Consider the following 144,179-nt stretch of genomic DNA (forward strand, 5'->3'; position numbering starts at 1 on the left):
AACAATTGTATATTACTATCATTAATATATTTTTTTTAAGTATGTCAATGGCTACGATAAAAATCTTATTATTATTATTATGATGATGATGATGATGATGATGATGTCAGATTCATCCCCCCACCCCCGCACCCGACCCACCCCCCAACCAAGCCACCCCGATCGGCGACGACGACCACCACCACTGGTAGTACGTTTTTCCGGCCGGCCAGATCTCTCTCTCTGCTCTATTCTCTTTTCTTTCCTTCTTCCTTTTTTGATTTTTCTCTTTTCCTTCCTCTTCTACCCTGCGACCGGAAACCCTTCACCAGTAGGTTTCCGGTCAGTTTCTGCACAGGTACTCAAGTTTTTCGGCAGTTCCTGGCGATGAACAGTGATTCCGGCCAGGGAACAGTACTTTCCGGCAGAGAACAGTATTTCCGGTGGCAAACAGAGATTTTTCGGTGGTGAACATGTTTTATTTATTTGGAGTCAGTACCTCGAGTAGGCAATTCCCTATTTTTTAGCCTTATAAATTTTTCCTACTCCGCCTAATTGAATATCTATTTCACTGCTTATAGACTCTTGCTAACTTGTGCTTTAGTATTGATCATTTGTTTGTCTTAGATTAACCTTTCACTAGCGTATATTTGCTTCACTGGCTTTGGTGAGGGATGGTAGACTAGGGTCATGTTCTCTGTTGGGGACGGGGGCTAGGGTGGGGGGAGGGGGGGCTAAGGGGGTTGAGGGAGCTTCTAGGTTGAGAGTAGGTCTTGGAATATTGGGACTTTATCGGGAAAGTCCATAGAGTTAGTTAAGATTCTTAAGAAGAGGAGGATTAATATTGTTTGCATCCAAGAGACTAAACCGGTAGGACCTAAAGCTATGGATGTGGACGGGTACAAGCTTTGGTTCTCGGGTAAGTCGAGGTATATGAATGGGGTAGGGATCTTAGTAGATAGTGAGCTTAGAGATCAGGTGGTAGAGGTTAGGAGGATCAATGATAGGATGATGGCGATTAAGTTGGTCGTTGAAGGGTTCACCTTGAACATTATTAGTGCTTACTCGCCGCAAGCGGGTTTGAACGAGGAGGAAAAAAGGCTCTTTTGGGAGGACTTGGACGAAGTGGTAGTAAGTATACCGGCTACTGAAAAGTTATTCGTATGAGGACATTTCAATGGGCACATTCGGTCTGTTTCGAGGGGTTATGACGAGGTGCATGGAGGATTTGGCTTCGGGGACAGGAACGGTGGAGGAGTCTCACTCCTGGATTTCGCAAAGGCTTTTGGATTGGTGGTAGCCAACTCGAGTTTTTCGAAAAAGGAGGAGCACTTGGTAACCTTCCGTAGCTTGGTGGCTGCGACGCAAATAGACTCTTTGCTTCTTAGAAAAGATGATAAAGGCCTCTGTAAGGACTGCAAGGTCATTCCGAGTGAGAATCTTACGACCCAACATAAGCTATTGGTGATATATTTGGAGATAAGGAGGAAGAAGAAGAAGAGGATCGTGGATGACCGACCGAGGATTAGGTGGGGGAGTTTGACTTTATCTAATGTCCTAGAGATGGGGGAGAAGTTGATGGCTATGGGAGCGTGGGATAGTAGGGGGGATGCAAGCAATTTATGGGATAGGACGACCAGTTGCATTAGAGAAGCAGCTAGAGAAGTATTGGGGGTCTCAAGAGGCCGCCGTGGTGGGCACCGAGGGGATTGGTGGTGGAATGGAGAATTCCAAGGGAAGGTGGAAGCAAATAAACAGGCATATGTGAAGTTGGTAGATAGCACGGATGATGAAGAGAAGAGGACGAACAGGGAAAAGTATAAGATGGCCAGAAAGGAGGCGAAGTTGGCAGTTTCAGCGGCAAAAACGACAGCCTTTGAACGTCTTTATGCAGAACTAAAGGACAGATGTGGGGATAAGAAGTTGTTTAGGCTAGCCAAGGTGAGAGAAAGGAAGGAACGCGACTTAAATCAAGTGAAGTGCATCAAGGACGAGGATGGAAAAGTGTTGGTACAAGAAGCCCACATTAGACAGAGATGACAATCATACTTTCATAAACGCTTGAACGAAGAAGGGGACAGAGACATTGTGTTGGGAGATTTGGAGCACTCTGATAGGCGTCGCGACTTTGGATATTGTAGGAGTATAAAGGTTGAGGAGGTTAAGGAAGCTGTTCGTAGGATGCGCAGGGGAAGAGCGACCGGACCTGACGAGATTCCTGGAGAATTTTGGAAGAGTGCAGGCAGGGTAGGCTTGGAGTGGTTGATTGGGTTGTTTAATGTCATTTTCAAGACAGCGAAGATGCCCGAAGAATGGAGGTGGAGTACAATGATTCCCTTGTACAAGAACAAGGGCGACATTCAAAGCTGCAACAACTATAGAGATATCAAACTGCTAAGTCACACTATGAAAGTGTGGGAAAGGGTGGTGGAGATGAAGGTGAGGAGAGGTGTGTCTATTTAAGAGAATCAGTTTGGATTCATGCCGGGGCGCTCGACTACAGAAGCCATTCATATTGTAAGGAGATTGGTGGAGCAGTATAGAGAGCGGAAGAGGGACTTGCACATGGTATTCATTGACCTAGAAAAGACTTACGACAAAGTGCCAAGAGATGTCCTATAGAGATGCTTGGAGGCTAAAGGTGTACCTGTGGTGTACATTAGAGCGATAGAGGACATGTATGATGGAGCTAAGACCAGGGTAAGGACGGTAGGAGAAGACTCGGAGCACTTCTCTGTTCTGATGGGTTGCATCAGGGATCAGCTCTTATCCCGTTTCTATTCGCCTTGGTGATGGATGAATTGACGCAACAAATACAAGGTGAGGTGTCTTGGTGTATTTTGTTCGCGGATAACATGGTCCTGATTGATGAGACTTGCAGCGGAGTTAACGATAAGCTGGAGGGCTGGAGACAGACGTTGGAGTCTAAAGGATTTAAATTGAGTAGGACCAAGACAGAATACTTGGAGTGCAGGTTCAGTGGCGTACCGCATGAGGCTGACGAGGAAGTGAGGCTTGGTACCCAGGCCATTCAAAAGAAAGGAAGTTTCAAGTATCTTGGATCTATTATACAGGGAGATGGGGATATTGACGATGATGTTTCACATCGTATTGGTGCAAGGTGGTTGAAATGGAGGCCCGCCTCCGGAGTGCTGTGTGACAAGAAAGTGCCACCAAAACTTAAAGGCAAGTTCTACAAAGTGGTGGTTAGACCGTCTTTATTGTAGGGGCGGAGTGTTGGCCAGTCAAGAACTTTCACATTCAGAAGATGAAAGTCGCGGAAATGCGAATGCTGCGATGGATGTGTGGGCACACTAGGAGGGATAGAATTAGGAATGAAGCTATCCGGGTCAAGGTAGGAGTGGCATCGGTGGAGGACAAGATGCGAGAAGCGAGGCTGAGATGGTTTGGGCATGTGAAGAGGAGAGACACAGATGCTCCAGTGCGGAGGTGTGAGAGGTTGGCTATGGATGGTTTCATGAGAGGTAAAGGGAGGCCGAAGAAGTATTGGGGAGAGGTGATTAGACAAGACATGGAACAGTTTCAGCTTACCGAGGACATGACCTTAGATAGGAGGTTGTGGAGGACTTAGATTATGATAGAAGGCTAGGTTGTTTATCCTTTCACCCTAGTAGTTGTAGTTTTGCTCATTCGTTTATTGCCATTTGATTTCTACATTTGATATGCTTGTCCCTGTCTGACTTTTTTGTCTTCTTTTCCTCTCTTGAGCCGAGGGTCTTTCGGAAACAGCCGCCTTACCTTTCAAGATGGGGGTTAGGTCTGCGTACACTCTACCCTCCCCAGACCCCACATTGTGGGATTCTACTAGGATTCTTCTTCTTTTTCTTAGTATTATTATTTCGAAACTTCTAAGTAATTGAAATAGCAATAGAATATTAAGTATTAATTTAAAATTCTAGTGTAAAATTTCTACTTAAGGTTTACATCATTGAGGACGTTATAACTTTATTATATTTAGATATGCCATTGAGAGATGATAATGATATTATCTTATTATTTCAAACAAATAGGATAACAATTTTTTATGATTAATTATTGTTATTACTGCGCAGTTCTTAACACTAGCGCAAATAACTTTTTTAAAGGCACTTATTAAATTTAAGGATAGAGCATATATAGTGCTACTAAAATTCTCCACTTTGTTCCAAAACGTAGTTAAAGGACTAATTCCTAGTTTTACCGGTACTTAACTGAATTCCTAATATTAGTATGTTTCAAAAGTTCAAAATCATCTTTGGTCCTAAACGTAGTTAAATGGACTAATTCATGGTTATGCTGCTGAAAATTAATTAAGGGCTACTCCTGTACTTTGTCCTTTATATAATTTATTCTCAGGAAACCACCTCAGGAATGTCAAATTTTGTAGGTTGATCGATTCTCATTTCCTTAATTAATACTGAAAAATAAAATAAATAAAATTCTCGTTCTCAAACTCACTATGGCAGGAACAGAGCTACTGTCACAATGGGTTCATGCGAATTCTTATTAAAAAAATTATACTCTATATATAAGATTATAATTATTTGTTATATATATATATAGTAAATGTTGTTATTGTTGTTCTAGTAAATATTGTTGAATCCCTTAACTCTTGAGGTGTTTATTTCTTTAAATTTTAAATCATTTAAATGAAAACTCTAATTCTTACAAGGATATTATATTTAAGACATTATCAAACTACTACTATACAAATTCCCCATTATTTGTCAACGTGTCACGCACACAATCACCAATTTTATCCTCATTTCTCCTATAAAAACCCCACTCTGTGCTTCACATTTCATCACAACTACAACAAGAACTTGCATTACACTAAATTTCTTTTACAAAAAATCTCTCATCTCCAACAACAAACTAAGAAAACATGTCTTGCTGTGGAGGAAGCTGTGGATGTGGATCTGGCTGCAAGTGCGGCAGTGGCTGTGGAGGGTAAGTCTTGAGTAGAGATTCTCTTCTGTATTTACAAATGCTAACTTTAATACTGATTGTTATTTCACGAAATGCTCCTCAAATGAACTTTTGAACTTCAAATTAAAAAGCAAACACATGAATTTGCAATTAATCTTTGCAAATAATATATGTTCTATCCAAACTCGTTTTAAGAATGTTTTTAAAAAGTGAAATACTGATAGTAGTTTAATTCTTCTAGATCTACTTGCACCGTTCATTTTTTTAATTTTTGGCACGTACGATCATCAAAAAAAATGTGTCGATTTCTCAGATGATCACTCAACTAATAATTATTATCTCAAAAAGTCACTTTCTTTGTTAAAGAAAAATAGAATAAAAAAAAAGTAACTTTCAGAGATAATAACTATTAATTGAATGATCATATGGAAAAACAATCGGAAAAAAACTATTAAGGTATTTTGTTAATTGAGTTATTGGTGATATTGTAGATGTGGGATGTACCCCGACATGGAGAAGTCCACTACCTTTACCATCATTGAAGGTGTTGCACCCGTGACCAAGTACGTCTAGTTGCACCTTTAATATCTTTTCCCTATGCCTTCTGGTTTAATATATAAGTAGTTTGCAATGAAAATAATCTACCCAAAAAAAAAAATTATAAATTAGAATGCTAATTAGTTGAATTAATTGCAGCTACGGAAGGGTTGAGGAGAAAGCAGCAGGAGAAGGAGGAAATGGATGCAAGTGTGGATCAAGCTGCACCTGTGACCCTTGCAATTGCTAAGAATATTATTCTCTAAGTGTGTGTTGTTATAAAAGCTTTTTCTGTAATAATAATGGTGAGACTACAGCCATGGAACTGATTATCAGTTCTTAGGTTAGTGCCTTTCCTGTTTGTTTCTCTAACTGATATATTTCTGGAGTAGTGATTTGGGGCTGTAACAGAAACGTATCATATAGTATAAGTTTGTTTAAATTCTTGCGTTATTGCCGGTGAAGTCTCTCATATTTCTTTAGCACCATAGTCTTTCAACCGTAATCTTGATGAGTAGTGAGTTTGAGATATGGTGTAAAAATTTATGCGTACTAAGATGTTTACATCAAATTAATAAATTTATGATATACCTTGGCACATATATTCGGAAATAGCCATCCTACCTTGATAGGAGTAAGGTCTGCGTACACTCTACCCTCCCCAGACCCCACAATGTGGGATTTCACTGGGTTGTTGTTGTTGTTGTAGTCATATGGTTAGTTAATATATATTCTTATTTTATTAAATTACTTAATCATGATAAGTTAACACTGTTTGATATAAATACCTCGAGAAGGTAAATTTTAATGAGATATGGACAGAATAGTAGTTATATTGAGTATAGCCTGAATGCCTATTGCACGGATATTTACTCAGATACTATATGTTGAATTGTGTGACAATCTAGCTTAAAAGTTTGAGTTGATAAGAGAAAAGGGAAAATTTATTTGGATTTTGGGCTACTTTTTCCCTTTCTATGGATTTAGAAAGTACCCTTGGACCAACCCACTTTATAAGCCCACTATGTACCCTTGAGTTGGTCTTTATTTGTTTCCTTGTGCAGAATTATTTTTTTCTTTAAAAATGTTTACTTCCCGCAGAATTTTTTTCAGTCGTGCTTGCTTTTTTTCATGGCAATATTATTGTTTGTTAGTATGATAAGTGACATCCAAAACCAAGTTACTTTAATAGGCTTAAAAGCCAATGTTGGTGCCTGCTTTGGCTACGTGGTGAGTTTGGAGTTGTGACGATGCCACATGAGGTTTTGCGGGCTGCAATGGCTGCTCCTTAGGTTGCAGTTTCATTCAGGGGGCTTCATATTTGATAAAAATGACTGTCATTTAATATCCCGTCATAGCAGTTAAATTGATAATCGAATTGTTAACGACCAACCGACTAATCGATATTTTAATGGTTCTGTAGCGGTTCAGCATGTCTACAACCGATAACCAATCAGTCGAACCGATAACATTCAAAATCGAATCGAACCGATCGATAAACAACCTAATTTGTAGGTGGTTAATGATACGATCCGGGTGAAAGACAAGGATTCAAACAACAAAAACACGGAAATTGAAAATAAGAAGAAATTGAAGATGAGAAGTGAAGAAATTGAGATAAGAAGAGGGATAGAAGCAAGACCCAATTAGTAAAGGAATTATAGGCAAATTTGAATATATGAAATCCAAACCCTTCTAATCAATTCCTACTAATGAACCTATACTATTGAATTAATTAAGAGTTAATCATATGAATCCACAAATGAACAACTCTAATACGAAATTAATGGAAAAAGAGTTCCAATAGCCAACAATGGAATCCAGCATAATTAACTGTCACTAACACTAATCACTAGATTAGCACTACACTAAACTACCAAACAAACTATCACTCTTTAAAAGTATTCATCTCAACATCATTCAAAAAACTCATTAATGAAATAACTAAGTGTAATATTTATACTACTAGGCTAAAGAAGACTAGGCTTGCTATTACAAAAATATCCTTAATGGTAAGGGCCTTGTTTAGTAGTCTTATTTAGGGATGATGGCTTGATTTTAAAGAATAGCCTCTTTGCATGGCTAGTCACCATCGTTTCCCTCCATCTCATCTTCGCTCCATGCGATCAAGCAATCATCCACACGTCATATGCTCTCCCATGAAGCTCCTTAAAGGTCTCCAACGCCTCTCTTTGCATCATTATGGCTTGTAAAACTCGAAGTTCCTTGACTCGGCCTCGAATAAAGTATCTTGAATCATGTGTGCTCCTCGAAATCGTATCAGTTAACCAAGAATGTCCTTCTCGCTTACTCAAAGGGCCCTCAAAATTTAAGACGATAAGGAGGACAAAGAAGATAATCTTGCTTTTGATGGCTTTACTAGCTACTACTTTGTGAAGAAATGAACTCAAATGTTCTAAATCATGAAGCAGCACTTTCTATATATTTGGGATCTGACATCCATGTATGATTAATCTCTTCATCCCAAAATAAGTGTCACTTAACAAAAATCACGTTTATTAACAAATTAATAAATACAATATAGAGTTTATGAAACTATTGCTATTTGTTAGATGTTTTTTGAGAATTGAGCAATATAAAGAGGACTACTTCTTTAATGCTGAGGGTATAGTTGCGCCAATTTTTGTCTTGAATTCTTAAGATAACACTTATTTTGAGACAATTTTATTTTTTATTTTTTTATTAAGGCACATTTATTTTGGGACGGAGGGAGTAGTTTTGAGGACCGATTATAATAATAGCTATAGCTAGAGAGACCATTTCGTCATGTTCTAGGTAGTAATTATCTATATATTTCTTGTATAGAGTGAATAAAATTATGAATATATATAACTAATGTGTAATTATTTTCTTTTTTTTCTTTTCTCTTTTTCTTACCATTGTCCCCCTATGTTTTGTTTGGTTTATAGATGATTAATTAGTGGGATTCATGATCAGGTATTGCTATGATGAAATTGCACGAATTGCCATTCAAATGGGCTGGTTTTTAATTTTTGTCCTTCAAATGAGCTGATCTTTAATTTGTACCCATAAGCAATCGAACTTATGCCTAGTGGGGCACAAGTTCTTGAAGGAAAAAAAGTATGCAAGACATAACTTGTGAATGTTATGATGCAGAAATATAGACTTATGAATCGTGAAAAAATTATTTGTTATGACAGGAGCAAAAGTTGAAAGACCAGCACAAAATAGTGGCAAAAGTGCCAATAATCCTATTGCTATCTGTACTGGTCTATAATCCCCAAATCTCGACTTCCAGGAAATTAGTTAATTGATCAGATAACTTTGTGTTCTATTTAAATAGTGAAGGCTGCTCTAGCAAAGAACCCCTGCTTAATACATATAAAGCCATTGCCTACGTCTGGCATGCTCGAACAACAACCAAAAGGCAGAATAGGTGTCCTCCTAGGCTCCTACAATAACGAACAATAGTAATGAAAGAAAAATTACTCGGTGTAACTTCTTCTAAGAGGTGATTATTCATAAAAATTACCTTTTGTTATACTTGTAAAATCTAATAATCATGAAAGTTCAAATCTATAAACTGTCAAAGGTAAAGGAGCTAGGAACCCGAAGAAGATGACAACTAATTCTTCTTCGTCTTCCTCCTCTTCTTGTCATCCTTCTTATTCTTCTTTTCTGCAAGTGGTTCTACCTTTCCCCTCATGATGCGAAACAACATATTGAGGGATTTATCAGTCACTTTCAGTTGCTCTAAAACAAATTAATAACTTCTTTACTAACACTATCTTCATCAACCATCGTTTACAACTGCAATCACAAGTGAAATGACAACAACAATCAGGTCTTAAATTAATCAAACGTCCACAAAAATAGCAAAAACTAACATACTACAATTGGCTGTAAAGAGTGTAAAGAAATGATCTGAATCACGGCTGCTTAATGTCATAAACAATGAAAACATGACTCTAGTCAACAACCCTGCATACGAATCAATTATGCTAGTAAGCTGAATACAAGAACAAAAGGGCTTACAGATTCCCATTCAACAGCAGGTAATCTGTCTACCTAGTCAAGTGATCGTATCACCTTTTACATCACTCAATTGATTGACACCACCGGAAACAAAGATTTTTCCCATCGCGAATCAGAAACATGATTTTCCCCACGTCATTCCACTGAACTAGGTCACTGGGAAAACGCATGTCGGAAAATAAATTCTCATTGAGACGCTGGAAAACTTCCTAATTTTTTTAATGTGAAAACACTACTAATTTTTTTTTTCCACTGAATAGCCAATGAACATTGAAAATTACTGTTTTCTAGTAGTGTGAAGACCAAATTAGGTTTGATTAATCAAATCACGGACCGTTACAACTGAAGAAAACAATTTATATTGATGATACCAATTAATTGAGAATATTTTTTAGGCAAGTTACAACTATTATGCTAGGTTCTTTGTTTCTAGGAGCGGTTAGCAAGATTTCTACATTTATAAACTAATATAGGATTTCTAGTACTTTTAATTTGTATTTGCACAACAATGGCATATGTTAAGTTTAAATGTAGTAACATGATTAATAAGGATTTATACGGCTGATCGCAACTTGATGTGACTGAGCTGTGGTTGTTATTATTACTTATCAAACGATAATATACCATCAATGGTATTGTACAACTTTAAACACCATTACTAACTTCCCCAAGCCATGTTGCTGTTATGGGTTACAGAAATAAACAAAATGCGGATGTACCAGTAAGAAAATCTCAAGATTTCAAAATAACATAGCTTTGAACATAGACTAGTATCCTTTTTTTTTCTTCTTTTTTTTTCCCCAATTTGGAACATAGACCATTTTAATGGAGGCAAAAAACATCAGGTGATTTCTTTCCACTTGTCCAAATCTTGTTGAATAAAGTTACTCATATCTGTGCTGGTGGGAGATAACAGGTAATCATGGAATTAGTTGAGGTGTGTGGAAGTTGAACCGGACACCATAGTTATCAACCCAAATAAAAAGTAGGTGATAAGTAGGAATCCGCGACTTTTGTAGGACAAAAAAAAAACAAGTTGAACCAAACTAACACAAAAAAAAAAAAAAAAAAAAAACATAACTAGGTTTCACGCACTAATTTAGTGCGTGAAAGGACCAAACTGTAAAAAATAAAGTTTGGCCTTTCACGCACTAAATTCGTGCGTGAATGAGCCCAACAGTTTTTTTTTAACCTATCAAAATCACGTTTTTTTCCATACTTTGGGCAAAGATTAGTCATGTTTCAAAACCCCGAAATATCAATATTTTATATAGAACTTAATATCTTTTTTTGCGTACAATAATGTCGGCTCATTACTTGAAGTCCACCTAAACGTTTGGATCATCGTTTTAGGGGTTCTAAAGTGCCCCGAAGTAAGTTTTGTTAGTTTTGAAATTTGTCATATTTATAAAGTTTTGATTTAAGTGTTTTATTATATTTGAATGTACAAATATAAATATTTTATTTAATAATAATTCATCAAATACGAGAGGTTTATACTAATTCAAAAATAATTCATTCCATTAAATTACAATACTAATTCAAAGCAATACAATAGTAAATTACAATAACAATACAATCTTCAAGTTCTAGAGGTTCTATTACTTCGAGACGTGCTTGTACCACTACGGCCTTGTTGCCCACACTAACGCTTGTCATGGCCATATTGCTTACATGTAGAGCACTTGCGAGAGTAAGTTCTTTCACTAACATCCATTTGATTGGGTCTACGACTCCGTGAGTTAATGCCCAATTTCCTGATGTAATCCTTGTTAGCAACCATCGAAAACGGATCGTTTGGCTAATAAGTTTCATTACCAAGTGGGTGGAATTGGCCGGAATATGCTCTAAGGTAACTGTGGACCTTGTATTCCCCCGCCACATAACTTACTACCATTTTTCTCATTCTCTCGGAGCACTTGACAACATAAGAACACGGAATGTGGTACGTTTGCCACTTACCATAAGTGCATGTTCTTATTGCCTCATAAACAGTATGTAGGTTTCCACTCTTACCGTTGTAATAACCCGTCCTAACTTTATACACATGTTGAATTAGGTCATACTCGGTCATTTGGTGATGCTCGCATTTTTTTTTCTATAATGCTCCATATTTTTTATGGGCTTTGGCATCCATGTCCCGCCTTCGGCTAATATCTGCTCTGGCCTGCCTTGTCCTAACCACAAATCGCTCCACAACCTGCTTGAAAGTCATTCTCACCATTGCGGTGACAGGTAGTCCCCGAGCAGATTTCAGCAAGCCATTGAAAGACTCTGAGCTGTTTGTTGTGAGCATGCCCCATCTTTTTCCTCCATCAGCATGAAACGTCCATTTTTCAATTTCGAGCTTCATCAACCAAACGTATACGGGTTCACTTACTGCCCTGATCAGATCCATTTTTGCACCCCATTTTCGTTGTTGATGCTCCATCGCAGCCCTCCACATCAATTTGTTTAGAGTGTCATTCTGAAACTTTGATTGCAAATTTGTCTTCAAGTTCCTTAAGCAATAGCGATGGTAAACAAAGGGAGGTTGCCACCCCGGTAAATTATCCATTTTGTGCAATATGCCTTTATAACGATCAGACAACACGTATATGCCGGTACGATCCTTAATAACATGAGTTTTCAAATGGGTCAAAAAGATCCCTCATGTGTCGTTGCTCTCGTTAGCGGCAATTGCGAAAGCAAGAGGGAATATTGACCCATTGGCATCCATTCCTATTGCAATTAGGAGCTTGATGTCGTAGGCACCATATACATGCGTACCATCTATGGATATCACTGGTCGGCAGTGAGCAAAACCATCAATGCATGGTTTGAATGCCCAAAATACGAAGTTGAAGATTTTACCCTCTATAAGCCACCACTCTATAACAATACCATCATTAAAATGTTGTAGAGCCGCCATATACCTTGGCAGCGATTGAAAAGAGGTATGCTAATTTTCAAAGATCATCTCAAAAGTGTGTCTACGCCCGAGAAATCCCTTTCCGTTGCTTATAGTTTTACCATATACTGTTTGAATGTTTCGAATACAATCTTTGATGGGGAACCTGCACAAGTTTAAACAAACAACATTTAGTAATGATCTTTCAATTGATATAAGACATATAATGTACTAGGTAGGATAAGTTACCTTGGCGTTTCGGTAACGTCTTTAAGTAACACTTGAGCAATCATGTTTGTATCTAAATTATAATGATCTGCTCGATTTTCTTCCATATCGCAAGTATGTCTTTCGCGAAATTTTGTGATAGCCCACATACCATTAGGCTTAACAATTCTCCGCATGTCGGCGTACGCCTCGCGACCATCTCCGCGCGTATGGCATCGGCACAGTAAGATAGTCAGCGGGAGGGTGAGCTGGTATGGGCTGAAAAGGTCTCAACCTAGTCCACACCCATATCTGATATAGTCATTTGAAAAATAGTTTGTCAGTCGTCATTTTAAAAAAAATATATATATTTTGTGTTTAATTACACACACTTAAATATATTACCTGAAGGAGCGAGCAAAATGTAGGGACCTCTACCCTCGTGCCCATAGAACATTGGCAGAATCCTCGATACATGTAGCCCAGCATAGCAGCGCCCCAACTATAACATCCTATCTCGGCGAGATCGTCGATATACCGAAGATACCTTAAGGGTTTTCAATCCTAAAATATAAAGATTAATAATTAATAAGTCAAATAATTAAAAATTGGTTAGCAAACAATTAGTATAAATAATTAATATATAAACAATTAACTAACTAATCAAATAATTAACAAGTTATTATCATATATTTAATAAATAAACAATTAACTAACTAATCAAAAAATTAATAAATTATTATCGTATATTTAACAAATAAACAATTAATTAACAAATGAAACTATTAACAAATAAACAATTGGCTTAACAAAAACTAAATAAATAATTAGCTAGTCTAACAATTAATAAATACTTAAGTCGCTAATCGAACAATTAACAAATACTAAATAAACAATTAATAAATAATTAACTAATTAACAATAAATAAACAAATTAAAAAAAAAAAAAAAAAAAAAAAGGGCAGACCCAACAGTTGGTACGGACTGCCCAAAAACGCACAAAAAAAAATGCGCAAAAATCCAAATCCACCACAGTTACACAATGATCATGCTTACGGTAATAATATATTTAGCAATGTAATAAAAAATTCGTAGTGAAATACCTAGATTGAAGATTTTTTTTTTAAAGTTTTCAAAATGAGCTCTGCGCCGCTCTATTCCAAAATCTAACCTTAGAAACTTGTTCGTACACTTCAATATACCAAGAATATTGACTTTCGGGTTGAAAAACAATACGAAAAAGACGTTTTGGGGGGTTGAGGACTACTGAAATGGAGCTTCAATGGCGGGTTGGAAAGGTGCGGGTCGTGGTGGGGAAGGAGGGGGCCGAGTTTTGTTGGCCTCCTTCACGCACGAATTTCGTGCGTGAAAGGCCAAACATTATTTTTTACAGTTTGGTCCTTTCACGCACTAAATTAGTGCGTGAAACCTAGTTATGTTTTTTTTTGTGTGTGTTAGTGTGGTTCAACTTGTTTTTGTTTTTTGTCCTACAAAAGTCGCGGATTCGATAAGTAGTAATCACACGAGTTGTATAGGCTATAACTCATATACGGAGGATGTACTATGATACTTTTGAGTAGGGGTGTACAAAGTAAACCGACAAACCGCACCAAACCGATAAACCGAGTCAAACCGAGAAAAAAACCCGATTAGTGGCTTGGTTTGATTTGGTTTGGTGTTGAAAAAAAAAACCCGATCATAATTGGTTGGTTTGGTTTTAGCTAAAAAAAAGTCAAACCGAACCAAACCAACCCGTCATTACATGTATTCAATTTTTAAAATATTTTATACATAAAAATATTTATTTGTAATGTAATTTATAAATATTTCTTAATTTTTTCGTAGTTTTTTATCTATTATCATATTATTCAAGCTTGAACTTAGAATTTTGAATGTCAATAAGTTTTATATCTTATGGATGTTAGTAACTCATATAAAGTCCACCAAAACCAACTCAACACTAATACTAACAAAAGAAATTCAATTTACCACTAGAAATGAAAATAATGTTGGATATCTATTCTTTAGTTTTGTATAATTGGTTTAGAGAGTGAAAATACATAACTTAAGTTTTTTTTCTTGTCATGTAATTAATACTTATTAGCTGTACTTATTTTAGCATGACTTAGTACTTTTAGATTATGGTCCTTTTCTTTATGGCTTATTAATTAGCAATATTTATTTTAACCGATTTTATTATCTTTTGTTGAATATTTTATTACAATGTCATCACTCTTCTCGCATTTTGTGTTATTTTCTTATGAAACACCTTAATTATATAGTTGTATCTTACTAGGACTAAAGAAATATTTGGAGTAAAATTTATATATTTTGTATCAAGACTATTCCAAAAAAAAACCCGAAAAACCCGAGAAAACCGAATAACCCGAGAAAATCCGAGGTTGAAAAACCCGAATTTTATTGGTTTGGTTTGGTGTATAAATTAAAAAAAAAAAACCCGATGCAATTGGTTTGGTTTGATGTTTAAAAAAACCGAACCAACCCGGTCCATGTACACCCCTACTTTTGAGTATTTAAGGTTGTCAATAGTGTAAGTGTTGATTTAAACTAATAGAAGTAAGGTTCTGACATTAACAAAATGAAACAGTTTCCAAACAATGGAAAATGAGTTTGCCATGGAACTTTTTTTTTTTTTGCCATACCAAACACTCTCAGTGCCAGGGAAAAAACAAATCCAGATTCTACATTTTTTTTATCAAGCCTTCAATTTATAATGAACTAACGAGCATTAATCCTGTACCCTTTTCTAAACTAAAGACCAAGGAGAAAAGAAAGTTAATAGTAGAAACTAGGGCAAGGGGGCAAATATACCCCTCAACTATAGGATATGGAGCAAATATACCCTCCGTTAAAAAAAAAGGAGGATTTATGCCCTCGCCGTTAATGAAAAGGGGCATATATACCCCTCAACTATAGGATATGGAGCAAATATACCCCTCGTTACAAAATTGGTGTATGTATACCCCTGCCATTATAAAATGGTGCAAATATACCCCTGTCGTTTTAAAATGGTGCAAATATACCCTTTTCACTGACGAATTTTTTTAAAAAAAATATTTAGGTTATTTTTTAATTAAAAAATATCATGTGACTTTAAAAAAAAAGTCTACCCATTTTTTCGTGTAGACATACTTTCTAAGGCCACATAGTAATTTATTTTTGATAGGTGGGGTCTGTTCGTTTAAAAAAAATATCTCCGTGACTTTAAAAAAAATAAGTCTACCCATTTTTTTAAAAAAATAAGTCTACCCTTTTCACTGACGGATTTTTAAAAAAAAAATATTTAGGTTATTTTTTAATTAAAAAATATCACGTGACTTTAAAAAAAAGTCTACCCGTTTTTTTGCGTAGACATACTTTTCTAAAGCCACATAGTAATTTTTTTTTATAGGTGGGGTCTGTTCATTTAAAAAAAATATCTCCATGACTTTTAAAAAAATAAATCTACCCTTTTCACTGACGGATTTAAAAAAAAAATATTTAGGTTATTTTTTAATTAAAAAATATCACGTGACTTTAAAAAAAAGTCTACCCATTTTTTTGCGTAGACATACTTTTCTAAGGCCATATAGTAATTTTTTTTTTATGGGTAAGGTCTGGTTCTTTTAAAAAAATGAGTAGACTTATTTTTTTTAAAGTTACGGAGATATTTTTTTTAAACGAACAGACCCCACCTATCAAAAGAAAAAATTACTATGTGGCCTTAGAAAAGTATGTCTACACAAAAAAATGGGTAGACTTTTTTTTAAAGTCACATGATATTTTTTAATTAAAAAATAACCTAAATATTTTTTTTTTAAAATTCGTCAGTGAAAAGGGTATATTTGCACCATTTTAAAACGACAGGGGTATATTTGCACCATTTTATAATGGCAGGGGTATACATACACCAATTTTGTAACGAGGGGTATATTTGCTCCATATCCTATAGTTGAGGAGTATATATGCCCCTTTTCATCAACAGCGAGGGCATAAATCCTCCTTTTTTTGAACGGAGGGTATATTTGCTCCATATCCTATAGTTGAGGGGTATATTTGCCCCTTTGCCCTAGAAACTATAATCCGCGGGTTTGACAACTCCTTCCCCACGGTCAGAGACTTCGACTTTTATGCATTAATTACATGTAACAGGAGTATTATTTACAGGTAATGCAACCAGTGATGGATCCAGGATGTTCATTCAGGGTGTTCAAAAAAAAAAAAAAAGGCTAAATATACACTGTAATTTTTTGCCGAGGGTGTTCGGGTGAACACCCTGGCCCCGAAGTAGATCCTCCCCTGAATGCAATTATATAAAAGCAATTTTCTATAGTAAGCATGGGTTCACAGACCTCGCGACCCTCTTGTTTTATATTGTACAGTTTTGTGTCACTACAACACAACACATATATAGCTACGAAATCTCAGCTATAAACTAAGAAATCGTGGCTAATATCTATCAATAGCGATTTACAAATTTTTTAAAATTTTTTAGCCACGAAAATTAAATGGCAAAGCTAATTCTATATTTTTGCTATAGTTATTAATTATCGTAGCAATATGTACTTAAATAGCTACAAAGTTATTGCTACAATTAAATTTTGTAGCTAATTATAATTTTTTGCCACGCTTTTAAAGTTACTGTATCAATAGTAACCTTTTAGTCACAATAAACAAATGATATAGCTAAAAAATTATTGCTACAATTAAATTTGTAGCTAATCATAATTTTTTGCCATGCTTTTAAAGTTACTGTAGCAATAGGAATCTTTTAGCCACAATATACAAATGATATAGCTAAATAAATATTTTTCCTATCGTGGCAATATTTGATTTAATAGCTACAATTATTTGTCATGAGAAAATTATATAGCCACGAAATTTACTGTTATGCTAAAACTTCGTTGCTAATTATTAGTTTTCGCCACATGTTTGAACTTTTGTAGCAATTGTAACATTCCGGCCACCTTAAATTAATCTCGTAGCTAAATGAGAATATTCTTGAACCAAGTTATAAAAGACCGTGAAAATGATTTTCCTTATAGTTACAGTTATCTGTCAAGACAAAATTGCCATGAATTCAAAGCGACAATAAATTTCCGAAGCTAATTACTTATCATTACAATATTACTATTTTAACCACAATAAATAAGTTGTTCATAATAAAATTTCATAGTTAGACGAATTGTTTTGGCTTTTGCTTTCATTATAAAAATCATGATAATATTTGGTCTAAAGGAATTAAAGAATTTTTTATGAAAAAAATCATTTTAAATATAAAAGTTAGTTTTTTTTCTAAAAATAGAAAAAATTAATAGTAATTGCATAAAAATTAAGAATTAAGTAACTTTGAAATAACAAAGATTAAAATGCAAAAAATAATCTTTAATAATAGTCATTTACTTGTAGCCTCAAACCTTCTATCAACTGATTTCTTAGATTTATCAATTTTTGCATACTCAATTTTTATTTTATTGCAACAATTTATTTTTTGATGTTAATTATATGATCATGTATGTAAAATTCAATTTTTTCTTAATGGTATTAGATACATTTATTTATGTCTCTATTCCTTTATAACTCTTAAATAGGTATTTAGAGTAACTTCATAGTAGATATTAAGTGCTTATTTAGACAAGTATTTACATATTGAAGAATTTAGTAGTTCTTGCAGATATTTATGTATAGCTCGGCCTTAATTATCTTAAAGAAGGGCTTAAAGTAATTTCACTTATTTAAGAACAAATATTTAATAATTATTTTATGCTTGTAGAGAGATAATTAAAAGTTTTTTTTTAGCGTGACACTGTTTTTTTTTTTTTTTGGGAGATTTAAGGTGTTTAGTAAAAATAAAAAGGTAATTTTAACTAGCAGTAAGAGTAATTTTTCTGTTGTTATAAAGAAACTACAAACTTTCGCTTCTACCATAGGCAGAAGCATAAAATTACTATTTTCGATACTCTTCATATATTTAAATGCTTATTTTGGCAAGTGTTTATATATTGAAGAATTTAGTATTTCTCAGAGATATTTGTGTATAGCTTGACCTTAATTATCTCAAATAAGTACTTAAAGTAATTTCACTTATTTAAGAACTAATATTTAATAATTATTTCAAGCTATGAGATAAAAAATTATTTGAGCTGACCATTTTTTTTTTTTTTTGTTTGGAGATTTAAGGAGTTTGGTAAAAATAAAAAATTAATTTTGAGTAGCAGTGGAGTAATTTTTCTATTGTTGGAAAGAAACTATCATTTTCTGCTTCTTTCAAAAAGCAGAAGCAAAAAATTACTTTTTCAAGACGAAATTTTCCTTACAAAAAAATTATATTAATAAAACTACCTCTCATTAATTTAGCCAATGTATCTTAAATAAATTTGAATAACGACAATATCAAAGTGTTCATTTGAAATAAAGATGCCACAATATGAGTGATGAAATTGGACCATGAAAACATAATTCGTCCAATCTATCCAAGTTTGGATGGATTAATGATCCGTCCATTTATTAGCATAGTTTATTTTGACCCCTCTAATTCAACTCGTCTAAATTTAGGTTGATATGTGTCCCAAATTGACTCATGGAAAATCTTATAAAAATATTTATTAGTCAAAAGATATCTTCTTCATTTGATATGTTATATATAGTTACAATAAAGAAAACAATTTATTAGGTGCTTAAAAAATATAGTATTAAAACAGAAAATTAAAAGGAAAAAAGATATGATGTGACCGCCAACAAAAAAAATAAAAAGGACTCAACTTTAAGGAGTCCGGAACTTTTTTAACCCAAAAAAAAAATTTGGAACCAAACTAACCCATTAAAAAAAATCAAAGTAGGCTTCACGCACAGAATTTGTAGGTGAAAGGACCAAACTGTAACTTTTTGAATTTAGTCCTTTCACGCACAGATTCTGTGTGTGAAACAGGGTGCCTTTTTTTTCTTTTCTTTTTTTAAGCTATCAAAATCACGTTTTTTTCATACTTTGGGCAAAGATTAGTCATGTTTCAAAACTCCGAAATATCAATATGTTATATAGAACTTAATATATTTTTTTGCATACAATAATGTCGGCTCATTACATCAAGTATACCTAAACGTTTAGATCGTCATTTTAGGGGTTGTAAAGTGCCCCGAAGTAAATTTTGTTTTCTTGGAAACTTGTCATCTTTAGATCTAAGTGTCATATTTTATAAGGTTTTGATTAAGTGTTCTGAAATAAATAAAAATATTATATTGAAAAATAATTCATCTAATACGAGAGGTTCAACTAAGGTATAATATATCTCATTCACTGCTCCCACCAAGGTTTGATCCCATGTTGTTGGCATAAGAAAAGAAGTGAGTAAAAAAGAGAGGCTAAACTACCAAGCCAAATTGGTGAATATTACAAAGTAGACACTTTTTATTTTTTATATTGTTCACTAATGCTATCTAACTCGTTTTCATAAATTAAATTTCGAACCTCGAAATTGACGTTCAAAACATCATTACCACGGGATTAGCATCTCGAAATAGACTTTTTATCATTAGATTTTTACTAGAGAAGAATGAAATTTTTGCACAAATTTGGGGCAAAATTCAAATTGAATGGGATAACGGGTGTTTTTTGGAAAATCGGCTCGGCCAAACCGCCTTGCGGCATCTTATCTGCGTAGATCTCGAAAAAATACCCTGGGTAAAAAAAAATCGCGTAAATCGAACATTTGAGCGCAAAGTTATGACCATTTAAAGTTTCAACAATTTACAACTAGTTTTCTACCTATACTCATGTCCTTATTTTTTATTTACGTGAGTGAAGAGGCATATGTGGTGTAATGAGCCGATACCTGGTGTAATGAGCCGATATTATTGTACGCTAAAAAAAATATTAAGTTCTATATAAAATATTTATATTCTGACATTTTAAAACGTGAATTTTCGGTCAAAGTACGAAAAAAAACTTAATGATAACAAGTTTCCAAACTTACTTCGAGGTACTTTACAACCCCTAAAACGACGATCCAAACATATATGTATACTTGATGTAATGAGCCGACATTATTTTACGCTAAAAAAAATATGAAGTTCTATATAAAATATTTATATTCTGATGTTTTGAAACGTGACTAATCTTCGGTTAAAGTACGGAAAAAACCTTAATTTTAAGTTTGATTTTCAAAGAACAAAGATGACAAGTTTCCAAGCAAACAAAACTTACTTTGGAACACTTTACAATCCCTAAAACGACAATCCAAACGTTTAGGTATACTTGATGTAATGAGCCGATGTTATTGTAAGCAAAAAAATATATTAAGTTCTATATAACATATTGATATTTCGAGATTTTGAAACATGATTAATCTTTGCCCAAAGTATGGAAAAAACGTGATTTCGATAGCTTAAAAAAAAAAGAAAAAAAAAAGGTTATTCTGTGCGTGAAGCCTACATTGTTTTTTTTTTTTTTTTTAATGGGTTAGTTTGGTAAAAAAGTTCGGACCCAACTTTAAGCGATTCACCCGAAATGTACTTTCAGCCCAAAATGAGGACAAGCTTTAGCCAACCAACAGAAAAGTCCACATAAAAGAGAATTTAAAAAAAAAAAAAACGATGGACCTTCTTCCCCAGAGACCTTCAAACACCCTTGTAGGTATTCTTATTGGTTCCACATTTTTCATACTTGTGACTGGTGCGGCCGGATTTATTGGGAGTCATTTGGTTGATTAAGAGAGGTGATGATGTTATTGTGATTGATTATTTTTTTATTGGATATGATCGTATCTGCCTTTTCCGGCAAACATCCATTTTTTCAGCAAGCAAGCTGTGCTCCTTAGAAAATATTTCCAAAATATGTATAATATGTGCATAATTAGTGAGTATACGTTTATTGTACATTTATTATACACAAATAATACAACAATGACATATTTTCAATACACATGCTGTAGGGAAACATATTCGATACAACAACGATACACTTTCTATATATGATATATTTTTTGTACACATACTGTAGGGATACATATTTTATACAACAATGATATACAGTTTTTACACGAATGATAAATATATATATGCTGGAATTACTGTTAAAGACAACGAAATGAAATTATTTCAAAAAAGTTAAAAAAAAAATGTCTATTGAGCTTCTTAGTCCATTCAGTTGTCAATAGTTTGAGCCAAATGGCTACTTGTGTCTTTATATTTAGTAAGAGTTTGGCGTGTTGAGCGATAACTCATTGTTTAACCCATGCTGACCCAGCTCATTTCAACCTAAATAACCTTCAGACGAATTAATGATTGATTCATTTATTAACTTAATATATTTTAACCGGCCCAAACTTAACTCAAGTACTCAACCCGCCCATAACACCCCTACTACACCATGTATATGTGGATTCAAAAAATACTCATCATCTTTAATTTCCATTTTATGAATTGGTTTCACTTCGAATTAAGTCAACCCTATTGTAGAATCGTTCCATTCCCTCTGATAGCCGCAAACTAATCTCCTGGAGTTGATCAACGTTGACTTACTTATTCACGCTTAGCACGTCTTTTCCCTCTACTAATATTCTTTTACTTTTCTATGGCCTAAATTGACAAAGTAATGTTTTTCATGAGTAATCCACAGATTAAAATAAAAACAGTTCTAGTTAGTGTGTACCCAATACACTACAAGACGAAGATTTGGTCCATGGCTTATAGGATTAGGTTCCATTTTATATAAAGACATAACGAAATTCTTGGTTACATAGTAGAATCTAAGCAAAAGAGGAGAAAGGAGAATTCCACTTAGGGAATAAATTCTCCTTTCCCCATGTGTATGGATAAAAAGAACAAACCATAGAATTTCTTCAACCTGGTCTTCTCATCATTCTTTCAACCTAGAAGCTTCAAATTTTAATTTCCAAGGAAAGGACAATGTAAGTTTCCTACTATTTTAATTTGTTCTTCATAAACACTTGACTTAAGCACATCTATATATGTAATTTATGCAATAGAGTGCTCATTCAGACATTATTGTTAATTAGTTATGTCTTAAAATATTCCCTTGTATATTTAGGAAACTCATAATCCCTTTTAAGTTTAGGAAACCCATTGTTCTTATAGATTTGGGAAAGGAAACATATTGTCCTTGTAGGATTGGGAAAATCTTTTTTCTTATAGGTTTGGGACTACTTGGGATCTATATATCGAGGTTGTAGCTGGCGATTCATCATATTTGTACACTTCTTTGCCCGAGGATTAGATTTAGTCGAACCTCGTTAAATCCTTGTGTTATTTTTCTTCTCTATTTGCTTTGTGTATGGTTTTGTGCTAGTTAAGCTACAATCTTCCACAATAGATATTGTTGTTGTTATTCACGTTTTTCATTTGATAAACGTTTATTTTTTCTAGTTGCAATGTCTACTTTAAACGAAAGCCACGTCCAACGGATGTTCGACAAACTTGATGAAGATGGTGATGGACTAGTGAGCTTAGATGAGCTCAAAGGCCTTCTTGACAAGATTGGAGCTTGCACGGGCCTTGACGAGCTCCAATCTTTGGTAGGTAAAACGAGCTTTAACTTCATGGACTTCTTATTCTTTTACGAGGCCATGGTGAAGAAAAATAATGAGGAAAAGAGATCAAAAGAGGGCAATATTGATGATAATTTTGAAGATGATCTTGTTGAAGCATTCAAGGTGTTTGATTTGAATGGAGATGGCTTTATTTCTTGTGAGGAGCTTCAAAAGGTGTTGTCAAGATTAGGGTTGTGGGATGAGAAGGAAGGAAGTGATTGTAAGAACATGATTCACATGTATGATACTAACCTTGACGGAGTTCTTGATTTTGAGGAGTTCAAGAATATGATGCTGGTTTCCAATTCTGAGGGTATTTCATTGTAAATTATTGACTTTTTCATCTTTTTGAAACTTTCTTGTGAACATTGTTATGATGACATTTATGGATCATTAACTTCCTTCTTGTGTTAGGCTTCACATGCTTCATGGTAGGCAAGACTTGTATATTTGTTGGACAATTACAAAATCTCTTCAAATAAGTAGAATATTAAATACTTCCAATAAATTAGATATATATCCAACTTAACTACATTTCAGCAAAATAGCAGGTGCTTACGCACCCATTCTCGATCTTTGACACAAATAATTTATACGGAAAACTAGTGAACCATATTGAATTTGGGGTCACCCATTTGGATCACTCGGGTTCATGAATAAATAAGGACTATAACTAAAAGTCTCTGAACAAATGTAACTTATACCTATTCAGAAGAAGTTCCGAGCGATAGAACTTTATCTCAGTTTTCCTCCTGAACATTTCCTTCCTTTTTAAAAAAATAGAAAAACTCTCTTCCTCTAGTGAAGAATTTGCGTGGGAGATTCCTGAGAAGAACAAATTATTGAAATATTTTTCTGTAACTCAGGTGCATTTTAGATTGTGAATTTTTATAGTGTAATTCCTATTTACAATATGTGATTACGTTATCGACCATTGAAACTAATAGGAAGACTTCGATTCGAAAGAACTGTGTGTTGTCAATTTATTGTTTTCCTGCAAATAGAGATAAGTGTTGGGAATAAAATAGACCCGCAAAAATAATATTCACGGTATTAGTGATAAACGCGGAACACTGAGTTATGGTTAAATCAGCAAGAATAAAATGCAGCAATAATGACACCAAGATTTTACGTGGAAACCCTTCTGAATAAGGGAAAAACCACGGCCAAGAGGAGCAGCTGATATCACTATAGCGAGGAATTTTACACTGTGTAGTAACGAGTACAAATACTCCTAAGACTACTACACCCTCAAAAGAAATAACACTCTTTTGATTTTCCCACCTCACTACAATATCACTCACACTCTATTTTTCTTCATAGACTATTTTCTTACATAGTCTATGGTATACCTCACTTTGCTCTCACTCAGATGTATTGTCCGAGATTTTGGTGTATAGCAAATGATTTTGGTATGTTACAAATGAACCATAAGCTGCCTATTTATAGGAATGAATTTCCTATGATGAGGTAAGCGCTTACGTCACGAGTATGATGAGGTAAGCGCTTACGTCACGACTATGATGAGGTAAGCGCTTACGTCACGACTATGATGAGGTAAGCGCTTACATCACGAAAATGTGAACAAAAGAATTGGCTTGTTGGCCAATTCCACAATTGCTACAAATGTGATTTTGTCAAAGGAAGAAAAATCTTCCTTCCTTAAAATATGGGATAGGGGACTGGACCCCACAAATCTCCCCCTCCAGTCCTATTCACCTGAAGGAGGGTACACTGGCTTCTAATTTGAGTGCATGCCGATAAGTTCTTTGCACAATTCGAACTTGTCTCTCGGTACCGCCTTGGTCAGCATATCTGCAGGATTTTCATTCGTGTGAATCTTCTTGACTTGGAACAATTCGTTTTCCAATTGCTCACGAATCCAATGATATCTGACATCGATGTGTTTTGTTTTTCCCTGGATTTTCGAGAAATTTGCTAACAACACCGACTGTATGAGCAATATCTGGTCGAGTGCATACCATTGCATACATTAAACTTCCGACGGCAGAGGAATAAGGAATCTTGGCCATTCTCTCTTTTTCCTCTGTTGTTGTAGGACACATCTTTTTGCTCAATTTCAGATGACCAGGAAGAGGTGTGCTAACCCACTTAGCACTCTTCATATTGAAGCGCTCTAGTACACGTTCTATGTACTTTTTCTACGACAAATAAAGCTTTTTTTCATCTCTCGAACGAGTAATTCTCATGCCCAAAATCTGCTTAGCATGACCCAAGTCTTTCATTGCAAAAGACTTACTCAACTGTTTCTTCAACTCGTCAATCCTGGAAGCATTTTTGCCTACAATCAACATATCATCCACATATAGCAGAAGGATGATAAAGTCATCATCAGAAAATCTTTGTACAAACACACAGTGATCTGAAGAAGTCTTCTTGTAGCCTTGCTCCCCCATAACAGACTCAAACTTCTTGTATCACTGTCTGGGAGCTTGCTTCAATCCATATAGACTCTTCTTAAGTTTGCATACAAGATTTTCTTTACCTTTTGCCTTGAAGCCTTCGGGTTGTTCCATATAAATCTCCTCTTCTAAGTCACCGTGAAGAAAAGCAGTCTTCACATCCATCTGCTCAATCTCCAAATCAAGACTAGCAGTCAAACCAAGAACTGTCCGAATGGAGGACATTTTCACGACAGGAGAAAATATTTCGTCAAAGTCAATACCTTTCCTTTGACCAAATCCCTTAACAACCAATCTAGCTTTGTATCTGGGCTTCAAGTTGTGTTCTTTGGCTTTAACTTTGAACACCCACTTGTTCTTCAAAGCTCTCGTGCCCTTAGGCAAGTTCACCAACTCATAAGTATGGTTCTCACGCAGAGATTTCATCTCATCTTGCATGGCTTCAATCCATTGATCCTTGTGCTCATCTTCCATGGCCTCCTCATAACATTCAGGTTCTCCCCCATCAGTGAGTAATGCATAATCATTAGGTGAATAACGGGAAGAAGGAACATGCTGTCCAGTAGACCTTCTAAGTGGAATATCTGACTCATCCACAACTTCATGAGTAGGAGCATCTACCTCATCAATATCAGCATCATTATCATCATCAACATGCTGATCTGAAACATGATTCTGGGCATCACTATCGTCATCGAGCCCACCAACGTCATCAACATTTGTATGAGGGACTTGATCAAGATTAACTAAACCTTCAGAACTTGAAGATTTTATCTTCTCTGCTTTGTTAATATCTTCAATGGTTTGATCCTCCACAAAGATAACATCACGGCTTCTCACGACCTTCTTCTCAATTGGATCATATAGCCTGTAACCAAACTCATCAAGGCCATAACCAATGAAGATGCACTGCCTTGTCTTGGTAGCTAATTTTGACCTCTCATCTTTAGGCACATGTACAAAAGCTTTGCAACCAAACACTTTCAAGTGGTCATAGGAAACATCCTTGCCATACCAAACTCTGTGTGGAACATCACTTTGCAAAGCAACCGCAGGGGATAGATTAATAACATGTGCGGCGGTCAATAAAGCCTCACCCCAAAAGGAATTCGGCAACTTTGCTTCAGAAAGCAAACATCTGACTCTTTCCATCAAGGTCCTGTTCATCCTCTCTGCTAAACCATTAAGCTGAGGAGTCTTATGGTGTCTGATACCCTGTTGCTTGCAGTATTCGTCAAACGATCCACAATATTCACCACCGTTATCAGTACGAATACACTTCAGCTTCTTTCCAGTTTCTCTTTCAACTGAGGCCTGAAACTGCTTAAAGACACCCAACACTTGGTCTTTAGTCTTTAAGACGTAGACCCAAAGTTTCCTTGAGCAATCATCAATAAAGGTAGTAAAATAAAGTGCATCACCCAAAGTCCTTGTCTTCATTGGACCACATAAATCTGAATGCACCAACTCAAGCAACTCTGTCTTTCTTGAAGGAAGATAAGACTTGAAAGAAACTCTATTTTTTTTCCAGCCAAGCAGTGCTCACACTTTTCTAATTTAGCACTTTCGAAATTTGACAATAATTTATTTTTGGCCAGAACATTTAGTCCTTTCTCGCTAATGTGGCTAAGCCTCTTATGCCATAACGTTGAAGAGCTATTGCTCTCAACTGCATTCACCATATCAACACAGGTAGAGGCCGTAGTCCAGTATAGACCACGACGCTTTTCGCCACGAGCCACAATCATGGAACCTTTAGTAAGCTTCCACTTTCCAGCACCATTGGTACTGACATATCCCTCATCATCCAAAACACCAACAGAGATCAAGTGCAAACGAACATCAGGTGCATGCTTTACATTGTTTAAAACTAGTTTAGTTCCAGTACTAGTTTTCAAACAAATCGTTCCAACACCAGCCACCCTAGATATAGTCTCATTACCCATACTCAAAGTTCCAAAGTCACCCGGAGTATAGGATGAGAAAAATTCCTTCCTTAATGTCACATGAGATGCGGCACCACTGTCCACAACCCAGCTTGACTCATCACAAGCAATGTTTATCAGATCCGCATCAAGGACAGTAACAAGATCTTCTGTAGTGACAGCGGCAACACGATTGCCATCTTCTTTCTTTTCCTCCTTATCTCTATTTTCCTTTTTCAAAATCCAGCAGAACTTCTTTGTGTGCCCTTTTTTCCCGCAATGATAGCAATCCATATCTTTAAGTCTGCTTCTGGATTTGCTTCTATGATGTTCTCTATTTTGAGAACCACGATTCTTGCCTCTCCCCCTAGTGTCAGTCACCAAGACATCTGATGAGGAGGAACCTTGAGATTTTCTTATCATCTCTTCATTTAAAAGACTGCTCTTGGCAAGATCCATAGAGATCACACCATCCGGAGCAGAATTTGATAATGAAGTTCTAATAATTTCCCAAGAATCTGGTAGGGAACCAAGTAGAAACAAGCCTTGAATTTCTTCATCAAAATTAATGCCCATAGCAGATAACTGGTTCATGATCCCCTGAAAAATATTCAGATGATCTGTCATTGCGGAACCATCGTGGTATTTTAAACTCAGCATTTGCTTTATCAGAAACATCTTGTTGTTACCAGTTTTTCGAGCATACAAACTTTCAAGATGCTCCCATAGGGTCCGAGCATGTGTCTCTCCAGAAATATGGTTCAACACATTATCGTCAACCCACTGTCTAATAAAGCCGCAAACCTGCCGATGCAACAAATTCCACTCTTCATCTGATTTATTATCAGGCTTTTTATTTCCAAAGACGGGTTGATGAAAATTCTTGACATAGAGCAAATCTTCCATTTTGCCCTTCCAAATGGCATAATTTACGCCACTCAAAGTAACCATTCTACTAGTGTTGGCTTCCATTGTTTATCACAAATACAAATACTCATACAGAACCTTGGCTCTGATACCACTTGTTGGGAATAAAATAGACCCGCAAAAATAATATTCACGGTATTAGTGATAAACGCGGAACACTGAGTTATGGTTAAATCAGCAAGAATAAAATGCAGCAATAATGACACCAAGATTTTACGTGGAAACCCTTCTGAATAAGGGAAAAACCACGGCCAAGAGGAGCAGCTGATATCACTATAGCGAGGAATTTTACACTGTGTAGTAACGAGTACAAATACTCCTAAGACTACTACACCCTCAAAAGAAATAACACTCTTTTGATTTTCCCACCTCACTACAATAGCCTCGATTCGAAAGAACCGTGTGTTGTCAATTTATTGTTTTCCTGCAAATAGAGATAAGCACCTAATCTGTGGAAATGGCAGTGGGTGCGCTGTTTAAAGAAATGAAGAAAAAATTAGTACTCCTTTTCTTGTTGTAAATATTAGAAATTCCTTCGTTTAGGCATTTAGGAATTAGGATCTTCTTAATTTATGTGTGTGAGAGCTCCTCAGGTGTTCCTTATATATACTTGTATCGAAATTGCATCAAGTAGCCAAATGTAATTCAGGACACTATTTAAAACATATTTAGTTTGTAAAACTTAGTATTTAATTTTTAATTAGATTTGACAAACGTCATATTGCTCTCATCCTCCTCTCCTTTCTTTAGATCGTCGAACTGAAGTTTTAAACTTTTATAGCCCAACTTCAGACTTGCTTAACTTCCAAAATCAAACTTTAGGCTTTAATTTCAGGTCTGAACTAATTTGACTTTGGTAGTTCAAACTTCAATTTTTGGATCCAAAGTTTGGAACTTCAACCATACGGGTTTGAAGTTTGAAATTTCAGATTTGATGTTTGAAACTTCAAACCCAAGATCCGAAAGTTTGGTTATGAGGTGCCTAGATTTTAAATATTTTGTAAATTTCGATTATGTTTTAAATAGTAGTCCAAAAAGCGACTATTTGTGTGATTCGCCTGGTTATGGATGTAGACCACATGTTTAAAATAATACGACTTGGATCTTATGTTAAACATCAAATAATAAAATTCAAAGTAACATTGCATTTATTAAATGAGAAATAGTAAAATACAAATTCCCAAAAAAAATAGTAAAATACATGTTAATAGACTACACTAATAAAAATGATAAATATTGAGCAAATATAAAAATACATATGTGTTGGTAAAAGAAGGAAAACTAAAGAACCATTTTGCATCCTATAGATATCACAACAGGATAAGGAGCAAAGCGCTAAACATACAAATGGAGGAAAAAGGTTAAGAATATAATGTAATTGCAAGGTCCACGCTTTTAAAAGTTATGGACACAAATGGTATACGTCTATACAGTATTTTGTATATAATATGCCTGTTAGATAATATTTTGTCAAGATTAATCTTCACCTCAACCTTCAGGTAATAAAGTGTCACATATTTATCATGATATGTATTAAGTATTCACTGCTATAATTAAATCATTTAATTTGGTATAAATATCAAACAAATATAATTTTTTTACTATTTGTGATATAGTGATTAATTGGATACCCAAGACACCTATTCTTTCCTGAGAATAGCTTCTACGATGAAAGGCATAAAAATATGTTTGGTTTCACAAATCTCACTCCACTGACCATATTAAACTCATTTTTGTTGAACGAGCAGCTACAACATCACATTTAACACCTCAACCTGTCATGACTCACCTTTAAGGAGAAAATAGTTACTCAGACAATCAGACGAAGTATTTACACCAAACTACATTAATTTATCAATATGATTAGTGGTGAAAGAAATTTATCATCTTGGTGTAATCAAGCTCTTAACAATCAAAATGCTTTAAAAAGTCATAGCTAGAAATTCCACTTTCCTTGTATTTTAATTGTACCATTCTATATGAATTTATTAATTATATAAAGTCAAACAGCATTTTAAATATGATATTTTTCAAATATTCTCTAAAATAACTTTAAGAAATCTGATCTTTAGCTAGACCTGAGGAGCACTCTATCTAGAAAGGATATTCCATAAAAAAAAAAAAAAAAAAAAAGGACTTGTATTACATGTGCCAGCCAGTCTAAAATATTATTCTATGGGCACACGTAATGCACGCGAAACTGTAATGTCATACTCAATTACCAAAGAATTGAAAAATATAAAAAGTAAGAAGTGTTATGAAATATAGAATAGATGTCCACTACACAAATATAATGTCTCTTCCATTATCTTCCACCATATTAATGGTTCTTCCATTATCTTCCACCATATTAATGGTTCTTCCATTATCTCATATATTGAATGCATATGTAGCACTATAAATAGAGGCATAAGTTTTCATATGTAATGTACTTGAAACACATTTTGGAAGAATAATAAAATCTCTCCTCTTTATCACTCTATGTTTATAGTTTTCATCCTTTAATATTATTACTCTTTTAGCTTCATTTTATAACACGTTATCAGCACGAGACTCTGCCGTTCCGAGCAAATACTTTAAAAGCCTCGAAGGTATTGACTTTCTATTTCCCTTTACTAATGGCAAATCTTACTAAACGTGAATTTGTAGTCTTAGATATATCCGGCAATAGCTATATGTTTTGGATTCTTGATGCCGAAATTCACCTTAATGCGATGGGTCTGGCAGACACCATCAAAGATAAAAATGAGGCATCAAACCAAGACCGTGCCAAGGCAATGATATTCCTTCGCCATCACCTTGATGAGGACTTGAAAATGGAATATCTCATTGTTAAAGATCCTCTTACTCTGTGGAATAATTTAAAAGATAGATATGACCACCTGAAGATGGTCATACTTCCACAAGCACGTTTTGATTGGCTCCATTTAAGGCTACAAGATTTTAAATCTATTAAAGCATATAATTCTGTCATGTTTAAAATTATTTCTCAGTTGAAATTATGTGGTGAAAATATCACTGATCATGATATGCTGGAGAAAACATTCTCCACTTTTCCTGCCTCGAGTATGCTCCTGCAGCAGCAATACCGAGAAATGAAGTTCAAGAAATATTCTGATCTAATCGCACATCTTCTAGTGGCTGAACAACATAATGAATTATTAATGAAAAATCATGAAAGCCGACCCACTGGTACTGCCCCATTCCCTGAAGTGAATGAGGCAAATTTTCGCCATTCTAGGCGTGGAAGAGGTCGTGGCCCCAGTCGTGGTCATGGCCGTGGTCAAGGAAGAAATTTTAATCATGATTCTCGTCTTGCACCAAATAATACCCTTCACCACCAGCAGTGTAAAAGGAAGGATGAAAAGTATGAAACTGGGCAAAAGAAAAATTCAGAAAATAAATGCTTCCGATGTGGAGGAAAGGGGCACTGGTCACGTACCTGTCGTACGCCAAAGCACCTAATTATGCTGTATCAAGCCTCTCTCAAAAGGGCAAAAAAGGATGCCGAAGAAAATTTTATTTCTGAAGATAATGTTGAGGCCATGCATCTAGATGTGGCAGATTTCTTTGAACTCCCTGAAGGAACAATAGATCATTTGATCGGTGATGGATCTGTAAAAACTTAGATATTTCATACATGTCGTTTGTATGTAGTTATGTTTCCATGTTTATGTAAATGAAGTGTGTGCAATGTTTTGTTTAAATAGTAATATATGTAATAAAATGTGTGTAATGCTTTGCCTAATCATAATATCTACTTCGATATTCACTTTATCTATTATTTCATTTTGAAGAATCTATGGAAATTCCTCAAATTTTATTTGGATCAATGACCAATCATGAAGATATTTGTGTGATTGATAGTGGAACAACACATGCCATATTCAAAGATGAGAAATACTTTTCTCACTTGCGTAGAAAAAGGGGAAATATTAATACAATTTCTGGCAATTCGAAATTGATTGAAAGCTCCGGAAGAGCTACTATATTTCTGACTAAGGGGACGAAACTTGTTATAGAAGATGCATTATTCTCTTCTAAATCCCCAAGAAACTTGTTAAGTTTCAAAGATATCTGCCGTAATAGATATCACGCTGAGACATTAAACGAAATAAATGATGAATATCTTGCCATTACAAAGAATGTCTCCGGCCAGAAATATGTTTTGGAGAAATTTCCAACTTTGTCTTCTGGTCTGTATTATGCAAAAATTAGTACAATTGAAGCACACTCGATCGTAAACCAGAAGTTTAATGATTCAAGTACTTTTGTGCTTTGGCATGACCGAATAGGTCACCCTGGATCAATAATGATGAGACGAATTATTGAAAATTCAAATGGGCATTCACTTAAGAACCTGAAGATTCTTGAAAGTGGTGAATTTTCATGTGCTGCTTGTTATCAGGGTAAGTTGATAGCTAAGTCATCACCAATGAAAGTTGACATTGAATCCCCTGCTTTTCTAGAACGTATACATGGGGATATATGTGGACCTATTCATCCACCTTGTGGGTCATTCAGATATTTTATGGTCCTAATAGACGCATCTTCAAGATGGTCTCATGTGTGCCTCCTATCGTCTCGAAACCTGGCGTTTGCGAAATTATTGGCACAAATAATACGCTTAAGGGCACAGTGTCCAGATTATCCCATTAAGGCTATACGCCTCGATAATGCCGGAGAATTTACGTCTCAATCTTTTGATGATTATTGTTTATCAGTTGGGATAAAAGTTGAACATCCTGTAGCACATGTTCATACCCAAAATGGTCTTGCTGAGTCATTTATTAAACGACTACAATTGATAGCAAGACCACTACTTATGAAAACACGGTTGCCCACTACCGTCTGGGGACATGCTATCTTACATGCAGCATCTTTTATTCGTCTCAGACCGACTCATTATAATAAATACTCCCCGTCACAATTAGTATTTGGTCATGAACCAAATATTGCTCATCTCCGAATCTTTGGTTGTGCTGTATATGTGCCTGTAGCACCACCACAGCGTACTAAGATGGGCCCCCAAAGAAGGTTAGGTATATATGTTGGGTTTGAATCACCCTCTATTATTCGCTATCTTGAGCCATTGACGGGAGATTTATTCACTGCCCGATTTGCAGATTGTCGATTTGATGAAATAAATTTTCCACAATTAGGGGGAGAGAGAAAAGAAATCAAAAGAGAAATTGTGTGGAAAGTTCCATCACTATCTCATTTTGATCCACGTGCCCCCATATGTGAACAGGAGATCCAGAAGATCATTCACTTGCAAAAAATAGCAAATCAAATGCCAGACACCTTTACTGATTTGAAAAGGATAACTAAGTCACATATCCCTGCAGAGAATGTGCCTATCCGAATTGATGTCCCAAAGGGAAAATCTACTAGTGTCATAGCCTCTGAATCTCATGCACGCCTGAAGCGTGGTAGGCAATTGGGTTCTAAGGATAAAAATCCTAGAAAAAGAAACACGAAAAATGATCAAAATGACACTATGAAAGAATATCATGAAGATATTCAAGATCTGACTAATCCTGATACTCCTGAAGATATTAGGGAACCCGAGACTCAAGTAAATAAAGAACTATCATTGAGTTCTTCTGGTGATGGGATAAATTTGAATCGATCGAAGATTATGGTGGATAATGTTTTGCATATAATGTTTCACTAAATATTATGAAAGACATTGACGATCAGGAACCCCAATCTGTCGAAGAATGTCGACGGAGATATGATTGGCCAAAATGGCAAGAGGCAGTTCAATCAGAATTGAATTCACTTGCCAAATGTGAGGTTTTTAGACCTGTAGTCCAAATGCCTACTGGTGTAAAACCAATTGGCCATAAATGGGTTTTTGTGCGAAAAAGGAATGAGAGAAATGAAATTGTGAGATACAAGGCACGCCTTGTTGCACAAGGATTCTCTCAACGAGCCGGTATCGACTATGAAGAAACATATTCACCCGTTATGGATGGCATAACATTTCGATATCTCATCAGTTTAGCTGTACATGAAAACCTTGAAATACATCTGATGGATGTGGTTACAGCTTACCTTTATGGCTCACTTGATAATGAAGTCTATATGAAAATTCCTGAACGATTTAAAATGCCTGAAGCAATTAACGCAAAGTCTCGGGAGATGTATTCAATCATATTATAAAGATCGTTGTATGGTCTAAAACAATCAGGGCGCATGTGGTACAATGTCCTCAGTGAATACTTGGTAAAAGAAGGTTATATAAATGATGCCATTTGTCCATGTGTTTTTATTAAGAAAACAAAATCAGAGTTCATTATAATCGCTGTTTATGTTGATGACATAAACCTAATTGGAACTCCAGAAGAGCTCCAAAAGGTGATTGAATATTTAAAGAAAGAATTTGAGATGAAAGATCTGGGAAAAGCAAAACTTTGTCTTGATTTGCAGATTGAACATTTGACAGATGGGATCTTTATCCATCAATCTGCTTATACCGAAAAGGTTTTAAAACGATTTTACATGGACAATACGCATCCTTTAAGTACTCCAATGATTGTTCGCTCACTTGAAGTGAGTAAAGATCCGTTCCGACCTCAAGAAGAAAATGAAGAGCTTCTTGGTCCTAAAGTACCATATCTTATTGCAATTGGTGCACTTATGTATCTTGCTAACGCTACAAGACCTGACATAGCGTTCTCTGTTAATTTGCTAGCAAGATATAGCTCTTCTCCTACACGAAGACATTGGAACGGAGTTAAGCATATATTGCGATATCTGAAGGGAACTAGCGATATGGGTCTGTTTTATACTAACAAAGGTAGTACAGATCTTGTTGGTTATGCAGATGCAGGTTATTTATCTGATCCACATAAAGCTCGATCTCAAACAGGCTATCTGTTTACATGCGGAGGTACTTCTATATCATGGCGATCCACAAAGCAGTCCATTGTTGCTACTTCTTCGAATCATGCTGAGATAATAGCTATTCATGAAGCAAGTAGAGAATGTGTGTGGTTGAGATCAGTGATACATTTCATCAGAGAAAGATGTGGCTTGAAGTGTGATACAAAATTACCCACAGTATTATATGAAGATAATGCTGCATGCATAGCTCAATTAAAAGGAGGATTTAAAAAAGGAGATAGAACGAAGCACATTTCACCAAAGTTATTTTTCACACATGATCTCCAGAAGAAAGGTGATATTGATGTGCAACAAATTAGTTCAAGTGACAATCCTGCAGATTTGTTCACCAAATCTTTGCCAACTTCACTCTTGAGAAGATGATATTCAAGATTGGAATGCGAAGACTCCGACATCTGAATATTGGTCTTCGTCAGGGGGAGTGAAATACGCGTTGTACTCTTTTTTCCTTAACCAAGTTTTGTCCCATTGGGTTTGTCATACCCCATTTTAACCGGGGTTAAATTAGAAGTACGACATATTGGAGATTCCTATTGGTTTTATTTCAAGGAGTCGCCACCTAATTATTTATGGTGAATTAGGACACCTAAATTTATTAAAGTTATTTTAAAGTTAACTCTGTTTAAGGTCTGCGAAACTTAAGATTCTAGGTAAGGGTTCAATTAGTCTAAAGGGAAGGTATTAGACACCCTTTAAGACCCATTAACAATGGTTAACCGACCGGACTTATAATTAATTAGGCTAAGTGTAAATATAGTATTATAGAAAAAGAAAGTAGCTTTGGAAGTATGGCTAAAGTAATAGATAGACATATAAGAATGCTATTAAAAATAGAACTTGTAGAAAATATTAATTTGTATAAAAGAGTACTTTTAATGTTATTTTGAAATACGACTTATAAATGTTGTTAAGGTTTTAAACGAAAGTATAATAATGTTGTTTAAAATAATACTTGTAGAAAACATAACAATTTGCGTAAAAGAAGATTCTAAATGTTAAATGAGTCTTAAAGATATTGCTAAGGCTTTAAATGAAAACATAGTAATGTTATTCAAAAATAAGATTTGTAAAAAAATGGGATGATTTACCTATGAATAATAGCCTTTTAAAAGATAATTTTGACAAATGTGATCTTTAGATAAAAATGATGTTATATGAATATGGTGGTGTACAAATGTCCAGACTTATATTCTTAAATATGATGAAAAGGCCATGAATTTCTTTCTATTTTTTTTTTCACTCTTATTTAGCATTATTTGGGCTAAAATATGCATGATTGGAAAATGTATTCATAAAATGTACTTGAATTTATATTTGCGTATTAGTGACGTTTTGAAATTTCTAATACAGTAAGAATGAAAACATGATCTTAATTCAAAATATGTGCTTATGGCTTCGTCCTTGAAAATCAATGGCTTTAATATAGATAAATATTATAGACACTATAAATAAATTAATATGGAAGAAGAAAACGAAACTAAGGAATTAATTATTGTTTCTTCCTACCCATTTTTGCTAAAACCCGCTAATTCCGCTAAGGCTCACCTAATCTAAACAGATAAAACAAATAAAGTGTTAGTCGTGTAATTACAAATTAAATGCACAAATAAAAAAAATAGGAGAATAAAATGTTTGAAATGGGCTCAACCCGTTGAGGACTGTTGCTGTTCACGTTTATTGGGCTTAGGCCCAGATTTTTATTTCCTTGTTTGGCTGCGGATTGGCCGCCACTATATGAGGGCTGACTTGAGAGGAGTTGTGTTGGGCTTTTGGCCCAACGCCAAAATGCGGGAGAAGATGACTCGTATGCGAGATGTCATGCAAAAAAATGAAAATAAAAGGATTAGTACGCAATCAATAAATAAGGCTAAACAATGTATAATGTAAATTTGAAACAACCAATGGATTATGTATACATTGTGTATATTTAAGTATGTCTCATGTGTTGAAAAAAAAAGAAAGAAAGAAACTAGAATATCAGTGGGTTCCAACAGAAATTCGACTATGCCAAAAAAGGAATATCAGTGGAACACGAGAGGTTCCAACCAACCAACTATGCCACTCGTCAACACTTCAATAGATTTTCCAACTTTGAGCTAGACAATGCTGACCCAAATAACTTATACGATAACTGCAAGTTCAAATTTAATGAGAACACAGTGACCTATGCTTTGAACACACACACAAGCTAAATCTACAAACCAATAGCCATACATTGTTAGCTTAAAGGAAATCTAGGCAAAGCAGCAGCCTCTTGAAACAGATTTTAACGTTTAGAAACATATCAAATCAAGCTCTTCAAACACCAACCAAGATTAAATGAAAACAATTGCAGCCCGTGACTAAAAAAGAATATGTTTACTGAAAATATAGAAGTTGACCAGAGGGAAAGGATATACCATTAACGTATCCACTAGACTAAATAGGAAATTAACATTGCACTTAAAACAAGATAAACAAACTGGATCTTAACTGAACATGATCAGTGTGCTAGTCAGGGCATAAATGCTATGCCAAACAAGTAATGAGATTAACTATACTAAGCACAATCACTAAATTAAACAAACAAAAAAAAACCTGAATACTGCGCACATAACTGAACTATCTAAAAAATGGACATGATAAACAGAATTAAACAAACACAGCCCCACAGCACACAGAGGAAAGTAAAAAAAGAATGCAGAAGATATAGAAGGGAATAGAGTATTAGACAACACAAAGCCTATATAGCTTCCTATAAAACTGCCCCAAACACGCATTAACCCACACTAGAAACATGTACTTTTGCAAGATTCATAAAAATTCTTATTGTGACAAAGCAAAGAAGACTCAAACCATAAACTCATAAGACTTTTTACTGCAATAACGAAACGAAGAATAACTACCTAAACACTCATTTTATTTTACGGATAAAGGAGTTGAAGGTTGCAGATGAACAGGCAGAAGCTAAACTGGACTCGAAATGCCTTTCCACACTTTGCCATTCTACAGATCCTTAAAGGCCTCCACAAATTAAGAATTAAGGTCTAAAACCACAGCTACAGTAGGGGATTAACAAACTGGAAACTACCCTTTTTCTTTTAAAGAAAACATGCTATTGACACGAGGTGCAGATTCAACTTGTTTTGAAGGAAAGGAAAAAGAAACACAGAATCTGTCCTTAATTCAAAAGATTTAAAATCAATTCTATACTCAAAGAGAATAAACCAAATAAGTAGTTGTTGCACTCATAAAGCAGTTTTAGAAGGCGAAAGTCCTGTTTTCATCACCTTTTCACTCTAATGTACAAATTCAGGCAGCGTACTTCGAATGCACTGAGCTATCTTAGGATCTTCCAAATAAATTTTCAACCTCACAGCCACATTTCTTATCAGCTATCTTAGGCAAACACACACATGGACAACTTCCTTTTTTTTAAATCAGCAGTCAAATACAAGACAAGGAAACATACTTCGTCTAATCCCCATATTAGATGTTCAATCAAAATGCACATTAACATCTGCCTTTATCCAACTTAAAACGGATATTTGATCTTGCTAAACATGCTTTCAACAATTAATAAAGTACATTGCACACATGTGAATAAACTACAAACACATTAAGAATATAAACCAGCTTGAAACATAGAAAATAATGGCCACACACAGCCTTAAGACTGCTAGTAATGTGCTAGTATTTACCCAAACGACACAGTGGGGATCAAATTATCCACTCGAGTAAAACATTACATTTTTTGATATGCTTAAGCTAATGAATAGCACTCGGGCATTTAAGCACAAACAGACAGAAGTTGAACTATCATACACTTAAAATAAAACTCAGAACCAATCATGTACTGCACCTAGCCATTTATACTACCTGAATCCATATGAACAAACCAGATCATAAACAGAGCACGCTCTGAACCAACCGACCCAGTTTAACCCACGCAAAATAGTTGTCATTAGTCTAAATCTGATTTTTCCAACTTAAACCCAACTATTGCATGCTAACATAGGTGGATGAACTGAAACAGAACTAACTTGTATGCTAGTCCACATCAAGGCCAAATTAACCAACTAATTTATACCCTGGACATATATGAAACTTCACAGGCCTAATCCAAACAGAAACCAACACAACATCTATTACCACTAACAACTATTAAACTAATCCATCAGCTAACTAATAAGTATATAAACATATAAAACACATAAGATAACAGGAAACATTTAATTCACCGATAGATACATAAAGCAGAGATGTTTACTGACCTTTTGTTGGTGCAGTGAATCGGGGGCGTTGAGGCCTCAAATCTAATCTCGTTGGGAACAGATTAGGAATCGATACAAATGAGTCCAAAATCTCTGTCTTGGTCAAAGTCCACCAAGACAGAGCGAATGTTTAACGGTCTTAAAGTTAGAACGATAATCGAACGAATGAAAGTTGTAAAATCTAAGGATTTCTGGAAAATTTGAGGCGATTAGAACTTGTGTTTTGTAGGGGAATTTTGGGGTTCCAGATCTTGTGATTATCCAGTCTGTTCTTCCCTTTTTAGTTGATTTCGGGTTCCATGTCCCTCAAAACCATTGACAAATCCCCCCCCCCCCCCCCCAAAGATACTGAATGAATCCCCCCCAAAATCTGAAAATCGATCCCCTTTTTATGGGAAAAATGGAGGAGCGGAGGAAGAGGAGCGTAGGTGAGTGGAGAGAGGGGTCGTCGGTGTTGAGTGGGGTAATGGTGTGTGGAGTGTGGGAGCGGGGTGCGTAGTGGTAGGGTAGAGAGAGGAGTGAGGTGGGGTAGGGGAGCGTGGTGTGGGGTGCGGCGGCGTTGAGTGGGGAAGGGAGCGGGAGAGAGGGAGATGAGGCGGAGAAAAAAAGAGAGAGAGAGAGATGAGGCGGAGGAAAAAAAAAGAGACAGAGATTTAGGGTAAAAAAAAATAAGTGGGCTGGACCGGGTCGGGTAAAATATGTGGGCTGGTCCGAAAATAATCAAATATGGACTGGTGGGCTGATTTATTTCAATGGGTAATGGGCTGGGTATTTAAAATGTGGGTTGATTATTTGGGTAGGGGAATAACATTGTATTTTAAGTCATTAATTTGGCTGAAAATTGTTGATCCTTCTTCCTCTATTTAATTATTTTTGGGCTTCTAATTTAATAACTAGTACAACATATACTATGTAAAGACAATTAATAATTAATATGTAGAAAAATAAAGATTTTATTAAGTATTGTCTTGTAATTAATTTAACAATTCCAAACCCGAAAATGACACGACGACGGACATTTAAAATCTGCGATAAAGTAATGCTCGTGATGTTGAAAAATAAACGTAGCGAAAAATAATAGTAGTGACATAACCATAAAGTATTTAGCTTGTCAATAAATTTAGAAGCCCCGAGTAAATAAATTGAAATAGAGGAGGGACAAAATTGGGTGTCAACAGGGTTTTCTTGGTAAGGTTTTTAATGAGGCAGCTCTCAAAGCGTATTACTAGATATGTGTACTCTTTTTCCTTCATTGAGGCTTTTTCCTAATAAGGTTTTTAACGATACACATCATCTATGGACATCCAAGGGGGAGTGTTATGAAATATAGAATGGATGTCCACTACACAAATATAATGCCTCTTCCATTATCTTCCACCATATTAATGGTTCTTCCATTATCTTCCACCATATTAATGGTTCGTCCATTATCTCATATATTGAATGCATATGTAGCACTATAAATAGAGGCATAAGTTTTCATATGTAATGTACTTGAAACACATTTTGAAAGAATAATAAAATCTCTCCTCTTTGTCACTCTATGTTTATAGTTTTCATCCTTTAATATTATTACTCTTTTAGCTTCATTTTATAACAAGAAGTTGATTGTTTTGAAATTTAGAGGATTGGAATTTAGTTAGAAAATAAAAAGGATTCCCAATTGGATCCATAGATAAATATTCTAAGTCCTTGGTCTGGCGGCCCCTAATAGCTCAGAGATCCACTCTTTCGATAAACAACGAATATTAGTTTGTTAATCCACAAACTTGTTATGTTGATTATTAGTCTTTGGTAAGTTAAACATGTATAATTAACGAATTTTCTAGGGAAAATTCATGTTCAGGGAATAGTTTATCTAGGCATGGTTACTATTATATCCTGACAATTTTTGTAATAAAGATATAATGGTGACTGTTAAGAATCAACTTCGGACCTATATTATTGATGTCTGTAATGCTGATGAAAAGCTCTCCAATTTGAAAGGACTTGGTGATCTTTGTGAAGAACTAGTTAAGACAAAAGAAGCATTTGAATTATTCATTTGCTTTTCGTCTTATGAAATTTGTTTTGCTTCTATTAGTTATTACTGCTACAGTTGAAAAGAGCGGCGAAGAAATACATCAAATAGTGAATTACAAAACTAAATGAATGAAGAATTCATGAGCGGTCGTTTGGTGCCTTGTGTAGAAAGAAAAATATTTAACACCATTTCTTATTAGACTTAATAAATACACTTCAGGAAATGAAAACTCATAAAGTACAATTATAGTACTGTGTTTAATTATTTTTTATTAACAAAACTGATCAGTTTACTTTTTGTTCTATATTTTGGGTTATATCCCATAATTATACTCAGATACTTCAAGATGACGCTCCTTATAATAGAAATGAAGAAGACAAACATTGTACAGAAATTTATGTGTATATTCATCTGTGAAAATACCCCTATTTATACAACTCTATATATACAAAGAATAATTGGAAAAGAAAAATAGTATTTACACTTGTCTATTTTCTATTCATCTACAACTAACAAGAAGTAACTAATTTATTCTTCTATGTGTGTCATTCACGTCCTCATACAACTGCAGTCAACTATAGTAGTGTGCATCTGTATGTTGTAGATTATATCCAGCAAAGATCTCAATCAATGGCTCTTATTTTGACATGTTGTTTTCTACTTTTTGCATTTTGACTGAGGTTAAAATTCCTAATCTTCAGACAAATTCGTTGACTCCGAAAACTCATTTGCTTCGTTTTTCTTCTTCGTTTCATTTTCTTCTCTTTCATTCTTTCGATCTTCTCCATTTCGTTTTTTAAGTGTTTGTTTCTCCAATATCCCCCCCTAAAGTTGGAGGGGAGAGAAATGACGCCCAACTTCCCTAAAGCAGATCTGTGCGACACTCCTGGGAGTGGTTTGGTAAAGAAATCAGCAAGTTGAGCAGCCAAAGGGACAAAAGTATGTGAGATGAGGCTAGAGAGGAATTGTTGCTTTACAAAATGGCAATCCAATTCCACATGCTTAGTACGTTCGTGGAAGATAGGATTCTCAGTGATATGAATTGCTTCCTGAGTATCGAAGTGAACAGGGATAGGTAGTGGCGATAGGATAGAGAGATCAATGAGAAAGCGAGTCAAGCAAGTAATTTCGGCTGTAACTCGACACATAGATCAATATTCTTCTTCGGCAGAAGCAAGTGAAATTGATATTTGTTTCTTTGATTTCCAGGAAACCAATGAACCTCCTCAACTGGGTGAGGGCTAGGGGTGGGCATGGTATAGTATATACCGATTACCATACCAAAACCACGGTCGGTATTTGGTATGCATTTTTTAAAAAATATTGGTTACATATACCAAATACCATACCGAAGTATATAGTTACATATACAATTCATATATATTAGTATTAAAATACTAACTATATAATCTAGTATTAGTACAAAATTAAACTGTTTAGATGTTGAAATTTTGACTAATTAAACTTGATTGAAATTCTCTTTTTGTCTAATTGATTTACGAAGGGGATTGCTTGTGCTTTCTTTTGAATATTTTTACATTTGTCCTTATATGAGTATAAATTAGTCAAAATTGGACAAACTATGGTTATCGATTTATCGTACCATAAAATATCAAAGCAGAACTTCAAAATACTGAATCATACCGAATTAATTTGATATGGTAATGGTATAGTATTCTTAAAAATCGAAATTACCATATCGAAGTTTCTAATACCGTATCATGCCCACCCCTAGTGAGGGCAAACCTGTGGGAAATTTCATATAAACTTCTTCTTGTGAATCCCTATGTAGGTATGCATTATCCACATTTAGTTGAAAAATAGGTCATTGCTTCTTTACTGCCACTGCAAGAAGATACCTGATGGTAGTCATCTTAACAATAGGGGAGTATGTCTCATTATAATCAATCCTTCCCCTTTGAACATCTCCCCTAATAACAAGTCTAGCCTTTAATCTTTTCACAATTCCATCTGATAAATGTTTCACCTTGTAAACCCACTTGCCAGGAAACGCCTTTTTACCAAGTGGTAAGAGAACAACTTTCCATATTTTATTCCTTTCCAGTGCATCTATCTCCTTAAGCATAGCTTCCCTCCGACCAGAGAGATTGACAGCCTGAGTATAACTTGTAGCTTCTGAAATCTGAGAGATAGAATTAAGAATGTGTTGGTTTTGAGAGGATAAGTCTGAAAAAGAAAATGTAGAGGGATGAACATGTTTGGTAAAACACGCCCTAGTGACATTGGTAAGAATGAGATTGGCACAAATGTGTCATCTAGGTAACCAGGTCTCTTAGAAACTCTTCAGTTCTTCTAGGAGGGGGAGTAGGTGAAGAAGAAGCAGGAATTTGAAAAGGTATAGGAAAGTAAGAAATAAAGGAAGGTTAGTGAGGAGAATGTGAAACCATGGGAGAAACAGGAAAGGAAAGAGGTGAATGAGATGGTGGATGAGAAATAGTTGAAGAATGAGTACAGTAGGATGGGGTGGAAGCACTAGTGGTTCTTAATGTGAGGGAGAAGAAGCAGGACTGAACCTAGAATCAGTGATGGAGCTGATAGGCAAAAAATCAGTGTCATCATTAACAATCTCGAAAGAAGCGGGAAAAATAGATGCCTGATGTTCGAAAAGATAAGCAAATAGAAATATATCCTCATGAAAGTGAACATCCCTTGAGACAAATATCTTCTTAGTATCCAAATCCAAACACTTAAAACCTTTTTGAGTGTCAGGATATCCCAAAAAAAACATAAGGTTTGGTCCTAGGTTCAAATTTTCCTCTATGTGATGCCATAGTGGTAACGACCTGTTTGGCCATTACCGTAATTTCCTCGAGGTTTGCGTCCCAGGACGTCTTTTGATCAGTGTTGCGTAATCATGCATAGAAATTATCCTATTAAATTAATCTGCAACTACGTTAGAAATGTATAAAAATCGTAAAGGACCACTGGGCCCAGTTAAGCGCTATAGCGGCTAGGAGACCGCCAAAGCGCTACCGCCACAGCTGCCTTTCAAACCGCCATATCGGTATGTCGATTTATGTTAGCTACCGCCACAGCGGCCCCTTAATCCGCCATGGCGTGACCGCTGCGGCGGTCATGCATCCCGCCATGGTGGATATCGCAGATTCCTCCTAGTATTTAAATTCCATTTCGGGATTTGATCCCATTTTTCTAAAACCCTAAATCTCAGCCGCCACCTAGGGAAATTGGAAGGCAAATCTCATCGCTTCATGGAATAGGTAACCTCTCTATCTCATTTGGTTCATCTCCCTTCCACTCTAATGTTCCATTTCACTAAGAATTCATCTTCCAAGCCAATAAAAATGGAGGTTCTCTACTTTTCAAGTCTAAGATGACCAAAACAGAATCTCTAAGCTTAAAATCTAACATTCTTAGAAGAATTCTTCAATTCCTTAAAAATAGAAGGATTAACACACCTCTAATTTCTGAGTATTTCCTCTTTCTTTGTAAATGGGTTTTGACTATATTCTCTAGATTGGAGTTTTATGAAGGAAAGAATATGTTTTATGACTTAGGTAACATATGTAGCAATAAAACCGGTTTATTAACTCTTGGAAACCTAGAAAATCTTGTTGAGAATAAATTTCAATCTTTCCTTTACAAACCCGAAATTTGAACACAAGTCCTAGATTATTGACTCTTGTTCTCTCGGGTCTCCTTGCCAATTCTAAGGGCCCTCCGTCGCGGGTCACAGATCGAAAGTGCGAGATTGAAGATCAATGGAATGTTCGCGGCACCTGTTCGACCTCGAGATAGGTTACGACTTTCTTTTTTTTTGTACACTTCGGTTAGAGTTCCATAGATGTACGATAAATGAAACGAAGAATGCATGCCTAGGTCTTTGGACATGGATGTCGGGATGGTTATTTTAGGTTGGTATTGTGTATCAAATTGTCTCTCACAATACTTGTTGGTACGGTAGAAATGATGCGTTATCTTTCGGATAGACCTCAGGTAGCGGATTATATGTATAGTTAGTGATTAATAGAGAAAGCATGTAAACTATTGGGTATAATGGAAAACTTAGGTTGGCATTGTTGAGATTTATGGCTTGTTGCCTTATTGTGTTCCATTGTGTTGTTATTTATTGTGAGTTGTTGGCTCGCCGCAACGTGATTTATTCTAGAGAATTGATGCTTGGTGATTACTTGTGTGTTGGGAAGCATATTTATTATGAATGAGGTTGAGAGAAAGGAAGCAAGGATTATGACTTGTTATTGCAAGTGAGACATGTGTCCTTGTGTGGCACCATTGATTATATATTCTTGTTGGCATTGTTATCATGCATTCACTCACTCATATATAAACTCCGCCTGTGTGAGCTCGCTCACATTGCCGGTCCCAAGCCCGGATAAAGGAGGAGGGTTGCCGAGGGTCAATCGGAAACAGCCTCCCTACCCAGGTAGGGGTAAGGCTGCGTACATCTTACCCTCCCCAGACCCCACTATTGTGGGACTACACTGGGTAGTGACCATATATATATATATATATATATATATATTGATTGAGATCGGGTTCCGGGCCGCAACACTAACTGGGATCCAGTCGCACGTACCTCAACTCTGACTGGGATAGGATTGTACATACCGCAACACTGATTGGGATCAGTTTGCACGTTCCGTAACACTGACTGGGATCGGGCTGTGCGTTCCGCAGCAGGTACATGGACTTAGCGGTCCCTCATGGTTCATGACTATCAAGGCGATGAGATATTCTGCCGAACCGTGTGTGTATCATTGCATATGCATAGCATTCATATCATATACACATTGCATTGTATCTTAACATCTATCGTGCCTGATTATGAAATGGATTTGTGATTGTACTCCTCAGAGACTTGTAGCGATTGGGTTTAGTTGCTATAACCATAGGCTGTGATTTGTGATTTAATAAGTGTTTACTAAATTGTCCATGATATGCGGAAATAACCTATTAGGCATGATTTTGTTCGAGTTATGAAATAGTGAGGAGGTCTATTGTTCCTTGTTAGTCAAACCTATCGAACTGTCGACTTGTGAGTGGTTAGTATATGAGCGTCCTTGAAAGCTTTGGTGAATGATGTGGGGATTGGGAAAGGTCGTCCTTATGGCGTACTTGTTAAATGTGAGGAAATCTCATAAATGGTTGGTGTTAGGGAAACTAAATACCTCGACTACTTGTTAAATTGTGGATCTATTTTAGTTAGGGTGAGTATTGTTTTTGTTATACATAGAGTTGATCTAGAACCTGCCTACCATGTTTATTTGTGATGTCTAATTGTTGTTATGCTATTCTAATCATTGTTAGCCTATGATGCTTACCAGTACTAGTGTTTTACTGATACTACTCTTGCTACATCCCATTCGGGGTGTAGAGTCTTACAGGTTGATAGCTTGATTCGAGGGTTTCCGGAAGATGCGCGGTACCTATCTTGAAGACCTCCATCATCTTCATTCCTGGATGAAAGTTGAGTTCTATTTATTTATACTGAGTATTGTACCTTCAAAATCTTAGTCGCTCTTATAATAGTCTAGACCAGGTTTTGGGAAGGTTGTTATGTTTAAGCCATTTTTGTAATCAAAATTTCGTTTATCTATAAAAAGAGATATTTCCGCTGGTTATGTTTACTATTTATTATTGAATGGATCCTGTTTTAAGATTGGAATGAGCCACGATTGTGTTTAAGGGTTTGCCTATCGAGATGGAATTGGTAGGTGCCCGTGTGATCCTAAAATGGGTCGTGACAATCACTCTACTGTAGGTTTAGATGATAAATATTAGAACTTTAATCAATTCTAGGGATTTCTACCCTTATTCAAAAAAAAAACTAGGGCTTTTCTAGCCTTAAAACTTGTTCTTGAATCCTCATGTGAATCATTAGTGAATTCTAATCTTGTAGTATGCTCTACACTAGTCCCAGCCTCATTAATAATCCCAGAAAAATAAAAAATCTTACCTTTTAGACAAAATTCCACACACCCTCTTCTTCCCCTTTTTTAAGTTTTCAAGAATCTAGGATTTGGGAAAATTAACTAGTGTCAATTTAGTGTTAGAATGATGAAGTAATGATGAGAATTGATCAAGAACTTACCTTAGATGTTTTGGGGAAGTCTTAAGGTTGTTTCCTCTCAAAAAGTCGGCCAAAAAGAAGTGCGGAAAAGTTTTACGGAGTTAGGGTTTTATAAAATTCAGGAAAAATCGCTTCAGGCATAAAATGGTCTGGCGCGTCGAGTGGGACGCTGCACACGGTATATTTTTGACAGTGTCAAAATTTTGAGTTTTCTGAAAACTTGGCCTGGGGCGTCGCGCCCGGAGACGCGCAGGGTGACGGGCACGCTTAATTTTTCCACTGCACTGACGATGTTTAGTAAAATGGGCATAACTTCTAGCATAGAGCTCTGTTTAGCTCCATCATATACAGTTGGAAAGGCATTTCAAAGATCTACAACTTTTGTTAAGGAAGATTTCCCAAATTCTCAATGCATTTTCATGAAACTGGCTTAGAAGTCAAACCTACCAAAATTTAGATGAGTTTGAGACTCTTACGAACTTTACTATTTGGTTTGACTTCAAAACGACTGTTTATCACCTAAATTCATCCCGAATGGATTCATATAGCTAAAATATCATCTTAATGCTAGTTTTACACATTCACACCTGACCCAGATTTACAGAGTGCTCAGTCCCCAAGTATCAATATGTATAAGTTCAAAAATATTTTTAGATTTGATATGACTTATAGAAAAGGATGTCCTAGTTTGCCTTACCATGGGACAACATCACAAGTGCATTCCGAAACAGAATGAATTTTAATAAAACTGATATTCTTCATTGCATTAAAAGACAAATTCCCTAATCTCTTATGCCAGAGAATTACATCAGATTTTGATTTGATAGAAATTGAAACAGAAAATGAAACTGAAATAGATTGTGGACAGTCCTCTAAAACTACTACATTTTGTGTTTTCGAAAGTAACCCCTACTGGTAGTACTATCAGGCTGAAGTAAGTAAAGCTCATCCTTAGGTTCACCAAAAGATTGAGCACTCTTCATAAAAGGGGCCTGCAAAAGACATCCAATAGGAGCGAATAAGAGAATAGACTGAAATTTCCTAATAAACTTGTGTACTGACATTAAGTTGAAAGATGGCACATATAAAATATTTTCTAGTATCATATCAGAAAAAATAATAGGCACACTGCCCTTTTGAGTAATGTTAACTTGAGACAAATTTGGAAGAATAATGAACATGGGAGTAGGTAAAGGAGTCAAGAATTTGAAAACTTTGGAGTTGAAGCACATATGCTCAGATATCCCTGAATCCATAATCCAGGAACTAGAATTCATAGTAGCAAGACAAATCAAAGATTGTGTGTAAGCTATACCAGAAGCTACATTTACATTTCCACTGCTATTTGCATCAGTAGGACCACTAAAGATGATGCTTCTGCTAGTTCCTTTCCTTTGTAATATTGAAGTGAATGAGAGTATTGATCTTTGGTCAGAAACTGATTCATGTTTGCTGTTATGTTTGGGCTGTGGTTCACTATTTCTCTTTCCTCAGTTGAAACTGCACTACTCCTGATTGTAAGTTGAAATTTTCTTGGTTTGGTATTTACTAATAAATCAAGTGGGAACCCAATCAACCTATCGCAACCTTCCCTAATGTGATTGGTTTTTTTTTTTGTGTGTGTGTTTTACAGTAAGTGCAAAAGAAGTTAGACTGCTTTGCTAGAAATTTTGTTGAGATCTAATTTCTCAACCTCCTTGACTAGATGATTTGATTTTCTGATTTTCATAAGCTTGATTAACAACTGCATAACCCGGATTTTCTACATAAGATTGAGACAAAACTTGCCCTTGTTTTCCATCTACAAAAGAAGAAGAACCAGTGAAAACATGGGCATTAACATAAGACTCGCTTTGATTTTCATCCTGCCAGAGCAAGGCATAGGCATGATAATGTTTAGGCAAGGGTTTAATCATCAGGACACTACTCCTGGCTGGATCATAGATAACATTGAGCCCCATAAGAAATTTGATAAGCATCTCATCCTCTAGAGACTTAGTCAACTTAGCTTTTCCCCAACAAACACAATTGCAGTTACACTTATTATCTGTGTTTAACGAGTCTAAGTCATCCCAGAGTCTTTTCATTTTCGTGAAATAACTTGCCACATCATTGTTTCCTTAAATAATATCACTGAGTTCCTTCTGTAAATAAAAGAGTTTAGCTCCATTTGACTGTCTAAACCTCTGTTCCAGATTTGTGTATAAATCCTTTGCAGTTTTTGAATAAATGACGCTGTCAGATATATCTATTGATAGGTAGTTGAGTAACCATGTCATTACATCTATTCTATGCCTGAAAATCTGATGCATCTGATTTGGAACTTTGCCGGAACCATCAATGAAACCAATTTTATTTTTAGCCGAAAGAACTATAAAGATGGTTCTTCTCTATCCTTGAAAGCCTCTTCCATCGAAAATGAAATTCGTCAAGCTCATGCCAGGTGAATCTGCAGAGTGAAGGTAAAAAGAGTGACTGGAGTCAATTTGAGTTATGGTTCCAGCTTGAGTTACTGCAACATAAGTGTTGTCTCCCATTTTACAGTGAAAGGAAGATGAAAGCTACAACGGGAAAAGTAGAAAATTGGATCGAGGAGCCTTTAGTGGTCTGATACCATAATATAAATGAAGAAGACAAGGAATAAGAGGAAAAGAAAAATAGTATTTACACTTGTCTATTTTCTATTAATCTACAGCTAACAAGAAGTAACTAATTTATTCTTCTATGTGTGCCACTCACGTGCTCATACAACGACAATCAACTGTAGTAGTATGCATCAGGAAATGAAAACTCGTAAAGTACAATTATAGTACTGTGTTTAATTATTTTTTATTAACAAAACTGATCAGTTTACTTTTTGTTCTATATTTTAGGTTATATCCCATAATTATACTCAGATACTTCTAGATGATTCTCCCTATAACAGAAATGAAGAAGACAAACATTGTAGAGAAATTTATATGTATATTCATCTGCACAAATACCCCTATTTATACAACTCTATGTATACAAAGAATAATTGAAAAAGAAAAATAGTATTTACACTTGCCTATATTCTATTCATCTACAGCTAACAAGAAGTAACTAATTTATTCTTCTATGTGTGTCATTCACGCCCTCATACAATTGCAATCAGTTGTAGCAGTATGCATATGTATGGTGTAGATTATATCCAGCAAAGATCTCAATCAATGGCTCTTATTTTGACACGTTGTTTTTTACTTTGGTTGTTTTTTACTTTGGGCATTTTGACTGAGATTTAAATTCCTAATCTTCAGACAACTTTGTAGACTCCGAAAACTCATTTGCTTCAATCTTCTTCTTCGTTTCATTTTCTTCTCTTTCATTCACTCTATCTTCTCTATTTCTTTGTTGAAGTGTTTGTTCTCCAATAATATTGCTATTGGATTTGGGTGTATTCAGATTTATATATCATTTTCTAGTTCTCTGTTGTATTGAGATATTCTTATCTATGCTATAATTTATTTGAATTTTCACTATTGAGTTATAATTGCTCCCTATGAGCTTGCATGGCTCTTAAATTTAGCTCGTGACAAGAATAAAGAGAGAATCTTTGGGGGCCAAGGTCCCTCAATTCGCCCAAAGAACAAGAACGAAAAGATAACAAAACAAAATAATAAACGCAAGGTTAAGATTGAAAGGCACAAAGAAAGATTTCTTCTTTGTTCTATTCTCTATGGAAGTGCCACATCCAAGGTTACCTTCTTGAATGATGTTGATAGGTCTATGCTGATATCATATCTTTTATTAATTGAATTATGTAATGCGTACTAGCAAGATGTTTTCTATTAGGAGTATAAATTTCTTAAATTCTATTACATCAAAGGTTTAAATTTGTTCCTGGTAGGGATCTAGTAGCTCAGTTGGTTGGCTACCTCAACTTTCACCTTGTTGGTGAAAGTTCGAATCCCCACATTATAATCCTCTCTCTCATTTCTCCTTCCCCAACCCCCTATGTAATTAAAAAATAAATAAATTTATTCCTGAATTTAGCGAAATTTTCTCTTTTGTCCTTCAATAATAGTTCCGGTCAAAATCACCCTCATCAATATTACCAAATTGAATTATATTTGTTCTTTTTACATAACGAAAATTGATTAGCACCACGATTCGCCTGATTTTAATACATAACAAAATGACATAAGTAACCGCTTCGCATAATTCAAGGTTTATTTAAGACTTATCTGTCTCCTCGTCAATAATTCTGTCTGACTAAGAAATCATCATTTCTTTACATTAACATTTTTTTCGTTTAAAAAAAAAAAAATATATATATATATATATAAGTAATTTTATTATAAAAATTTTGAAATAAATTATGTTTAAGTAATTATTTCTAGCAGTTAAAGTATTCTCATTTAAAAAAAATCTTACAAAATAAAAGCACACTTACATATTTGCAAAAATTATAAAATTTTCCGGCAAAGTTAAATTTTATTTTGGTTATTTACAAGAGCTACAAGGAGAATATCCATTAAAAAAATAGTAAAACAAACTAATCACTCTTACAAAGAATTTATTGCTGGTACTAGCTAGTATGATGTTCCAAAAGTGTCATAGAAGCTTATAGTCTTGAAGTATTGTTCATGTCAAAAGCCCTATTTTCAGGTCTATTATTTAACGCTCTTTGTAATAGCTTTCGACTCTGTCTCCGATGATTTCTTTACCTCTTGTCTGTGCTCGAAAAAGTGACTGCGGTAAGATATGTAATAGAGTCGTGATTTAAGTTGTTTAGGGCAATTTTGAATTTGTGTTACAGTACTATCTTTTCTTCATTTAGTTATACAGAATGGCGGTATAAATCAAAATTCTCTTTTTAGGTCACCAATTAGTCATACTTATCACATAATTTTTTTTAAAAGAAATAACTTGTCTTTCTAAATACGTTTTACACCATTAATGTATAGATTTTTTCTTTTTTTCTCTTTTATTACGAAGAAATGATGATCTTGTAGTTAGGTATAATTATTGATGAAGGAAAAAGATAAGTTTTAAGTTAATGTGTTTCTATTTATTTTTGTCACTTGGGAAGAAAGTCTAAATATACTATTGAACTACGAAAAATGATTATTTATGTCATTGATCGTTTAAAATCAGGCAATTTGTGATGCTATTCACTTTTCAAAAGGACAAGTAATAGCCGATTTGATAATAGGCACGAGAAATTTTAACCTCAACTATTAACGAATAGGAAACATAGACAATTTTGAATGACCTTTTCTCATTCTAATACTACCTGCTAAGACATCGTATCTCAATCTCTTGAAATTTGTGTGCCGTACTTCTGTTATTCTTCTTTTGGAAGTTGATAAAGACAAAGGAAACTTCGAAAAAGTTTATTTTTATATATGAAGTCCAGGATGGATGGATCTCTTCTAACTAGAAAAAACACAGAAATTACTATTTTGTTTTGGATGGACTCTAAGAGGTCTGCTTATTGACTTACAAAAAAACCCTTCTTCCAAGAAACTTCCTATGTTATATTCCTCTGATTTCAACCACAAGTAGTGTCTTGTGATTGTTATTTTTTAGGTATGTATTCCGTACAAGGAAAGGACAGCGGGTATTTCTTATCAATTCTGTCCTAGTTCCATCTTTTTTGTTATATATAGGACTGTTCGCCATATACATGTACTTCAAGAAGACTTGATATATTATGCTCCACTATAACACATCTTGAAGTCTTTCTCCAAGCATAATTTGACTTCAGAAATTCATTGATCCAACTAATTTTGATCCGCCTTGCTAAAAGCCTGAACAACTCTATTGTTCTTTTCTTTTCACGAATTTAGCGTTAGAAATTCACTAGCTCAATTAATTCAAATCCGCGTTGTTGAAAGTCCTGATAGATTTATTGTTCAATTGCAGCATTCAAGATGTCCCCAATCAACTCCATTAATGTGTCAAGAATCTTCTCAAAGCTTGACAAGAATGGTGATGGCCTTGTGAGCCTTGATGAGCTAAAGGGATTTCTTGAAACCATAGGCATTAATTCAAGCCAAGAAGAGCTTGAGTTGCTAGTTGGAAAAACAAGCCTAGACTCCATTGATTTTTTCTTCTTCTATGATGCTATCACGAAAGCAAATATTAAAGAAAGCAATAAGCATGATCATCGCGAAAATATTTTCCTAGAACATGACCTTCTGAAAGTCTTCAGAGTTTTCGATACGAATGGAGATGGATTTATATGTTGCGAGGAACTGCAGAGAACATTGTCAAGATTGGGATTGTGGGATGAGAAATGTGGGAAAGATTGCAAGAGCATGATCAATGTTTATGACAAAAATTCAGATGGGAAGCTTGATTTCGAGGAGTTTAAGGATATGATGTTTGCTAATTAAGGAACTGTAACTAGAATGAGCGAGTAATCCCGCTTCCAATCTACCAAAAAAATGTGTTAGTGCTATGCATTTGAAATGGTGTGTTGATGGTTTGCTGGGGATTTGTAGTATTGTAAAACTTTATTAGTAATATACTTTAGCTTAATACTTAGTTTGCCTCCCGAGTTTGTACTCAAATTCCTTTTATACACCCTTTTAGCATGAGAATAGTTTTACACACCAAACATTTTTCCGAATGTATCTAAGATACACTATTTTTGTGCTTAACCAATCTCTCAATACATGTGTATATAACGAACCAATAGGGAAATAAGTGTTATTAACTTTAAAAAGAATACTTAAAAATTATAAATACAACCCCATCTTCTTCACCCATCTTCATCTTCCCAAAATATCCATCATATCTGCAACCTTCCTCCACCCAGGGGCGGAGCCAGTAAGGGGCTAGGGGTTCCAAATCTCCTTCGGCGAAAAATTACACCATATATACAAGGTTAAAATAAGTTTTTACGTATATATAGTAGATGATGATCCCTTTTGGCTTCTTCGTATGTTTACTTCTTTATATTATTTAACCCCCTAAATAAAAATTATGACTCTGCCACTGCCTTCACCTGCGGAAATATATTCACAAATCACAATTTTTACTTAGCTTTATTGACAATCTCAAGTTATGGATGGAGGGAATGACCAATTAAGCTCCCCAATGAAGAATTTCTCCAAAAGTGCAACCTTCCTCGCACTTTTGCTATGCCTATTGCCTAGCATTCTTTGAATTCATCGAATCATCGATGGCATTTTATCCTTGCCATCAACACTACAAGAAAATACAAAATTGTGACGGACAAGTTCATCATAATTTCATGACAAATTTGAGAAGATATTATGACAAAATCAATCAATATGAGCGAAATTGGGACGGACATGATGATTCGTAACAATTCACTTATAAATTTATGACGGAAATGATGGTTTGCCCCAATTGTATCACAAATTTAAGATGAAAATAAGGATTCTGTTACAACCATCGCAAATTTATGACAGAAAGAATAATGATCCTTTACAAAATTGCTACAGGCTTGTGATTCTGTCACAATATTTTTAACAACGCAAATTTTAATTAAATAGTTTGATTTTGTGACGGAATATTCCGCACACCAATTAGTGACTAATTCTGACGGATCTTTCCATCATAAAATTTGGCAAAACAAATGTCTCACATTGGAAAACAATGAAACGTATAGTGTAATTGTTTAGTATAAAAGAGTGAGTAGGCAACCTTTCGGAGATATGTTTTTTTAATTCAATTATTAGGTAATAAGTATTACTTAATAAATTATTAAATATTCTAGAAATTATTATAAAATATTACTCCCTCCGTCCTAATTTTAGTGTCTTAGTTTGATTGAGGCACAGAGTTTAAGAAATAAATAAAGACTTTTGAATCTTGTGGTCTTAAATTAAAGATGTATATAGTTCTTATCTTGTGATATTAAACTTGTCATGTAGAATATTGGAATTGAAAAACTTATTAAATATAGAACGAGACACTTTTTTGAAACAAATCAACAAGGAAAGTAAGACACTTAAATTGAGATGGCAGAAAGACACTTAAATTGAGATGGCAGAAGTATTTAATAATTATTTATTTTTAAAATAAAATTTTATTTTGTGGCAGACTAATTTCTTTTTAGTCCACCACTATTTGTTACAGATCTAATCTTTATCATGCCAAATATTTTGTGAAGGATTAGCAAAATTCATCTCTAATAAAGACGGATATTCCGTCACAACTCACAAATCTATCACAAGCATTTGAGACAGACTAGTCACAAATTTTTTAAAACGATTGAATATGTGACGGTCAAGAATTTGTCACAAATCCATCACAAAGTCCAATAATGACGGAATGGTGATGAATTCTGTCATCAGAATTCCTTTTTTTTCTTGTACTGATATATGATAACCCAACAATCACCAGAGTTGTTTGGTTCAAAGACAAGTTATACATGGATTAATAATACAAGGGATTAATAATACATGGATTAGCAATATAGGTATTTTTTGTACTAATCCATGGATTAGTAATAGTATTTTTTAGTAATATAGGTTTTTTTTTGTTGTTGGTTGTTTGGTTCATTCACTCATTGCACTCAAATTGGACACAAAGATGTCATTTGAGTATTTATTTATTTTTAAAACTAAAAAAAAAATTGTTACAATTATATCTTGGATGTTTGGCTTTTATAGGTTTTTTGGAACAGAACAAGGATAGCTTTGTCATTTTAATTTTTTCATGTATAAGCTATCGATGGATAAATTATCTCATGGTGGTGGTGGGCTACCGGTGGCCATATAAGATAATACATCCTTTGGTGTATTAAATAATCCTGATATTAATTATACATGCCTCAAAATATCAACCAAACATGATACAAAATAATATCACATATAATACCATGAAACTATTTATCTAAGACCTCTTACCAAACAAGCTCTATTGTTTTGCTGACAGACTTCTTCATTCCATTGTGAATAGATTCGTTAAGAGTTGGCATTTCTTTAACACCCAATCAATATTGGCAGTTAAAAGACAAAGGAAACTTCTACAAAGTTTATTTATATGTATGTATGGATTATATAAAGTCAAGGATGAACGGATCTCTTCTAGCTAACGGCAAAACACAGAAAATAAACTACTACAATACTCCCTCCGGATTAAAAAAAAGAGTCTATTTAGATATTTGCACATCTCTTAAGAAAACACTAACTCCTAAACAAAAATAACTAATTTGACAAAACTATCCCTAATTAAATAGGCATTGAGATTTGATAATATAACACTTAATAGGGGCAAATCTGAAAAAAAAACATTAATTATTTCTTGATTTGATAAGTGAATATTTTTTTTTTACTCAAGAACAAAAAGCTAAGTGGACATTTTTTTTAATCGGGTGGGAGTACTATTTTGTTTTGGATTGAATCTAAAAGGTCTGCTTATTATCTTACAAAAAACCCATCTTCCAAGAACTTCCTATATTGTATTCCTCCAATTTCAACCAAAAGTAGTATCTTGCCATTGTTCTTTCTTAGGATTTCTTCTCAACTCTCTATTATTCTTTCCTAGTTCCATCATTATATATAGGACACTCCGCATATCCATGTACTTCAACAAGACTTGATTTATATACTATAGCACATCTTCTTGAAGTCTTTCTCCAAGCATAATTTGGCGTCAGAAATTCAAAAGCCCGATTAATTCAGATTCACGTCATTGAAAGTCCTAATAGCTTTATTATTCTTTTCTTTTCAAGCATTTGGCATCAGAAATTCACTGGCTCGATTAATCCATATTGGCGTTATTGAAAGCCCTGATAGCTTTATTGTTCAATTGCACCAATTGAGATCATGTCTCCAATCAACTCAACTAATGTGTCAAGAATCTTCTCAAAACTTGACAAAAATGGCGATGGCCTTGTGAGCCTTGATGAGCTGAAGGGATTTCTTGGTACCATAGGCATTAATTCAAGCCAAGAAGAGCTTGAGTTGCTAGTTGGAAAAACAAGCCTGGACTCCATTGATTTTTTCTTCTTCTATGATGCCATCACAAAAGCAAATATTAAAGAAAGCAATAAGTACGATGATCATTGCGAAAATATTTTAGTAGAAAATGACCTTACGAAAGTCTTCAGAGTTTTCGATACAAATGGAGATGGATTTATATGTTGCGAGGAGCTGCAGAGAGCATTGTCAAGATTAGGATTGTGGGATGAGCAATGTGGGAAAGATTGCAAGAGCATGATTAATGTTTATGACAAAAATTCAGATGGGAAGCTTGATTTTGAGGAGTTTAATGATATGATGTTTGCTCATTAAGGAGCTATAATTAGAATTAGAGAGAAATCCCGCTTCCAATCTACCAAAAAAAAAAAGTTTTTAGTTCTATGTATTTGGGTTGTTGTTGATGGTTTGCTTGGGATTTTTAGTCTCGTTGAAATTGGTCAATAAACTATTAATACTGTAGATATATTTGGCTGACGATACATGTGGATATCTATGACTTTTTTTTTTCATAATTTCGTTCAACTTTCATAGTAGAAAAGTTTAACATATTTGCAGGCGGAATAATTGGAATTCCAAAAACACGGAATCAAATTTAAGGACTTCGGTTTTTCAACCGTATTGTGTTTTCCGAGAAATTAACATGCACTCCCTCCGTCCCATATTAGTTAGTCAGATTACTAAATATATCCGTCCCAAAAATACTTATCCATTATAATATCAAGATAGAATTAATTAAAGTTTTCTTATTTTGACATCAGCATTAATTGCTTTTGAAAGTAGCCAATATTGATTAGAGTACATTTTATTGGAGAGAGATAAGGATAATATTGTAAAAGTACACTTTTATTTATGATTTCTTAAAGAGCGTGCAAAGGGAAAAGTGGACAAGTAATATAGGACGGAGAGAGTAGTATAAAACGTAATTTTACGACTTAATATAGCGAATAAAGTTCAATAGCCATGTGTAAAACAATATCCTGCGATTTTATCCCAACTAAACGTGAGATAAAACGGTACTAAATTTTTATCCCATGACTATTTTTGCCTATCCATCGTACCAAACGACCCCTAATGTCAAATAGGTATTAGGAAAAACTTACCTGCAGGCTGCAACAGATAGTTTACACTAAATTTTACTAATTTACTATGGTTAAAGTATAAAATAAGGTGAAGATATATACATTATTTAATACACACGTCTGCACAAACACCCTTATCACTAAATCGTAGTCAATTAGTATATATTCTCACCTTATTTTATAGGGAAAAGGACATTATGTGTCCGCTCAGCCAAACTAATCCTACATTTAACTACTGTTTGGGCTTAATCCCATTAGGTGTCCGGTCGGTCCAAAAAATGGCCGGTCGGCCCAAAATAATACCAAGGCTGGCCGGCCCAATAGCCCAGGCGCTTAAAAAAAAAAGACTTTTTGTGGCGACTAAGTCGCCACTAAAGGACTGCTACAGCATATATGCATATGTTGGAATTATATATACACTTCATATACAAGAATTATACAGTTTATATACATATGCTTAATTAATCACACATTTATTATGCATAAATTATACGTTAATTATACATGTATTATAAACATATTATGCAATAATGATATGATATTTTTTTTTACATATACAATAGTGATACATATTATATACCACAATGATACGGTTTCTATAATACATTTTTTGTACGAATGGTACACTTTCTATACAAGACTGATACAGTCTATATACACATGCTGGAATTATATATACACTTTCTATACAAAAATGATACATATTATATACAAAAATGATACAATTTTCTATTCTATACAGGGCATTTGCACTGTGCTGATACACATTATATACACAAATGATACATATTATATACAAAAATGATACATACCTTAGTGATTCATATTTTATACAGTTTCTATACATTACATATAGATACTGATACATATTTTATACACAAATGACACATATTATATATAAAAATCGCCTCAAACATTTTTGTATTTGGGTTTTTCTCTGAAAATTGTCTTATTTAAATTTTGGCTAATGGATGAGATTAGTTTAGTAGATATAATTTGGGTTTAGAAGAATTGTGGCCACCGGGTGAAATTAGTTTCACCCGACCGGCCATATATGTCCTTTTCCCTATTTTATAACTTAACTATGATAAATTAATATTGTTTGAAGTAGTATCAGCCTATCAGGTGCGTGTTTCTTTTTGCATGGAATCCCAATTCCCACCCATTTGTTTTCCAGTTTCGGTCACTTTTACAGTAGTTATTGCCAAAAAATACAATATCGTCATTTCGAGAGTACTCCTTGTCCTTTTTCTATTACTCTTTTTTTCTTTTTAACCTTTCCTCCTTTCATGAAAATCTGAAAGCTTTAACGAGCTGGAGGAACAATTTAACCAACAATGAAAATAAATACTGTATAAATACTATGTAATCGGATGTTTCTTTTTTCTCTGAAGTTTTCTTGAACTGAGTAACAAAAGATAACTTATAAAGTTAAATCAATACAAATTAAACTCAAAGTAATCAAATTGCTAAAGTAATTACAATAAAGAAGAAAAAAGAAAAATATTTCTATCTAGTGAGTGGTACAAATAAAATAGGGATGTCAATAATATGGTCAGTCCATTCCCTTGAAAATATCATAGCGTACATATTTTGAATTAGTTTATAGAGTATAATCAATATGAGGCTTTTTCAATTTTCTATTACACCATCTTTTGCCCTTCTTTAAAAATAAAAACAAGGCGTCGTATCAAAATATGTAAAATATATATATATATATATATATATATATATATTTGTTCCCCGTAGCCCCAAAACTTTGGGGGGTGACAGGGGAAGGAAATGCAACCATATCATAGACGCTTTTCGCCAATCAAAAGCTTCCAATTTGAATGAGGTCCCTCACTGCTATCATACTTAAATGGCACCCATCCTAAGGCATGTGCAATTTCTTGGAGCTCTTCGATAACAGGTGTAGTGTCACGAATATAAACCCGTCCCCCAGGTCGAAGAATTCTATCCATTTCTAGCATGATAGTTGTCACATTGCATCTGCATGAATGTGGGAATAAGAATTGAGAATATATAATCACCTTCACATAAAATGAACCACTTAGATGAATCACATTGATCGGTAAGTTAAGGCTAGGTCAAGAAGTACTATACCTGTTTCTTTCTACTGAGAAAAGAGCAGCTGCATGGATTAAATCGTATGTTCTTGGATAAGTATCAAATGGCTCGCACCTGGATTCCAAAACAATAGGATTCAAGCTGGTCAAGCTTTTCGTTTCCACATTCTAATTTTTTGGTAAGAGTTTTTTTTTTTTTTTTTTTGCCAAACCATTGAAATTGATTTTGGTGTAAGCCAACCCTATTATTCGTTTGATACATGATCAACTAGAGTGCAAACTGAGATGTTCTGTGGTCATACATGTAAATTATGTACTTGTTTGGTTTAGTATATGATCTATCACCAACTCAGATTATTTGACTTTAAAAAAAGCTAATAATCATTTGATGGCAAAACCGTCGACAGAAAGAGGAGTGTCTTTTACCAGTCATGCATGACTCCAATGAGACCCCGGTCATACAGAACAGGCAATGTATTAGAACCACTAACGGGGACAACATTCATAACCCAGCAGTTGAGGTCGAAATCATGCAAAGCAGCTGCAAATCTACCAAAACATATCAACAGTTAAAAACCTTCTTTTACGAACAGCAAAAGCTTTAGATGTCAGCAGAGCATATAAAATGGAATGAATACATCCGATTCTTTTAAATGAAATATACCCGCCATATACAGCTCTCATGTCCATCACGTTTCGTAGGTTTAATTCTTTCCAACGGAAAACACCAATATATCCCCTTATTATGTCGTTCCAAAATTTTGACTCTGCTTTAAAAATTTCCCTCCTAGATAATTCAGCATCCATTTTTATACTAAACAGCCTGTCCGGTGCAGAGTGAAGGCGTGCAGGCCAAGCAGTCACATTAGCTCCATATCCCTTCTCAGGCATTTGTGTAATACATTTCTTTAGGTTTATGTTCCTGGCACAAAGAATAAGTAAAATGACCATCAGCCGTACATAATTAGGAATTCAATATATACACACACACGATGGTTAGACTCAAAGAAGTATCAACAGTCTGCTTTCTCTGCTTCTGCTGGGGAATCATTCGGCGGGTTATATCAACAGAAGAAAAGAAGAGATTTCTAGGACATACTCTCTTAAGATAAATCATGCAGAAAACAAACAGCAAATAGGACTAGTTAGATATGAGTAAATGACTCAACAGGAGGCCAAGGAAAATGTTAGACAAGCATCAATATTGGTGAAATTACAGCATGCTACATTATGAAGTTGGCAAATAGAGTAGGAAATACCAGACATTATCTGGATCATCACCGGCATCACATAGAGAAGGTTGAACTGCTGGAGCGCGACTGAGATAGCAGATGTTATTCAATGGCTTCCTCCAAATAGAAATGTCACCCTCCTTCTTTAGTAATTCCCAACATAGGCGTCGAGTAAGATCCTCCATTTCTGTATAACAGTAAGAACATAAAGCATAAGCAACATTTCATCTTACCGAAGAGCTCCCAGTAATTTACAAGAAGATTCATAGCTCATTAACATCTCTGACACTCCTTGTCCTACATAAAGACAAAGCTAAAGATGGATGCTTTGTGCAATTTGCTAACAGAAACAAGTCCTGAAGAAGATTCATGTCTACATTTTTAACTCAAATCAGCCTCTATTTGATGGTGCCCTATTGCTAGATAATGATAAAGCTGTTACCTTTAAACGGTGCAAACAAGTTTTCTTCATGTCTGTAAACAGGTTCTGCTGCCCAGATAAAATATCCTCCTGCCCTAAGCATCCTGTTTACCTCTAGAAGCAAAATGCCATCTTCACCGGAAATCAAAGACCCAATATATGAGAAGCGAGATAATTTGTACCATAACAAAGCACTTCAGCTTTGTCTTGAAAGTAACAGAATTTTGAACAATTTCTTGGACAAAAACTTGAGGATGAATAGCAATTTATAGTTAAACAAACAAGATATACCATCACGGGTCCAATATATGCTACATCTGGAACAATGTATCAAGTCAAATGCCTGGCTAGGGTACAATAGACGATGTGTAGTAAATGCTACTAACATAGCAGGCACACCACGTTCCAATGCAAATTGAATCTGATTGTTATGCACATCTTTTGTTGCAATGGACAATGTGCTGACATTGTGGTCCATCAGATATGCACCAAAACTCGCTATTCCACAACTAATATCCATGGCAACTCTTGTTTGTTGGCCAAAAGCAATTTCTGGAACCATCTATGGGTGCATGAGAATAGTAAGCATAATTAAGTAATATTAATGAAATATAAATGAAGTAGGAAGTGGAGAAATCAGAGTACCTTAGAAATCTGATCTAAATATTTATTTGCACCCTGGGAAAATTGTGTCTCATCTCCTGGAAATATGTACTTGTCTCCCTTCTTTTTTACCCACTTATTGCCTGATTTGTCTTTGGCAAAGGAAGTACGAGGCACATTGGATAACCAGATCTGTATAAAGTTACAGTTTTAAAATAATGCCTTGAATGCCTTGAACCTTCAAATAAAGAAAAGAGGACCATACTCGTCTTTTGGTTTTTAACATCAATAATAATGGTGAAAAAGAACCTAACTTTTAATATGGATCTCTCAGTCGTGTTTAAAACTTAGAAATGCTTCTACATCTAGGAAGACTCTGTTCCAAAATGTGAAGAAGAAAAAAAAAGGTGGTTTACTGAGTGTCATCACAGCTCACACCAGAGAATAAATGATCACATATTAAACCACAAGAGGAAAAGATAGTGACCGATAATGGTTAGATAAATACCACATTTTTCTACAGTAAATTAGACCAGTTTCTAATTAATTGGATGACTGACATACGTAGTGAGTTCATTAACGATGGTATTGAACAGATAATCCATAATGATAGCTATCTAAGAATAGCTAGTGCAAGAATCAATAATGAATTTTATCCAAGAATAGCTAGTGCTAACGCACGATCGATTTATATAGCACATGGTTAGTACACAGAGGCAAAATTAGGTGACGGAAACATGGGGCGTGTGCCTATCAACTAGTAGCAGCTTCCACATTCCTAATACCAAGTAGTTATTGAGTTAGTTAGATTCTAAGAGAGCTAATACCTGACTTATGCCCACCTTAGAGAGGTCGGTGGGACCAACTTTACCCATAACTCCCCCAAACCATAACCTAGGCAAGCACCAAAAGTCCTAGACAAGCCATTTGGAACTATTCCCCTAATTCTAAACTAGATATGGAACTGCACCTGTACAATCAACATTCCAAATGAACTTCCTGCAAATGAGCATCGGCGAAAACTAATATTCGTAATTCAATAGTTCAAATTCACAATCACCATTAACTAAAGATAAAAACAAAACCAAATTAGAAACTTAATTAAGTAAAAATATGTTAGTATGTCATTCAATCAAGTCAAATTCACCTTCACCGTTAATAAAAGCTAAACCAAAACCAAACAAGAAACTTAATTAACTTGAATCACACTATAATAATGAATAAACACATAAATTGCATACCTCGTCCCTGCTCTTTGGCCATGGTATTTTTAATTTATAATCTTTAGGCCTTGGCACCAAACAATCCAATCCTTTTTCCTCCACATTATCCAAACAAGGAACATAATCCCTCATACTCTCATCACAAACTCTAAATTTCCCAATTTTACCCTTCAAAACTCCTCTATTCACATCACTCTTCAATCCCTCATCATCACTCCCATTAATTTTCCCATTATTCACTACACTATCTATCAACTCCTCATCAAACTCCCCCACAATAAAGTCATTCGTCATCGCGCCATTCTCATCAATTATCCCTGTCCTCTCCACTGCCGGCTGCCGGATCTCCACCGGCGCCGGCGCCGGAGGTGGGTGTTTTCCGGCGACTGCTGCCGGAGTGAAAGACATAGGAAATTCTTGAGATGGGGTTGTTGTGGGGACCACTAAGGAGGTTATATCTGGTGAAAAACGTCTAACAAGAATGAAAAGAAAGAGGGAAATAAAAAAAAGAATGATAATTTTAAGGAGAGTTGGAGTCTTTGTAAGTGAAACATTATGATCTGAACGTGAAAAGCTACTTATTATCCCCTTCATTGTTTTATTTTTCCACCGAGAAAAATCAAGAACTGAACTTGGGTTCACCAAGGGGTTGTGGAATTGAGTTTTTATTGGGTTCACAAAGAGCTAGTGAATAACCCCTTCATATTCTTTTTCAAAAGAAAATTCAAGAACTGAACTTTTGGGGTGTTTTTATTGGATTTTTGGTGAAGAGATACTTTGCTGCTTTTATATGGTAATGAAACAGTGGACTTTTGGGAGTACAAAGCCGTGAACGTGACGGTGGGAGAACCGAAATATGAACATATAGAAAGTATATAATTATTTCTCTTATTTCAAGAAACAAGAAATGATGAATTGAAAAGTTTGACAATGGCAGAATATATAAGGTAAGTGAGAAATCGAGGATCTGATGAACTGAACTAGGAGTAATGGACAGTATATATATTTTGTGGATCCCACATCTTTACCTGTCCATGTCTATTTTTAAATAATTAAGAGATAATTTATTGTTTCATATCTGTTTTATCTTTATTACTGCCTGTGTCTCAATGTACATGGCACACTTACCTTTTCATTTTGTTCCAAACATAGTCTTACTTTTTTATTCTTAGAAACGTTTTAACTTTATAAGATGATTTACAAATATATAGATTATTAAGACTTATTTTTATCATAAGTTTCGAAAGTCTTTATTTTTTTGTTAAATGTCGTGTGTATTTAAATAGTGACACATAAATTGAGACGGCGAGAGTATCAATTATCGTGTTGAAACTTAAAAAATTTCAATGAATTGTTCGTGGCTATATAATTTTTAATGTACGTTTGATTAATTTCAATAACTAAATGATTTGATAATTATAGGTGATATAATAAAATTGTTAATATTTTATTTATAATTTCTTAAGACACTTGTCAATTCAATCGACATTGTAAAGTTTGATCTTGCTGAACTGAACTAGAGTGTATATATTTTGTGGGTCCCACACTTTCCTATTTTGGATAGTGAGCAATTGGCAAGTGGGTCAAGTTGTCCACGAAACCACGTGTCCGAGCCGTACGCTACCGAGAAAAAAGGGGGGAAAGCCCAGCAAATTGCTCGGGTGTCTTCTGCCTTCTGTGGAACGCAGGTACTCACTTTTGGATACTTGACACCAAGTGACAAGTTAGAATCATAAATGACAATAAATAGCCCATATTTAAAAGTTTGGCACCAGATAGGCCATATTCACATTTTTGCTACAATTTTTATAGGGCAACTTACACAAATTACTACACTTTTAGGGGGGTTAGGCATAGCTACACTTTTGCTAATTACATTTCGTAGCTACAATAACATGTATTTAAATTCAGTTGTATTTTGATGTATTCAATTCGATTGTATTCATTCATATTACTTTTACACTATATTCAACTTATTGTATTTAAATTCGATTGTATTCAAACAACATAAATGCAAAAAATACATGAATATTCACCTGTATTCAAAATTCACTGTATTTATTTGTATAGAAAAAAAAAATCTCCTTTGAAATACAAGCAAAAAATACATAAAGAAACACTCTACTTTACACTAACACAAAAACAAATACATCTTCAAGCAACAACAATGATAAATACTCAGATTTGAGAAATACACTCGAGCAGGCAACGACGCTGTCGTCCGAGTCGTCATCATCTGAGAAATGCACTCCGCCATCAACGGTTGTCAACCATTTCTTTCTCACCGCCATAAACGGTGAAGTCCGCCGCCGCGATCGACGGCAACGACATTAATGATAGAGAATTGAACAATGATGGTGGTATTGGTGTTGCTACGTCGTTGAGGAAGATAGAGATGGAGAAAAAAAGCATAGTATTGTTTTTTTTATTGAATTGGAACGGTTAGAATGAAAATGAAGATGGTGGAGGAAAAAGAATTGTAAATACACCCAGATTTGATATGAATTGTAATTAGCTATTCAAAGTTAGCTATGTGTGTAATTATTTTAAACTATAACTACTAATGATAAATACCTAGTAAATATTAGTTACGCCATGTAAGAATCCCACTCTTATGTAGCATAACCGTAAAAAAATTGATTTAAATAGGTTCAATTCACTTTATTTATTTGATTCATACCCGAGTGAAGGCTTTTCCTTTTTCCTGATTAAGGAAGATGCCTAGAAGACAGAACTCAAAACTAAGCCCAAAGGCTAGATCACATCCCACTTTGAATTATGCTTCAAGCACATTGACATTTGATTTTAACCATAAAGAGAGAGGATGTAATTTCACTCTAAAAAGTGAGAAGGCATCTGAAAATGAGGCTCGACCTAAGCTGGCGACATGTAATAGTATTCATGTTATATTTTTACTTCTCTATAGCAACATTATACCTATAACAGCAGTGACATTCATGAAAATGAGGCTCGACCGATTTTTCATGTTATATTTTACTTCACTGATTTTTCATGTTATGTTTTACTTCTCTATAACAGCATTCTACCTATAACAATAGTGACATTCATTATAGACGTATACTCTTTGTAATATTGCCTCTCTATAACAGTCATACTCAAACATTGTATAATAGTATTTTGTAAGAAAACATTATGTATAAAAATAAAATATTAAGATATTTATGGTAATCATCATTAATGTCAGGCACATAGTAAATTTTAAGTACGAAGAGTCAATTGTTAAGCTCTTAGACAACTATTGAATTCCTTTTTGCTGAAAATTTAGACAAAATTCTTTATCAATTCAAGCGTCATAGTGTCACAAATAGGCGAAACAACCTACAATTGTAGAATTCATGCGTCAAAGTTGAAATATTTAAATTCTCAATTAATTTTAAATGCATATGTTCGTTGGATTTTTTATTTATTTATCGGTCTGGTACAACTAGTTATAAATTTATTAGTAATTTATTGGTCTTTTCAATGTTTAATTAATGAGATATGAAAATCAATTTAGATTTTAAAATTAACAAGTATGTTGTTTTCCTTTATAACATAAAAAGTACAGAAAATAATTCTTGGCGTACTTTTGTTTAAAACATCTAAATGACATCTAAACATCAAATGCCAGTATACTATATAACAACAACTCACTATATCGGCCATGAAATTTTCGGACAAACGCTGCTATTATAGAGAGGTTTGACTGTATATTCTCTTATTTCCCTCATCTCATATATCATGTATATTTGTGTATATCAATAAAAATCTGTGTATATATACACAATATATAGAGGATATACACATGTCGTAGTGGCGCTTTTTGAATTTGATTTTTTACTCCAAACCAATCTGAATCACCTCTAAGTTTTCTCAAATTGTGTATGGCATCGTCTATTTTGGTCTAAATTTGTTGCATTTAAACTTTAAAAAGTTATTTATGCACAATTGTCATAACTCATAATTGGGGACAAACTCTGAATAGCGGCGCGAACCTGCCTATTTGTGCAAATCACCTAAAGACCAACAACAACAACAACAACAACAGCCCAGTGAAATCCCACATCTTGGGGTCTGGGGAGGGTATAATGTACGCAGACCTTACTCCTACCAAGGTAGGATGGCTGTTTCCGAGAGACCCTCACCTAAAGACCCTTTACACATATTTGGATTGGCCCAACCCATAGAGTTATCGGACTCATTTCTATAAAAGAATGATTCTGATAAATAGCCATTTTTACAAGGCCTAATTTTGGGTAAAAGTTTACCTTAAGGCATAAGTTAGGCGAATCCCAACTTATGTCTTGCAATTTTTTATTCTTTTTATTGAATTTGGGTTCGAATCCAGGACCTCTGGGTGTTAAAGACCACCAATTTAAGGGACAAAAATTAAAGACCACCCCAGAAGAAGGACCATCCGCACAAAAAAATGTTTTTACAATTGCTAATTGAAAATGAATCACTATTTCAAAGTAATTTATCGGAGGCTAGTATTCATGAATCAATTTGGTATACTTTTTCGATAATTCCTTTTGAGAAACAGTTAAGTCAAAATCAATAATGAAGTTTTTTTTTTTTCTTTGCAAAATTCGTGTAGCATTCTTTTTCTAACAATGGTTAAATTGCCAGATACGTATTGTTTTTTTCCTTTTACGTATAAGAGAGTAAAAGAAATTTGAATTCTCAAAAGAATATTCGACAACTGATCAAGTCTTCACTAAGTTGGTTATTAAATCAAGACTTTATTACATTAGTTGCCTTGTTACAAATTGTAGTGCATCCCATAAAATGCTAGAATATGTTATTTTAACGAAGTTATTGTTGACATTGATATTTTCCTTGAAAGTAAAATATATATTCGTAAGGATTTTTTTTTTAATTCTCTAAAAATATGGAAAAAAGAGGTATGAGTTTCTCTCCTTTTTCATTTGTATCGGTGCACTACTAAAAATAGGAGAAAAAAATGCATTAAGTGGAGATTGATCCTTGAACTTCTAGATAAATAACTTAACTTTCAATCAAGTGCACCACTAAGTCTTTTGTAGCATGACTTTCAAAAGGCAATACTAGTTATATTTTAAGAATTATACACATAATATACGAGTCCGCGACTTAAATAGCACAAAAAAAAAGTTGAACTAAACTAATACAAAAAAAAAAAACATAAGTAGTATTCACGCATGAATTTCGTGCGTGAAAGGACCAAATTACAAAAAAAAAACACAGTTTTGGCCTTTCACGCACGAATTTTGTGCGTGAATGGGGTCATAAAAAAAAAAGGAACATTAGTAGTCACGCATGAATTTTGTGCGTTAATGTTGGGTTTTTTTTTTTTTTTGCGTTACCTTTCCAACCACATTTTTTTCCATACTTTGGGCAAAGATTAGTCATGTTTTAAAATCCCAAAATATCAATATTTTATATAAAACTTAATATCTTTTTTTTTGCGTACAATAATGTCGGCTCATTACATGAAGTCCACCTAAACGTTTGGATCGTCGTTTTAGGGGTTCTAAAGTGCCCCGAAGCAAGTTTTGAAACTTGTAATATTTATAGGGTTTTGATTTAAGTGTTTTATTATATTTGAATGTACAAATTTAAATATTTGATTTAATAATAATTCATCCAATACGAGAGGTCTATACTAATTAAAAAATAATTCATTCCATTTAATTACAATACTAATTCAAATGGTGCGCAATTAAATGGAATGAATTATTTTTTAATTAAATGGAATGAATTATTTTTTAATTAGTATAGACCTCTCGTATTGGATGAATTATTATTAAATCAAATATTTAAATTTGTACATTCAAATATAATAAAACACTTAAATTAAAATCCTATAAATATTACAAGTTTCAAAACTTGCTTCGGGGCACTTTAGAACTCTTAAAACGACGATCCAAATGTTTAGGTGGACTTCATGTAATGAGCTGACATTATTGTACGCAAAAAAAGATATTAAGTTTTATATAAAATATTGATATTTTGGGATTTTAAAACATGACTAATCTTTACCCAAAGTATGGAAAAAAAACGTGATTGGAAAGGTAACGCAAAAAAAAAAAAAAAACCCCAACATTAACGCACAAAATTCATGCGTGACTACTAATGTTCCTTTTTTTTTTATGACCCCATTCACGCACAAAATTCGTGCGTGAAAGGCCAAAACTGTGTTTTTTTTTGCAGTTTGGTCCTTTCACGCACGAAATTCGTGCGTGAATACTACATTTTTTATTTTTTTTTGTACTAGTTTGGTTCAACTCTTTTTTTTGTGCTATTTAAATCGCGGATTCCATAATATACCGAGTTTAATCGGATGACCATGAGTTTACGTGACTTTTTTTTTTTTTTACACCTAAATTAGCCCCTGATTTTTACCGTAGTCTAGTTGGAGAATTCCAATATCTAATATTTATACTTGTCAAATATCATGTTTTAACAAATTAGTAAATTACATTGACTGTTTAAAAATATGTTATAACATCAGTACATATAACTTAGACGTTTAATGTCATATTCAAGTACACTATTTACATTGTTTCACAGACGTTTGTTTCACTAACAGCTAACGTTCTTTTCCAATAGTTTATTTTCCCTCTTCCATTTTTATTTACTAGACTAGATTAGAATAATATTACTTCCACTTTTCTTTTTCCTTCTAATTTCTAGTATATTTACATGTCAATGTTATTACATCTTACATTTCTTATTTGTCGGCCTCTATTAATAGTAGTAATAATCTTTGTTCCATTTGCATATTTACATTTTCGCAATTCACGCTGCATTCAATCAAGTTGTAGTAGGGTCCCCGTCTTATTCGTGGTGCTAGCCCCTCGTAGTAAATGAGTATTAAATTAAACATTATACTTACTCTGTTTCAATTTATATGAATTCATTTGACTGAGCACGACATTTAAGAAAGAGAGACTTTTAAAATTTGTGATTCAAAATAAATTTTAAATATTTATGTGACTGTAAATTATTCATAAATTAAATTTATTTTTAAATTAAAAAAATTATTCATTTTGACACGGACTAAAAAGAAAATAGGCCCGAAGAGAGGGAGTATATAAAGACACCCACCTCCTCTTTCAGTTAATTGTCTCTCACAAAACAGCTCTCTGCCTCAATAATAATGGCGGCTGCGGCGGCTCCATCTCCTTCTTTCTCCAAAACCCTATCTCCAAATCCACCCCCTTCCACCACCCTTCTCCCTAGATCCACCTTCCCCTTTCCACGTCACCCCCACAAACCCCCCACCCCCCTTCACCACACCCACACCCAACGCCGTCGTTTCACCGTCTCCAATGTCTCCATTTCCACAACCCCAACCCCAACCCCACAGAAGGTATCCGAACCCGAGCCCACCTTCATTTCCCGTTTTGCCCCTGACGAACCCCGTAAGGGCTGCGACGTACTAGTAGAGGCCCTCGAACGCGAAGGCGTGACAGACGTATTCGCCTACCCAGGTGGCGCATCCTTGGAGATCCACCAAGCCTTAACGCGCTCCAAAACCATCCGCAATGTGTTGCCACGTCACGAACAAGGCGGTGTATTCGCAGCCGAGGGTTACGCCCGGGCCACAGGTTTCCCCGGGGTTTGCATTGCTACCTCCGGCCCGGGGGCGACGAACCTCGTGAGCGGCCTGGCAGACGCGCTGTTGGATAGTATTCCTATTGTCGCTATTACAGGTCAAGTGCCACGTAGGATGATCGGTACTGATGCATTTCAAGAAACACCTATTATTGAGGTAACTAGATCCATTACTAAGCATAATTATCTTGTTTTGGATGTGGAAGATATACCTAGAGTTGTAAGGGAAGCGTTTTTCTTAGCGAAATCGGGTAGGCCTGGACCGGTTTTGATTGATGTGCCGAAAGATATACAGCAACAGTTGGTGATACCGAATTGGGATGAACCAATGAGGTTGCCTGGTTACTTGTCTAGGTTGCCTAAATTGCCTAATGAGATGCTTTTGGAACAGATTGTTAGGTTGATTTCCGAGTCGAAAAAACCTGTTTTGTATGTGGGTGGTGGGTGTTCGTTTTCGAGTGAGGAGTTGAGGCGATTCGTTGAGCTTACGGGGATACCCGTGACGAGTACTTTGATGGGTCTTGGTACTTTTCCGACAGGGGATGAGCTTTCCCTTTCGATGTTAGGTATGCATGGGACGGTTTATGCAAATTATGCTGTGGATAGTAGTGATTTGTTGCTTGCGTTTGGGGTGAGGTTTGATGATAGGGTTACGGGTAAATTGGAAGCTTTTGCTAGCCGAGCGAAGATTGTCCACATTGATATTGATTCAGCTGAGATTGGAAAGAACAAGATACCTCATGTTTCGATTTGTGCAGATATTAAGTTGGCGTTGCAGGGTTTGAATTCGATATTGGAGGGTAAAGAAGGTAAGCTGAAGTTGGACTTTTCTGCTTGGAGGAACGAGTTAAACGAGCAGAAAGTGAAGTACCCGTTGAATTATAAAACTTTTGGTGACGCCATCCCTCCGCAATATGCTATTCAGGTGTTAGATGAGTTGACTAACGGAAGTGCCATTATTACTACTGGTGTGGGGCAACATCAAATGTGGGCTGCTCAATACTATAAGTACAAAAAGCCACGTCAATGGTTGACGTCTGGCGGATTAGGAGCAATGGGATTTGGTTTGCCTGCTGCTATAGGTGCGGCTGTTGGAAGACCGGGTGAGATTGTGGTTGACATTGATGGTGATGGTAGTTTTATCATGAACGTGCAGGAGTTGGCAACAATTAAGGTGGAGAATCTTCCAGTTAAGATTATGTTGCTGAATAATCAACACTTAGGTATGGTGGTTCAGTGGGAGGATCGGTTCTATAAGGCTAATAGAGCACACACTTTCTTGGGGAATCCTGCTAATGAAGAAGAGATCTTTCCTAATATGTTGAAATTCGCAGAGGCTTGTGGCGTACCTGCTGCAAGAGTGACACACAAGGATGATGTTAGAGCCGCCATTCAAAAGATGTTGGACACTCCTGGCCCATACTTGTTGGATGTGATCGTACCTCATCAGGAGCACGTTCTACCTATGATTCCCAGTGGTGGTGCTTTCAAAGATGTGATTACAGAGGGTGATGGGAGGATTTCCTATTAGCTTTGAGATGCTATGTAGCTAGTTCTAGGCCTTGTATTATCTAAAATAAACTTCTATTAGGCCAAAATCGTTATGTCAACTTACTGTGTTATTAGTTTTTGCTGTCTCTTTGCTTATTGTCACTGTTGTACTATCCGTTAGTTGATATTTATGTTTGCTTAAAGTTTTGCATCATCTTGCTTTGGTTTTGAATGTGAAGGATTTCAGAAAATTCTATTGGTAGCATCCATTCAGTATCTGGAGCTCTATGTAGTATGTCTGATGATTATTTTCAAGTGGAGTAGTTCAGTGCAATAAATTAGCTTGTCTCACATTTCTTATTTTTGTAAGCTATGCCAAGCTGGGTCAGATTCGGTTATCTTTTCTTTATTGTCAAAGTAAATTATAGTTGGATGTAAACCTATTGGGGCCTCCTTTTAGTTTCATCTTTGAAGATTTAGATGTTCGGTCTGAGCAAGTCTATTTGCAGCCTTCTCTTCTGGATTCCTTGCGGAGCATACGTTTATCTCTATCTCCTACTCCTTAGTGGATAATCTGGTGGTGGAATTTGTGGAAATAGGTAACTGTTGATGCTCAAAAACTCTCCTAGTGAGGCATCTAACTGGTATGCTTTCAATCTGTTGTAGTTTGGTCAGTCTTTGTTAACGCATCAAACTACCAACATTATATTCTGGAACAAAAACAGTGTCTAATGGATCAGTGGATGAGCCAAAAAGTTGCACTGCGACAGAGCTCTGCCAGCACATGTTTCTTGATATTGTCAAATCAGAAAAGTTTGGTCAACTATGTCATGTGCTTTTTGAAAATTTTGAAGGCATGAAGGCTGACAAAGTTTTTGATATCAGTCTTGTTCACTCAAGGATGAAAGATGGATCTTATGAGGGCTCATCCCTCCTTTTTCACTCAGATATTCAACAGGTATTGTTTTGTATCTTCTGTTTGCGCTTTGGATTCAGGAAACTGGCCATGCAGTGCATTACTTGGAATTAGCTAACAATCTAGCAAGAATCTCTTAGGTTCCTGCATATGATTTTGCTGTCACGTACTTGTCTCGCATCCTCTCTGCTTAGTTTCTCATTTTCTGGGTCTTATAAAATGAACTCTCAGCCTGAGTTAGCTTTAAGATACTTGTTATTGGCATTTATTCATTTTCTGCTTTAGCTTGTGCATGTGTTAAGTTCTTATGAATCTTCATTTTGCTTCTTGAAAAAGGAGTGAATTTCTTATGTTTTGACTTCTAGCGATGGTAGTTGGTTGGGTAAGAATACTCAAATCTGTTACCTTCTATTCCAAACCTCACGGCAATTCTTCATGGTTCTTCCCTGGTTAAGAACCCACGTGTCTCAATTCCTGGATACTCTTAAAGGATTGATACAATCTGTTAAGGATTCCATATGTTGTGCTGTTATGCTGCATTAACTTCACATGTTGAAGCATACAGCTGACATATCCAGTAACTTTATTGCACATAGGAAACACTTAATGAAATTCTTTAATTAACAACTGAAAATTACGGATGTATTCAAGTAATTCAACTGACTGAAACAGTGTTATTAAAGGCGAGTGCCTTGTCGCCTATGACGAGAGGCGAGGCGACTATTTCCGGCGAGGCGACCAGTCTCCAAAAAGGCGAGAAGAGGCGACGAGGCGAGCAGAAGGCGACGAGGCAAGAAAGGCGTCTCCTTTTTAAAAAAAGAAAGAAAAGAGGCTGAATTAAAACATAAAATGCAGAGTTATGGTTTTACGATACTTATCTCTCAGTCGACCGGAAGTCTGGAACTGTGCGACTTCACTGAAGATCTTGAAGAAGAATTAGAATAGACTCTTAGTATTGCTTGTCTTGTGAATTATTGAGTCATTCAAGTTCTATACGTTTAGTATCTACCATCTACTTTTAATTTTTGAATTGAAATATTTGCTCAGATGTTATTGCTATTGAGATTTTGATTATTTATATATGCAATTAAATATTTAACTTTTTTGGTATTAATTGGCGCCTCACTTCAAAAAGGCCAGCGCCTCGCCTCTCGCTTCTTAAAAAGGTGAGGCAGGCCCTTGTCGCCGCGCGCCTCCCAAGCAATTCAATCAAAATCAATAGTCCCTAGATCTGCTTCTGTTTGTACTGACTCATGGGAGACGGACATTACAAAATTCACAATACAGATGTTAACCTCATTCGCTAGTTATCTTGTTTATCGTTGCATTCCTACCTTATATTGGTCTTCCATTTAATGTGATATCAATGAAGAAAGCTCAATGAGAAAGTATTCTTATTTTGAGAAAGTAATAAATCGTCCACAAAATTATTTATCAAAAAATTATAAAATAAAATTTCTGTAACTGTGAATAAATAAAATGAACTGTCAGTGTACATATGGTGGATACACTCCTATTGGGGAAATTTTATAATGGGTGAGACACAAGTATGACTAGTTGTGTGAGGGATTTTCAATAAAAGGATGACTGTAATGTGGGACCAATTGACAGAAAAAAATATGGGACTCATTATCTCTTCTTTCCTATTTCTTCAGCTAACTCCCAAATTCATTTCTGGCCAGTGAATACTTGAGACTGCAGCTCATTACATAACAGAAGCTTCCGAAGTTGCTGGTGATGTAGCTAGTTACAACAAGAAGCATCCCAATGGGGATTGCAGAAACTTTTCCTTTTTGGTATTTCCTGACTTGTATGTACTTTTAGTGGTAGAACATATCTTTCTAAGAGATATTGAAAGCAAAATATTTGTAATTGTAAGATTCCTAGTAGTCTTCCTTCATTGTTACTGAATAAAACCCATAATTTCAGAAAAGAAGGAAAAAAATCTTTCTTCTTTCTACCAATCTTGAACCAATAGCCCTTCAAGATGTTCTTCATTCGCAACCTTCTTTTCAGTTCCGCCAATACCCATTTGTAGTTTCCAAAGTTTTCAATAACATCATCCTTTGTTTTGCTTTACCAATCCTTTTACCATTTTCACTATCCATATTGTCAATTCCTTGCAAATGCTTGTACTTTTCTAATTTTTTGGATATTTCATTACCCAAATCAAAATAGAGAGAGGAACGGAGAAAATACAGATGAGAGAGTTGCGGATTGAACAACGTCGTCCCCATTTCTGTCTTTGAACCCGGGGCTGGGGTTGTATTGGCATTTGAGGCCTGTTCTGATGAAGAGAGAGAAAATATAAAGTAGCAGAGGGATGGGCGATGTCCAGGAGTGAGAAATGTGGAGAGGGGATAGATTGAGCGGCCAAGGGTGAGGAGAGGAGGATATCAATTCTATATAAAGAGATTGATATAGAAATTAGGGGTCCCACAATTTACAATCGTCATGAAATGAGAATCTCATACAACTAAGAATACTGGTGTCTCACACCAAATATTTCTCACCTTATTGAGACATACAGGAAAGTTGTAAAGCTGCACAGAGCGTTAGTGCTGAATTGAAATTGAGTAGCTGTACCTGATGATAAATCTTAATTACTGGGGAACCTTGTTAGATATCCCTCTTAAACCAAAGAAGACCATTTCCACTGCAAATCTTAGGAATCCGTCCAGTGTTATATAAAACTTCCATCTGCATTCCTTCTTAAAAACTTGTATCTGCATTCCATTCAAATCAATATGGCACTCTTGAGCAGAAACTGCGTCGTGTATTTCTGGGAATGATTTATTTTGGTGTGAAATTCTTCGATGCTACATAAACATTTTTTAGGATAAATCAACAAGGTGTGCGTTCTTTGTCTGGGAAGGTTGATGATGGGTGGGAAAGTCTTCTAGTCAAATTAATGATTGATATTTTTTGGGGTGGAGACTGGGAGTATTTGGATTTTGGATTGCATACTAACTGTATTGAGTATTGCATGCGTGCTATTGTGGTAGTTAAAAGTGGGTGCTTTATGACTGCATACTTTGGGCTTTGGCCATGAAAATACTGGAAACAGTCAATGTTTCCAGTTAAATGAGTTTTAACTTGATGTAAGCGGGATCCTTTGATTAGTAAAATGGTCTAAAGATCAATGTAACGAGGGAAAGAGATTTAGCTTATGTGTATATTTGGCTTGCCGAATAATACACTTGAGTGGTGAAAGCTATGCTTGATTTAGCAGTTAAATCGTGTCTTGCTTCAGGAATTGGGTCCTCATTAAAGAGATGGTTTTAATGAGGAAAGATGACATGGATGGTTTTTATGAGGAAAGATGACATGGATATTCTTGCTGAGAGAACGTTACGCAATTCTCTAATCTAGGAAACTTAGCTGTCTTTCTGCTGCCAAACTAACAGGGGAAGGGGTCCCGGTGTGTCCTCCCCCTGGCTTAATTTACTTGACCTGTTCTTAATTTACTAGACCTGTTTTGATTGTCTACGTAGTTATAATTTAAGTTTCATTATTTTAAGACTTTGAATAATATTAGATGGAAAGTGTGAAAGTAGTATTTTGTTTATGGATGTGCACAAAGTGTAACGGCTTATTGCTATTCAATACTATGAATTTTGGTGATCGGGAACTTAGCCTGTTTGTAAAGGAGTTAAAATATGGATCTGATGGGTTTGAGTACCCCGAGGAAGGTCCCAGATCGACATCTAGTTGTAGTGGATCCTATCTTTGCTTGGGGGGTATCTCTATAATAAGGAAAAATCTGGCTCCACATCTGTCCTTTTTGCTTGAGTACTTTTAGCTCTCGTCTTAGTAATTCTTCCTCTTTTCATGGTTTTTTTTATGCGTTGTGAAATGATAGATTCTTCATTTGTCATTGGTCATAAGTCCTATGTATCAGAATTATCATATAATTTTATTTTTTGTTCATGAAGAAGTTATGTTTTAATTGTAATATTGATAAATTTTATTGATTATTTGCTTATAGGGAGATAAAATGAATAGTATGATAGTAATAGTGTTTTACGAAACTGTGTTTTTTTCCGTGTTTGAAAGTTAAAATGTTAGAATTGTTTTGCATTTCATAATAGCTTTTATTTCATTGTATTGTTTATACTTGTAAAATTATGTTATATATAATTACAAGTTATAAGCGGTGTATAATGGATTGCTTTGATCATTTTTTTGTGAGGATCAAGCGCGCGCGCGCGCTCACACACACACACATATACATACATACATACACACACACACATAAATATATATATATATATTTCATTTATTTACAGTTTTCTTTTATTTTTTATGTAATTTTACCTATTTAAAAATATTTATTGTAATTATATTATTTTAAGAAATACTAAAAATTAAATACCCATGGGGCTTACACCCCGTGCCTCGAGGCTTACGCCCCGTGCCTCGAGGCTTATGCCCCGTGCCTCGAGGCTTACGCCTCGTCGAGGCGTATGTAAAACGTTCCGTCTTACGCCCCCGCCTTTTAAAACACTGGAAAATATAGTGAAGCACTTTAAGGCAATGGTAAATGTACTGGAGAAAGTAAGACTTAATACAGTTGCTTGTATGGAGGTGAGGTTGTACCACATTTTGCATTAACACTGATAGCTGAGGCTAAACACAGTGCTAAGCTTATTGTATGGTGGATAAGTTTTGAACACTTCATTGATTGGTGATATCATTTCCAACAGCATGAGCCGGCAGCTGGGGTTAAGTCTTTTTTTTTTTTTTTTTTTCTTTTCTTTTTTCTTTTTTTCTATTGAAGGAAGGAAAATATAGTGAAGCACTTGGGAAGTGGGAATCTGCTCTACTTTTGATGCCAGATCGTGCCATTCTACATGAACAGAAGGCTCAAATTTTGCTTGAACTTGGAGAAACATGGAAGGCGCTAAAAGCTGCTACTCGTATGTTTTTACACTTACATTAATTTGAATGAATTCTCCTCATTTGTTGAGCAAGTTATTCTTAGATAATGCCATTTGCACTTTTCACTTGGATTTATTTTCAATGTTATATCTCATGAAAGGTTGTGGACCTACTTTTAGGCTCTGAAGCTTCTTAATGCCTACTTTTGACACATCTTTAAGGTTATGGATAAATCTGACAAATATATCATTTCAAATATGATTTTGATACCAGGCAAATGTGGTAACCTAGAGCAATACTAAGTTTATTTTTTTAATTTTTACTTTTCCTTAATATTTTTCAGTTTTACTTTTCCTTAACGTGAGGAAATTTTCTTTTCCTCATTCTTCCCATTGTAAATCTATATCTGGCATAGAGATATTCAAAGTTGGCTTTTAGCCTACTGTCATGGTCAATAATGCCCTTATAAGTCATTGATCTGCATTTGTATATAAAATAACTTCTGATGATATAATTTCATGACTCACCTGCTTCCTGTTTGAACAGGTGCAACTGAGTTGGAACCAAGCTGGGGTGAGGTGTGTGAAACTGTTATCATTCAGTTCTGCTATTGTTTCACCTGCTGTAAATATACCTGCTTTAGGAATGTAAATGCAACTCACGGTGCACTGCCATAATTGGGATTCCACACCACCCTTGCTTATATCGTGGGGGATCCTTCTGAACAATGTAACATTGATTTTTATCTATGATCTGTGCAGTTTCAATACTTGTAAGACTAATTTGTCAATATGGGTTAGTTTTAATAGACAAAGTCGTCTGACTTTCAGCCTTAATTATTCACCCAATGTGAACATTATTTGCTCTTCTTTCATCTATTCCCTAGACTATGCAAATTCAATGCTTCTTTGTCTTCACTTGGTAATAAAGTACTTGTTTTAGAGTGTAAGACTGATAATTAGTAGCATACCGACAAACTATCTCATGATAGAAGCAGCTTTGCACTTTGAGTTTCCTGGTCATACTTGCATGCATAATTAAGCTTAGAGCTCTATGGGATGATCAAGCAAAAGGCACAAGCTCTTCTTCTATTCCTTTTTTTCCTTATATCCGAACTATTTACAGCTTTGCAAAATGAAGCTTAGACTAAAAAGCAGTTGACTGCAAGCTTGTCAAATTCAACTACCTCTTACAATGGACACTACTTTATTCCAGTGCTTATTACTAGTTCTTCTGTCTGCTGCAGACGTGGGTCACCCTTGGTAGGGCACAGCTGAATTACGGTGAGCCCGATAGTGCTATCGAAAGCTTAGACAGAGCACTAGCCATCAAGGTATAGATTGAATTTTGTTACTAATGCTCACGCCTGCTTCCTCTTGGGGTCCTTTTTTCACTGAGATGTTTCCTTGATTGCTCCCTCGTGAGTAGATGAATGTTATTTGAATAATACTCCAGTGTCAGCATTACCTTTGTATCTGGAGAACAAACTGTCTTATGACATTTAAGCAATTGCCAAACTCTATTGATCTTGCTTTTGTCACATCCTAGCTCTGAAATGTCAGTGGAATATTGTGCCAAGCATGTTATTGACTGCTTCTTTATTTGATGCACCCGTGCTTAGTCTGCTATTTATGCACCCAAGTGACTTAGACTTGTTTTGCAGCCCGATTCTGTAGAGGCGCGTAATGATCGACAAGCTGCCTTGCATCATATTCAGAGGAGAAAACAGTTACAGACATCGGGTTTGAGCATGAACCAAAACCGCTTTGCTGTAGTGGACAAAACTGAGAGCGCTTGAAGGTTTGAAAACGTAGGGGTAATCTCATTACGGATGCTTCATTGTTCTGATAACCTGATAAGATCCTGAAGCTAGGGAATGTCTTCTGTCACATTTGACTTCGAGTAACCACTTCTCAAAATGCCGGCGCAGTAATAGGAGTTGTATGTGTGCATATCAGTGAGGAGAGAATAGCCAGAAGGGTTGACAATGATAAAACATGATGCCCAACACTTAAAATGTCTACTTGTAATATAGATGACCTAGAGTTACTTCATGGCTTCGGTAGTTTGATAATTCAGATTAGTAAAATCTACAGTTTCTGGTAAGCAAATCAAGTCAACGACGTTTTTACATTCAAAGGTACATCTGAAAGACGTTAGCCAGTGAAAAGACTTTGTTTTACAATGGTGATGGTAATGAGTAGTTACTTTGATCTTTTTTTCCCTTTTCTACTTGTAACATGCACTTCTTAAATGGAATAATCAACCTAGCACTCTGAACGCCTGTTGACTAGGAGTTGAATAAAGCATCAACATGAAAATGGACGGATAGAGCCGCACGTAACTTGATATAAAGCATGCTAATTATGACCCTATTTAAATTGATACAGTCGACGCAGCAATAGCATATTACAACAGATCAGGATAGAGTACTTCACTTTGGTATTCAGAAAGTGAGCAAATCTGTATGCTCTTCTCATTTTACAACACATGGAACATCAGTTGCTGATTATCCCAAGAAAGAATATGTACCAGAAAATACAATCTGAAACACTACAGGCATTCCATCATTTTGGTGTCTTTCCCTTAGCATTATATCTCTACTGTGAGCTGTTCTGACTGTGGTAATACGAAATGTTGCTTATGCTTTATGTACCTTACTGTTATACAGAAATGGAGGATCTTTCTCAACGCCTATGTTGGGAATTATTAAAGAAGGAGGGCGACATTTCTATTTGGAGGAAGCCTTTGAATAACAGTTGCTATCTCAGTCGCGCTCCAGCAGTTCAACCTTCTCTATGTGATGCTGGTGATGATCCAGATAATGTCTGGTATTTCCTACTCTATTTTGCCAACTGCATAATATAGTATGTTGTAATTTCTCCAATTTGATGCTTGTCTAACATTTTCCTTGGGCTCCTGTTGATTCATTAACTCATAATCTACTAGTCCTATTTGCTGTTTGTTTTCTGCATGAGTTTACCTTCAGAGAATATCTTCGCATGCTCATTTTACTGATTCTTTGTGGCAGGAATGTAAACCTAAAGAAATGTATTACGCAATTACCTGAGAACGGCTATGGAGCTAACATGACTGCTTGGCCTGCACGCCTTCACTCTCCACCAAACAGGCTGTTTAGTATAAAAATGGATGCTGAATTATCTAGGAGGGAAATTTTTAAAGCAGAGTCAAAATTTTGGAACGACATAATAAGGGGATATATTGGTGTTGTATTATCTAAAATAAACTTCTATTAAGCCAAAATCGTTATGTCAACTTACTGTGTTATTAGTTTTTGCTGTCTCTTTGCTTATTGTCACTGTTGTACTATCCGTTAGTTGATATTTATGTTTGCTTAAAGTTTTGCATCATCTTGCTTTGGTTTTGAATGTGAAGGATTTCAGAAAATTCTATTGGTAGCATCCATTCAGTATCTGGAGCTCTATGTAGTATGTCTGATGATTATTTTCAAGTGGAGTAGTTCAGTGCGATAAATTAGCTTGTCTCACATTTCTTATTTTTGTAAGCTATGCTAAGCTGGGTCAGATTCGGTTATCTTTTCTTTATTGTCAAAGTAAATTATAGTTGGAAGTAAACCTATTGGGGCCTCCTTTTAGTTTCATCTTTGAAGATCTAGATGTTCGGTCTGAGCTAGTCTATTTGCAGCCTTCTCTTCTGGATTCCTTGCGGAGCATACATTTATCTCTATCTCCTACTCCTTAGTGGATAATCTGGTGGTGGAATTTGTGGAAATAGGTAACTATTGATGCTCAAAAACTCTCTTAGTGAGGCATCTAACTGGTATGCTTTCAATCTGTTGTAGTTTGGTCAGTCTTTGTTAACGCATCAAACTACCAACATTATATTCTGTATCTAACAGGTTATGCTGTGTCTGACTTTGAGCTTTTAAACAGTTGACCATATTTCTGTGTTATGCATGGAATCTTATATATCCAAGCTTCAGGATAAACTATTTTGTACCGCATTTATGTTCTTTCTACAGAATTTTCAAGTCTCTAAAAATAATACAGAATTTCCAAGTCTCTGTAAATAATACACTTCTAAAGTGCTATTGTGATGGTTTTTCTGAGATTGCCAAACTTAATTCAAGCTATCCTGGGGGGTTGTCAGCATGCATTAACACGGCTAGGGAGCTTTTATCTGATTCAAAGACCGGGAAAACTTGTATGATGGTTTTTCGCCTTCCGTAAGTAACTGAATCTCGTGTTACTTTTCAGCCAAACTTATTTCGTTTGTGGGAGCTATTCTTTTGGGTGACTACTTATATTCATAATTAAGCTTTACTGAGAAATTCGTAATAGAAGCCCATGAGTATCTCTATCAAATACTGAATGCTTCTATTTAAGCACAATTGTGGTCTTGTTAGACTCTGACCATTTCTTCAGAGTAGATTATTTAGCTGTTTCTTGCATGGTGCTACATTCGATAAAGTGTTGGGGATGAAGCTTGGGGGATGAGGCAGAGCTGTGTCGTTTATTTTGGATGTTAAAGTCGTCAGTTACCATATTTCTCATCTCTCTGTCTCTATTGGACTGCATAGAATCTTAAGTCATCTATCACTTCCATTCTTGTTATCGGCTCCATGAAAAAAAGAAGTTATTTAGTAGTTATGTCTATTTCAGCAGCTAAATGACGAAGGGTTGGGAAATGTCATGGTTCTGTAGGTCGGAGTATGTTAGCTAGTCTCTTCCACTTTGCATCCTCTATCTAGTTTAGTCAACAGCCATAAGAGAAACTATAGAAAACAACTCCCTTTTCCATCCCTCGCCCTGGTTTGGGTTGCGAGAGCTTTCCAAGTCTAAGCCACTATAATCTGCATCTAATAGACTAATAGTCATTTTGACAGTAAGAAGTCATGTTGTGATAATGAGTTCAAGTGTTTGCACAATTTGATGGCTGTGTTAGGTTCTATTTCATAATTCCTTGGAGAAACAACTTTAGAAGTATGTACACGACTAACACGAGTATGTTGACTTCTCTCTGCCTGTTATTGTGCCATAACCTATATATGTACTGAGAGAATTTGGTTTGAGTTCCAACCTATGGTGTCTCTCTGGTCTGAATTAACTGAGACATCCAGTGTACGTACCATGCAGCAGGATATAATCCTGAAGTGACAATTCGATGTATTCGATGTATTAGTATTATATTGTTACTGCATTTGGAACTCCAGCTGGGAGACATGAGGATAATTTTGATTTTCTTTCGAGTTAAAGCATATCTATGATTGGTGTTCCGTATATCAGAATTTGCTTGCTCCTCAAAAGGAATCATTGTGGAGGGAGATGGGATGGGAAAATTTATTGGCTGTTAAAGAGGAAATATATGTTATCTGTCAATAATGTATAATATATTTATTTTGTGACAGTGAGTAGTATAAAATGAAAAATGAACTTGAAATAAGGATAACATGTGAATTATACATGATATCTTGCAGATTATGAGCCTCTTTGATACTTGACAGCTACTTGGAGGATAAACTGTAGACACTAAAATCTCTCCAGTTCAATCTATCCTCTGCACTACAACGAGTTACAAAAAAAATAAAAAAATAGGGAAACTTATATAAATGACTACATTTGGGGGTTATTTTTTAGGCATATCTACGCTTTAGCTAATCACATTTCGTAGCTACAGTAGACGCGCGCTACAGTAGATTGTATTCAAAATTCGGTTGTGCCAGATTTTGATGTATTCAAGTTAAATTTCACTGTATTCAAGTCAAATTCTGATGCATTCAAGTTAGATGTATTCAACTAAATTTAATCCAAGTCAAATGTATTCAACTCAACCGTATTCATTTGTAGCTACTTTTACACTGTATTCACTTTATTATATTTAAAATTAGTTGTACACAAAAAAATATCCTTCAAAATACAAGAAACAAAAATACGCCCCAAACACATTTTTGCACTAAAAATTAACGAATACACTCAAATACGGAATACAAGAAATAAAATACACCCCAAACACTGGATCGTATGCTAAAAAATTAATGAATATACTCATAAAAGAAGCACTATTTTCCAAATCCGGCACCGGAAAATGACCAGATCTGATATTACCAGAGGCGAGAAAATACCGACCATGCTTGCTGAAAACGACAAAACAACCATAAAATTAAAAAAATCACCGCCACTTTCACTCCCATCACCGCCGGGTAGATTTGAGCCACAACAACACTATTACACTCCGATCTGAGAAATACTCAGAGATATGAACTTAATTTCTATGAAGAATACGAGCAACAAGACGAAGAAGAAGTAGGGAACGAAGAGTCTTGTTCATACAGAGAGAGCTTAGAGAGAGAGGGAAGGGAGGGAGAGAGGGAGGAGAGAGAAAAATGTGGATACTAGGGTTGCTTTTTTATTTTAACATATTTGTATGTTTTAATTATATAGTGTAATTAATATACACCTTTTAGCTATAAAGCGTAAATAAATTAAAGTATAGCTATTAGATAAAAATAATGTCCAATGTTAGCTGCACCACCTAGATTTCCCAAAAAAATATGTTCTCTCTGTTTGTGCAAATGAGACCAAATGAATAAAGTCCAACTTGTATGATCTTTCGGCAGTAGCAATTAAAGTTCATCATTATCAATGCTCCGCTTAGCAAGTAATCACACTCAAAGATAATGTTGTCAAGGTTAACAAAATGTTCATTCGACATTGGATAACATATTAGATTAAAATCTATCTTCTGAAATATTTCAAGAATTTCGAACATGATCTTTTTAAACCAGATTATTGACAAAAGTTTATCAAAGAACCAATAATGTTTAAGCAAAAACTATTTACTAAGAATGTAGTAAAATGCCAAATCAGGATTTACAGATACTCGCCGTTTGGGAGGTACTAGTGACTAGTGAGACATGCAAACCTTGACAGTAATTAAGTGCCTCACGGGTGAGACGTTTATCAAATGCATATTTTACGCCTTGAGAGTGGTATAAAATAATGTATCAAGATTAAAAATACAAATAAAAAATTGAATAAAACAATACCAAATTCTATACCGTGATATTTCATTTAACCCCTTAAACCAAACGAGTCCTAAGAATATTTGAGTTAGCCTCACAGAAGGTCATTCAACTTGTAGTATGACTGCTATAAATCCATCAAACTTATTTTTCAAACCCTGAAATCAATCAACTTTCACTTTATTTCAGGCAATGTCATTTGACAATTTCCGGCCAATTTTCCCAAAAATCACAATCATTTCATTAAAAAATATTTTTTATAGTGAAAGAGCTCCATGACCACAAATAAATTGCCCATATCTAAAATCCTACCCATTAGATTAAAAAACCCAACCCAATTGGAAGGTCTGAATTCTCATAATACTTGTGCAAAAAGAAGGCTGTTAGCTTAGCTTAAAATAGACATCACAAAATCGTACTCTATGACAAATGATACGAAGAACTAAAGTTAAGTGAGAGTTGAATGATTTTGTAGTTAGAAAAATAAGTTATTGATTTTACTGCAATCGTACTAAAGTTGAATGATCTTCTATGAAATTAACAGTAAAACTATTTTATGTGCATTATACTATGGATTGTGTTAAATAAAGAGATGAGATTAGTGTTGGGATCGAAATAACATGACGTCATGTGGAAGTTAATAATTGTAAACCTTGAACATCGATAAATAAGATGATAAAAAAATCTATACTAAATGAATCATAATATTTTGATATGGTTTGGCCAATTAACTGGCCTACACATGAAAAACTAAAATAAAAGCATTAAAACTATTGAGAAAAGAATACTATTGTGTTTTTGTTTGAATGGAATATCCTCAATTTATAGAATTGCAGAACTTTTCCTTAAAGAAAAAGGGATAAATATAGTAAAGTCATTTTTCACAAAGAAAACTTTTTCTACCAATTTTTTTTTTTTGAAATAAAACACAATTATGGAAGAATACAAATAAGATAGAAATTTCATGTCAAACAAGGGTATCAAGATCATTTCACTTACATAGCCGCTAGTGGTTAGTTAAGTAGATTAGTTAGTATAGTTGATAATAGTTTGTGAGATATTTGTACTATATTAGAAGAGTAGGTTGGATCGTCGTCCACCCACTCTTCTAATATAGTTAAATTATATATAAAAAAATAATAAGATGGGGCCCACTCTTCTAATATAGTTAAAATTTTTAAAAAAATAAGGTGGGTCCACGTGAAGAAGTAGGAGACAATTGAAAAAAAAAATTAAAAATTAAAAACATTTAAATAATGATAATAAGTTCAGAAAATGGTAAAGGTACGGTTAGAGAAAATTTAAAGAAGAGAAATTCATGAAAAAAGAAATAACGATTTAAATTGAATATAAAAACCGCTAAAGAAGTCTAAAACCAAAAGATTTATAACTTATACCTTTGGGTATAAGCTTAGACACATATGTCTCACACAAATAATGAGGAATAACATCAAGAAGACGAAATATAAACAGTCAAGAAACGTATACACATATTTTCTTAAAATGATGAACTTGGTCTATACTTAAAAATTTAAGACTGCAACAGAAGCTAACACATGAAAGCGCTTCTCAGTGTTGTTGAGTAGAAAGAGATGATGGCATGAAAGTCGGTAGGAGAAAGTGTATTTCAAATCTTTCTATTGGAGAACCAAACCAGGAAACTCATATATGGGAGAAGCGATCTAAGTAAAATAATTTATTGATATTTTCAATTAATTGAATTATAATACATTCTATAATAAAAATTCCATAATTATATTACTAAAAGGTACTCTCTCTGTCCTAATTTATATGACATAGTTTGACTAGACACGAAGTTTAAAAAGGAAAGAAAAGACCTTTGAAACATATGGTCTAAAACAAGTCATAGATATTTGTGTGGATTTGAATCATTTCATTAAGGTAAAAGAGAAAGTTTCAAGTTAAATGATTTCTAAACATAAAAATATATCATTCTTTTAAGACAGACTAAAAAAAAGCGTGGTACTATTTTTTGTGTTGGACCTGTGCTGGCACGAACTTTCATCATCTAGTATCTATAAATGTCTCTAATCGGACTCATTTGATCAAGTTTTGGATTAAGACTTCATACAAATTCTTCTCTCCTTTTTCCTTCAGCTTCCTACTCTTGATCTAGGTTTCATAATCCACTACTAAAACATCTCCAACTAATTTCTCACTGAAAAATATCCAGTGGCTATTTCCACTAAAATATCGGTGGGAAAAAAAATTTAAATAGTAGCGCTTTCACAGAAAAATTATGAAGTTTTTCAGTGTTTCAATAGAAACATGTTTTTCACCATGCGTTTTCCCAAGCTGGTTCTGTGGGAGTGAGGTGAAAAAAATCATATTCTATAGCATAAATTTCCCACTGAACGTCAGTGGAAAAAAATTTCTGTTTCTGGTAGTGCCCATCGATCTTTTAAATTACATCACAGTATTAGAACGTTAAGCAAGAAATTCTAGCTTATGTTCATATCTTGCTTTCGCTATCAATATTGAATTCTGTAAATTTGTGATTTTTTTTTTTTTAAGTTCATAGCCAATGAAAATGACTGGAGAACAAATCTCTCAACTTCTTGGTTCAAATCAAGTTCATCTGGTTCGAATCAAGTCCATGGAATAGAGTACAATCATTTTGTTTCTTCATCCTTCAAATGTCAGCAAAATTTAAATTATCACATTTCAGTTCACAGGTATTAAAAATTACCCTACGCAGTTTAGATCTATAAAAATTACTTTGTTGGATAGAAATAAACTTGGGATAGTAAATGGTTCATCTAAGAAATAAAAATGCTCAGGATTTATGTGAGATCACTGGAAAGGATTTGAGGGGGAGGGGGGGGGGGGGGGGATAATATACTAATCAAACGCGTTGGGATCGAAATAATTAGGGCGTCATGCAGAAGCTTATAATTGCAAAACTTTAATGACGATAAATCAGACAACAAAATAAAACATACTAAAAGAGACATAATATTATAATATGGTTTGATCGATTGATCTACATATGAAAAACTAATATAAAAACTTAAAAATTATTGATAGAAAACCTCCCCCTAAATAAAACTGTCTAAAACACTACATTATGGATACTTTTGTGTGTTGTTTATGAGAAGAAAGAATTTCCTTTTTATAGAAGTCCGAAATTTCTGCTCCAAGAAAAAAAAATATAGATATGGTAGAATCACTTTCCACAAAGAAAACTTTTTCTATCAAGAATTTTTTTTTGAACTAAAGCACAATTATGATAGAATTCAAATAAGGTAGAAAATTTAGAACAATGCACACACTCTTTAGGAAGATCTGCATGAAAGGTTTAACCATGTTGATGGTTCCAGAACATTCAATTTACATAAAGAAATAGTTACTTTAACACAATGTTGCAAATTCAATATATCATGAAAGAACCACACATTGAAATTCATTGTCATTTTGTGAGAGAAAGTATCCCCACAAGGACTTGTTACAACCAAGTGCATAGCTACTAAGGATTAACCTGCTAATGTTCTCACCAAAAGGCTTAGCAAAGCGCAACACGAGTATTTAAAATCGCACGAAAGATTTGATCATGTCGATGGTTTCAGACCATTCAATTTACATAAAGAAATAGTTACTTTAACACATTGTTGCAAGTTCAATGTATCATGAAAGAAACACACATATTAAAATTGATTGTCATTTTGTGAGAGAAAGTATCCAACAAGGACCTGTTAAAACCAAGTGCATAGCTACTAAGGATTAACATGCTAATGTTCTCACCAAAAGTAAGTGCAACACAAGTATTTAAAATCCAAGCTAGGTGGTGTTCCAACATCTTTATACCAAGATTAGCTAGAGGTGAAGTGTTAAATGAAGAAATGAGACTCAAGGATATCAAGGTCATTTCACCTACTATCCGTTAGCGGTTAGTTAAATAGGATTAAGGATTAGTTAAATAGGTTAATTAATTAATATATCTAATTATAGTTAGTGAGATATCTATAGATATCTTGATTTGTAATTATTTGCTCAAGTTTGGGAATACACTTTTTATACAACTCCTCTCTTTTCATCTTCTTCCTCTTGTTTTTAGGTTCATACCGTTCAATTTTCTAATTACATCAGATTGTCTCTCCATAATTTTTATCTTTAAAATTTCCTTTTAAGTAGTATTTGATAGTGAATTACAAATATGATGTTACAATTGAGAATTTGGAGAGTCATAGTATTATTATTGTGCTTACGATTACCCTTGGATTGTAAGATTGATTTTGGTGTGTTCTTTTCTTTGAATTTTATAACAAAATTTACTTAATATAATTTATATCCCTTCACAATCATATGCTATTGAATGTTAGTTTCATTTTAAAAAAATTAAAAGTTAAAAGTCTAATGAAATTTATATCCCACCCTACCATCTATGTATATAATAAAGCTTCGAAGAGGTGATATGGCATGCCTCTAAAGCCTAGAATAGCATTTATCTTTTTTTCCCCCTCAAATTTTTGACATTTTTCTTAATTTTTGTATTTATGTGATATAAAATTTATTTCTTAATTACAATTCTCTTAATTATCCATCTCTTTTTCAGTTTAGAAAGCCCAAAAGTCATTATCATTAATTTAGTGATATTTTATTGCAATAAAACAATATAAACATGGAAATATAGGAATCTCCTCCTCGCAACAATCTGTATAGGTATATATTTCTATCTTCTAAATAGATCTCATTACTATTAATTCTTAATTAGTCTAATTAACTTCTTTTTAAATTATTTCTCTTCTAATTACTTTGAGTTTATAAGAACACGTTTTAAAAGAAATCTGTAACGTTTATAAGCCATGATATATTTTGCCATTTCACTATTCAGTTTTCCTCTCAATGAGGTCTTTTAGTTTTTGGAATTGTTTATTCATTGTGTCAATTATGTTAGTTCAGCAAATCATTTGCTGGTCTTAGACATGAAACACGAGGAAACAGACAAAGGGTTGCAGTTGGGGGTGATTGATCTCACACATGTTTCTTCTACTTCCTTTTTCTTTTTATTATTTTGAATAAAGACATAAAAAAACTACAGGAGATAAAGAATATTAGAGGTAAATTCTTATATATTATCACATCATTCAGGAGATTCATTAATATTTGTCATTCATATTCAATGTGATGTTCCACGCTCTCACATATGAAGCAAGAGTTGATTTTGGAGGTTCCATGAATTTCCTTTTATCATTTGCTTATACATTGTTATTATATGGTGATTTTTTTTTTTTCATTCATTCTTTTGATTTGCCAGGTTCCTAAACAAATGATGATAGGCTTCAAAAAGTAAAACCATTTGATGACTTAAATCCAACAACAAACAGATGGCCAACACTTCAAGTATTATTTTTCAGAATTTTCAATAAAACCAAAACACATCAAATTTGATTATGTTCATTGAGAACTTGTAGGGGAGTAGGGAGGAAGGCGAATTAGCTCAATATATATATTATAGACATTGGTGGGTCATTATAGTTAATTTTCTTTACTCCTTAGTTTTCTTTTTATGGAGTTTTTGTCGATCACCTCTATCATTTGGTTACTTACTAGAACAGGGCTTTAATTTATATATAGGACGTAGGTTGGAAAATTAGCTGTCAAGATAAAAAAGGGCAAGTTTGTTCTTTATCCTCTGAAATTTTATCAGAAAATTAATTTTTCAGAAAGTTTTTTTCAATTGCCTTGGTTTCTCCCAACCCCCCCACCCCCTTTTTTTTTTTAAAATAAATAAATAAATAATATTGTATGCCTCTGACGTGTTCTTGCAGTTCATTTTTTCTTTATGTCCGTGAAACAGACATCATTAACTAATTCTTTTTTCTTTTGATAAGTCTATGTATTTGTAGTTTGTCTTTTTTATACTTTCTTAGTTTTATATATGTAGCGGCATTAAACTATGATTTTACCAACTAGAAACATCTAAAAATATATTCTGAAACATTTATCGTGTGAAGAAAAGGAAAAAGATGTACATATTCTCTTCATTTCTTTTTATTTTTTATAAGTATATTTAGTGTTATTGGTTGTCGAACTTTAATTATTTGTAGACGACCATAGAACTTAATGAAGACTATATACTTATTTTTTGATAACTTTAGTAAGCAGTTTTATGAGAGATGATCAAGTAATTGTTTCCACTTCAATTTGTTATTTCAAATATACGTCCAATACGCTCATAAAAAATTTTGGCCATACGGAAATTTAATCATTTAATGAATATTAAGGTGAATAGAGGATTTGAGAATTATCAATTTCTTAAATTTTTATTCTCTCAACTTCTAAGATATCACAAATAATTTTAATGTAGATGCAAGATTTATTGCTTTTTTGTTTTATAAAGGCTGAAGTGACTAAAACACCCCTAAATTTGGCACGAATTGCAACTTTAGTCCTCAAACTATTGATGCACTTCAAGACACCCCTAAGCTCTAACTGGATTTTAATTCATCCTCGCGTTGCTACATGGCAAAGCAAGTGTGCACAAACACTTTCAGGCGCGTAGGAGGCTCCACATCAGCTTTTTTTAAAAATAAAATTAAAAAATAATTTTTTTTCATTTCTTCAATTTTTTTCCCTAATCCAACATCTAAATCAGCCCCTTCCTCCATTAAAAAGTATTTTTTCTTAAAAAAAAAACCTAGATAAAACCATTTTTTTTAAATGTGGAAAACCCATTTTTAAAAAAATAATTCTGGACTGGATTTTTTATTAAAAAATTTGGAAATTTTTAAATCTAGAAAACTTGATTTTTTTTATTAAAAACCCTGGATTTTTTTTAAAATCTAGAAAACTGAATAAACCCATTTTTCTTAAAAACAAAATGTAGAAAATTAAATTTTAATTAAAAACCAGGATTTTTCTGAAATCTGGATTACTGATTTTTCTTAAGAATAAAGTGGAAAACTGAAAAAAAAAAATCTAGATTTAAAAAATAATCTAATTTACCGGGATTTTTTTTTTTAAAATAGGTTTTCCTCATTTTAAAAAAAATCAGTTTTTTCATATTTGTATAAAACTCCAGTTTTCTAGTTCTTTTTTAAAGAATTGTCCTAAAAGAATCATGAAAATCTGGATTTTTAGGACACTTTTTAAAAAAAATCAAGTTTTCATTTTTTTTAAATCCATTTTTTTAAAGATATTTTAATTAAAAATCTACTTTTCCATTTTTTTTAAATAATCAAATTTCAAGATTAACAAAAAAATCCATTGTTTAAGATTTTTTATAAAAAAAAAAAAAAACAGTTTTACCTTTAAATTTTTTTTATCTACGTGGAGGACACATAGGATGAAAATGCCAAGTGGACAGCGAGTGCATTCCACTTGATGTGGCATGGCAACGCGTGGGTGAATTAAAATCCAGTTAGCCAAGTTTAGGGGTGTCTTGAAGTGCATCAATAGTTTGGGGACTAAAGTTGCAATTCGTGTCAAATTTAGGGGTGTTTTAGTTATTTCAGCCTTTTATAAATTAAGTTGCTTCCCGGTAAAATCATATGGAAAAGAGAAAAAGGAAAAAAAAAATCCAATATTGAGGTTATGATAAATTTGTAGATACTATCTTCATTTTCAAGAGGTTATAATATTTCCAAGCAAGAAATTGTTTAGATTAAAACTATTCCGAGTCAAAAGCTTCATTAAAAAGGAAAGAAATACATATCAATTCTTACTAATATGATTACGATAAGTTTATTCTTTGTATTTGCTTAATTTGTCTTGTTTTTATAACCATGCAAAACGCGGATATATTCACTAGTTATAGTATAAAGGGTAAAGTACATATATATACATATTAAAGAGAAATATTTACGAAATATAATGATAGTTTTCTATTTACAAAACATAACATTACAAACCCTATAAGAAACATACTTTAAAAAATATATATATAATTATTTTTTTTCGCTCAAAAATTTATGTATGAAAGTTGTATGAAATGTGTATATCTCGCTCAAGGCTTAAAAAAGTCGCTCAAAATTTAGTATATGAAAACTGTATGAAATGTGTGTATCTCGTTCAAGGCTTACAAAATCCGCTCAAAATTGTATGTATGAAAACGGTATGAAATTTATATCTCGCTCAAGGCTTAGAATTTCGCTCACATTTCGTGTATAAAGTTCATGTTAGATTTCTCTAAAATTAATACAATGGCAACAACATTGTATACAACATTCAAGACTTAAAATAATTGCTTAAATTTTTGTATATAAAATGTGTATATCTTGCTCAAGGCTTAAAAAATTAGCTCAAATTTTGTGTATGAAAAACGTATGAAGTGTGTATATCTTGATCAAGACTTAAACATTACGCTCAAATTTTATATATGAGAATGGTATGAAATGTGTTTATCTCGCTTAAGACTTAGAATTTCATTCACATTTTGTGTATGAAAAATTATATTAAAAATTTCGCTTACACATACACATTTCATACACAAAAATTTGAAGTAATTTTTTAAGCCTTTGGGTAATTTTTTTTTAAATATAATTTTTTTTAAAGTTTAAAATAAAATTATTTTAAAAAAAAAATATAATTTTTAAAAATATTATTTTATGAAAATAAAATAAAAATGAAAAATATATGAAAATCCGTCATGTTTCGTAAAATATTGTTATGTTTTGTAAATAAAGAAAACTATCGTCACGTTTCGTAAATATTTCTCCTTAACATGTATATATACGTAGTTTTCCGTCGTATAAAATATGAGGCCTTAAATTCCCACGTTTCAAATATTTATTATGGGACTCCCACTTTCTTTATTTTGCACCACTACTCACCCCTCCTTCGTAATAGTATTCTATTTGTTTGATCTTATATGACAAATATTAAACCTTGGAATCTTGATTATGTTTTTTCAAATGTAGTTATAAAATATTAATAGGGCTTTTTAAATTTTATGTCAATTAGGGCAAAATAATTATCGATTTTAAGCCATTTTTATTTTCTTACCCGAGTTAGCTATAAAGTTGGATCGACGGCAGAGGAGCAATGGAGGCGAAAGAGATGACGCATACACTCGTACAAGACGCTCAGTCGTACCAACAACTTTTTCGATGTTAACTTTTATGCCAATTAGGGCAAAATAATTATCCGTTTTAGCCCATTTTTATTTTCTTGCCCAAGTTAGCCATAAAGTTGGATCGACTGCAGAGGAGTAATGGAGGAGAAAGAGATGACGCCATACACAAGTGAAGTAACAGAGAGAAAGGAATGTCGGCTCGTTCAAGATGCTTAGTCGTACTGGCGACTGTTACGATTTTAACTCTACTCTTGCTTTCCTCCAAGAAAGGTACTCTTTTCAATTCTTTTTAGCGTGTGGATAAAATACTTAGCTGACATTTAATATTCGTACAAGGAGTTCCCACAAAGTGCTCTGCCACTGGGGAGTTGGCGGCGGGGGAGTAAATATTGCCCATTGTGGTGGTCGGTACATCGGTGGAGGAAGGGGAACATTAGTTGAAGCTAGGGAATTTAAAATATTTTTTATAGATAAGTTTGTATAATTTTGTATAACAGTGTAAAAGTGTATATGAATAGTAGTTCTTATACACTACTACGCACATTTATACAAGGTTGATACATTATCTCCAGTAAATGTATAAAGTTGTATACTATAGTATACTATTGTATATACACTTTTATACAAGGTTGATACATTGTCTACTCTAGGTGTATAAAGTTATATATTATTATATAATATTGTATACCGTGAAAAAGTGACTATGTGAGTGTAATTTAAAAATATGACTACGCGGATGTAATTTTAAATGTTCGATTGTACATTATTGAAATTTCCCCAAATTATTATGTATATATCTCACTCGAAAAAAATAATTAATATCCAAATTGACACTGAAGTTAGATGCTTTGGCTTTCATGCTTTGACTGAACGGTTATTAGAATGGAGAAATTTCAATAAGGTACAATTCAACATTCACAACGGTGTTCTAACCCAAATCCGCAATATAATTGGGTATCGACATCAGCCGGTCCGTCCTAAATGCAAACAATAACCGTTACCGTCAATTTCCGATCAACAGTGGAACTACTGCACATAGAATTTAGTTAAAGTTAGTTAAGTAGTTCACAACATTAGTTAGTGAGTAGTTAGTTTGTTAATTACCCTTCCATGTAAAACTTCTTTCCGTCTCAAGAACTAGAACACTAACTACTTTAATGATTTTCAATTAATTCTACCATTGGAGAGAAGTACAGTAACAACAGGTAAACAACAATCTACCTCTATTTACAGAGCAAAAGAAAAACAAGGAACGCCAAAAGATTGAGAAAGATTCAGATGCAATAGAAGAAATAACAACAGTAAAAAAAGCGGTGATCTTCCAAACTGTCAATAGAAACTCCACGCGTTGAGTTATCAGCGCAGTCAAGAGTAATATGCGATATGTATGTTTTACCGTGAAGTAAAGTAGACTAGCTCATTGGAACAACTATTTCATCCTGTGAATATCAGCCATGTCAGGCAGGTATGTTGACGATGAGGTGTGTTCTTATTGCCTCTTATATATTACTAGTACTTATATTCTACTATATTTGTTTGATTTTACATGATAATATCATACCTGTAAGTAATCTGAATTTATGATTTTCTTATTCTTTAAACCCCTTTATTTTTCTTTTTTGTCAGGAAATTAACAAAAACCGTGTTGTAACTTGTAACCCAAAAATCCGTAATACATCGTCCTAAATCAAGACAATAAACCGTTACCGTCAATTTCCAGTCAGCAGTAGAAACTGCACACAATATAATAATAGTAATAAACAGAAGAACAAAAAAAAATATTATTTCCAGTTAACTTAAACTTGCCAAAAAAGCGGAAAGAGCCCTCTAAGTTTTCAAATTTAAAACAAGGCGCTAGGATAAGACCCAACTCTTTCTCTCTCTGCCATTTTCATACTCAAATTCACTCAAAAACTTCTATACATATACTCAGGTAAAATTAAATCCCTTAAATCTTCCATTTTTTGTATAATTTCTTTGAATGTATGTTCTTTATAAGTTAATTATTTGCTTGAACTTTTGTTTTTTTATTGAGATGTTGCAGTTTTTTTTTAGTTATTTTTGAGTTGTTTGGATTAAGGGTTTTATTTATTGTGATAATCTTGAAATGCATGTTGTTTTGTTACATAAATGAGAATTAGAATGTTTTTTGATGGAAAGTTTTTGGGATTTTTTTTTTTTTTTGTGTGGAATTTAGTTTTATTTTTATTTTGTAGAGATTTAGGGATTAGGGTTTTTTTTCTTGATTTACTGAGGTGGTATAAATGGTTGATGAAGTAAAAAAGAATTCTTTTTCTTGATATGGTTGTCACTTTCTTTGTTATTGACAGTGTTTTGTTGATATTTGGTATTGATTTTTAGCTTTTTTGAGTTTGTTTAGAGATAGAGGTTAATTTTATTGTCAAAACAGTGAAATGGATTTTGTTTTGTTGATTGACAGAGAAAGTAGATTTTTTTTTTTTTTTGGGGGGGGGGGGGGTGGGGGACCCTGGTTTGATTTTTCTTGTGGAATTTTAGTTTTATTTGCTGTAGAGATTCAGGGATTAGGGTTTTTTCCCTTGATTTACTGAGGAGATAAAAATGGTTGATGAAGTAAAAATGCATTTTTTTTTTCTCTTGAAATGCTTGTTACTTTCTATGCTATTGAGAGTTGTTTTGTTGATATTCAGTTTTGGATTTTTACCTTTTTTGAGTATTTTGGGTTGTTTAAGATAGAGGTTTAGTTTTGAAATGGATTATGTTTTGTAGATTACCAGAGAAATTAGAAATATCTTATGGTGCAAAGTGGTTTTTTTGCAGTGGAAATTTAGTTCTCTTTGCTCTAAAGATCTTGGAATTAGGGTTTTGGTTGATTTGCCAAGAAGGCAGAAATGGTTGGTGAAGATAAAGGAGATAGCGATGGTGCTTATGCTATTTTGGGTTTGTCGGCTGAAAATGGTCAAACTGTAAAGAAACTGAAGGGCCCCCCAGTTAAAGTCGAGAATGGTGATACTGATACAAATGCTGGTGGGTCATCAGGCAATGTTTGTCGTACTTACAAGAGGCGGAAGCGTATGAAAGTAGTAGAAAATGGCAACGTTCCGGGGCACTCTTCTGGTCAAAGTTCTAATAAGGTCTGGTGATCTTTACATGAACTCTTGAAATGACCTTTTTCATCTTATGTTTCTTACCTTTTCTTATGCATAATCTCTTAGTCTCTTCTCTATCCTTCATCAAATGATATGGAATAAGCAGTTCTGGATCTAATGATGTAATTTGATTGTTATGCCCCAGCCCCACAAATAATACTGTATAGTATGTTTATCTTGTTCCTTTATAAAAAAAAAATGATACTCTCGTTCTTTCTTCGCAATCATCTCTATATGAGGTAGCAATTTTTTTCTTGGTTCGTTCTCTAAACTTGGGCTGTTTATAGAGTTACTTGGAAGACAGATAATTTTGAAAACCTATCTTTTTTTGTCTTCTCAATAAAGAATTGGTTCTACTCGATATGAAGGGTGCCCATGTGAAGCTTCTTGAGAAGGAAGAAGAGGTGGTGCCCCTTGGGAACTCTCCCCTCTCCCCTCTCCCCCAACCCAAATTAAACCAGATAACAGAAGTATAGATCATTTGTACCAAGATGTTAAAAATGTCATTCATAAGCATAATCCAGAAAATACAATTTCATACGTAGTTTATGTTTTGAATGTGGTTTTATCTTTCAAGGTTGATTCGTCTGCCATCAAATGTACAAGTATCTTTTTCCCCTCTGCTTCTGGTCCCAGAACCAATATCAAGTTTGAAGTTCATCTTATTAGTACCAAATTCTACCAAGTTACCAGCTGGAGATCCATTGTGGCGGTCATCATATGATTAACTGCTAAGTACAAAATTAAGCTCTTGTTCCGCTATCTGTAATGTTCTGCGAGGAAGAAAACCTGAAGTATCTCTGCTCTTTACACAAGAAACACCTCCTAACAATTTTTCTCCTCAAATTACTTAATACATAAAGATTTTCAAGATACTAGAGCACAACTGAAGCCACTTTCCGTGACTTTTTATGATTCCCAATGGGAGAAAAGTTTCTACTCAATGACGTAAATCATCCTTTAGATAGATCTAATAATCCATGCCCCTGCGTCTTCTTACATTCCTTTCTCCCCAACTCATTTTTTTTGATAAAGTAAATCCTAAAACCAACACGCTTTCTCCCCCACTCATTTTCATATCAAATAACTTGGATGCTGCGCAGGAAGATCCTTAGTTGCTTAGATTAAAGTAACCAGGGGCGGATGCAACATTATGTATATTTTCGATGGGGAACACTACTTTTTGGGTAAAAATTCACTAAAATTGCAACAAAATAGTAGATTTGAACCCATAACTTACAAATATAATGGCTTCAATACTAAGAACCTTAAAGGTTGAACTCATAAAGTGTAAATCTTAGATCTGCCTCTGATTATGTAACTTGTCTTCTTTTCACTTCCTTTAAGTGATGCCACCTTTGACTCTTGAGATTTGCGATTGACCCTGATCTTTCTTTTTGAATGCATCATGTGCGTCTTTTGGCATGTTTTTCTTGTGATTCTTTAGGCTTCCTTCTTGTTCTCCTTTTTGTCCTTTTGTATTAAAGCTTTACTTTCTGTTCATGCTTTCTGCAATTTCAGCACGTAAAGCTGTTCTTTATGAATACTATATGGTACAATTTTAAAGTGGAGTAGTGTGAGCTACGCTGTCTGTCTAATAGAAATTGTTACGGCACAGACTTTTATTTGAAAGAAATGTTGTGAAAAGTAGAAAATGCACTGTGATTTTTGGTGATGTGCCAGTTGGGTTAGCGGCTGTGTACAAAATGAAATCTCTCTTGGGTAACTGCAAGAGCTATCTGGCGTCTAGTGTTCCAGCCTGCTTTGCTCTACATGAAGGATTAACAGCACACGGCAAAGGTCTACTGACTTTTCAAGTGCAAAGCTCAATTAATGTATGGAATTAGTGCAGAAATATGCAGAATCTAGAAAACATGAAAGAATATATGACACAAGAAAAAATACCTGTACAACAACAATGATATTGAAAGAGAAATTAAAATATTGTGATTAAGTGGATTTTTGGAGCAAAAACCATGTTAATTAAGTTGAAGAACCATATCATTTTTTTTTTTGAGACCGGTAACTTGTATATTTTTATATATACATATATATATATATATATTAAACCTGCACCATAACAGGGCAGCCATACTTACAAAAACCTCACCATGCTTAGGACTAATTTTTCACAAGGAACCTATCATATCAACTAGTGATTCGGCCTCCTCTACATAGTTTTCTTTACACCAAAAGTGAAACAAAATAATACAATTCATCTTGATTTTCTGCACAAAATTGCATTTGTCTTCAAAAACTCTATTGTTCCTCTTCTGCCAAATTATCCACCAAATAACAGCTGGAACAAGTTTCCACCAACTCTCTTGTCTTACTGCTCCCCCATTATAGTTCCAGCACTTCAATAGCTCACAGCTGGTTGCCGGCATAGTTCAACTTAGTCCTACCATGTTCAAGAAGAGTTGCCACTATTGTATAGTGAAAGGACAATGTAGAACTAGGTGAGAGTTACTTTCTCTGGCTGCATCACACAGAACACATCTAGTGCATAGATGAAAACCCCTTCTCCTTAAGTTTTCCTGGGTGAGACATGCTTCTCTTGCTATCAGCCAAGAGAAACATGAAACCTTATAAGGAGCCTTAGTCTTCCAAATGAATTTCCATGGTCACTGATCAGATTGTGTATATTGCCTAAGCTGATAATTGTATACTGATTTGACAGTAAAGATACCATTATTGCCATGTTTCCAGCACAAAGAGTCCTCAGATTCTTTAAAACCTTGAAATGGTTCCAAGGTCTTGAACAAATCCACAGATCTTTCCAATTCTTAGTCATGTAATAATCTTCTGAAAGTAATATTCCATCCATGCACTCCTTTAGCTGAGTCAAGTTTTGCATCTGGTAGAGTAACAATATTTATAGAACTCAGGGAACAAGTCTTTTAAAGAACCATGCCCAGGCCAGTTGTCATGCGAAAAGAAAATTTTACTTCCATTGCCCCACTTTTAAACTGATATTTTCAGCCAGAGATGGCCACAATGATCTAATAGCTTTCCAAACTCCAACTCCAAAGGGGCTATTCACTGTATTAGAGCACCACTGTTCTTCTTGGCCATATTTATCATGCACAAACCTCCTCCATAATGCATTGGCCTCCATGTTATATCTCCATAACCACTTCATAAGTAAGCTTTGATTATGGATTTTGAGATCTCTAATGCCAAGTCCTCCATCCTTCTTACTGGTGATGAGGCATTCCCATTTAACCAAATGGATTACTTTCTTTTCTTTGTTGCCTTGCCAAATGAAATTTCTCCTCAATGAATCTATTCTTTTCAGAACATTAGATGGGATAGGAAACAAAGACATGACATATGTGGGGAGGGCATCCTATACACTGTTGACTAAAATGACTCTGCGCCCTATGATAAGTACTGCCCCTTCCAAATAGCAAGCCTCTTTTCACACCTTTCCAAAACACCATTCCAAATTTCCAGAGCTTTACTTTTTGCGATCCCACCTCACATCCTAGAGCATCTGCTAGCACTTGAATATTATCCACTTGATTGACTGGAAAAAGCATACTCTTATTCCAGTTAACATGTAGCCCTGATACTGCTTCAAAAATCACCAAAATAGATCTCAAATATTCCACCTGGTTGATATCTGCATCACAGAAAACCAGTGAATCATCTGCATATAGTGAATCAGATGCAAAGATGCAATTTCACGTTTTCTTACTCCAAATTTCTAATTTCCTATTATGAAGTATTCACCTAGTTTGTTTTCTTTAACAATTATGTACTATATGTACTGTTTAGTACTGCTTTCTTTTAAAGAGAGCTCATGAGCCTAGTGAATTATCCCGATTCTCCAGAAATGTTTGTTGGCTGGTTTTTTTCTGAGAGTGCCTCGTGTCATTGCTGCCTGCAATACGGATTGCTTCAAGGCTTAAATCACGCTCTTGACAATGTCACAGTTACTCTTAAGTGATGCACTTCCAATTAAGAAATCCCGTCCATTAAGTACTTGGTGGTGGTTTTCTTCTTGTTTCTTGCTGCTCCCTGTTTTTGTTTGTCCATGTGCCCTATATTGTTCTTGTTTTTTGATATACAACTGGTTTGCTTGATTTTATGCAGTCAATGAATGAACCACTAGATACAGCTCTTAACAAAAGTTCTTGCACACAAGCTAGTGTAGATCATGTGAAACCACCTGGTCTTCTGAATGATTCCAGTTATGGGCTTGTTAGAAATTGGAAGGCTGCTGCTCTGAAGCAGATGTTTCAATCATTAGAGAGTGATGGTGGTTTGAAAGGATGTATTCAAGAGGCACTGGCATCACATTCAGAAGCTGGTTGTGCTGTTGAAGCTAAGGTATTTCTATCGCAAAGTATCTGGATAACCTAATATGCACTAGTAAATCACTGTTTCCTTTGTTGTTAACTGTTCTTTGATAGCTCATTGCTTGTTTCTTCAGGAATCTGGAAAATGCTGTGCAGATGGGAACAGATGTTCTCCGCCATCACAGTTTGTATCTCAAGGAATCCAGAATGGAACAAAAACAGTGTCTAATGGATCAGTGGATGAGCCAAAAAGTTGCACTGCGACAGAGCTCTGCCAGCACATGTTTCTTGATATTGTCAAATCAGAAAAGTTTGCTCAACTATGTCATGTGCTCTTTGAAAATTTTGAAGGCATGAAGGCTGACAAAGTTTTTGATATCAGTCTTATTCACTCAAGGATGAAAGATGGATCTTATGAGGGCTCATCCCTCCTTTTTCACTCAGATATTCAACAGGTATTGTTTTGTATCTTCTGTTTGCGCTTTGAATTCAGGAAACTGGCCATGCAGTGCATTACTTGGAATTAGCTAACAATCTAGCAAGAATCTCTTAGGTTCCTGCATATGATTTTGCTGTCACGTACTTGTCTCGCATCCTCTCTGCTTAGTTTCTCATTTTCTGGGTCTTATAAAATGAACTCTCAGCCTGAGTTAGCTTTAAGATACTTGTTATTGGCATTTATTCATTTTCTGCTTTAGCTTGTGCATGTGTTAAGTTCTTATGAATCTTCATTTTGCTTCTTGAAAAAGGAGTGAATTTCTTATGTTTTGACTTCTAGCGATGGTAGTTGGTTGGGTAAGAATACTCAAATCTGTTACCTTCTATTCCAAACCTCACGGCAATTCTTCATGGTTCTTCCCTGGTCAAGAACCCACGTGTCTCAATTCCTAGATGCTCTTAAAGGATTGATACAATCTGTTAAGGATTCCATATGTTGCGCTGTTATGCTGCATTAACTTCACATGTTGAAGCATACAGCTGACATATCCAGTAACTTTATTGCACATAGGAAACACTTAATGAAATTCTTTAATTAACAGCTGAAAATTACGGATGTATTCAAGTAATTCAACTGACTGAAACAGTGTTATTAAAGGCGAGTGCCTTGTCGCCTATGACAAGAGGCGAGGCGATGGAGTATCGCCTATTTCCGGCGAGGCGACCAGTCTCCAAAAAGGCGAGAAGAGGTGACGAGGCGAGAAGAAGGCGACGAGGCAAGAAAGGCGTCGCCTTTTTAAAAAAAGAAAGAAAAGAGGCTGAATTAAAACATAAAATGCAAAGTTAGGGTTTTACGATACTTATCTCTCAGTCGACCGGAAGTCTGGAACTGTGCGACTTCACTGAAGATCTTGAAGAAGAATTAGAATAGACTCTTATTATTGCTTGTCTTGTGAATTATTGAGTCATTCAAGTTCTATACGTTTAGTATCTACCATCTACTTTTAATTTTTGAATTGAAATATTTGCTCAGATGTTATTGCTATTGAGATTTTGATTATTTATATATGCAATTAAATATTTAACTTTTTTGGTATTAATTGGCGCCTCACTTCAAAAAGGCCAGCGCCTCACCTCTCGCTTCTTAAAAAGGTGAGGCAGGCCCTTGTCGCCGCGCGCCTCCCAAGCAATTCAATCAAAATCAATAGTCCCTAGATCTGCTTCTGTTTGTACTGACTCATGGGAGACGGACATTACAAAATTCACAATACAGATGTTAACCTCATTCGCTAGTTATCTTGTTTATCGTTGCATTCCTACCTTATATTGGTCTTCCATTTAATGTGATATCAATGAAGAAAGCTCAATGAGAAAGTATTCTTATTTTGAGAAAGTAATAAATCGTCCACAAAATTATTTATCAAAAAATTATAAAATAAAATTTCTGTAACTGTGAATAAATAAAATGAACTGTCAGTGTACATATGGTGGATACACTCCTATTGGGGAAATTTTATAATGGGTGAGACACAAGTATGACTAGTTGTGTGAGGGATTTTCAATAAAAGGATGACTGTAATGTGGGACCAATTGACAGAAAAAAATATGGGACTCATTATCTCTTCTTTCCTATTTCTTCAGCTAACTCCCAAATTCATTTCTGGCCAGTGAATACTTGAGACTGCAGCTCATTACATAACAGAAGCTTCCGAAGTTGCTGGTGATGTAGCTAGTTACAACAAGAAGCATCCCAATGGGGATTGCAGAAACTTTTCCTTTTTGGTATTTCCTGACTTGTATGTACTTTTAGTGGTAGAACATATCTTTCTAAGAGATATTGAAAGCAAAATATTTGTAATTGTAAGATTCCTAGTAGTCTTCCTTCATTGTTACTGAATAAAACCCATAATTTCAGAAAAGAAGGAAAAAAATCTTTCTTCTTTCCACCAATCTTGAACCAATAGCTCTTCAAGTTGTTCTTCATTCACAACCTTCTTTTCAGTTCCGCCAATACCCATTTGTAGTTTCCAAAGTTTTCAATAACATCATCCTTTGTTTTACTTTATCAATCCTTTTACCATTTTCACTATCCATATTGTCAATTCCTTGCAAATGCTTGTACTTTTCTAATTTTTTGGATATTCCATTTCCCAAATCAAAATAGAGAGAGGAACGGAGAAAATACAGATGAGAGAGTTGCGGATTGAACAACGTCGTCCCCATTTCTGTCTTTGAACTCGGGGCTGGGGTTGTATTGGCATTTGAGGCCTGTTCTGATGAAGAGAGAGAAAATATAAAGTAGCAGAGGGATGGGTGATGTCCAGGAGTGAGAAATGTGGAGAGGGGATAGATTGAGCGGCCAAGGGTGAGGAGAGGAGGATATCAATTCTATATAAAGAGATTGATATAGAAATTAGGGGTCCCACAATTTACAATTGTCATGAAATGAGAATCTCATACAACTAAGAATACTGGTGTCTCACACCAAATATTTCTCCCCTTATTGAGACATACAGGAAAGTTGTAAAGCTGCACAGAGCGTTAGTGCTGAATTGAAATTGAGTAGCTGTACCTGATGATAAATCTTAATTACTGGGGAACCTTGTTAGATATCCCTCTTAAACCAAAGAAGACCATTTCCATTACAAATCTTAGGAATCCGTCCAGTGTTATATAAAACTTCCATCTGCATTCCTTCTTAAAAACTTGTATCTGCATTCCATTCAAATCAATATGGCACTCTTGAGCAGAAACTGCGTCGTGTATTTCTGGGAATGATTTATTTTGGTGTGAAATTCTTCGATGCTACATAAACATTTTTTAGGATAAATCAACAAGGTGTGTGTTCTTTGTCTGGGAAGGTTTATGATGGGTGGGAAAGTCTTTTAGTCAAATTAATGATTGATATTTTTTGGGGTGGAGACTGGGAGTATTTGGATTTTGGATTGCATACTAACTGTATTGAGTATTGCATGCGTGCTATTGTGGTAGTTAAAAGTGGGTGCTTTATGACTGCATACTTTGGGCTTTGGCCATGAAAATACTGGAAACAGTCAATGTTTCCAGTTAAATGAGTTTTAACTTGATGTAAGTGGGATCCTTTGATTAGTAAAATGGTCTAAAGATCAATGTAACGAGGGAAAGAGATTTATTTAGCTTATGTGTATATTTGGCTTGCCGAATAATACACTTGAGTGGTGAAAGCTATGCTTGATTTAGCAGTTAAATCGTGTCTTGCTTCAGGAATTGGGTCCTCATTAAAGAGATGGTTTTAATGAGGAAAGATGACATGGATGGTTTTTATGAGGAAAGATGACATGGACATTCTTGCTGAGAGAACGTTACGCAGTTCTCTAATCTAGGAAACTTAGCTGTCTTACTGCTGCCAAACTAACAGGCGAAGGGGTCCCGGTGTGTCCTCCCCCTGGCTTAATTTACTTGACCTGTTCTTAATTTACTTGACCTGTTTTGATTGTCTACGTAGTTATAATTTAAGTTTCATTATTTTAAGACTTTGAATAATATTAGATGGAAAGTGTGAAAGTAGTATTTTGTTTAATGGATGTGCACAAAGTGTAACGGCTTATTGCTATTCAATACTGTGAATTTTGGTGATCGGGAACTTAGGCTTTTTGTAAAGGAATTAAAATATGGATCTGATGGGTTTGAGTACCCCGAGGAAGGTCCCAGATCGACATCTAGTTGTAGTGGATCCTATCTTTGCTTGGGGGGTATCTCTATAATAAGGAAAAATCTGGGTCCACATCTGTCCTTTTTTGCTTGAGTACTTTTAGCTCTCGTCTTAGTAATTCTTCCTCTTTTCAAGGTTTTTTTTTTATGCGTTGTGAAATGACAGATTCTTCATTTGCCAATGAATTGGATGGAGCAGTTCAGCTCTATTTCGTCCCGTCTAGAGTTCTAAGTTCCTTCAAATTACTTTAAAATATTGGTAAAAAAGAGATTCCTTGCATGAAATCCTGTATAGTTCATTATTGTTGCATGCTGCTTGTACCTTCCTGCATTATTAGTATGTTAAGATAATTGTTTTTGGTCTAACTTAACACCAAAAGTTAGTTCGTGAGGTGAGAATTCTCAAGACCATAAAGGAGACGACCCCCCATTCTTCCGACCAATACGGGACAATTAACGCTCCCTCCCCCAGCCCCATCCCGCACATCCAGGAGAGGTCATTTTGGAAGCGTGGACATCATAACATAGTTGCCCAATTCGTTATCATTATCGAGAAAATACATAGTTGCCCAATATTGGCAAGAATTGGATTGTTTTGGCGCTGATACTATGTAAGAAAATAGAATTTGGGTCTAAGCCAACTGAAAAAGCTAGCTCATGCGGTGAAAATTTCCCAAAACCATACAAGGAGACAACCTCCCATTCTTTCAACCAATATGGACACTTAACAAAGTAGAAAGGAGATAATGAACTGATGTTGAAAATAATAAAGAATCATTTTGCAACATTTCAGTTATGAAGGGACTGTCTTATGTGTATTGGTGACTGGTTCGCCCGTAATAATTTTTGCTCCCTGCTTTCAACTAATGCTTCTTACGAAGTATCATTATAACCATGGTATGGTCCTCACAAGTCACAACTAACCGCAATCATGTCTTGGTTTCCTTGCATATCTTTAAACCAGAACTGCAGTCAAACAGCAAAGCATAGACAGTTTTATAGGCTTTTGCTCAACCATTGTGGTGATCGTCAGATTCCAGAAATTTGGATTATTAATAGAGTACCAAGATGGTACAGAAAGGTACAAAAACCAACAAGCATAAGAAACATCAACACATCAAGTAATCCCTCCTAGCGAGCTTAAGAAATCCATGTACTGATCCAGGCTATCTACCCTACTGCTATTACACCAGAATATATATTGGGGACCTGACTGTTTGACGGGGTATATCACAGTCAAGCTGTGTTTTAATGATGTATTTCCACTGATATATTGGTAGTTTTGCGATCTTGTTGGAAAGGATTTAACACTTTTGAATTTTGATAGACTAGTGCTAAATCCATATTAGTGGATTCATGATTTGTGTTGGCGTATCAGTACCGATATATTTGGGGGTATGGGATATTCTTAGTCAACTAAAACTATGAAATATTTCTTAATAGTTGATGCATACCTCTGAAAATATCACCTCGTCAGTGGTCTATAATATAATTAACCATTGGATGGTTCAGACGACTAACTCATGTATCTTATGCGAATTATTTGCAGATGTGGGCAAAGCTTCATGAAGTTGGCAGTGAAATGATTGCTCTTTCAAAGAGCCTTTCAGAAATATCAAGGGCTTGTTTCCGTGCTCAGGTATGTGGTTTCTTGCTAACACTTGGTTCATTGAGCTGCTTCTGTCTTTTGCACGCACTGCTGGTGAAACTGACTATGATTTTAACCTCTTACCTCTTTAGGTGAGCAGTTCAATGCTTGAAAACACTGAAGATGCAAAAGAGGAGGCAAGTCTTCTTTTATGTAATGCTTTAGTATTTCCATTCTTAGTGGTAGACTGTTCTTCAGGTGGTTTTGGTTGTTCTCTAGTTTGCTGCTTGGAGGAGAAAAAGCGCGTGAAATTGTCGGGCCAAAAATTTCAAATTGTTCACTGTTCTTGTTTCATAAAATTTCTCACTCAATGTAAACCTCCCATTTATGGAAATTTGGTTGTGACATATGCCCGCTACCAACCAAGTACTTGCAGTTATTCCAGATTTCTTGTTGAACCACTCAGGCAAACAGTGTTGCCAAGCTCCTAAAAGTGGTGTTGCAAGCCCTTTATGGGAAGATACCATCTAAAAAAAGCCCTTTTTGGGGAGATATAGGCACCTGCCTTATATAATGCTCACTGGACCGAAGGTGTGACCAGGGACCCAAGTTTCAAATCCCAGCAGAGCCAAAATTACACTAGGTGGTTTCTTCCGATGTGTGTAAGCCTTGTTGCTGAGTTTATTGGGCACCTGTGCTAGGACAAGGTGGCAGGTACCCGATAGAATAGTCAAGGTGTGTCCAACTGGCCTGAACACCACCATATGGAAAAAAAAAACCTCACTGCATATTTGTTTTGCTTTTGGTTTCAATTCTTAAGGATCCACATTCTTGAAATTATTCTCTTCGTTCAAATATAAAAGTATTAAGGAAAAAAATCTTGCTTCTGGCTTGGACTCAGGGCTGCAATTTGATACCTACTCTATGAAACTGACCAAGTAAAAATCACCAAAATCCTGAGGGATTGCCTTGGCGTCGTATTTTCAATTCTTTCCACAACTTGAAACTGATAGATATATTTAAGTATTAGGAACTTCAAGTTTACTATATTTTCTCTTCTTTTTGATGTTGACAGTTAGTTGCTAAAATGGAACAAGCAGAGACCTATGGTGTAAATAAAAGATGTGCTTGCCAATGTTGTGGGGAAAAAGCAGATGGCACGGATAGTTTAGCTTGTGATTCATGTGAGGAGATTTACCATGTCTCTTGTGTTGAGCCTATTGTTAAAGATATTCCCCTAAGAAGTTGGTATTGTGCCAAATGTACTGCGAAAGGAATTGAATCGCCCCATGACAACTGTGTAGTATGTGAAAGACTCAATGCGTCTAGATCAGTGATTATTGAAGATGTGGTTGAAGACCTTACATCTGAAGACATGCTTCTTGATTTGGAGGAGAGCGCAAGTGGTTTAGAGGATGAAGAAAAACTGTCTGAAGGAGTTGGTGATTTGCCGCACTGTTGCAACATATGTAAAACTGAGGTGAGGAGTGATGAAGATTTTAGAGAATGTGGTCATCCCTTCTGCCCTCACAAATATTACCATGAGAGGTGCTTGACTAGAAAGCAGTTGGATGTTTATGGCCCTTGCTGGTACTGCCCGTCGTGTCTCTGTAGAGCTTGCCTTAAAGATTGTGATGATGACAAAATTGTACTTTGTGACGGCTGCGATCATGCTTATCATATTTTCTGCATGCAGCCACCACAGACTTCAATACCTAGTGGGAAATGGTTTTGCAAAAAATGTAATGTGCAGATACAGCGTATACACAAAGCAAAAAGGACATTTGAGACTTTGCAAAATGAATTGAAGAAGAAAAATGAACAATGTGCAGGATTAGGTGTACCAAAAGGTAAGAATGAGGAAGGTTCACATAAATCTGGAGGCGTGGAAATGCTTCTAAATGCTGCTAAAACTCTGAACTGCCAGGAGGAATCAGCTGCTTTAGGATCAAAAGACCGATAGGACTCGATTATTGCATGAATCATGGTAGCTCTGTATACAACGGATGTGGTTCCAGTCCAGTTGACAGTAGTACATGACCTGGTTACTGGTTCTTTGTGGCCTGTAAGAAAGATACAAGTGGTAAACTGACTTTCAGATTTTGGTAGCATACAATTTCTTGTCTAACTGATAGTCCTAACAAGCCATGCCTGTAGTGTTTCAGATTGTATTTTCTGGTACATATTCTTTCTTGGGATAATCAGCAACTGATGTTCCATTTGTTGTAAAATGAGAAGAGCATACAGATTAGCTCACTTTCTGAATATCAAAGTGAAGTACTCTATCCTGATCTGTTGTAATATGCTATTGCTGCGTCGACTGTATCAATTTAAATAGGGTCATAATTAGCATGCTTTATATCAAGTTACGTGCGGCTCTATCCGTCTATTTTCATGTTGATGCTTTACTCAACTCCTAGTAAACAGGCGTTCAGAGTGGTAGGTTAATTATTCCATTTAAGAAGTGCATGTTACAAGTAGAAAAGGGAAAAAAAGATCAAAGTAACTACTCATTTACCATCACCATTGTAAAACAAAGTCTTTTCACCGGCTAACGGTTTTCAGATGCACTTTTGAATGTAAAAACGTCGTTGACTTGATTTGCTTACCAGAAACTGTAGATTTTACTAATCTGAATTATCAAACTAACGAAGCCATGAAGTAACTCTAGGTCATCTATATTACAAGTAGACATTTTAAGTGTTGGGCATCCTGTTTTATCATTGTCAACCCTTCTGGCTATTCTGTCCTCACTGATATGCACACATACAACTCCTATTACTGCGCCGGCATTTTGAGAAGTGGTTACTCGAAGTCAAATGTGACAGAAGACATTCCCTAACTTCAGGATCTTATCAGGTTATCAGAACAAAGCAGCATCCGTAATGAGATTACCCCTACGTTTTCAAACCTTCAAGCGCTCTTAGTTTTGTCCACTACAGCAAAGCGGTTTTGGTTCATGCTCAAACCCGATGTCTGTAACTGTTTTCTCCTCTGAATATGATGCAAGGCAGCTTGTCGATCATTACGCGCCTCTACAGAATCGGGCTGCAAAACAAGTCTAAGTCACTTGGGTGCATAAATAGCAGACTAAGCACGGGTGCATCAAATAAAGAAGCAGTCAATAACATGCTTGGCACAATATTCCACTGACATTTCAGAGCTAGGATGTGACAAAAGCAAGATCAATAGAGTTTGGCAATTGCTTAAATGTCATAAGACAGTTTGTTCTCCAGATACAAAGGTAATGCTGACACTGGAGTATTATTCAAATAACATTCATTTATTCACGAGGGAGCAATCAAGGAAACATCTCAGTGAAAAAAGGACCCCAAGAAGAAGCAGGCGTGAGCATTAGTAACAAAATTCAATCTGTACCTTGATGGCTAGTGCTCTGTCTAAGCTTTCGATAGCACTATCGGGCTCACCGTAATTCAGCTGTGCCCTACCAAGGGTGACCCACGCCTGCAGCAGACAGAAGAACTTGCAATAAGCACTGGAATAAAGTAGCGTCCATTCTAAGAGGTAGTTGAAGTTGACAAGCTTGCCGTCAACTGCTTTTTAGTCTAAGCTTCATTTTGCAAAGCTGTTAATAGTTCGGATATAAGGAAAAAAAGGAATAGAAGAAGAGCTTGTGCCTTTTGCTTGATCATCCCATAGAGCTCTAAGCTTAACTTTGCATGCAAGTATGACCAGGAAACTCAAAGTGCAAAGCTGCTTCTATCATGAGATAGTTTGTCGGTATGCTACTAATTATCAGTCTTACACTCTAAAACAAGTACTTTATTACCAAGTGAAGACAAAGAAGCATTGAATTTGCATAGTCTAGGGAATAGATGAAAGAAGAGCAAATAATGTTCACATTGGGTGAATAATTAAGGCTGAAAGTCAGAGGACTTTGTCTATTAAAACTAACCCATATTGACAAATTAGTCTTACATGTACTGAAACTGCACAGATCATAGATAAAAATCAATGTTACATTGTTCAGAAGGATCCCCCACGATATAAGCAAGGGTGGTGTGGGATCCCAATTATGGCAGTGCACCGTGAGTTGCATTTACATTCCTAAAGCAGGTATATTTACAGCAGGTGAAACAATAGCAGAACTGAATGATAACAGTTTCACACACCTCACCCCAGCTTGGTTCCAACTCAGTTGCACCTGTTCAAACAGGAAGCAGGTGAGTCATGAAATTATATCATCAGAAGTTATTTTATATACAAATGCAGATCAATGACTTAAAAGGGCATTATTGACCATGAAAGTAGGCTAAAAGCCAACTTTGAATATCTCTATGCCAGATATAGATTTGCAATGGGAAGAATGTGGAAAAGAAAATTTCCTCACGTTAAGGAAAAGTAAAAATGAAAAATATTAAGGAAAAGTAAAAATTAAAAAAATAAACTTAGTATTGCTCTAGGTTACCACATTTGCCTGGTATCAAAATCATATTTGAAATGATATATTTGTCAGATTTATCCATAACCTTAAAGATGTGTCAAAAGTAGGCATTAAGAAGCTTCAGAGCCTAAAAGTAGGTCCACAACCTTTCATGAGATATAACATTGAAAATAAATCCAAGTGAAAAGTGCAAATGGCATTATCTAAGAATAACTTGCTCAACAAATGAGGAGAATTCATTCAAATTAATGTAAGTGTAAAAACATACGAGTAGCAGCTTTTAGCGCCTTCCATGTTTCTCCAAGTTCAAGCAAAATTTGAGCCTTCTGTTCATGTAGAATGGCACGATCTGGCATCAAAAGTAGAGCAGATTCCCACTTCCCAAGTGCTTCACTATATTTTCCTTCCTTCAATAGAAAAAAGAAAAAAAAAAAAAAAAAGACTTAACCCCAGCTGCCGGCTCATGCTGTTGGAAATGATATCAGCAATCAATGAAGTGTTCAAAACTTATCCACCATACAATAAGCTTAGCACTGTGTTTAGCCTCAGCTATCAGTGTTAATGCAAAATGTGGTACAACCTCACCTCCATACAAGCAACTGTATTAAGTCTTACTTTCTCCAGTACATTTACCATTGTGTTTAGCATTGCCTTAAAGTGTCATGCAAAATATAGTTCATGAGATCACTTCACACTCAACTTAACATAGCATTAAAGCTAATCTTTTTCCAAAAAAGTATTAGTGTTATCCCCTCTTCCCCACAGGAATAAAAATGTGTTAGTTAACATAGCAAGCAGCTGTGCATAGTCTTACTTTCTACAATACAAAGAGGCTAGTTTCAAGACTCAAATCTTCACTTCAATTCACCTTCTTACAGTAAACTTACTGCAGTGTTGAGGCTCGCTTTTAAGTGGTGGTGCAAAATGCAGGACAACCATTTGGCAAATAACCTTCTTTTTCACATTGCAAGGCAACTATTTGAAAGACTGAAACTTTGACCTCCAACTCACAGCTCCAAACTTAATGTTGTACTAACACAATTAATTTCTAACGGGTCATTTGGTTCGCAAATAAGTTATACCGGGATTATAATGTGGGGATTATAATATATATACTTCTTTTTTAGATGTTCGATTCATTGGATTAAAAATGAGATATACGGAGTATGATATGAAACTGTGCTTGGTTTTACAATGGATAAACTGGGATAAAATTTTATTTACAATTTTTTTTTTTGATAATCGTCCGGGCCAGATTGCGTGCACCTCAACTAATTCCAGGGGATACCTATGACCTCTAGCCAGCAACAGTTACCAGCTAACTCTATCCACCAGGGCTAGGACAGATGGGAAGAAACCACCTCGTGTTTTGTCTCTACTGGGATTTGAACTTGAGACCTCATGGTGCTCAACTCACTTCACTGACTACTAGGCCACACCTTGACTTTCTTAAAAGACTTTGGGAGAAGAGGTTTGGAGAATAACATTTTTGTCATTTGATTGCTTTATCCCGGGATAGCTAATCCCTGGATTGTTATCCCACATTGAATGTCATCTAGAAATAATACCAACTTTTTTTATAGGACATCTGTAAGCTCTAGTTTTTTTGCTGTTTCAGGGTAGTTTCAGCCTACCAAGGGATGTAAGATTATACCTCATCACCATATGATGAGTTTTTTGTGTGAATACAAAGTTACCTTTTACTCAAAAAAAAAATAATACCAACTTTTTTTAGCAAGGGGGAGAAAGTAATTTAGGGTTGTTCCGAGAATCGAACTCGCGAAAAAAATAATACCAAAATTGTGGTATAAGCAATCCCAGAACTGCTTTGCCGGAAAGATAAATCAAACCAAACAGGGGATTAAATAATCCTGCCTTCTATCCCTGGAACATTTCATATAGTTTGAGAGCTGGATCGAGTTTTAAAGCGTGGTTATGGCGGAATGGAATGGGCCCTATCCCGCGAAGGAGAGGAACCTGTCATGTAAGGAATTTAGGTCAAAACTACGCTCTTTCAGCCGGTTTAGTATAGTAGTAGTTTCAAATCAATGCAAGCCAATGGAAACCCATTTTTCTTTATTCCATGAACCAAGTGACTCCTAAATGTTTTTTTTTTGGGAGTGGGATAAGGTTTAGGTAATGGGAGCGTTATCCAAATCTGGGGTCTGGGCATGCCTCAGCCCTCAGCAAGGAATTACCCTGGATTTATAAAATGCCCAGCAAAATGGCAGCAGGAAACGACATAGGCAAGCGAAACATTTGATCCTTACCAACTGTCCAACCATTATTTGTAACTCTTGATTATTGTTACATGTAAGAACTTCACACAATCAAAATACAAGATGCTCAATTTATCTCGGAGACCTACATTAAAACATTTACCTACTTACCTTACAATGACTCTTTCCTCCTAAGACCTTACTGAGGCAAAAAGTAATATGTTTAGTTCCGAGAACCCAAGATAGCCTTCTTCATCCAAAACGAAGAGGGACAAGGACAAACAGGTAGAAGAAAACAAGCTATCCGGTTAAATATGTGCATCCAATACATGTCTACCAATAGAACAACAACTCTAACTAAGTTCAGTAATCAGACGAAATAAAAACCTCCCTAATAGTAACAACACACCCAGCCTGCCTTACTCTGGAGTTCCTAAGGAAATAGAGTTACTACTGATGCAGCACAAACAAGAAGGAGTTGAACTAAGAAGGGGAAAAAGGAAGAAGAAAAGAGAGAAAAGAAAGACAAAGGAGTGACATAAAGAGAGGGGACGACAATGCACCCAAGGCGCTGCTTAGCAGTTGAGGAGTTAAGAAAGACCATGGTATACGAGGGTTGAATGAAACTGAAGCAAAAAGTTTGGTGATTTCTTTCCAATTGCTTAAACCTCTGTGAACAGCGTTATTATGTATGGATGTAGGGATCGATCAAATACTCAAGGACTAGGAGCATGAGATTTGGCCCGGACACCACTTTATTATTATTATTATTTTTTAATTGGGGTGCGGGAAGGGGAAATGGGGGAGGGGATTACAATTGAACCCTCACCAACAAGGTGAAAGTTCAGGTAGCTAACCAACTGAATTTCGCGGACACCACTTCTATCTCAAGATGATCGAAACACCAATTTAATTCTTAAATATTCAACGAAGTAAATGAAGCTTAAATAGAGGCAATAAAACAACTTAGAACTATTGAAATTACTAACACTCCATAAGAATAAACCTCATCTCTAACATGAGAGAAACTTCTATTTTATTTCCAACTAAATAGTAAATACGGATAAAGGGTATCAAGTGATAGCCATATCATCCAGCTGAAATATTCAACAACTAATCACACCTATTTTTCAACCTTCACCTTCAATTCTTCCACATAATTTTCTCTAAAAGTTTCAACTTTAACATCATCAACAAAGATGCTCGCTCACATAATAAAAAGAAGAAATAACCTCATACAGATTAAAGAAAAAAGGATCAAGAACTGAAGAATACCAAAAAGAAGTCTAATGGAAAAGAAATAAAGAAAACCCAAAGTGAGGAAATACCTCAGCAAGTTTATTTCCTAGTTGTTGAAAAGACTCAACAGTATCAACATCATTACTCTCCGATATTGCTTCTTCGTTTCTTGGAACTTTCTCCTTGGAATGATGGTCACTACTATTTTCATCTTCGAAAGGAAGGTTTTCAAATTGGGAAATAGGTCTCTTGTTCGGTTTCTTCTTCCATGTCATCTTCATTTTCTTTCAGTAAAAACAATTCCGAGCTTTTCTCAGTTTGGCTCAAAGGAACACAAAAAGGTTTCCAAAGTATGGTCAGATAACTTTATCACTCTAATAATAAGGTCACAAAAATTTGTTAAGTTTTTACCCATTTATAAAGAGAAAAATTATCTTGATAGATAGATTTTATCATTATTATAAGTAAATTTTTTAATGATTTTTTTATTTATTATAATACATGTAACAAAAAGTAATTCTGCATATGACTTTATTGCAGTGGGTAAGGTTTAATAACTTTATTATTATAGAGGTTGAATTTTTAATTTCTTTTATTAATTGGATACTTAATATATAGACAAAATTATATTACCTTAGTTTTTTTAAAGGTTAAAGGCAGCATTCCATCCGGGGGGATGCCTTGTGTTAACAAAATATTAGTAGCAATACCATCTGCAATTCCCATGTCACGCAGGACATTTTTGTTACCATAGCTAACTAGAGCAATACAAACACTAATTGTAAGATGCTCAACAAAAAGTTGGCCTGCATTACGGATATTACCATAGTTGGTATAATATAATTGAGTCTTCTGTGATTTCGTTCTCAAAATCACCAATCCTAACTTCAAAGTTCAATTACTTGTTCTCTCTCCCCCCATTGCCTTGTATTTGTAACCCAACATAACTCTCGACATTATATTTCCTCACGCCGCAAGGATCCTTAGTTTTCTAGGTCTGGGCTTCTCACGATTAGCTTACGCGCCGAGCTCCCTGGAGAGGCCAAGCAGTCTTGATCACAGTTTAGCTCACGATCCTCCAGAATTTGTTGTTCCAACATTTCTCCTGGGAGTTGTTCTACCTATTCCGCTGTAAGCTCGCTCTGGAGGCAGTAACGGTGTCAGGATTTTCATTAAGGGAGTTCAACATCGACTATATACATAAAAAATAATTTTAATCTTGTATATACAAAGTAATTTTTTGCTGAAGGGGTTTGGGTGAATCCCCTAGCCACCACCTGACTTCGCCCCTGCCTGGAGGCCTCAGTCTTGCCAAGCCTAGGCTTCTCGCCCCCAGGCTCGCTTAGTGAGAATCTTACCTGTGCCTAGACTTGGCTTAGGCACCTCTCTAGCACTTTGAGGGAAAGGCGAGGAGGCCTTGAACTTGCCCCTCATTCCACTTTCAGTTTTTTGACACAGTCTTGATGTTTTACCCATTGAACCTCCACCTATGATATATGACATACAATACATGCATTATCATATCCAAAGTGCCTTGTGCCTTTTTGTTGTTTCTTTGTACTCAGATATTGACAAATGTTGCATGACTAGTTGTGGGATTGCAGTTTTTGTTACTATTTCATTGCTATGTTATTACAACTTATGTTGCTTTATTAAATTCCGTTACTGCGTATGAAATGGAATGTTGATAAGATAGTCGGTTCACTTAGCGTCGAAGGTGTTCGCTAAGTGCTGCCAATCACGGCCATTCGGTATTGTAGGATATGGATTTCAATATTTACCTTAATTTTTCACCTCATATTAAAATGAAAATGTGAGCAGTCCTATCCACTTTAGTTTAAAATCAGAAATTAACAACAGAGCAACACTAGTAAAAAGGAAAATTAACAAACGGAAATGAGGACTCGTGTCACAACTTACAACATCCTTGAAGTATGATTAGCAAAAGAAATATCACCCTCACAAAAATACAAAGTAGTTTATTGAGTTTAACTTATATATATACATCAACATAACAAAGAATCAGGCAAATTAATAGTGTAAAAACTAAATATTCTTTACACTACTGTCGATATATATAACGTAAACTCCTCTGTAATTGAAATGCATCTGAATCAAATAAATACATTATTCAATACTATAAGCACAAGCCAAAAAGCAGGTTCATTATATTAACGGGGCTAAGAATTGCCATCAGATGGGTTAATCTTTTTCTTATCATTCTTGAAAGTGGACACCACAGCTTTGCCTATCTTTTCAACAGCCATTGCCTTCACTGACTTCTTGTCTTTCTTTGGAAATACACTTCCATTCTTTGATGTGCCTTCTCCAATATATCCTTTTCCTTTTCCATTGTTCTCCATATCTCCTCTCTTCTCGTAGAATTTATATATGGATGTGAGAAAGTGTATTGTATTTGTTTGTTGCTTTAACTTGTGATGATTTGAGTAGTTCATGTGAGGTATTTATAGGAGTTGAGGCTTATGTTTATGGTATAAATCTAAATGTTTTCATGTAACTTCTGGTTGAATTTCTAAGTTAGCTCATGTAAGATTAAGAGAAGATTATCCTCTATTTCGTGCATGGAATGTGTTTGTGTGGGTTTTTAGAATTTGTATTATATGGTATTTATTTATATCGGAAGTCTTGTGTTATTAAAAAGTGTGAATTCGTATGGATCTGCCCGGAAACTATTAATTCTAATTACAAACTAAATTAAGTTACTGAAGACTAATTTTTATTTAGTACTACTCATTCTATCTCAATTTATCTGATAAGGTTTGGTAAGAAGATTACAATATTTAATTTTGACATTGAATTCAGGTATAGATTCTTCAAATATTTTTAAAAAATTTACATATAGCTACAAAAATATATCAAATAATTGAGAAAATTAGTCAACGAAAAAATTATTTGATTCTTCAAATAGCTAGTAACACATTTACATAAAATGAGACGGGGAGTATATTACTGCATGGTGTGTGTGTGTTGTGGAAGGGCGATGGGTTTTGTGGGTTTTTGTGTGTGTGTGTGTGCAGATTAATTACGAGGACTCCTATTTTTTTTTCTTTTCTGTGCATTTCATTATGTGGGAATTTTAGTTGATGACCTACAGAAAAGTATCATACATTTCTTGGAAATGAACTAATATTACTTATGATTAGTTTATATTAACTTATACCAAGCTGCTGGTCTTGTAAATGAAATTTGGATTGTAATTAAGCTTATTAACTTTCAGACTTCTCAATTTCATAGAAATTAATCAAGAGAAAATCAATTCCACTTTTCCATTTAAGTTTACTAACTTCATTAATATGCCTCATAAAATATGTAGATCGTAGTTTTCATAAAGGAAACATGTCTACCATAATTTTACATGGAAAAAATATCTCGATCGAGCTCAAATCAGCTGAATATGTTCTAAATTATGTATTGATGGCACCAAATAAATATTAATACATGAATAACAAAAGATTTAATGTTTCACTAATTTGGGGATAAGTTTTCGAATTGCTGCTTTCAGCTTCAACTTCTCATGTCTATACATTATATAAACTGCTCGAAAAAAAAAAAAAAACTAGGAATCCATGTTTTAATTTGCTTTTCCAGTAATTAATGATAGTGGTTGCATGCAATTTGCTTACGCCTTAGTATTTCATATATTACTTACTCGTACATGAATGGATATGTAATAAGCGTGTGGGTCAATTCTTGTTAAATTTTGTTGTGTTCAATTCGTTTACCGTGTTCCGATATTTTGTTTGTATTTTTTTTAATTATTATTTGGGTAAGGCTCAAAGGGATTTCATTGTAAAAATTTTGGATTATCTGTGTTTATTAAAAGCATATAATATAAAGCTGGATATTCTCTGTTTTAATTAATTAAATATTTTGTAAGCCAAGTAAATGTAACCTTTATTGATTAGTTATGCAAACTGCTTTTAACTGAGGCCTCTTTTTTGAGGTGCTCCTTAGGTACGTGTAAATGTCGTTTTTGATGTCTATGGTAATATTTCACAGTTATTATAAAAAAATTCAACTAATTTTTGGTTATGTTGGTTAGGTGTGGAAATTCATCTTGTACATGGTACAATACTATAAATGTCCCACTACTAAAAATAGAGGTTTTTCCCCACCTCATTCCCACCTAATCGTTCACAGGAAAACGCATGGTGAGAAAATAGAGATTTTTTAGTAGTGACTCATTCCTTTGAGATTAGATCAAATCGTTTTGATCTGCATTTAGTGTCTACAATAAATGTATATTTGATGAGGAAGATTTGAGCTCTCTATGATACTTTTTCATGTAAAATAATCAGGGGCGGCTCAATAAGATCGGAGGCCTAAAGCCAACTTTAACGGGAGGCCTTATTTTTTCTGCTAAATTTTTTTTAAAGAAAAATTAACCTAAAAATCTGTCCTCATCCTAGAGGTCTCGGGTTTCAGCCTTAGAATAAAATATTTTGCTAGAGAGTACTTCCCTCTTTAATCGGCCTTATGTGTCTGGTAATTGAATTAATCAAAAAATTCAATACATGATCGAACATCAAATGAAAAAAATGAGGCTCCCAAAATTTTGGGGCCCAAAGCCCCTGCTTTAGTGGCTTGGCCCTCTGGCCTGCCCTGAAAATAATGATAGGGACATGCCACCTTTACAAAAAAAAAAAAAAAAAAAAAAGAAAAAAAAAAAAACTGCGATTTATATATTACGAACCAAAAATGGTAATGAAGATCACTACGTTACATGGAAAAGTAAAATCAATTTTCTCTTTGATTGTTTAAATATCTTTGAAATAAACTATTACTATCATAATTAAGTATTACGTTACTGTACTTCATGATCATTTCCAAGAAATGTATAACAATTTTATAGGTCGTCAACTGAAAATAAACATACACACAAAATAAAATAAAATAAATTAAGAGTCATCCTAGTTAATCCACAGAACCACACAAACCCCCAAAATCCATTGCCCCTCCCCCCCACACACACACGGCATTAATAAACTATATAAAAATTAGTTTTTAGTAATTTAGCATGGAAATTGAATTCCAAGTTTCCTGGTTCACTATACACATGACACGATTTATAATAGCACACATGACTTCGTATTAAAATGAATAACCGAAACCAAAAACCCACACAAACACATATTCCATGCAAGAGATAATTTTATGTAAAATCATGATTGGGACATGCTTCCTTTTACTATACATGAGGCAAAGATGGAAATGAAGGTAGTGAAACTACATGGAAAAGTAAAATAATTTTCTCTTTGATTAATTCTATGAAATTAATAAGTTCGAAATTTAATAAGTTTAATTAAATACAATGTAAATTCCACTTCCAAAACCTTGATGTTGGTTATAATTTTTAAACTAATATCATCAGTAACACAGAATACTTTATTAACAAGAAATGTATAACAATTTCAAAGGTTGTCAACTCAATTAACAAATACACAGAAAACTAAAATTAAGTAGGAGTCATCCTAATTAATCCACACACCCCCACAACCACACAAATTAAAATACATTCCCCCTCCAACACACACACACTCTCTCTCTCTCTCTCTCTCCATGCAATAATTAACTAAATAAAAATTAGTTTTCAGTAATTTTAGCATGAAATTAAATTCCTAATTTCCTGCATCCAAACAAATAGTTTATAATAACACACATGACTACACATTTAAATGAACAATCTGAAACCAAAAAACCCACACAAACACACATTCCATGCAAGAAATGAACAACTATCTTCTTTCAATATTACATGATGAGCTAATTAATTACTCATAATATCGACCAAAAGTTACATGAAAACTTCCATGACCATAAACAAAAGCCTCAACTGATCCTATAAATACCTTAACATATGTACTCCTTAAAGCATCACAAGTTAAAAGCAACAAAGCAATACACCTAACACTTCCTCATATACATACATAAAGTCTAAGAGAAGAGAAGATGGAGAATAATGGAAAGGGAAAAGGATATAGTGAAGGCACATCAAAGAATGGAAGTGTGTTTCCAAAGAAAGACAAGAAATCAGTGAAGGAAATGGCTGTTAAACAGATAGTGAAAGCTACCACCTCCTCCTTCAAGAATGATAAGAAAAAGGTTAACCCTTCCGGTTAATTAATTAATGTACGTATTTATTTGATTCAAATGTATTCCGTAGGACTCTAACTTATATACATCAACAGTATTGTAAAGAATTTCTGATTCTTTACTCTATTGATGTATATAAGTTAAACTCAGTAATAAACTATGATGTAGTATTTTGTATTTCTTGTGAGAGTGATTTGCTAGTTAATTATTCTTCAAGGATGTTGTAACACGAGTCTTCGTTTTCATATATTAATTTCATCTTCGTTCTCTTCGCCGTATTTCCATGGTGCATACAAACAATTTGATCCTTCGCGAAGAATTCAGTAATATTCATAACCGTTAATTGGAGTATTAAAAAAATGCGGCACATGTATGTACTGATCCTTATTATAAGATATAACTGTATCAAACTCTAACGATATTGACCAAACTGAATTGAAGTAGGTGAGTAATTCAGTACAACTCGCAAATATTTAGAGACAGGTAGTAATTTATTTACTTATCTCATACGGCATTTTGCGTAATCACTTATAAATCGGAGAGTTTAAGTTAAACAAAATCATCACCATCAGGCCCGTCATCTTTCCTATTTTAGTGATAACATAAAATAATTTTTAGATTTACGATTTATATAACTTAAAACTTCCAAATTCTAAATAACAACATATGTGGGGGTCTTAGTTTATAGAGTAACGTAGAGAGATCGATAGAAAGACAAAAGATTAAGAAATGGCGAGATAAGATGACACATTAGCTTATAGTTTGCCAGCTCCAAATTATAATACCAGCACAAGCGTAATTACATACATCTGTTCTAAAAGATTAAAACTAACAATCAACTAAAGAAACTACTAAGATATTCTTAGTGTTTAAAAAAAAAGCCCTGTGATGCAACATAAATGAAGGGAAGGATCAGAGATACATGTGTTGTGTCAGAATAATATGCATATTATAAAAAAGATAAAAATTTACTATGGACAAATTATGTAGCTAAATAAAAAAGTTCGTCATTAATTCTATTAAGCGATAGATAATAAAAAAATTCTGTACTACGAGCTATTTAACGACAGACAAATTACTAATTTTATTAAGTGATAGATTAAAAAAAAATGAAAAAATCTACACTACGAGCTATTTAACGACGGACAAATCTAGCTAAACAACAAAGTTCGACACTAATCCTATTAAGCGACATATTGTAAAAAATTTCTATTAACGACGGATCATTTTTTTTTAATTTTATTTAAAGCCACCTTCATGGTGGGGGGTTAGGCTCCACCCCTACCTTGTATATTAATAACCAAAAGGAGAATACATGCACTCGAGGTATGAAGTGCCTAACCTTAGTATAAGTTTCTAAAGCTCTGGGCATGCCCATTGCTTCTATCCTTGTTCTCCAAGGTCTAAAGTTAAAAGATTCACAAAAATAAGGACCATAGGTCACTATAGAGATGATGAGAGAGTGACTCTCATGTTCCCAGTTAGCGACGAAGTCCTAGCTAATTTTATCCTTTTTTTTTTCTTAATGCTGATACTTTTATCCTAAAGTTTATATCTCGTACTTTCAATTTTCAAATAATCAGACGTAAATATTAACCTTAATTATTTTAAAGGTGTTTTGATATTTCTCAGTAGCGTCAGATTGATATCAAAATTAGTTATTGAATTTACAGAAAAAGGCAAAAGATAACCCTACTCTACGAAAAGTGGCTCATAAATTATTTGAAAAGTGAAAGTACGAGATATTTTTTTACTGTTCATAAATAATAATAATAATAAGTGAAAGTTCGAGATATTTTTTTACTGTTCACTTTTTACTGTTCATAAATAATAATAATAATCTGGGAGATAGACAGAAAATTAATTATAACTACATGGTAAGAAGAAATATAGGAGTGAGGAAGTACCGAGTAGAATTGTTAAAAATTTATTTGAAAACAATATAAATTTCCTGCTTTGTCCTTTGAACTTTTCTTATTGAAAAATTTACTACCCCCCCCCCCCCCCCCCTCTTTTATATTGGTATCAGAGCGAGAAGATTTTTGAACCTATACCTGTTTAAAGACAAGATAAGTTATAACTATCGTATGATATATTTCACCCAAAGAAGACTTGCAAATCTTAGACAAACAAGAAAGTTTTTAACTGAATACAGTAGACACATAGACATAGTCCATCGCCGAGTCTTACATAATAATATAACAATACTAAGTTTAAGAAATAATCTTAATTGGGAATTATTTTTCATCAACGACGAGATCGTTAGAGCTGAAGATCGTATTAGACGTTTAGAACAAAACGTAAACTTTATACCTTTCGGTTAATAAATGCAAGATAATTATTTAAAAGTCAAGCAAGAGTTAAATAACCTATACCTAGAATATATTAAATTAAGTAGTATCAAAGAAAACCAGTTAAGACTACAAGAATTAATAGATATAATATCAGGATTAGAATATAAGTTACTAGGATATATAAAATCTAGAAAGACCTCAAAGAATCAAAAGCGATTTAGACCATATTAATTGTATGAGAACACTACCCTTTGTTAGACAAATAACTATTAATCATTGGTATTTATATAGAGATATAAAGAAAAGACGAGAATATAGACAAGTAGAAAAAGTCTTAAGTGCGTATTTAGAGATAATAAATTCAGAAACATTATCATCACTAATAAACAGTAGACTCTTACAAAGTCAGATTAACGAAGAGACAATCTCTGTTATAACGTGGGAATTACACGGTATAAGAAAAGATATAGCAAGACTTACAACTATTATATAGCGCTAGTTTGGATTTTATCTGACTTTCTCTGTTTGTTTAGCTAAACAGTAGCAATACTTCAATACACATATAAGCAAACTAAATGCATTTCAAACAATATTCGCGTAACAAATATATGCACATTATATTGTTTTCTCTCCAATAAGTAACATATAAGTAACATACCTTTGGGGTTGTCAGATGATAGATATCTATGTTAGAACACCTACAGGAAAAATAATAATTAAAAAAAAAGAATGAAAGTTATTCAGTACTTGAGGTATATTGTCAAACATCTTTGTCGCATCAAAGTTCTTCCTTTATCATTATTGCTATTTTTCCTTCTTGATGGTAAATTTTGTGTACTTTCATAGAAGAGTTTAAACAATCAACCACAAGCATGCATTAACACAAAGTACAGACAATATGTTGTATATATCAAACAATAAAAATTACACACGTTGTACAAAAAAGAAAAATAGCAGATACAAACTTAATGAAATTAGAAAATGCTCTGAAAAATGACAACCACGATGTAGCCAAAGTCACAGGAATTGCATAGAGGACGAATTGACAGACTAAATCCCTAAAGAAATAGAGAACTGCGCCCCTCTCCGATCTCTAAACGTCAAAACATCTCAGAGAACACAGTCGTTTGAAGCAGTGATGGCCAAATTTGTGCAAAATGGATAAAAATTGAAAGCAGTAGAAATTTGTAAATTGCACTGTTAGCTTCTTCGAGAGAGGAGCAGAAGATGCTGGAGAATTACACAAAATTGCAGACCACGTGTTTTCCTGGAAGAGAATGATGACAAAATTACTACTTTACCCCTAAACGAACCAGAAATTACCAAAATACCCGGTGTTCGTCCATATATTCGTCCACCCTAAGTGTCGTTCTCGCTCAATCATCCTACTATACCCCGCGTTAGTTACATTTTAAAGTGTTTTCATGTAAAAGAAAGTGTTCTTGGCATTAACTATTATTGAAAAGATAAAATGCTTACACAGTTTAGTCTGATTTAGAATCTTTTTTTTAATTTATCAAACCACCTATTACACTCTGTAACCAGTGGCTGACCCAGGATTTTGAGTTCGGGGGTGCTGGATCCAGGAATTTTGAGTTCGGGGGTGCTGGATTCAGGAATTTTGAGTTCGGGGGTGCTGGATTCAGGAATTTTGAGTTCGGGGGTGCTCTATTAACTATTTATATCTGTTTCCTTTATATTTTCTATACAGGAATACACTCCGTGACTGAATTTAATAGGTGCTGGAGCACCCAAAAATTGTACATGGGTCCGCCACTTTTTGTAACTCTTAAATCAACCATAAATATTTATTTTCCTGCATGTATAGAAGCTATCAATACCTTAAGATATGAAAACATAGATTTTTTTATCACAATCAGTTGAATTAGTCCAAAAAAAAGTTGGAATATAAGCTAATGACATCAAACTAACTGATTAAATTCAAAAGGAACGCCATTTAATAAAAGCAACGAAAGTTTTAATATCAACATATTTAGAAAAATCTCCAACAAAAGAAAAAAAACCCAATTTCTTAAACTGGTGTTGCCCTTTCTCTCTCTTCATAAGATTGAAAAATTGGAAGAAACCCAAGATTGCTATGAACCCCAAATTGCAAGAACAAAATTGTAGATAATTTATTATAGGCATATAATTCACAATTTAAATTGGATATCGTTTAACTTGGAATTTTCTGTGAAAATTTATTGAAAGATGATGATGGGGAAACTCACCAAACATAGAGATGGCAGTGAAGAAGAGAGGAGTTGAAGTGTGCAGAGATAGTAGGAAAGTGCAGAGATAGTAGGAAAACATACAACAAAAATCAAAACAGGTTTACAAAGGTAAAATAAAACTTGGAAAGACTGAAAACCATACCTAGCGTCACAGATGCGAATGAGATGAAGAGAGAGAGTTGCCTGCGTCTGTTACTCTTTTTTTTTTTTTTTTTTTTTTCCTGGTTATAGAGATGAGAAACACCGATATACACTTATACTGAGAAGAAAGTGAAAGCTTCTAATTTAGTTAAAATACAAAATTGTCCTTGAAAAACATTTGTATTTCCTTTTATACCCCTGTTCATCCCCTGCCCTTGTTCGTCCTAAACTCTCATTTCTATAATAGAAAGAAATTATGAAGAAAGGTAATCACCACTTGACCACACAGTCATGGCCCTTCTAGTGAGAGCGTAACTGTGCCTAAACATAGCTTAGGCATCTCCCTAGCACTGCGAGCGAAAGGCGATGAGGCCTTGAAGTTATCCCTCATTCCACTTTCAATTTTTTGACAGTCTTGCTGTTTTACCCATTGAACCTCCACCTATATGATATATATGACATACTATACATGCATTATCATATCCTAAGTGCCTTCGTGTTGTTTCTTTGTACTAAGATATTGACAAATGTTTGATTAATTGTGGGATTGAGGTGTTACTACTTACTTTATTTATAATTTTCGTTGCTATGGTACAACTTATGTTACCTTATTAAATTGCGTTAGCTATGAAATAAATGTGTTGATAAGATAGCCGGTTCACTTAACATGTGTAGGTGTTTGCTAAGTGCCGTCGATCGCATCGCAGGATAGTGATTTCAATATTTACCTTAAATTTTCACCTCTTATTAAATGAAAATGTGAGTAGTCCACTTTAGTTTAAAAAGAAATCAACAAAGGAGTAACACTATTGAGGAGGAAATTAAATTTAACAAACGAAAACAAGACCCGTGTTACAACTTACAACATCCTTGACAATTTGGCATTGAAAAAAATAAGATCTCTCACTAGTAAGAGGTCTAATGCCGATTTTAAGGATCCCAAAGTTGTTAGCGAGCCTGCCTTGAAGAAAAGAAAATTGAAGAAATACCTTACGGAGTCGTCAGATGCTGTTGCCGAGAGGACAAGAGGTACGCCTAGTAAATTCAAGCTGATTGATGAGAGTACTGATTCTGAGGAAGATTCTTCTCTAGTTTTACATCGTCACAGGGGGTTTGAGTTTCCCACCTCTTCTGATATTGTTCTTATTTCAGATGAATCTCCGGTTAAGGAGATGGAAAACTTACCAGTCTTTACTGAGTGCCATAATAAAGGTGACATTATGATTCCTGAGGCGGATACTACCGATGTAATTGTTGCTGACAAAACTGAGGCATCTCTTCCTGGTACTGTTGATGAAGTTGATGTTGAAGATTTGGTCGATACTGAAAACATTGATGCTAGTGTTACCAATATTCCTACCGGTACTTCTACTTCTCCTTTTCAATGGCGAGGAACAAGTTCCCATACTATTCCTCATAATACAGCTCAATCCATTTCCCGCTTTACTGTTGCCGATAAAGGGAAAAACGTTTGGAAAGAAGGCAACATTTTGCACGGGGTTGACTCTCGAGCACGACTTCTTCAGGCAGATGATCCTGCTGCTATGTGGATGAAGACTTTCGTTCCTCTCACCATCAATCATAGTCATTCTTTTGAACTGTTGGATGAGGACAATCTTTTAGCCAATCCTCACGTGATGAGCCGTTTTGCTCATAACTATATTAGTCCTAAAGAGAATATGATTTTTAAAAGATATGCCCACTCATCAAATGGACATGGTCGCTCTTGGGCTTATGATTCAGGCTCAAAGATATTTATGTGGGAGTCTTTAACATTCTGAAGGTGAGGCTAAACTTATTCAAAAAATTCGTGAGGAGAACGTTGTACTTGCTCAGGAAGTGAGAATTTTCACGGCGGAATGCAACTCTTCTGTTGCGGAATTAGACAGGGCCAAAGGTGAGATAGCGGCGCTTCGAGCTGAAGAAAGGAATTTTCATAAACGAATTGATGAGCTCAAAAAAGAAAAAGCCGAAGCTTTTCGCATAGCAAAACAGGAAGAGTTGGTTATCAGTGATCTGAAGCAAAAATTGGTGGAATCGAATTAGCTTCAAATTGATCAAAGTACCAAATTCAGCATACTTGAATCTAATTTTCATGCTTTGGAATTGAAAAATATCAAAGATTCTGGAGAGCTTGTACATGCTTTGATTGATCTAGATCAAAGTAAACATGATATCCATGCTCTTCGGAAAGAGTTGGCAGATAAAGATCGGGAGCTCAATAAGAAAAGTACTGGCTTGGTAGAGAATCATAAAAAATTCTCGAATTTTATGGGTCATTCCAAAAAATTGCGTGTTCACTCAAATCAACTCTTGGAACGGAAAGATATGTACAAGCGACAGATCGAAAGTATGGAGAAGGATTTTGAGGATGAAAAACAAAAGATTCTTAGTTGGGCTGTTATCAAAGCTCGTCATGATTTTTTGAAGACTTTCAACCCTACTTCTTTTGATCATGTTCAAGATCTCACCATTGCTGAGCATACCATCAAAGAATCCAAAGAAATCCTTGGATATGATGAGGATGAATCTATGGCCGAAGAAGAAATGAGTGAAGAGAAAGATGATGTCAGTACCTCAGATGAGGTGGGCATTGTATCCGGAGACGCATCAATTTTTTCTTCTAAGGGTGCCATAATCGGAGAAGATCCAAAGGTCGGGGATGTTCCCAAGAGCACTCCTGTGCAAATTGCCAAAGATACCCTTTCTGAGGGTACCGTAATCAGAGAAGATCCAAATGTCGGGGATGTTCCCGGTAACACTTCTGTGCAAATTGCCAAAGATACCCTTTCTGAGGGTAATGTAATCGGAGAAGATCCAAACGTCGGGGATGTTCCCGGTAACACTCATGTGCAAATTGCCAAAGATACCATTCTCCCCTCTTCTTCGACAGTTTCTTCTTTTCATGTTTGAACGCTTCGTACTTCGTGTCCTTCTCTTGTAAGGCTTTTGTTTTTGAATAAAATTTCTTTTATTCATATTTTGCCTTTATTATAAAAAATCTCTTGGAAGTTTTCTTTAATTAAAATCTTTCGCGGGTGATCAAATCCTACTAAGATTTTAACATCAGAATCCTTGTAAGTACACCTGTAATTTTAACTTTTGGGATGTTTGACTTATTGTATGTCAAATTCCGTTGTTATTAACTAATGGAATCGGATACTTCCGGCATTATGAATGTATTATTAGTATGTATGATCGGAATCATGAATACTTTCAATTAAAAATAGTAATATGATCGGAACCATGAATATAATCAATTGAAAATAGTAATATTATCGGAATCATGAATATAATCAATTGAAAATAGTAATATGATCGGAATCATGAATATAAACAATTGAAAATAGTAATATGATCGGAATCATGAATATACCATACAAACTTGTAATCATGAATATACCATACAAACTTACAAAGATCATGTCTTAACTAACTTTATTTCGAACATGATTATAAGTTTATGAGTCGAGCCCGGAGGCCTTTTCCGTACATTCTTGAGGCGATAGCCTCTATTGTAAGTTTGCCGGTGATAGTCCCCATTGTTTTTGTTGTGAAGTATGAAGAACTAAACAATGGTGCCCGTGTTCCATTCCCCATACATCCTACCTACTTCTTCGTTAAAAAGTAAAACCCAAATGGGATAAAACCCGGGTAAGGGAAAAAGAGTACAGTTTGTCGAATGCACCTTAATGTTAGGAATGGAATAGCTTTAAGTTGCTTATATTGTAGTTGTTGGAGAAAACCTTCCCATCCAAAGTTTCCAATTGAAATGTTCCTTTCCCTGCATCAGCTACAACCCGGTCCTTCCCAATTTGCTCATAGTTTGCCTTCGTTCGGTATCTTGGTGGCTGGTGTTATCACTCGCATGACCAAGTCTCCAATTTTAATTTGTCATAGTTTGACCTTATTGTTGTAGTATCTTTCCACTTGTTGTTTCTGTGCTGTAAATTTGATCAGAGCCAATTCTCGGTGTTCTTCCAGCAAATCAAGTCCATCCTTCATTGCTTCTATGTTTTCTGCATCCGTTGCGTGTGCATATCTTATGCTTCGCTCCATTACTTCAATTGGAACCAATGCCTCGGTTCCATAGACTAGTGAAAAAGGTGTTTCTCTAGTACTAGTTTTGTGCATAACTCAATAAGACCAAAGAACTTCATGAAGGACATCAGGCCAACTTCCTTTTGCATTGCCGAGTCGTCTTTTCAACACTCTGAGTATTGTTTTGTTTGTGGATTCTACCTGTCCGTTGCCTGATGGGTGATATGGTGAAGACGTTATTCGTTTGATCCCAAGCTTTTGGAGAAAATTTGTTATCTCTGCTCCAATAAATTGCTTCCCGTTGTCGCATCTTATCTTCTTTAGAATTCCGAATCGGAATATGATGTCTTTCCGGATGAAATTAATAACTTGCTCCTGTTCAACCTTTACGCATGCCCCTGCCTCAACCCACTTGGAAAAATAGTCAGTTGCAAAAAGTAAGAATTTTACTTTACCTTTGGCTTCGGGGAATGGTCCCATCACTATTGGAAAACAAGGAATTAGCGACGGACAAAATTTCCTAGCTAACAACAAAAATCCCATGCTAATCTCATTTAGCTACGGATTGGCAACGGATTATAAGAAAATCTAATTAGCGAGGAGGTATTTAGCGACGGATTAACTAGGGATTACCAGCAAATTCCATATCTAATTTCATGTTCTCTTGTAGTGCATGATGTCGAGTCCCCATTTCATGAACGACCATGGGGTGATGACTAAATGAAGTGGTTCTGCATGCTGATGTATTGCAGATGCATATGCTTGGCATTCTGTGCATCGTCGTACAAAATTTTGTGAATCTTTACCTATTGTATTCCAATAATAACTTGCGCGTAGCAAACATCGGGCTAAAGATCTCCCACCGGAGTGATTTCCATAATATCCACTATGCACTTGTTGCATAACGGGTTCTGTGTCTGTTGGGCCTAAACACTTTGCGAGTGGCCCTCTAAAAGTTCTCCGATATAGCTCCCCATAAGCTAGGCAATACCTAGCTGCTTTTACTCGTAATTTCGGGCTTCTTTCTTATCTGCGAGTAGAGTCCCTTGTTGCAAATAATCAAGTATCTCATTCCTCCAATCATGTGCTGATCCCGTCGCACGTACTTCAATTTCGCAACCAATTGGATGTAATAAATGGATCACACTTCTGCTTCCTGGTTCTGCGGGATCAGCAGCTAATGCCAATTTCGCTAAACCATCTGCCTCGACATTGCTTTCACGTGGAACCTGTTCTAATCCCCAGTCTTTGAATCTCGCAAAGAGGTATGATATTTGTATTTGATACTTCTGCATTCGTGGTTCTTTGATACTGAAAGTTCCATTCACCTAGTTAACCACCAATTGTGAATCACAGTGTACCTTGATGCTTTCAGCTCCGTATTCCAAAGTAAGCTTTAAACCTGCAACTACAACCTCATACTTGGCTTCATTGTTAGTGATCTTTGGGCATTTAATGGCTTGGCGTACAATTTCACTGCTGGGCACTTTTAGTATTAAGCCTAATCCCGACCCACTTTGATTAGATGCCCCATCAGTGTACATGGTCCATATCTCGGAGGATGACCCCGTATTTGTGATGGTTTCTTTTTCCGCTTCTAAGGTTAATTTTGAACTAAAATCTGCCACGAAATCGGCAATAATTTGCGATTTTATAGCATTTCTAGGTTGATAAGTAATATCAAATTCACTATGTTCAATTTCCCACTTAGCCAATATACCGGATAATTCTGACCTATGGAGAATACTCCGCAGGGGGAATGTTGTTATCACGACAATTGGATGGCTTTGAAAATAATGCCTTGATTTTCTAACAGCATGTATTAAAGCTAGAGCCAATTTTTCTAAATGCGGATATCTGGTTTCAGCATCTAACAGTGTTTTACTAACATAATAAATCAGAGACTGTTTACCTTCATCTTTCCTTACCAGAACCGTGCTTACCGATACCTCTGAAACAGCAAGGTATAGAAACAGCTTTTCCTCGGGGTTTGGTTTTGACAGCAACGGTGGACTTGAAAGATACCTTTTGAGTTCTTGCAATGCTTGTTTACATTCTAGCATCCACTCAAAATTTCGTTGTTTTTTCAGTACAGTGAAGAATTTGTGGCATCTCTCCGATAATCTTGAAATAAATCGAGATAATGCTGCTACCCGACCAGTCAAACTTTGCACCTCCTTTATGCTATGAGATCATCGGGAATGTTTTCGATTGCCTTTATCTGGTCTGGATTTATCTCTATTCCTCGCTTTGAAACCATGAACCCCAAGAACTTTCCAGAAGACACGCCAAATGCACATTTTTGGGGTTCAACTTCATGTTGAATTGCCTTAGTATTGCAAAGGCTTCTTTTAAATGAATCAGGTGGTCTTCAACTCTTTCTGATTTTACAACCATATCATCTATATACACCTCTATCGTCAGCTAATCTTTGAACATCATGGTCACTAATTGTTGATATGTTTCACCGGCATTCTTGAGTCCAAACAGCATCACATTAAAATAATGCAATCCCCTTGGTGTTATGAATGTAGTTTTTGTTTGATCCGCAGGATTCATCTTGATTTGATTGTATCCTGAATATGCGTCAAGAAAACTTAACAATTCATAGCCGAATGTTGCGTCTATCATTTGGTCTATATGAGGAAGTGGGAATGGATCTTTTGGACATGCTTTATTTAGATCTGTGAAATCCACACACATTCGCATCTTCCCATTCTTCTTTGGCACTACTACCACATTCGATACCTATTCCGTGTGCTTTACCGGCCTTATGGATCCAGCGTCTAACAGCCTTTGTACCTCTTCTTCTATGAATTTACTTCTATCATCAGGGAATCTTCTTTGGGGTTGCTTTACAGGTCTGTGATAAGAGTCGATGTATAATTTGTGTGGCGCTACCTCAAGTGTTATTCCTGTCATGTCAGCGTGGCAAAAGGCAAAAACATCTATATTGTCTTGCAGAAATAAAATCTACTTACCTAGTTGGTGCAGTTTGCACCCAATGAATGTGCATTTTTCCGAAGATGCATCGTCAAACGGCATTGAGTCGAGATCCTCAACTGTAGCCGTTGAATGCTCCTCTATTGAAGGATCTTGTATAGTTTTATTTTCGGCATCCTTGGTGCTTGATCCCGTTTGTTGCAGTATTTGGTAAACTTGTTTATCCTTTTTACATTCGCTTCCTGGTTCGAAATGTTCTATCTTTGGTACTCCTTTCTTTATCATCGCTGCGTAACAGTCTCTGGAAATTCTTTGTTGTCCTCGAACTTCACCTACTCCCCACGGTGTTGGGAATTTGACCACTTGGTGATATGTAGATGGTACTACTTTCATAGCGTGGATCGAAGGACGTCCAACTATCATGTTGTAAGCCATTGCAGAGGACATAATTAAAAAAGCAATTTGTAACTCTACTCTGCCTGCTACTACTGGTAAAATGATTTCACCCAGAGTTCTTTCTGTTGAATTATTAAACCCAGTGAGCATGACAGATTTGTGGATTATTTTCCTTGTTAATTTCATCTCCTCAATGACCCTGATGTTTATGATGATGGCAATACTTCCCTGATTAACAAAAACACTTTTGATATCAGTATCTAAGATGCGTAAAGTAATTACTATCCCATCATTATGCGGGAATTGCATATTATCGGCGTCGGCTTCGTCGAACAATCTTCGATAAGAGCCAGCCTATCCCTCTTTTCACTGCGGGTTGTTATCCTTTTGAAATTTACGCCTGAAGTATAAGTAACTTTGTTGACGTCCAGCCCTCCTATAATATTGATCTCTGCACCACCTGTAATAAAATTAACTACTCATTTTGGCTCGGGAAGTGGTGGCAGCGCTCCTTGCTCCCTATTCCGATAATATGCTTGTTTGACTTTCTCCGAAAGCAACTCCATTAAATGTCATTGCTCTAAGAGATCGACAACTGCTAATCGCAATGCATGGCAATCTTCGGTCTTGTGACCATGACCTTTGTGAAATTCACAGAAATGTTCTGGATTTTTTTTGCTTGGATCCGATTTCATTTTTCTGGGCCATTTGGCCCTATTCCCCAATTTATCCAATGCTGCAACGACTTCTAATGTCGAAACATATTAATTATAATCCGTGAGTTTTGGAGCTTCTGTGTTGTAATTTCCTCGAGAAGTCTCTGCTGTTGGTGGTGATCTGTGCCGATATTGGTTATTTCTTCGTGTACCTTCGCGGCTTCCTCGTGGATAGTATGGATCATAACGCTCTCTTCTATGCGACCCATCTCCATTATTTTTTCTGGAACTGCTTCTACTTGACGTATCTCTAGTTGATGGTGATGACTTCCTCATGATTGGATTAATGTATCTTGTTCTATCCGAATTTTTGAACAGTATTGATAATATATAATGTCCCATGTTTTTGCTGGGTACTCAATTAAGTGTTTGGTGAGATCCTTTGTTGTCGGCGTTCCATCGGGGTGTAATGGATGTCGGAATGCAATGCCAGCCCATTTGTCATCAATTTGCGGCAAGGTGTTGCAGTGTTTTTGGAAGCGGTGAACAAATTCTTGGAGGGTTTCATCCCTCCTTTGTTTGATGTTGAATATATCTTCCATTCTTTTCTCTGCTTTCCTTGCCCCAGTATGTGCCTTCTTGAATTTGTCCACCAAATCCACAAAAGATTTAAGTGAATTTGGAGGAAATTTAGCATACCAATCCAACGCTCCTCCTGTCAATACTTGCCCAAACCGTTTAATCATAACAGACCGAATCATCTTTGGCCCAAGATCACAAGCTCGAATAGCGGATGTATAGGCAATGATGTGATCTTGAGGATCGGTAGTTTCGTCATATTTTTTTATTTTTGGTAATTTGAAACTTTCTGGAACGTGTTCCAAATTTACAGAATCTTTCCATGGATGATAGATGTGATCACTATCATTCTTTTTTTTTTTATGGCGGGTGGTGCCCTAGGCATTCTACTGATTCTTTCCTCATGTTCTTTGAATTTTTTCATGTGTTCTTCGAACCGTTGCAATATTGGAATAGGTATGATTAGATTGATATCAACCTCACCATAACCTGTTGCCTCTGCTATTACGCCAAGATCATCGGCATCGGCATCGGCTGGCTCCCCATTTAAGTTTCTTTGTTCAAGGGGTACCGTTCGACTTGAACCAGCAATCCCGTTCAATGGAGGTCGCGTGCGGAATTATGCCGTATTTCTACCATCATTTGTTTCATCACCTCCGCCATTTCTTCCTTCAGGAACTCCCGCAAATCTCCTACTGGGATTGAAGCTTGATTTGGGTCCGCCATTGACGTGTTTCCTGTTGTCCCATTAGTTGAATCAACCAATACCCCTTCATTGGTATTTCTGGTTCCGTCAACGGGTGGTGTAAGTGTAACTCCTGTCATATCTGAATGTACAAACAGTAGAAAATACCAAAGTAATAAACGCTTGCGTAAACAGAAATAAGATAGGGATCAAACTACAAAGCCAACTGTAGAATTCCCACAGACGGCGCCAAACTGTTTGAGTCAAAATTCGTATTTTACTCAAATAGTTGAATTTGTTCTAAGGTTAACTACAGTTGGTAGTAATTTGATATAGCTAACAGAATTAAGACAAACAATTTATTAGATATTAATAAAGAATAGCTAAATAAAGAGAAAAAGTAAACTTATTCTAATTTTGATGAACAACAGTAGCAGAGTTCTTAATCCTCAAGAATGAATGAATGAAAGCTTGATGATCAAAGAATAATAGAGAAAATAAGCAAGAAATAATAATAATAATAATAATAATAATAATAATAATAATAATAATAATAATAATAATAATAATAATAATAATGTATTTTCTTAGTCAGACTTCGATGCCTTCCTCTACAAATGAAAATCCTATTTATAGGTAGATGATCCTATCTGGTGCTCTTCCCGTTGTGTGTTTGTAACAACAATCATTAATTTCTAAATTGATGATTGTCATTTAATTTCCTTGATTCTGGCCGTTAGTAATCCTTTCAGTCGTTACTGCATTAATTTCATTGAATACGCAATAAAGAGGGTCTTATCTATTGTTTCCGTTAATGTTCTATTCGTTGATCCAGTCTGTTGCCTCTCCGTAAATGCCATATTCGGCATTACCATCTGCTATTTATTCGTCATTGAATAAACTAACACATGTTGACTACATGTAAGTCCACGAGTCAGGTACATTTTTTTACCCATACAGTGACCCATTCCTTTGAGATTAGATCAAATCGTTTTGATCTGCATTTAGTGTCTACAATAAATGTATATTTGGTGAGGAAGATTTGAGCTCTCTATAATACTTTTTCATGTAAAATTATGATAGGGACATGCTTCATTCACCATGCTTCATTTACCAAAAAAAAATTAAAAAAATACGATTTATATATTACGAACCAAAGATGGTAATGAAGGTCACTACGTTACATGGAAAAGTAAAATCAATTTTCTCTTTGATTGGTTAAATATTTTAATTTTGAAATAAACTGTTACTATCATAATTAAGTATTACGGTACTGTACTTCATGATCATTTCCCAGAAATGTATAACAATTTCATAGGTCGTCAACTGAAAATAACATATACACAAAATAAAATAAAATTAAGTAGGAGTCATCCTAATTAATCCACACAACCACACAAACCCCTAAAATCCATTGCCCCTCCAAAACACACACACACACACACGGCATTAATAAACTATATAAAAATTAGTTTTTAGTAATTTAGCATGAAATTGAATTCCAAGTTTCCTGGCTCACTATCCACACAAACAGTTTATAATAGCACACATGACTTCCTATTAAAATGAATAATCCGAAACCAAAAACCCACATTCCATGCAAGAGATGAACACCATTCTTATTTCAATCTTAAACGATGAGCTAACTACTCAGAAATTCAACTCGAGTTACACGAGAACTCTCATGACCATAAACAAAGCCTCAAAAACTCCTACAAATACCTTAACATATGTAATCCTCAAAGCATCACAAGTTAAAGCAACAAAGCAAACATTAATTACGTTTCCTCATATACATACATATTCCCTAAGAGAAGAGAAGAGATGGAGAACAATGGAAAAGGAAAAGGATACGGTGAAGGCACATCAAAGAAAGGAAGTGTCTTTCCAAAGAAAGACAAGAAGTCAGTGAAGGCAATAGCTGTTGAAAAGATAGGCAAAGCGGTGGTGTCCACTTTCAAAAATGATAAGAAAAAGATTAACCCCTCTGATGGCAATTCTTAGTCCCGTTAATATAATGAACCTGATTTTTGGCTTGTGCTAATATTATTGAATAAAGCGTTATTTGATTGAGATGTATTCCCAGAGTTTAACTTACATCGACAGTATTGTAAAGAATGTTTACACCATTTACCAGATTCTTTACACTGTTAATGTATATAAATTAAATTCTTTAATAAACTATGATGTGTAATTTTGTATTTCTGTGAGGGTGGTGTTTCCTTTATTAATTATCCTTCAAGGATGTTGTAAGTTGTAGTACGATTCTTCATTTGCGTTTGTTAATTTTCCTCTTCAATGGTGTAATTCCGTTGTTAATTTCTGATTTTAAACTAAATTGAATTACTCGCATTTTCATTTTCATATGTGGTGCATGAAATTTAAGGTAAATATTGAAATTGTTATCTTATACTGCCAAAGGGCAATGATGGGCACTTGACGAACACCTATACACACCAAGTAAATCGGCTATCTTATCATCACTTCTATTTCATACGCAATAACACAATATTAATAAAAGCAACATAAGTTGTACCATAATGACGAAAATTATGAATAAAGTATTAGTAGCTAGTAACAAAACCCATACATGCTCAAAGGGAAGACAATGCCCCCATGCCAGAGGCGGATCCAACATTTAAACTCTACAGATTCAATCTTAAGTTTCTTAGTATTGAACTCATTATATTTTTAAAGTTATGAGTTCATATCTACTATTTATTACAATATTAGTAATTTTTTACACATAAAATTATGCTCCTTGTCAAAAATTAGGATTTAACTAAACCTCTACCTAAAAGGTTAGATACGCCTCTGCCCATGGCACTTGAAAGAAACCATTTTAGAAGCTCAAAAGCTAGCACACAGGATTGAATGCAAATTTCAACATTGTTATTTAGAGGCCAATCAAGTCGCAGAGGCTTTAGCTAAATGGAGTATCGACAATCAAGACCACAATTTCTTCTCCCTTGGGGAACTACCACAAAGTGCGAGAGGAACATACATAATGGATCAATTACAAATGCTCTCGCTAAGACACAAGAATAGGAAGCACATCTTTTGGTGACTAATTTTGTGCTGAAAGCTTATAAATAAGTAACTGCATATAGGCTTTAATTGTAGAACCTCTGTATAGTAGGTTTCTTTTAGGCTATGCAGTTGTAATTCAGAGGCTTAGATGCTATATCCAATGAAATACCTAGGGGCTACTGGGAAATCGATTAAAAAGTATCCTCAAATTTGTGAATCATTAAGTCTTTTATTGTTTATTATTTAGTGATGTGTCTAGTCACAAGGCAGACTCATGATTTAAACTTATGGGTTTAAGTGTAAGATTATTAGCATTGAACCCGTTATATTTTTAAAGTTATGGGGATCATATCTAATATTTATTGCAATTTTAGTAAATTTTTACACATAAATTTATAATTCACGTCCAAAAGTTGGGGTTCAGTTGAATATTTAACCCCTAATTACAATGCTACTTACGCCTCTCTGTCTAGATGAAAAAATTGTTAAGTTTAGGAGGCCTTTTATGTCAATACGCTACATTTTTCAAGCAATTAAATGTATAGAAATGAAAAGTTAAAGCTTCAAATCAACAATTAGAGTGTTTTATTCCCAAATTTGTGAATGATTTTTTATATATATATATATATATACACACACTATTTCTTTTGTGCCATCAATATATCTTTTAAAACAGATCTAACTGATTTGAGCTCTAAGATATTTTCTTACGTAAAAATATAATTGGGACATGCTTCCTTTACATATTTTTAGAGTAAAAGATGGAAATGAAGGTAGTGAAACAACCTAGAAAAGTAAACTAAGTATTCTTTTTGATTAATTCTATGAAATTAATAAGTTCGAATTTAATAAGCTTAAATGCATCGTAAATTCCACTTCCAAAACCTGGGTATTGGTTAAATACTTTTAAAAATAATCTAATATCATGAGTAACACGGAGTACTTCATTGACAAGAAATGTATAACAATTTCATAGGTAGTCAACTATAATTAACAAATACACAGGACAATAAAATTAAGTAGGAGTCCTCCTAATTAACCCACACATCCACATAAACCCACAAATTTATTCCATTCCCCCTCCAACACACAGAGACCATGCAATAATAAACTAAATAGAAATTAATAAGTTCGAAATTTAATAAGTTTAATTAAATACAACTTAAATTCCACTTGCAAAACCTTGATATTGGTTAAATTTTTAAAAAATAAACTAATGGCATCAGTAACACGGAGTACTTCATTAACAAGAAATGTATAACAATTTCAAAGTTTGTTAACCGCAATTAACAAATACACAGGAAACTAAAATTAAGTAGGAGTCGTCCTAATTAATCCACACACTCCCACAACCACACAAATTAAAAAACATTCCCCCTCCAACACACACACACCCCCCATGCAACAATTAACTAAATAAAAATTAGTTTTCAGTAATTTTAGCATGAAATTAAATTCCTAATTTCCTGCATTCCAAACAAATAGTTTATAATAACACACGTGACTTCACATTTAAATGAACAATCCGAAACCAAAAAACCCACACAAACACATATTCCATGCAAGAAATGAACAATTATCTTCTTTGAATCTTACATGATGAGCTAATTAATTACTCAGAAATTCAACCAGAAGTTACATGAAAACTTCCATGACCATAAACAAAAGCCTCAACTGATCCTATAAATACCTTAACATATGTACTCCTCAAAGCATCACAAGTTAAAGCAACTAAGCAATACACTTAACACTTCCTCATATACATACATAAAGTCTAAGAGAAGAGAAGATGGAGAATAATGGAAAGGGAAAAGGATATAGTGAAGGCACATCAAAGAATGGAAGTGTGTTTCCAAAGAAAGACAAGAAATCAGTGAAGGCAATGGCTGTTGAAAAGATAGTGAAAGCTACCACCTCCTCCTTCAAGAATGATAAGAAAAAGATTAACCCTTCCGGTTAATTAATTAATGTACGTATTTATTTGATTCAAATGTATTCCGTGGGACTCTAACTTATATACATCGACAGTACTGTAAAGAATTCTTACATCATGCCTGATTCTTTACTCTATTGATGTATATAAGTTAAACTCAGTAATAAACTATGGTGTAGTGTTTTGTATTTCTTATGAGAGTGATTTGCTAGTTAATTATCCTTCAAGGATGTTGTAACACGAGTCTTCGTTTTCATATATTAATTTCATCTTCGTTCTCTTCGCCGTATTTCCATGGTGCATACAAACAACTTGATCCTTCGCGAAGAATTCAGTAATATTCATAACCGTTAATTGGAGTATTACAAAAAATGCGGCACATATATATACCGATCCTTATTATAAGATGTAACTGTATCAAACACAAATGATATTGACCAAAACGAATTGAAGTAGGTGAGTAATTTAGTACAACTTGCAAATATTTAGAGACAGTTAGTAATTTATTTACTTACTTCATATGGCATTTTGCGTAATCACTTATAAATCGGAGAGCTTAAGTTAAACAAAATCATCACCATCGGGCCGGTGAACTTTCCAATTATAGTGATAACATAAAATAATTTTTAGATTTACGATTTATATAACTTAAAACTTTCAAATTCTAAATAACAACATATGTGAGGGCATTAATTTATAGAGTAACGTAGAGAGATCGATAGACAGACAAAAGATTAAAAAATGGCGGGATAAGACATCTTGGCTTATAGTTTGACAGCTCCAATATATACTAGCACAAGCCTAATTACATACATCTGTTATAAAAGACTAAAACTAATAATCAACTAAAGAAACTACAAGAAATTCTTAATGTAAAAAAAAACCCTGAGGTGCAACATAAATGAAGGGAAGGATCGGAGATACAGGTGTTGTGTTAGAATAATATGCGTATTATAAAAAAGATAAAATCTAAGATAGACAAATTCTGTAGCTAAATAACAAAATTCGTCACTAATTCTATTAAGCGATAGATTATAAACAAATTCTGCACTACGAGCTATTTAACGACAGACAAATTACTAATTTTATTAAGTGATAGATTATAAAAACATCTGTACTACGAGCTATTTAATGACGGACAAATCTAGTTAAACAACAAAGTTTGACGCTAATCCTATTAAGAGACACACTGTAAAAATTTCTATTAACGACGGGTCATTTAATTACAGGTTAGGGACGAAGTCCTAGCTAATTTTATCTTTTTTTTTTTTTTTTTTGGTAATGCTGATACTTTTATCCTGAAGTTTATATCTCGTACTTTCACTTTTGAAATAATCAGACGTAAATATTAACCTTAATTATTTTAAAGGTGTTTTGATATTCTCAGTAGCGTCTGATTGATATCAAAATTAGTTATTGAATTTACAGAAAAAGGCAAAAGATAACCCTACTCTATGAAAAATGGCTCATAAATACCCCCCTCCATCCATCTTTTGGTCTAAAAATCCTAACTTTTTTTGGCTCAAGGATACTCCTCAAAATAGCGGCCTAAACTTGAAGGCTTTTTCCAATTTAAAATTATCACGTGGCTTAATATGATTCACCACATATATATCCTAATTTAAAAATTAAACTCACCCATTTTCTTAAACGCAAACCCACCCCTAATAATCCGACATCTTTCTTTTAGGCTATGATACATAGGCTAAAGATCCAATGGGTAACGCCCAAATAATTCCTCCAACCAGTTAATATCAATGAAATTTACTCTACAGACCAACACGGTAGCAAGTAAAATTTTGCCGATCTTCTTATAGCCCTGTGAAACTGTAGTAGTCTCGTCAATTTTGACACAAAATTCACTTGCTAGGAAGTGTTGATGATTTTACTTCAATTTAGGTAAGTATTAAAGAAATTTAGCTTATGATATTTTCGTTGAAACCATATCAAGTTACTCAAACTCTAATTACATATATGTATATTGTTTGATTTTTTTTTTTTTTTTGGTAAATAAAGATTTTATTGATACCAAAAGTGCAATAGTTACAAAGCCAAACAAGGCCGACCACCAGTTTCCTAACACAAGTTAACTACAAAAATACAATCAGTTTCCTAGTTACAGATGGACTAATCAAAACAATACTCATAGTCTCATATCCTATAACTAGAAACAGTTGTATAAAAAACACCAGAAGCCTCTGCTAAGCTGAAACTTACAAAAAAAAAAACCTTTATCAGCACTAAGAAACACTCACTATGCCATTACAAAAAACAAAAACAGATTTGCAATGTCCTTGAAGTCTGAAATTTGTTACACCAACTATTTATTTTAAGTTCAGAACACTAGTGTGTGTTGACTGTATAATTTTTTTTTTATATTATTAGGTTACCGCAAAGGTATTTATGAATAATTCTTCATAAAAAATATTATTTGTAATCTCAAAGACAAACCATATTATTACCTTGCCATAATAAGTAAAAGTGACTTGATAATGTAAAAAATATTTATATTGCCACGACTTCCCTCTAGCACTACCAAAGTAGAGAAGTAGCGAAACACCTACAACCTTATGCCGTATTATCATTTTTGTATGAAAGATATAAGATATGTACCACATTGCCACTACTATAGAGGATTTTTTACATTATTAGTGCAGTTTAATGTGCTATACTACGTAGTTTTGTTATTATTTTTATCAAAATATATCAATGATCATTTTAAAATTCTATAGCTACAAGAAACTAGAGATACGACAACATTATATACGTAAATTCATTAACCAACATTAGATTTATATTTACATTGAGTATCATTATTTTTAGTATCGACATTTAGGTTAATATTTGTAAGAAATTTACAGACATCTTAAAAGTGACAATTACATTACAAGATTTGATCGTGTAAATTCTTTTAAATTATCAGAGTTTCATTTGCTATTTTGCAAGGTTTTAGGGGCTCATTAGTTATGTGATTTCCTCTTTCACACATGAGATTGAAAAATGTACTCA

At 34.8% G+C, this 144,179-nt stretch overlaps 9 protein-coding genes across 14 annotated transcripts; 7 read left to right on the plus strand and 2 right to left on the minus strand.

Moving 5' to 3' along the window:
- The first annotated feature begins 4,613 nt into the window (after positions 1 to 4,613).
- Positions 4,614 to 5,898, plus strand: LOC132627181 (metallothionein-like protein type 2 A). 2 transcript variants are annotated; one of them, XM_060342371.1, is made up of 3 exons: positions 4,771 to 4,929; positions 5,400 to 5,471; positions 5,605 to 5,898. In XM_060342371.1, the coding sequence occupies exons 1-3, from the start codon at positions 4,865 to 4,867 to the stop codon at positions 5,693 to 5,695; spliced, it is 228 nt and encodes a 75-aa protein (XP_060198354.1). In that variant the 5' UTR covers positions 4,771 to 4,864; the 3' UTR covers positions 5,696 to 5,898. The 2 variants fall into 2 exon arrangements, with proteins under 2 accessions (XP_060198353.1, XP_060198354.1); XM_060342370.1 differs by lacking the exon at positions 5,400 to 5,471 and having other exon boundaries at positions 4,614 to 4,929.
- Positions 5,899 to 22,297: 16,399 nt separating this feature from the next.
- On the plus strand, positions 22,298 to 23,509 carry LOC132622184 (probable calcium-binding protein CML44). The gene is made up of 2 exons (XM_060336739.1): positions 22,298 to 22,464; positions 22,940 to 23,509. Exon 2 carries the CDS (start codon positions 22,945 to 22,947, stop codon positions 23,428 to 23,430), a length of 486 nt encoding a protein of 161 aa, XP_060192722.1. The 5' UTR covers positions 22,298 to 22,464; positions 22,940 to 22,944; the 3' UTR covers positions 23,431 to 23,509.
- Positions 23,510 to 53,224: 29,715 nt separating this feature from the next.
- Positions 53,225 to 54,222, plus strand: LOC132622190 (probable calcium-binding protein CML44). Its single transcript, XM_060336751.1, has one exon. The coding sequence runs from the start codon at positions 53,534 to 53,536 to the stop codon at positions 53,996 to 53,998; it is 465 nt and encodes a 154-aa protein (XP_060192734.1). The 5' UTR covers positions 53,225 to 53,533; the 3' UTR covers positions 53,999 to 54,222.
- A 2,747-nt stretch (positions 54,223 to 56,969) lies between these two features.
- Positions 56,970 to 58,041, plus strand: LOC132622198 (probable calcium-binding protein CML44). The gene has a single exon (XM_060336761.1). It carries the CDS (start codon positions 57,407 to 57,409, stop codon positions 57,872 to 57,874), a length of 468 nt encoding a protein of 155 aa, XP_060192744.1. The 5' UTR covers positions 56,970 to 57,406; the 3' UTR covers positions 57,875 to 58,041.
- Positions 58,042 to 60,125: 2,084 nt separating this feature from the next.
- Positions 60,126 to 65,144, minus strand: LOC132627182 (probable methyltransferase PMT10). The gene is made up of 9 exons (XM_060342372.1): positions 64,208 to 65,144; positions 63,009 to 63,158; positions 62,655 to 62,925; positions 62,385 to 62,495; positions 61,970 to 62,129; positions 61,375 to 61,632; positions 61,137 to 61,259; positions 60,748 to 60,825; positions 60,126 to 60,633 (listed from the first exon to the last, which is right to left on the minus strand). Exons 1-9 carry the CDS (start codon positions 64,781 to 64,783, stop codon positions 60,435 to 60,437), a joined length of 1,926 nt encoding a protein of 641 aa, XP_060198355.1. The 5' UTR covers positions 64,784 to 65,144; the 3' UTR covers positions 60,126 to 60,434.
- A 6,144-nt stretch (positions 65,145 to 71,288) lies between these two features.
- On the plus strand, positions 71,289 to 73,493 carry LOC132627184 (acetolactate synthase 2, chloroplastic). Its single transcript, XM_060342374.1, has one exon. The coding sequence runs from the start codon at positions 71,331 to 71,333 to the stop codon at positions 73,317 to 73,319; it is 1,989 nt and encodes a 662-aa protein (XP_060198357.1). The 5' UTR covers positions 71,289 to 71,330; the 3' UTR covers positions 73,320 to 73,493.
- A 148-nt stretch (positions 73,494 to 73,641) lies between these two features.
- Positions 73,642 to 82,484, plus strand: LOC132627185 (uncharacterized). Of its 3 annotated transcripts, none has more exons than XM_060342376.1 (7): positions 73,642 to 74,237; positions 78,976 to 79,114; positions 79,623 to 79,654; positions 80,323 to 80,409; positions 80,740 to 80,892; positions 81,748 to 81,907; positions 82,108 to 82,484. In XM_060342376.1, the coding sequence occupies exons 1-5, from the start codon at positions 74,064 to 74,066 to the stop codon at positions 80,872 to 80,874; spliced, it is 567 nt and encodes a 188-aa protein (XP_060198359.1). In that variant the 5' UTR covers positions 73,642 to 74,063; the 3' UTR covers positions 80,875 to 80,892; positions 81,748 to 81,907; positions 82,108 to 82,484. The 3 variants fall into 3 exon arrangements, with proteins under 3 accessions (XP_060198359.1, XP_060198358.1, XP_060198360.1); XM_060342375.1 differs by having other exon boundaries at positions 80,740 to 80,886; XM_060342377.1 differs by lacking the exon at positions 80,323 to 80,409 and having other exon boundaries at positions 80,740 to 80,886.
- A 14,070-nt stretch (positions 82,485 to 96,554) lies between these two features.
- LOC132627186 (PHD finger protein EHD3) lies at positions 96,555 to 110,656 on the plus strand. 3 transcript variants are annotated; one of them, XM_060342381.1, is made up of 7 exons: positions 96,891 to 97,046; positions 97,913 to 98,226; positions 102,340 to 102,576; positions 102,680 to 103,000; positions 108,223 to 108,312; positions 108,414 to 108,458; positions 109,337 to 110,656. In XM_060342381.1, the coding sequence occupies exons 2-7, from the start codon at positions 97,984 to 97,986 to the stop codon at positions 110,222 to 110,224; spliced, it is 1,824 nt and encodes a 607-aa protein (XP_060198364.1). In that variant the 5' UTR covers positions 96,891 to 97,046; positions 97,913 to 97,983; the 3' UTR covers positions 110,225 to 110,656. The 3 variants fall into 3 exon arrangements, with proteins under 3 accessions (XP_060198363.1, XP_060198364.1, XP_060198362.1); XM_060342380.1 differs by lacking the exons at positions 96,891 to 97,046; positions 108,223 to 108,312; positions 108,414 to 108,458 and adding an exon at positions 96,555 to 96,578; XM_060342379.1 differs by lacking the exons at positions 108,223 to 108,312; positions 108,414 to 108,458.
- A 102-nt stretch (positions 110,657 to 110,758) lies between these two features.
- LOC132627187 (uncharacterized) lies at positions 110,759 to 116,512 on the minus strand. Its single transcript, XM_060342382.1, has 5 exons — positions 116,214 to 116,512; positions 112,935 to 113,073; positions 112,395 to 112,426; positions 111,640 to 111,726; positions 110,759 to 111,309 (listed from the first exon to the last, which is right to left on the minus strand). The coding sequence occupies exons 1-5, from the start codon at positions 116,403 to 116,405 to the stop codon at positions 111,175 to 111,177; spliced, it is 585 nt and encodes a 194-aa protein (XP_060198365.1). The 5' UTR covers positions 116,406 to 116,512; the 3' UTR covers positions 110,759 to 111,174.
- Between the last annotated feature and the right edge of the window lie 27,667 nt (positions 116,513 to 144,179).

This window comes from Lycium barbarum, chromosome 2, assembly GCF_019175385.1.
Source record: "Lycium barbarum isolate Lr01 chromosome 2, ASM1917538v2, whole genome shotgun sequence".
NCBI classification, from domain to species: Eukaryota; Viridiplantae; Streptophyta; class Magnoliopsida; order Solanales; family Solanaceae; genus Lycium; species Lycium barbarum.

Excerpts from the sequence above, each read along its gene's own strand:
- LOC132627181 (XM_060342370.1), top strand. The coding sequence starts at position 4,629 with ATGAAAACTCTAATTCTTACAAGGATATTATATTTAAGACATTATCAA. Across the intron at positions 4,930-5,604 it reads TGCGGCAGTGGCTGTGGAGG|CTACGGAAGGGTTGAGGAGA; the intron begins GTAAGTCTTGAG and ends AATTAATTGCAG.
- LOC132622184 (XM_060336739.1), top strand. The coding sequence starts at position 22,945 with ATGTCTACTTTAAACGAAAGCCACGTCCAACGGATGTTCGACAAACTT.
- LOC132622190 (XM_060336751.1), top strand. The coding sequence starts at position 53,534 with ATGTCCCCAATCAACTCCATTAATGTGTCAAGAATCTTCTCAAAGCTT.
- LOC132622198 (XM_060336761.1), top strand. The coding sequence starts at position 57,407 with ATGTCTCCAATCAACTCAACTAATGTGTCAAGAATCTTCTCAAAACTT.
- LOC132627182 (XM_060342372.1), bottom strand. The coding sequence starts at position 64,783 with ATGAAGGGGATAATAAGTAGCTTTTCACGTTCAGATCATAATGTTTCA. Across the intron at positions 62,496-62,654 it reads CATATATTGGACCCGTGATG|ATGGCATTTTGCTTCTAGAG; the intron begins GTATATCTTGTT and ends TTTCCGGTGAAG. Across the intron at positions 60,826-61,136 it reads ATTGGAGTCATGCATGACTG|GTGCGAGCCATTTGATACTT; the intron begins GTAAAAGACACT and ends TTTGGAATCCAG.
- LOC132627184 (XM_060342374.1), top strand. The coding sequence starts at position 71,331 with ATGGCGGCTGCGGCGGCTCCATCTCCTTCTTTCTCCAAAACCCTATCT.
- LOC132627185 (XM_060342376.1), top strand. The coding sequence starts at position 74,064 with ATGTTTCTTGATATTGTCAAATCAGAAAAGTTTGGTCAACTATGTCAT. Across the intron at positions 79,655-80,322 it reads TGGAACCAAGCTGGGGTGAG|ACGTGGGTCACCCTTGGTAG; the intron begins GTGTGTGAAACT and ends TGTCTGCTGCAG. Across the intron at positions 80,410-80,739 it reads ACAGAGCACTAGCCATCAAG|CCCGATTCTGTAGAGGCGCG; the intron begins GTATAGATTGAA and ends CTTGTTTTGCAG.
- LOC132627186 (XM_060342381.1), top strand. The coding sequence starts at position 97,984 with ATGGTTGGTGAAGATAAAGGAGATAGCGATGGTGCTTATGCTATTTTG. Across the intron at positions 98,227-102,339 it reads CTGGTCAAAGTTCTAATAAG|TCAATGAATGAACCACTAGA; the intron begins GTCTGGTGATCT and ends GATTTTATGCAG. Across the intron at positions 108,313-108,413 it reads GGGCTTGTTTCCGTGCTCAG|GTGAGCAGTTCAATGCTTGA; the intron begins GTATGTGGTTTC and ends TTACCTCTTTAG.
- LOC132627187 (XM_060342382.1), bottom strand. The coding sequence starts at position 116,405 with ATGAAGATGACATGGAAGAAGAAACCGAACAAGAGACCTATTTCCCAA. Across the intron at positions 112,427-112,934 it reads GGCGCTAAAAGCTGCTACTC|GTGCAACTGAGTTGGAACCA; the intron begins GTATGTTTTTAC and ends CTGTTTGAACAG. Across the intron at positions 111,310-111,639 it reads ACAGAGCACTAGCCATCAAG|CCCGATTCTGTAGAGGCGCG; the intron begins GTACAGATTGAA and ends CTTGTTTTGCAG.